Raw genomic sequence first — 127664 nt, forward strand, 5'->3', positions numbered from 1 at the left:
GGTATCACCGACGGGTGGATATGTGTGTAGCCTTTTGGTATGTGACTGTGGTGAACCCTATCTGTGGATACGACTTTAGCTAAACGTGATGAAGTGATAGGAACTGTGAACTTTATACTATGTATTGCAAACTGTGAACTGTGAACCGAATTGAGACGTATTCACATGGTAAAGAAGATCCTTACTAATCTCGTTGATGCTGACGGAAACGTCATCGCACAACAAAACTCTTAAAAGACGAAAAATAAAAATTATAAACTTTAATAAAAATGTAACTGGGAATGAAAGTATAACTGAAAAGAGATAAGTGAATAATGCAAAGTGAAAGCAATACTAACATATATAATGATATGCAATTATGTAACAAGTACAAGTGATTGTTAGAAAGTGGAAGTGCAAGTGCTACCAAACCAGTGAACAATATTATTTGTTTATGCATATGTGATAGTAAAGTATTTGTGATGTCTATAAAATCATATGTGAAAGAGTAAATTATTGAGATATATGAAATTATGGTTGTTGTATTGCTTGAAAATTGATTTTAAAGAAAATATGTATATGTTTTATAAATCTTGTGTGATTGAGTGTGTCTATTTTTGTTATGAGCATTTCTCATTATCCTTACTGAGCCCGTGAAGCTTACTCTAATTCACACATCTCCCAATGCAGATTAGTGCAGATTAAAAGCAAGTTCAAGGTCAAAAGAAAACTTTAAAGAAACTTCAGTGACAGTGAGACTTCGCCTTATAAAGTCAGTTTAATTGTAAGTAGCGATATAATATAAAGAATTTTGTAAGCCTCATGACTTGTAACTCTATACAGGAGATAATTAAATCTTAAGTTTTTCCTTTTTGTTGCATAAATTTTTTAAGTTATGTGTGTGAAATAGCGTTCCTTTCTCAACAGGGAAAGCAGGTTGTTACACCAGTATCAATTATTCAAAGAATTACTGCTCGATTTTTTGGTTGTATTGGATGCAGATAAAGGCAGAGAGACATACTAGAAAAATTTAGTGCATTCATGTCCTAAAAAGAAGTAGGATATTATTGCACTAAGTGAGTAGAGGGTTAATTCGATTGCAATAATGTCAAGAGTTGTGCATAATGCTTCTATGGAATCATTAGTTGTTTTTTAGTATTATTTGAAAAAAAATGAGGATACTCGATTGATTCTCAACATCTTGACTTTCACATGAAGTTTATGCCTCTTTAATATCCATGCACCTTATAACAAGTATCCGAACTGTATCCAGACATCACGCGGAATGCCTAAAATCTTACTAATACCATAAATGTAATTGGGCTTGTTTGAATTGGTTTTAAGACACCACTCAATTGAGTGACTTATCATTTTACAGAGTAAGCAATCATATTTTTCAAGACCTGCACAAGGTCCTCTAATACTTTTGTTGGGGTCTTTTATAGTAAAAGCTAATGATTTATTTGCTAAATTATCTATATCTATCTACGTCTTTCTTCCTGTTCGATGATGGAATACACCTTATTCATGTTTGAAAATTGTGTAATCAATAAAATATACGCGTTCATGCATTTGTATGATTCATTCAGTACTATCAAAAATTTCATAACCAAGTTTCTTTGTTAATATTCAACCACAATTTTCATCCCTCCACAGGTGCATTTTGGTATTAACTCATAATTAAATAACTAATCAAAGAGAGTTTTGAGTTTCGAGAAATATGTACTTACAGTATCATGATTTTTTATTACATTCGTTATTATTTGTTTGACCTCATAAATCCTAAGAGTATTAGCTTATGCATGTCTCTATGCTAGCTCGATCCAGAACTCGTCAGTTGTATCCCATTTCTTTTGTGTAATTGGGTTAAAGTTGGCTTGATATTGGATCAAAAAGCATTTTCTTTTAATGACGCAAGGAGTTCACCAAGGGAGAACGTGAAGAGACTAATGATGCTTTTTTTTTTTTTACTTTACTTTACTTTTAAATTTCTATGCCACGTTGTTGATATTGTAAGTAATGAATTTAATTATGAATATTATAAACATTCAAGCACCGTAATTAAGTTTTTAAGTCAAAATCATCAGGAATCTCAAAATTAAATTAATACGATATGATTTAAAACGTTCTAATTTCACTTCTAATAAAATTGGTACCTAAGCTGTAAATTATTTCAAAATTTAAAAATTATTTCTTCGTAGAGTCTTATATATATTTTTTAATTCTCATGACACTAACTTTGTGATAATAAACAATTAAGATTATCAAACTATCTCATTATATTTAATACTACTTAATTACCATAATCCTTTAACATTAACTTAATATCATAGTAGTTACTTAATATTACAGAAATACCCATATGTTATGTTTGGTTACCTAAACTAGTAGATCAAGTCAATGATTACCTACATCTAACAATAATTTTCAAAGGTATAAAGTAGGAATAAGGTCCTAAATTTGAAGAAATACACCATGTTAAAGTTTTATTACAACATGAAATAACTTGGGGTTAAGTTAATCTACAGCTTTCAAATAATTAATCTAACATAATTGCAGACCAATTATGTATAATACAATAATCTAGTTTCCATAAACTTTAATTTTTCAAAGTTATGAGATTTTCTTCGTTGCTACTCTTACACTAATTCATTGATCTGACAAGAAAATAAATAAATAAATAAAAATCATCAAAGCCTGGTCAAATGTCCTCTGACCCTAAATGTGAGAAGAAAATTTCGAGAGATTTGGAACTCATTTTCTTTGGTTAGGTTTCAAGAGTGATTGGATTGGAAGAGACTATGCGGGCAGAGTAATGTTTTCCACAAACAACTCGATATCTAAAAAATGTATAGCAAAATTTTAGATGGATTAATTGTAGATATATGTATGTATGTATGTATGTATGTATATCCAACTATCCTTTTGTAATCTTTTTTATTGTATTTGGTATTTGCATATGGAATACTATTTTTTTTTTAAATAAAAATTTATATATTAATAATAACACTAATTACCAAATTTAAATATACAATTCATGATTCAAACTCAAATTCTAATAGAAAATAATCCAACGACCCACTATTCAGCCAATAAAGGTGTGTTTGGGGCTATCATTGTAACTTATATCATAAGTTTAAAAATAGTACTGAAATAGTTTTTTAAGTTCAAATATTTTTAATTAGAAGCTGGATGATGATAACTGTAAAAAATGATACTAAAAAAAAATAATAATAATAAATATGTCCTTAGAGAACTCACTCTCACAGAAAATAATCAAAAGATCCATTATTCAGCCAATAATAAAAGTGCCTTTCCCAGCTACTATAGCTTATATTATTAGTTTAAAAAGTGTTGTTAAAATTGTTATTATGCAAAAACACTTTTAATAAAAAAAAAATATTTATAGAAGTGTTATTATTTTAAAAAATTGAAGTTACTTGTTCAGTTAAAATTACTCTTGACAATGAAATTAGTAAAATGATATAAGAAGAGAATAAGACAAAGTAAATTGTGTATACTTGGTAAAATAAATAAAATAATATAAAAAATAATAAAAGACATCAATTTACTTTAGTAATTATTTATATAAAGGCCCGGAACCTTAAAGAAAATAAATTTATATTTTTAAATGCGGAAGCGAACAATAAAATTAAGATTCAAATTTCTTATACAGTAAATTGGGATGTCCAATAGAATTAAAAGAATATCTATTCTATATTAGTTTATAAAAAGACAAACGATAATAATAATAATAAATAAATAAATATCCTAAGAGTTAACCTCCATTAGCACTTCAAAGGAGTCCGGGAGGTGAACTACTCACAACCCTCTTACTGATCGAGATCTGGATCTTGGTCATCTTAATCTAAAATAACTAACAAAAGGGTGAGGTACACTAATATAATAAGAATATCACACTAATCACTGATACAGAAAATTGAATGTTGGTAAAAATCAGAAAATAACTAATTAAGTCATTACTTTAAGTAAATATATTTAACTTTAACACTTTTTATTCGGTACTTACCGTTACAGTTTTTCTCAAAATTGACCTATGAAGACAGTTAACCAAATGACATTTCAATTTCAGGCATATGATCAACAATCTTTTATTTTTAACCTATTTACTGGAACCATTAGAGCTGCAAAGGAACATCCCTCTACTCGTGGACCCAGTATCAAGATTTGATAAATAACCTGACCGTTCTTATATCCAGTCCGGTAGTGGGTGGAAAAAACATCATCGTCTCGATACCCCGTCCAGAATGAGGATGAACTATATCTCGTAAAATTCATCTGGTATGGAACTTCTCAACCCCGTCCGACTGAGATAATGTCAACGGTAGGGCTCTACTCTCTATGTACTAGTTCAGTCCACCCTTTCCCAGAATGCCCAATAAGTTTTCATTTATTTATATTCTCATAATTCAGACAAACAACTAAAGCATTCCAACATCTCATTTCATATTCACTGATTAATTTAAACGAAATTTAAGACAATGATATAATTTATCATAACCAATAACCGATAATCGAAAAGACCATAGAAACTAGGAATTTAAACATGCACAATACAATAGTAACCAAGTTAGGCAGTACAGAAAAATAATCAGGGAATCAGAACAAATGTGAACTAACTAGTTTTGCCACCACTAATGACCTGTAATATTTTTAACGTTTTTCTAATTTTTTACAAAACACACAATTATCGATTATTAATCCTCAAATTATTGTAACTGAGAATAGGGTGAGAGATCCTTACTTAAATCGATTTTATAAAATATCGTGCTATCTATTACGCCTCTAACGGGTCCCGAATTTTCTAAATTTTTTCTATGAGAATCAAAAATACTCGTCACGTACCTAAAAATAATCGAAAAATTCAAAATCAGTGTTGAAAACCTTTCACGACAAATTTTAGGGTTCCGGCACGGCGGTGTCGTCGTGCTCCGCCGCTAACTTTGCCACCAACGGCGGCGTTTTGCCTTGGCCTAGTTTGTTTTAGCCCATTTTGGTCGATTTTAGCCTCTTTTTCATGTATCCATGTGAAAAAACAAGTTAGGGGGTCTCGGTTGGCCAAAAAATAAAAGAAATTGAACCTACAAGCAGGGGGGTCTTCAGGTGCGGCAGCTCTGCCGATTCTCTTTTGCGTTTGAGATTTCTCATTCGACTAACCTGCATAGAAAAGGACGATGAACACCATGATCAGAAAATTGTATGAAATAGGAAATGAAAAAAGGCTCATCGGAGAGGTTTTAACATTTCGGTTGCGGCAGCTTAGCAGGACTTTGCCCGTAGTTTCTGGCTCACCCACTGTCTCTTTTGCTCCGATACGGCCACACAGAGACACATAATTGAATTTCAAGCAAGAAGGGGAATATTTTACCTTTTTTGGCAGTCGGCTCTAGTGTGGCGGCGACCGGAGGTCAGTCTCCTTATCTGGTGGATGTTTTTTCTCCGGCAAGGGTAGATACGATTAGAATTAGGGTTTTCCTGCTATACAATGTTTAAATACCTATCCCGCATCAATCTGGGCTATTCGTTCAGGGCGACGTAGAGCGAGAAAAATTATCTTATTATTTCCTGTTTAGGCTGATTAAGTGGGCGAATCTAGGCCATTTATCGCGATTAATCTTATCTGTCCGATCGTGCCTAAAGAGTAAACGCATCTGAGTCGTTCACGCGTGCATGATGAAATCTGAACTATCAGATCGGTCGGCATGTGGATCGCCTGCGTGCCACTTACGTGGCACCGATGTCAGCATATTTTGCCATGCAGCGTGCTCTGGTTTGCCGTTGCTGGACTAGGCCATCCCACTTGATCAAATTTCTCATTTTTGTATTTCAACCCTCTGTTTCAAATTTTTCTTTTAAAAACACTCTATGAACTCAAAATTTCACATATTTTTTCTAAAATTGCTTTAAATTTCGTCCCTAATTTATTTTTCTCAAAAAATTCAATGAAATTTGAATTAGAATAATATTTTTAATTATTTATATTTATTTTATAAATAAGAAAATTTATTCCGAGCTAAATTCTTGGCATAGGTATTACAATTTATATTGTAATATGAATCATATATACATAATATTATCTATTGTGTATAATATATAAGATATGTGCACAAATTTGTGTATATATTATATATGTATAATATTATATATCTTGGAAAAATAAATTCCTAAATTCATACAAGCACAACAAAGTAGATTACAAATAAGAAAAGACACAATATTTAACACAGTTCGGTAACTATGACTACATCCATGAGTAAACTAAAAATAAAAAAAAATTCATTATAATAATTTGATAGTATATCATCAATAAGTTATAGACCCTTTATATAGAAAAATTATGAAAGCTTTCACTCCAAAAAATTCATCATGATATATATAAAATATCCACATAATAAATACAAAATATCTCTCAGGATAAACATAAAAATATCTCATAGGATAAAGACAAAATATCTCCCAAGATATAGATAAAATATTCTCATAATAAAGCTACATCTATAATAAAAAATTTTGGCTTAAATTCTCTTTATCAATAAAGAAAGCGATTGTCTTATCATATTGTCTTGCCAAACTGCCCTCACAGTGGCACTACTAAGTATTATATACTTCAACTAAGTTTAGGCTATGTCTAAACTTGTTAATCGAGATTGTATTAGTCATCATATATGTAGGCTTTTTATGTATAGATACCTTTTGGAGAACTTCAGTACCTTATTATACAATTTTCAGAAAAAAATTATATATTTTATCAAATTCTTCACACATAGCACCAACCCTCTTATATGCATCTAAACTACCTAAGATCATGCAAATCAATTGTCCTTACAACTGACAACACATATGCAACTAGATTTTCATATCTTTGTGATAGTCTAATCAATTTTTTATCTTTGATTGTTGTAATACTATATGGTTATTGTTGATCAAGTACATCATCACTTGTTTCACTAAAGACTTGCACTTCATTCCCTAGATTAGTTGTAATACCCGGACCCGAAAAGTGGTTTGGAATAATTTTTTTCTTATCAGATTATTTTATTAAAATAATTATTTTATTTTATTTATCTTTATTTAAAAAAAATTTTGAAAAAAAAAAGAATTAAGGATGAGAGTAAAAATAATTTTAGAAAAAATGAGTTAAAATTTGAGTTTGATGGGTGTTTTTGAAAGAAAAATTAGAAACAAGGGTTTAAAGTGCAAAAAGAAAAAATTTGGCCACATGGGATGGCCCAATCAGAAGCTCCGACGAACTGGAGCAGCCCGCGTGTCAAATCACGCTGACAACGGCATCACGCAGGAGGCAACGTAGGCGATTCGCGTGCCCAGTGATTCGACGATCCAACTTCGATCTCACGTGCGTGAACAGTTTAGATTCGTTCCCTCCTTAAGTGCAATCGGATGGACAAGACTAATCGTGATGAACAACCTAGATTTGTTTTCTCCTTAGGCGCGATAAGGCAGACAAGATCAATTACAATGTACGATCCAAATCGACGCGGGATGGGTATAAATATCGTGCGTCGTAAGGGAACCCAAACCCTAGGTGGCAGCCCCCGCCGAAAAAGAAGAACTAGGCACTGAAGAAGGATGCCAACCACCGACCACAAAAAAAGGTAAATTTCCCACTACCCGCTCGAAATTCGATTCTGATCATACCTGTGGCCAAATTAGAGTAAGAGGGATGGCGGGTGAGCCGAAAATCGTGGGCAAAGCCCAACAAAGAAGCCGCGGCCAACACCCAAAAATCTCTCTGATGAGCCCTTTTCTATTTTCCGTTTCATGTAATTTTTCGATCATTATGTTCATCGTCTTTTTTTGCGCAGCTTAGCCGAAGAAGGAACCTGTGTCATGAAGGAGGACCGGCGAAACAGCCTGTAATACCCAGAATTAATTTTAAATATTTAAAATTAATGTATAAAATTTAATTTTTTTAATTTATAAATTTTTATTTAATGTAAAAATTAGGAAAAAATTGGTAGAGAATGGAATTGAAAATAATTTTGAGAAAAATGGGTGAAAATTAGGGTTCTGAGGGTATTTTTGAAGAAAAGTCGGAAAGTATGGGTCAAAACGTAATTTAAAAAATGTGTCATGTAGGACTGCCCAGTCAGCAGCTCTGACAAACCAGTGCGCGCCACTTGGCAAGGCACGTTGACAAGGTGCCACGCGGGAGGCCACACTAGAGATCTGCATGTTCGCAATAAGACTATCCAGATTTGTTCACGCGTACGTGGACAGTTCAGATTCATTTCCTCAAGCGTGATCGCACGGTCACGATCAAATGCGATGAACGGTCCAGATTCATTTCCTCTTTAAACGCTATTGTATGGTCTAAATCAAATCGTGATGAACGATCCAGATTCACTTCCTATTTAAACGTGATCAGACGATCCAAATCAAACGTGATGGATGACTGAGATTAAAAGGACACGTATATAAATACCTCCTTTACACCAAACCCTAATCCTAGTCGCCAGCCCCCCCTCCCCCCTCTCGGCCGGAGAAGAAGAACCAGTCATAAACAAGGGAGCCACCCGTCGCCCGCTACTGCACCGAAGCCACCTACGAGCACTAAGAAAGGTAAAAATTCTCCCAATTACTTGAAATTTAATTTTAAACAACCATATGGCCAAATCAAAGCAAAAGGACCAGTGGATGAGCCGAAAAGTGCAAGTAAATCCCGGTGGCACTGCTGCAGAAAAAATCAAAAACTGCCTCAAATGAGGCCCTTTTCGATTCCCGTTTCGTTTAATTTTTTCGTCATTATATTCACCATTTTCTTTTTCACGGGTTGAACGAAAAAAAGGCCCAATCGCGAAGGTGAGTCTGCGGAGCCATCGCACTAGAAAACTCTGCTGCCAGTAAACTTTTGTTTTTTGACTTTTTTTCGGCCAACTGAGGCCCATTAACATATTTTGTTGCAAGGATGAGTTTAAAACCGGTTGAAATCGGCTGAAACTGGTAGAAAATGGCTAGGCCAAGGCAAACCATTGTCGTGTGCGGTGATGCAGCTGTTTCAGAATCTTAAAATTGGAGGAAAAGGGTTTATAACACCGATTTTTATTTTTTTGTGGTATTTTTAGGTACTTTGAGCGTGTTTTAATCTTCGAAAGAAAATTCAAAGAACCTAGAGATCGTCAGTAGGTGCAGCTGAAAGCTTAGCATTTCAGACGTCAATTTGAGTAAGAATCTCTCACCTTACTCCCTATTATAAAATTGAAGTTTAATTATCGATAATACGGTATTTTACATAATTTAAAAAATATCTATACTTAATTACATGTTACTAATGGAGGCAGAACTGGTTATTTATTACTACGTGTCATGTTTTAATTGATTGGTCGAATTTATAGTTTCGAATATATGATAATACACTAGAATTGATATGATGATTCGATTGTGTTTCCTTGATGCATGTATTACTTGTTTTGCGTGATTTACTGTTAAATCGTGAAACTAAAAATTAAATGTAAACGAAAAATTATTTGATTAAGTGAGTGAATGAATGGTAACTGTACTGGATATCCTGAGAGATGGTGGACAGAGCAGGTACATAGGGAGCCCTACCATAAACGTTGCCTCATACTGGATGGAGAATCGAGAATTGGTATTTATACGCTCATACTGGACGAGGTATGGGGACGGCCCGTTTCACCCTCATACCGGACGGGGTATAGGGACGGTGGTTAATTAACAATGTTGAATAAGGGTTCACGCGTAGTGGAGACATTCATATGGACCCCCATGGATACCAGTAGACTGGCTAAAACAAAAGATTATTTTTTTGATTAATTAAATATAAGATTATGATATTATTGTGTTTTTGCCTCCATATGTCAGTTTTAAAAATTTCGCTACGGTAAGTGTATAATAAATTATTTTAATTATGATAAATGAATTTGCTTAAATTAAGAGCTCCATTAGTTATTTTCATGATTTTTACCAACCTTCATTTCTGTATCGGTGAATAGTGTGAGATTCTTACTGGGTTAGTGTAGCTCATTCTTTCATTAACCATTTAAGATCAAGAGGACCAAGATCCAGATCCTGATTGACAAGAGAGTTGCGAATAGGATGTTTAATTGTTTATTTTTTCATTTATTTCTTTGATTTTTTGTTGTTCTTTTAGAATGGTCATTCTCATAACCCTATTGGATATCCTAAATTATTGTATAATGAATGTAAACCCTAACGCTATTATTTCACTTCCACATTAAAATTTATAATTTATTTTCTTTTAAGTTCCGGGGTGTTACACCGCCGCACCAAGTGTAATACTCGACCCAAAAAATTGACTAGGGATTAATTTTAAAATTAAAATATATGTAAATACAATTTTTAAAATTTATGAAATTTTATTCAATGTAAAATTAAGAAAAAATATGTGAAAGATAAAATTGAAAATAATTTTGAGAAAAAATGTAAAAATTTTGATACATAGGGTATTTTTGAAAGAAAAATCAGAAATTGGAGGTAAAAATACAATTAACGAAGATTGCACCACATAGACAGCAAACCCAACAAACTGGGGCATGCCACGTGGCAAGGTACGCTGACTAAGTGCCATTCGGGAGGCCACACTGGCAATTTGCATGCCCTCGATCGGACGACCCGGATGAGTTCCCGCGAGCATGGACGGTCTGAATCCATTTTCTCCTCAGGCACAATCGTACAATCGAGATCAAATCGCGATAAACGGTTCATTTTTATTGTCTCTTTAAACGCGATCAGATTTTCGAGATCAAACGTGATTAAATGCACAAATTTAAGGGAGACAAGTATAAAAATCTTGTACCACACCGAACCTAAACCACCCGCCAGCCTCCCACTGGAGAAGAGAACCGACTGCCGCCCGCCGCCGTGCCGGAGCTAGCTCCGACAGCCAAAAGAGGTAAAAATTCTCATATCTGCTTGAAATTTGATTTCGAACAACCACAAGGCCAAATTAGAGCAAAAAGGATGGAGAATGAGGCAGAAACTGCGGGTAAAGTCCGACGGCGCTGTCGCAGGCAAAACCTAAAACTGCCTCCGATGAACCCCTTCTTGTTTCTCTTTTCGTGCAATTTTTTTACCATTGTGTTCACTATTTTTTTTAACATATTGACCGAAGAAAAACATCCGGCCACGAATGTGAAATGGCAAAGTCACTGCACTAGAAAATTCTGCCAGCAGTAAGTTTTTATTTTTTGACTTTTTTCGACTAACCGAGGCCCGCTAACATATTTTTTAACAGGGATAGGTATAAAATCAGCCAAAATTAGCCGAAAACGGCAAGGTCAAGGCAAACTACCGCCGTGCTGAAATTCTGAAATTGGCTGAAAATGGTTTTTAACACTGATTTTAATTTTTTTTTTGTATTTTTAGGTATGTGAAGTGTGTTTTAATCTGTGCAGAAAAGTTTAAGAAACCTGGGGACCACCAGCAGGCGCAGTAAAAAGTTCAGTATTTCAGACACCGATTCGAGTAAGAATCTCTCACCTTATTTTTTGTTATGGAATTAAAGTTTAATTATCAATAATACGGTATTTTGCATGATTTAGAAAACTTCAAGAATTAATTACAGATTATTAATAGAGACAGAACCGGTCATTTATTATTGTTTGTCATGTTTAATCGATTGTTTGATTTTACAGCTTTAAATGCATAATAATGTACTGAAATTGGTAAAATAATTTAGTTATGTTTCCTTGATGCATATATTATTTTTCTTGTGATAATTTATAGTTAAATTGTTAAACTGAAAATTAAATGTAAACGAAAAATTGATTTGTTAAATGAATGAATGAATGGTAGCCTTACTGAATATCCAGGAAGATGGTGGATGGATCGGGTACATAGACAACCCTACTGTGAAAGTCGTCTCATACCGAATGGGGTATCGATAATTAGTATTTTTGGCGCTCATACCAGACATGGTATGGGGACAACCTGTTTCACCCTCATACTGGACAAGGTATTGAGAGATGGTATTCTTAACGCTCATACTGGATGGGGTATGGGGACGAGCAGTTAATTAACAATGTTGAATAATAGTTCATGTGTAGTGGGATATCCCTATGGGCTCCCAAGGATACCATCAGGCAAATAAAGGCAGAAAGTTATTGTTTCTTACTCACTTAAATATAAGATTGGAATGTTATATGGGTTAGTTAGAAATCTTGCAAACGGTAATTGTAGGCAATAAATAGTTTTCTTTATGATAAATGAATTTATTTAAATCAAGAGCTCCATTGGTTGTTTTTCTAATTTTTACCAACCTTCAGTTACTGTATTGGTGAGTACTGTGCTATTCTTACTGGTTTAGTGTAGTTCACCCTTTCATTAACTATTTAAGATAAAGAAGAACAAGACCCAGATCCCGATCAACAAGAGGATTATGAATAGTTCACCATCCGGACTCCCTTCAAAAGCTAGTGAATATCGTCCTAAAATGCTCAGTATATTGTCTTTTATTTATTTTCTTGATTTTGTTTATTCTTTCAGAATGGTCATTCCCGTAACCCTAACGGGAACTCTAAATTATTGTGAAAGGAATGTAACTTTAAACTCTATTGTTTCATTTTTACATTTAATACATGACTTTATTTCATTTTAAATTCTGAGTTGTTACACTTAGAGACCCCTCTGCCTGTAAGTTCGACTTTTCTATAATTTTTCAGCCAACCGAGTCTCCCTAATATATTTTTCTATATGGATATGTATACAACCAACTAAAACTAGCCAATTCGAGGTGAACTGCCACCATGGGCGGCGGAGCACGGCAACACCACTGTGCTAGAACCTCAAAATTGGTTGAAAATAGTTTTCGACACCGTTTTTGAATTTCTAGGTACATGACAAGTTTTTTGGATTCCGAAAAAAAAAATTCAAGAAGCCTAGTACTCGTTCAGAAGCGTGATAGACAGCACGATGTCTCCGAACACCGATCCGGGTGAGAATCCCTCCCCATATTTTCCATTACGATAAATTGAGGCTTAAACGATGTATAATTTTATGTTTTGTGAAAAATTTAAAAAGCCTAAAAATAATTACATACAACTAGTAGAGTCGGAACCGGTTAGTTCGTAATTCTCCTAATTTTCTATTTATTTTTTTGTACTATTCTACTTGCTTGTTATCGTATTGTGCATGTTCTTAATTTATAATTTTAATGGTCTTATCGGTTATCTGGTTTATTCGGTTATCTTGTTACTTGATCCCCTGTTATGATAAGTTACATCGTCTGGATAAATTTAGTCTAATTGATTTGTAAATATAATATAAGATATCGGTATACATTTGTTGGTTGTTTTGTTTGATAAGAATCTTTATGTGAAAGACTAACTGGGTACCCAAGAAAATGGCAGACGGGTCTGGTATATAGGGAACTTTACCGTGAACGTCACCTCAGTCGGACAGGACTTAAAAGTCTCATGCCAGAAAGGTTTGGGAGATATGGTTCACTATCATATCAAATAGAGTATCGAAGCAATAGAATGTTTGGCGTCCATTACCGGACGGGGTATGGAAACGGTCAGTTAATTGTTAAAATTGGATATTGTGTTCACAAGTAGAGGGACATCCATATAGACCCTCAGGAGTACCAGTAGGCAAGTAAACAAAAAAAATTATTATCTCTTGTTCTCTTATGCGTAAAAATGTTTAGTGGTATGGATATGGGTTTTCATAGGTTGTTTTTGAAAAATTCGTAACGTTATGCATTAAACAAACGTCTTTATGTTATATGTATTTAATTAAAGTAAAAAACTTAATTAGTTATTTTTCTGATTTTTATCAATATTTAGTTTTATATTTTCTGTTATTAGTGTGATATTCTTACTCAGTCAGTGTAACTCACATTTTTATTAACCATTTCAGATCAAGAAAACCAGTATTCAGATACCGATCATCAAGAGAATTGTGAGTAGTTACCATCCGAACTCCCTTCAAGTGCTAATGAATGTTGTTTTATGATGTTTATTTATTTTTTTTTTTAATTACCGTTTGACTTTTATAAGAGATGTTCTCGTATTTTTATTTGGCATTATAAATTATTGTGTAAGGAATATAAACTCTAATTCTATTATTCGATTTTATATTTAAACTATAAATTTATTTATTTTAAGATTCCGAACTTTTACAACATTATTGAGCTTGACTTTTGATTCTATTCATTCTCCAACAGCATCAGCATGTTAACTTGGTTGCTCCTTGTTTAGTAACATGTGCAATTACCATATGAATGAATTTGTATACATAGAAAAGCAACCTTCATGTTGTCCTGCATTACCTTGCCGCCTCATGCTAATGTTTTAGCCAGCAATATTTTTTAATAAATGTGATTTTTTTTTTTTAGGAAATAAATCTTGCAGCAAATATCCTGAAATTTTAAGGATTCTTTTATAATTGAAAAAAAAAAAATTACATGTCTAATGTTAATGGAGACCAAATATTGAAATATATATATATATAGGACCAATCATGAAAACGTGTTAATTTCTGATTATTTTAGCAAAATATTTAATATTTAATTTGATAATATATAACAATTATTTATCAAAATTTTTAAATATAAAAATAATTCTAAAAGAATGAATCAAAGTAATATTAATATGATAATATAGATAATAATTATTTATATATTTAATTTAATAACATATAATAATTACTTATTTAAATATTTTAGATATAAAAAATATTTAAATATTTTTTGCATTTTCATTTCAACATTTTTATTTTTTATATATAATTTTTGTTGATGTAAAATAATATAAAATTATTAAAATTATATTCTTTACATCCGACGAGATATAAATGTAGTGTATATGCGTATGTTTTTGTGTGGGTGTGTGTGTGTGTGTATATATATATATATATATACACGCGCGCGTCAAACTTTGACCATGTGCTTTCCATTTCATTGTTTTTAGTCTCAAGGTAAAACGGTCAGAAGCGGGAACGCCATCAGATTCCAGAAGTCTCTTTTTCCCATTTTTGTCTTCTTTGGAATAATAAAATTCAAAACAGAATATATATATGTGTGTATATATATATATATATATACACATTAGTAATAATAGCTCATTGCTTATATCAGCCACGTTATTTGTTTTGACTAATGACATCAGTAATTTTTTTTTTTTAAGATAACCCAACTTATCTCAAAATTTTAAGATATGTTATTTTTGTTAATTCTTTATATTAAAATCAATTAAATAATTTTCGTATTATTTTTCTTAAACTAAGTTACAATTCTTCATTTGATGAAATTTTTTTTCTGGTTAATTTCTACTAAATTTTTTTATCCTTATTTTTTATTAAATTATACTAGTTTTTCATGTAAATTTTCGTACTTATCATCAATACTCATGATTTACAGTAATTTTCTAAGTAAATTTAAGTTAAATCTTATTTTAAAATACCTAGATATACATTCTTCATATATAGTCACAATCTTTTTGATAACTTTGAGGTTCTCAATTTTATTTTATTTTATTTTATTTTTTAAAAAAAAAAGACAGCAACAAGTCTAATTTCAACCACAAAATAAAAAAAGAAAGTTTCTTCTTCCTTTTTCAAAATTTGAATAGGTTAGCTCAAGGAAAAAAAAAAATTGTATATAAACTAAAATATTTGAAATTAGATGAGGATCAAACTATTGTTCTCCAAACTTTGAAATCCTCCAAACATATAGCATGTGGTAAAACACTAAGGAGACTTTTAGGGTCAAAAAGAGGATATAGTGATTTTACGATTTAAATGCTAATTAATATTGATCACGGTTATTTATAAGAATTAGATAGTATACTCATCTTAGTAAGTGAATCATATAGAAATATAGGAAATGGGAAATGAATACTCAAAACAGTATAATTTGGCTCGGAATTAATTTTTTAAAAAAATAAAAAATATATATAAATATAATTTTTAAACATAAAATTTTTTATATAATGTAAAAATTAGGAAACAAATAGGTAAAATATGAAATTGAAAAGAATTTTTAAAAAAATGAGTTAAAATTTAGGTTTGGGGGATAATTTTAAAAGAAAAATCAGAAATTGGGGGTTAAAACGTAATTTAAAAAAATGTACCATGTAAGACTGCCCAATCAGCAGCCCCAACGAACCGGAGCGCACCGTGTGGTAAAGCACACTGATTTGGTGCCACGCGGGAGGCCACACTGGCAACACATGTGCCCACGATCGGACAGTCCCGATTTGTTCCCACGCGCGTGGACGGTCCAGATCCGTTCCCTCCTCAGGCGCGACTAGAAGGTCGTGATTAAACATGATGAACGGTCCAGATTCATTTCTTTTTTAAACACGATCGTACGGTCTAGATCAAATCGCGATAAATGGTCCAGATTCATTTTCTGTTTAAATGCAATTGAACGATCGAGATCAAACGCAATAAACAGTCCATATTAAAGGAACACGGGTATAAATATCTCACTTCACATCGAACCCTAACCCTAGCCACCAGCCCCCAGCCAGAGAAGAAGAACCAGTCGTCGGAGAAGGGAGCCGACCGCTGCCCGTTGCAGCGCCGAAGCCACCTTTGACCGCCAAAAAAGGTAAAAAAAAATTATTCATGTGAAATTTAATTTTGAACATCCCCATGATGAAATCAGAGCAAAAGGACAAATGGATTAGCCCAGCGGCGCTGTCGTGGAAAAAACAAAAAATCACCTCCGATAACCCCCTTTTCGATTCTCGTTTCGTACGATTTTTTCACTATTATATTCACCATTCTGTTTTCTACAAGTTAACCGAAGAAAAACGTTCAACCGCAAAGATGAGCCGGCGAAACCACCGCACTGGAAAATCTCGCCGCCGGTGAGTTTTTGTCTTTTGATTTTTTTCGTTCAACCGAGATCCCTTAACGTATTTTCTCGCATAGATGAGTATAAAATCGACTGAAATTAACTTAAAATGATCGAAAATGGCCAGTCCGAGACAAACCACCACTGTAGACGGCAGTGCCATAGTTGAAGCACGGCGGTGCCTTCGTGCCAGAATTTTAAAATTGGTCGAAAATATTTTTAACACTGATTTTGGATTTTTTAGGGTATTTTTATGTACTTAAAGCGTGTTTTAATCTTCGAATGAAAATTCAAAGAACTCGAGAACTGCCAGTAGACACAGCTGAAAATTTAGTGTTTCGAACACCGATTCGAGTAAGAATCTCTCACCTTCTTTCCTGTCATGGAATTGAATTTTCATTATAAATAATACAATATTTTACAAATTTTGAAATTTTTTTATAATTAATTACAAATTACTAATAAAACCGAAACCGATTATTTATTACTGTTTATCCTGTTTTAACTAATTGATTAATTTTACAGTTTTAAATGCATAATAATACACTGGAGTTGGTAAGATGATTCAGTTGTGTTTTATTGATGCATGTATTGCTTGTCTTGCATGATTTACAGTTAAATTGTAAAACTGAAAATTAAATATAAGCAAAAAATTACTTAATTAAGTAAATGAATAAATGATAACCTTATTGGATATCCTATAAGATGGTGGACGGACCGGGTACATAGGAAACTCTACCATGAATGTTGCCTCATACCAGACGGAGTATCGAGAATTGGTATTTTGGTGCTCATACCGGACGAGGCATGAGGAAAGCTCGTTTCATCCTCATACCAGACGGGTATTGAGGGATAGTATTTTTGGCACTCATACCGAACGGGGTATGGGAACAGTCAGTTAGTTGACAATGTTAAATAAGGGTTCACGCGTAGTGGAACATCCCTATGGACTCCCATGGATACCAGTAAGCAAATAGAAAGAGAAAGTTATTGTTTTGTCTAATTGAAAATGAGATTATGATGTTGTTTGTGTTATTATCTCTATAGATCGATTTAAAAAATCTTGCTACGGTAAACATATAATAAATGATTTTATTTATGATAAATAAATTTACTTAAATTAAGAGCTCCATTAGTTGTTTTTATAATTTTTACCAACCTTTATTTCTATATCGGAGGGTAGTGTGACATTTTTACTGGGTAGTGTAGCGTACTCCTTCATTAACCATTTCAGATGAATCGAATCAAAATCCAGATCCCGATCTATAAAATGGAGGTGAATAGGATGCCCAGTTGTTTTCTTTTCATTTATTTCTTTAATTTTTTGTTTATTCTTTTAGAATGATCATTCTCGTAGCTTTATTGGGTATTCTAAATTATTCTGTAAAGAATGTAAACTCTAACTTTATTATTTCACTTATACATTCAATTTATAATTTATTTCTTTTTAATATTCCGGGCCTTTACAGCATGTGGTACAACACTAAGTAGATTTTTAGGGTCAAAAAGAGGATATAGTGATTTTAAGTTTTAAATGCTAATTAATATTGATCACAGTTATTTATAAGAATTAGATAGTATACTCATCTTAGTAAGTGAATCATATAAGAATATGAATGATAAATATTGTATAAACATATTATAAACATTATTTTATTGATAATCAAAGTCAAAATAATTTATAAAAATTATGTAGTCGAATTATTCTCTAAACAAATCAATTATATGAGGTATGAATTAGAAACTATTATAATAGTTTAATCTTGGAGATATATGCTGTAATTATTATTTTAACAATCATGGTTAAATATTATTTTAACAATCATGGTTAAATATTATGCAAGTATTTTGATCAAATGAATCAAGAAAAACTTAGCTCTGATACCCAAAATGATAAGCAACGATTACCCGTTGATTAAGATAAAATGATAGCAACGGTTACCCGTTGATTAAGATCGTTCCTTGATGATCTAGTTCAGCCAATCTTCAATCTTGGATGAACTCAAAAACATTGAGCATATCAAACTTAACACATTTGAATTACACCAAAAGAAAGAATTATGAAAATCTTCTAAGCAACCCAACCCAACCTATTTGAACCCAACAACAGTAGGTATATTAAACCTACCACCTTTGAATCACAAAAAAAAGGTAGAAAAATTGAACTATTGTTACCTACCCCTAAATCTAATGAGCCCAACAATAATAGGTATATTAAACTTATCACCTTTGAATCACAGAAGAGAAAGAAGAAAGGCTAAGGTGCCACAACTAGGAGGAAGAATCCTAGTTGATAAACCTAATAAGTTTTGCAAGCAACTTAGAAGACCCAAACTAGCTCAAAGAGACTAGCAAATTAAGGAAAACCCTTAACAAGTACGTAATTTTCATCCTTTCTACAAGTAGAATGCACCCCTATTTATAGGTCATAGGAAGCACGAAATTCAAAAGTAAATTACTTAAAATTAACTTTGAAAATAGAAACTAATAAAAAAACAGAATTCAAGATTAATTAATGACTTTGGATTCTAGTCTTCTTTGAATGCATTGTACCCAGACTAACTTCTCTTTACTCCATGCTGATTTTTCATCATCCAATGAAGAGTTTTAATGCTTTTGAAGACTCCAATCTTGTTCATAAATGATCAGATTTATTGATGTCCTTCAACTTCAAAGTCAAACCATTATTGTTGACTAGAATTGATAAAAGAGTGTAGCCTTGAACCTGCCATACTTTTGCACGAATTTTAGGCTATATTATGGGCCAAAATGATTGTCTTGATCAGTCTAATATGATCCATTATCCCTTATTGGCCCATGATCTGAAATGTTCATGAAATTCATAATTCTGGACTTCGCATTGTGGGCTTTGGAGCATTCTAGTGAAAGACTTGTGCTAATCAAATTGTTCAAGGCTTCTTGCATTTTTTTTCTTCTTGAACGTGTCATTGGACTAGCAATGTTGATCAAATTATCATCTTCACAAACTTGAGTTTCCTTATTAGCAATATTTGAGCTTTTGTGCATTTGATCGCTATCAGTTCCCTCCCTCTTAAAAAGATTCGACCTCGAATCATGTCCTGCATTATTTTCAAATGGAGAGAGATTAGAAACATTGAAAGTATTACTAATTCCAAACTCACCGAGCAAGTCTAACTTGTAGGCATTATTGTTGATTCTTTGAAAGACTTGGAATGGACCATCTCCACTAGGGTGTAACTTTGTCTGTCTTTTGTTGGGAAATCTTTCCTTCCTTATATGAACCCAAACCCAATCTCCGGGTTCAAAGACAACTTCCTTTCATCCACGATTGATCCTTGTAGCAACTAGCTCACTTTTGTGCTTCAAACGTTCCTAAACTTTTTTATGCAAGCTCTTGACTATCTCAGCCTTCTTAACCCTATCTAGATTCAAATATTCCTTTATGGGCAGAGGAGAAAGATCTAAAGGAGTTAGTGGATTAAAACTATAAACAATTTCAAAAGGAGATAAACCTATGGATGAATGCAAAGTTTGGTTATATGCAAATTCAGCAATTGGTACACAATCCTCCCAACTCTTGAGATTCTTTTTGAGGATTGCCCTTAGGAGTGTACCAAGAGTTCGATTTGTCACCTCCGTTTGTCCATCTGTTTGAGGATGACTTGTGGTTGAAACCAACAATTTGGTTCCCAATTTTTCCCAAAGTGTCTTCCAAAAGTAACTCAAGAATTTGACATCTCTATCGTACACTATGCTTCTAGGAACCCCATGTAGTCGAACCATTTCTCTAAAGAACAAATTGGCATCATGCTTTGCATCATCCGATTTTCTACAAGGAATAAAATGAGCCATTTTAGAAAAATGATCAACCATAACAAAAATACTATCCATACCTCGTTATGATCTAGGCAGCCCTATAATGAAATACATGGATATGTAAATCCAAGGTGATTGAGGTATAGGCATTGGAGTGTAAAGTCCGTGAGGAAGGGACTTGGATTTTGCTCGTTTGCACTCAATACATCCTCCATAAAGTTTTTCAAGGTCTCTTTTCATGTGTGGCTAGTAGAAATGTTCATTCAAGACATCAAAAGTTTTACAAATTCCAAAATGTCCCATTAATCCACCATTATGTGCCTCTCGCACAAGTAACTCCCTTAAAGAAAAATGTGGGACACACAATCTATTTTCTCTAAATAAGAAACCATTATTTTTGTAGAACTTGTTAAAAGCTCAATTTTCACATGTTTCAAAAATTTGAGAAAAATCAGAATCATTAGCATACAATTCTTTAATGTACTCAAATCCCATGATTTTTGCATCTAAAGTAACAAAAAGTGTGTACCTTCGGGAGAGTGCATCAAAAACAATGTTTTCCTTACCCTTCTTGTACTTCACAACATAGGGAAAAGTCTCAATGAATGCTATCCACTTAGCATGCCTCTTATGCAAATTCTTTTGTCCCCTAAGATACTTGAGAGATTCATGGTCAGTATGGATCACAAACTCTTTTTGCATGAGGTAATGCTGCCATGTTTCCAATGCCCTCACAACGACATAAAGCTCCTTATCATAAGTTGGATAATTCAAATGAGCTCCTTTCAACTTTTTACTAAAGTAAGCAAGTGGTCGGCCTTCTTGAAGCAAAGCAGCACCTATTCCAATTCCTGAAGCGTCACATTCAACTTCAAAAGTTTCAAAAAAATTAGGCAAAGCTAGAATGGTTGCATTAGTCAAATCATGTTTCAATTGATCAAAAGCTTTTTGTTGTGAATTACCTCATTCAAACTTTATATTCTTTTTTACCAACTCATTAAGAGGGGCCGCTTTTGTTGAAAAATCTTTAACAAACCTTCGATAAAAACTAGTAAGCCCATGGAAAGATCTTACCTCAGTCACACTTGTTTGAATTAGCCAATCAAGAATAGCCTCAATCTTTACTTCATCAACTCTCAAACCATTAGCACTTACCACATAACCAAGGAAGATTACTTCTTCCACACAAAAAATACATTTCTTCAAATTAGCATACAACTTTTTTTCACGCAAGGTAGCAAGAATAAACTTAAGATGCTTAATATGATCACTCATATTCTTGCTATAAATAAGAATATCATTAAAATAAACAACCACAAATTTTCCAATGAAACGCCTCAAAACATGATTCATCAATCTCATGAAAGTGCTGGGGGCATTACTTAAACCAAAGGGCATAACAAGCCACTCATAAAGACCAAATTTTGTTTTGAAGGCCGTCTTCCATTCATCACCTTCTTTTAATCTAATTTGATGATATCCAGATTTCAAATCAATCTTTGTAAAAATGCATGCACCATGTAACTCATCAAGCATATCATCTAATCTAGGAATTGGATGACGATACTTAATGGTCATTTTATTAACAGCCCTATAGTCAATGCACATGCGCCATGTACCATCTTTTTTTTGGAACCAAAATCACAGGAATAGCACAAGGACTTAGAGACTCATGGATTTTTCCTTTAGATAACAATTCATCAACTTTCCTTTGGAGTTCTTTTATTTCCTCCAGATTTGCTCGATATGCTGAACAGTTTGGAATAGTTGCACCGGGCTAGAAATCAATTTAATATTCAATACCTCGAATTGGAGGTAATCCATCAGGCACTTCCTCGGGTAGCACATCTGCAAAATCATTCAAAACACCAACAATTTCTAAAGGCAAATCGTTAGGTAAATCATTAGTAACCAAACAAGTTTCATGGTACAAATGCATAATCACAGGTTTGTGAGAATTCATGGCCCTATCTACATCTCTCATGCTAGCAAAGAAAGAGCCTTTTTTCTCACTTGCTTTTAGCTTTTTCTCAACACACTCCATAGACTTTTTCAGCTCACTTTCATATTCTAGAATTTTTTTTCTCTTGTTTTTTGGCGTTTTCTTAACACACTCCGGAGGTTTTTTTAGCTCGCTTTCATATTCAAGCCTTTTTTTCTTCATTATCATGTGATCTTTATGTACTTGCTGGGGTGTCAAAGGTACAAGGGTATAAACCTTTTGTTTGTGAACAATTTGGTACTTGTTGGATCTGACTTCATGATTGGCTTCACGATCAAATTCCCATGGCCGTCCAAGTAGAATATGACCTGCACTCATTGGTACTACATCACAAAGAACTTCATCCTCATATTTACCAATGAAAAATTTTACCATAGCTTGCCGATTCACCCTTATTTCTCTACTATCATTGAGCCATTGCAAGTGGTATGGTGTAGAATGCTTGATCATTGGCAACTCCAGCTTGTCTACAAGATAAGTGTTTATACAATTAATACAACTTCCACCATCAACTATAAGCATGCATACCTTATCTTACACTTTGCATCTTGCATGGAATATGTTGTGCCTTTGGGCCTCTTCTTCTTAAACTTGCATATTCAAAGCCCTCATAGTAACAAGAACTTCATCACCACTGAATTCACATTGATCACCTTCATCTTCACATGAATTGGCTTTCTTTTCATCTTCCCCTTCACTTTGACTCACATAAGATCCATCATCAAACATAACCATAGTTCTGGAATTAGGACATTGAGAAGCAATATGCCCCTTTCCCAAACATTTAAAACATGTGAGTTTAAAAATAGAAGAGCTCTTACTTGAATCACCCTTTGAAAAACTCTTTGGCTCAAATTTCTTAGATTATGCCTTCTTCACATCATCCTTTTTATTCACATTATTTCCTTTTCAAGATGATTGAGTAGAAGAAAACTTACTTGAACCACTCTTCCTTTTTAATTGTTTTTCTACCTTCTCAACCATATGAAGCATTTCCTCCAAATCCATGTAGTGCTGCAATTCAACAACATCAGCAATCTCCCTTTTCAAACCACCTAAGAAACGTGCCATAGTAGCCTCAGGATCTTTTTCAATATTGGCTCTGGTCATAGCCATGTCTAACTCTTGATAGTACTCATCCACACTCCTTGATCCTTGAGTTATACCTTGTAACTTATTGAATAAGTCTCTATAGTAATGAGGGGGCACAAATCTCTTCTTCATTACTGCCTTCATGTCTTCCCCAGTTCCAATAGGTCATTCCCTATTTCTCCTTCTAGAGACATTCAACTTATCTCACCAAGTTAGTGCATAACCTTAAAATTTAAGAAATGCAAGTTTTACCTTTTTTTCTTCCGAGTAGTTGTGGATTGAAAAGACTTTTTCCACCTTTGCTTCCCACTCCAAGTATGATTCGGGATCATTTCTACCTTGAAATGTATGAATGGTCATTTTGATGCTTTTGATATTATCATCAACTCTACCTCTATTCCATCTCCTCCTTCTTTATGATTTTTCGGATTGAACCTCTTCATCAGATTCACGCCTACTTGCATTTCTTTGTAAATTTGCTTCGAGTTGATCCAAGCGCTCAATCACCATCTCTATTGTTTGATTGAATTGTCTCAACAATTGTTGTCTCCAAGCCTTTTGTTCAAAGCTTTCTTGTGGTGCCTCCGTTTCTGTTGTATCCATAGGAAATGAAAAGTTTAAATCCTCACACCCTTGTTTCCCTTTTTAAAATGTAACTCCCCAAATGTAACTCTCAGCTTAATATAGTGGGGGATAGATTCACTCGTTTCTTACCACTCTTTTCCTTGTTGTAAGCCTTTAAAAATTCGTTCAAGTCTTACAAATGCTAAAACAGCACTTATTAAGCAAAAACAACTATAAAAAAAAGGACAAAGTGAACAAGGAAAATCAAGAAGAATGAAAGAAAAAAAAAGAAAGAAACAAAGAAAGGAAGAATCGATTCAAAGGTGTTGAAAATTTTTATAACTCTTTATTTTTCCAATGATGAAACCTTCAAAACAAATGATGTTAGTACTGCCAAAGATCAAATGAATCATTATTTTTTTCATGGCTATTTTTGATCAAATGAATCAAGAAAAACTTAGCTCTGATACCAAAAATGATAAGCAACGATTACCCGTTGATTAAGATAAAATGATAGCAACGGTTATCCATTGACTAAGATCATTCCTTGATGATCTAGTTCAGCCAATCTTCAATCTTGGATGAACTCAAAAACATTGAGAATATCAAAGTCAACACCTTTGAATTACATCAAAAGAAAGAATTATGGAAATCTTCTAATCAACCCAACCCAACCTATTTGAACCCAACAACAGTAGGTATATTAAACCTACCACCTTTGAATCACAAAAAAAGGTAAAAAAATTGAACTACTGTTACCCACCCTAAATTTAATGAACCCAACAATAATAGGTATATTAAACCTATCACCCTTGAATCACATAAGAGAAAGAATCCTAGTTGATAAACCTAATAAGTTTTGCAAGCAACTTGCAAGACCCAAACTAGCTAGCAAATTAAGGAAAATCCTTAACAAGTACGTAATTTTCATCCTTTCTACAAGTAGAATGCACCCCTATTTATAGGTCATAGGAAGCGCGAAATTTAAAAGTAAATTACTTAAAATCAGCTTTGAAAATAGAAATTAATAAAAAAAAGAGAATTCAAGACTAATTAATGACTTGGGATTTTAGTCTTTTTTGAATTCATTTTTCCCAAGCTGACTTCTCTTTACTCCATGCTGATTTTTCATCATCCAATGAAGAGTTTTAATGCTTTTGAAGACTCCAATCTTGTTCATAAAGGATCAGATTTATTGATGTCCTTTAACTTCAAAGTCAAACCATTATTGTTGACTATAATTGATAAAAGAGTGTAGTCTTGAACCAGCCATGCTTTTGCACGAATTTTAGGCCATATTATGGGCCAAAATGATTGTCTTGATCAGTCTAATATGATCCATTATCCCTTATTGGCCCATGATCTGAAATAGTCATGAAATTCATAATTCTGGACTTCGCATTGTGGGCTTTAGAGCATTCTAGTGAAAGACTTGTGCTAATCAAATTCTTCAAGGCTTCTTGCATTTTCTTTCTTCTTGAACGTGCCATTGGACCAGCAATGTTGATTAAATTATCATCTTCACAAACTTGAGCTTCCTGATTAGTAATATTTGAGCTTTTGTGCATTTGATCGCTATCATTAAGTCTCTTATTCATACCTCAATTATATGAGGTATGAATAAGAAACTATTGTAATAGTTTAATCTTGGAGATATATGTTGTAATTATTATTTTAACAATCATGGTTAAATATTATGCAAGTATTTCTTCAATATATATCTTCCAAGGGCTTAAGTCTCTTCCACTCTACCCAAGTGATTGAGTCATTATAACTTAATTGAGATAGTAAATCTCAAGTCATTTAATTGTCCATTGAAGAAGAAAAGGTTGAGAAGGAAATTAATCTCATTTGGTTTGTCAAAAGTTTATAATGATAAATTATGTATTATGTATTTTTAGTCTTTTTTCATAAATAATATTCTTCTTATTTCATCTCTTAAAATATACTTTTGTTTTGAATGAAGAATCGTTTGATCTTGAATAATATTAAATTTATGGTAGATTTTTTAGGTGTAAGCATTTGGTAAAGAAACAATTAAAGCATTGTAATAACTTAATCAAGAATAATTTATGATAATTTTGATAGAAAAATTGATTCTGATTTATTGAGTGTATTAGAGATCTTAAAGGCTCTATGATAACTGTAGCGAGACTTAGCATATTTCTTTATTGCAAGTTGGATTTGATTGATTCGATGCTTGGGCGCAAAGAGGAGCTTGATCATTTGTTTGCTTAATAGTGCAAATGGCAATACATGAGGCTTGCTCTTACTTTGGTTTGGAAGGAAAATTTGTGAGGAATAGGGTATTCTTATTTTATTTTTACATAAAAATTATACATGTCGATAATTAAACCATATTTGTATAATAATAACAACATAACCAACAATATTACAACTTCCTAATATTGTAATACCCTGAATTAATTTTAAAAAATTTAAAATTAATGTATAAATTATAATTTTTTAATTTATGAATTTTTATTTAATGTAAAATTTACGTAAAAATAGGTGGATGATGAAATTAAAAATAATTTTGAAAAAAATGGGTGAAAAATTGTGTTCTGGTGGCATTTTTGAAAGAAAAAACAAAAACTGGAGGGTCAAAATATAATTTAAGAAAAATGTACCACGTAAGACCGCCCAGTCAACAGCCCCGACGAATCGGAGCACGCCGCGTGGCAAGGCATACTGACGTGGTGCCATGTGGGAGGCCACGCTGGAGATCCGTGTGCCTGCGATCGAACGATGCAGATTTGTTTCTACGCGTGTGGACGGTACAGATCCGTTCCCTCTTCAGACACGATTGGATGGTTGCAATAAACGTAATGAACGATTCAGATTCACTCCTTAAACGCGATCGTACCGTCCAGATCAAATCGCAATGAACGGTCCAGCATCATTTTCTCATTTAACGCAATTGGACGATTGAGATCAAACGCGAAGCACGGTCTAGATTAAAGAAATGCGGATATAAAGATCTCACTTCACACCAAATCCTAACCCTAACCGCCAGCCTTCCCCCCCGGCTGCCGGAGAAAAAAGATCAGTCGCCGGGAAGGGAGTCGACCGCCGACTGCTGCTGCCCTAGAGTTACCTCCGACAGCCAAAAAAGGTAAAAAATTATCTCAGTCGCTCGAAATTTTATTTTAAACACCCCTATGACCAAATCAGAGCCAAAGAATCGATAGAAACTAGGGGTAAAGTTCGACGGTACTGTCGCGAAAAAAATGAAAAATTGCGTACGATGAACCCTCTCCTGATTTCCATTTCGTACGATTTTTTTACCATTGTAATCACCATTCCTTTTTTTACAGGTTGACCGAAGAAAAATACTCAATCCCAAAGGTGAGTCGGTGAAGCCGCCGCACCGAAAAATTTCGCCGCCGGTGAATTTTGTTTTCGACTTGTTTCTGTCAACTGAGACCCCTTAACGTATTTTTTCGCTTGAATGAGTATAAAACCGATCAAAAATAGCCAATTCAATGCAAACTGCCACCACAGACGGCGATGCCGTCGCCGGAGCACGGCGGCAGCGCCGTGCTGGAATTCTGAAATTAGTTGGAAAAGGTTTTTAATATCAATTTTGGATATTTTTAGATACTTAAAGCGTGTTTTAATCTTCAAAAGAAAATTCAGAGAACTCGGGGACTGCCAGTAGGTGCAACTAAAAGTTTAACATTTTGGACACCAATTTGGATAAGAGTCCCTCACCTTATTCTCTGTTATGGAATTGAAGTTTAACTATAAATAATACAGTATTTTACATAATTTAAAAAATATTTATAATTAATTATAAGTTACTAATGGAGCCGAAATCAGTTATTTATTACTGTTTGTCATATTTAAACTGAATGTTTGATTCTATAGTTTTGAATGCATGATAATACATTAAAATTGGTAAGATGATTCGGTTGTATTTTCTTAATGTATGTATTGCTTGTTTTGCATGATTTATAGTTAAATTATGAATCTAAAAATTAAATATAAATGAAAAATTTCTTGATTAAGTAAATGGATGAATGGAGCTTTACTTGATATCTTGAGAGATAGAGGATGGACGGGGCACATAGGGAACCCTACCCCGAACATTGCCTCATACCGGACGGAGTATCGAGGATTGGTCTTTTGATGCTCATACCAGACGGGATATGGAGACGGCATGTTTCACCCTCATAACGTACGGGGTATTGAAGGATTATATTTTTTTATACTCATACCGAACAGAGTATAGAGACGGTCCGTTAGTTGAAAATGTTGAATAAAAGTTCACGCATAGTGGGGATATCTCTATAGACCCCCATTGATACTAGTAGGCAGATAAAAGAAAAAGTTGTTGTTTCGACTGATTGAATATGAGATTATGATATGGGTTATGTTATTGTCTTTATATGCCGGTTTTGAAAATCTCATTACGGTAAGTATGTGGTAAATGATTTTATTTATAATAAATGAATTTACTTAAATTAAGAGTTTCATTAATTATTTTTATAATTTTTACTAACCTTTATTTCTGTATCGGTGAGTAATGTGACATTTTTACTGGGTTAGTATAACTCACTCTTTCATTAACCATTTCATATTAAAACGACCAAGATACAAATCCCTATTCACAAGAGGGTTGCGAATAGGATGTCTAGTTTTTTACTTTCTATTTATTTCTTTGATTTTTCGTTAATTCTTTTAGAATAGTCATTCTCGTAGTTCTATTAGATATTTTAAATTATTGTGTAAATAATGTGAACTCTAACTTTATTATTTCACTTCTGTATTCAATTTATAATTTATCTCATTTTAAATTCTGTATCGTTACAAATATGGTATCGACAAAATACGAAAATTGACTTAAATCTATAGCATCATAAAAATATATAAATGTACCAAATATTTAATTAATAAATGACCATTTTATATATAAGTGGCTAGATATCTATGGTTAAATGTGATGTAACGAAAGAAAAACTGAAGTTGAATTTGACGGAGACATGCTCCCTTAAATAAAACCATTCTTTTATAATTGGATTAAATGGTTAATTTTAATTTAATTAAGAAAATTAGATATAATGATTTTATTCAATCTAAGTACACTTATCACAGATTAATTAATAAATTTATCTTATCATTAATTTCATATTAATTATTCAATAAAATAGTAATTTTAAGTAAAATAATGAATTCCCATTTCTACAATTACATTAACCTATCATCAATTTAATAATTCTACTCGTAAATAGTTTAACAATTTATCAATTAATTTTTTACTTTCTTTATGTGTGTGTATATATATATTTGTTTCTTTTAATGAAAGAATAGATGTTGTTGTCCTTTAGATGAACCAAACGACCAACGTGGTTCCTATGTCCGTACGAATTAATTTACCATGAAGAAAAAAGGATGATGAATGTTGACCCCAATGGTGGAAGACTCATAAATTAACAAACAAATACATATATGTGTATATATATATATATATATGTATGTATATATAATTTAAAATTCAAAAAAAAAAATAAAAACCCAAAAAAAAAAAAAAAAAAAAAAAAAAAAAGAGGCTAATAAATTAATTACAATAAAAAATTAAAAACCAGAAACGACAAAACAAAGCAAAAGTAAATGTTGGGTATGTCATGCCATTTCTTTTGTTGGATTTGGTGACGACTATGTACATGCTAATAATTTAATTGGCTAATTCACCAATTTATTCAACCATAAATCACTAACCACCAAATATTATTATTATTAATTGTCATTAAAAATTAAAATTAATTAAATATTATTGCTGACGGCATATACAATCAATTCAAATAATTCCCATTTATAAATCCCTTAAAAGATTTATAAAATAGGATTAGTATTTAATTAATTATGAAATTGATTCTGCGATCCAAATAATAATAAATAGTACTCAGAAGTTAGTGTCAGTAAGATTTTGTGGTGATCGCAGACGTAGATCCTGCCTGCAGCATGACATGAACAAAATATATTTGATGATATGTACTGACACTGACCTGCTGCAAAATTAAAAGCTCTAATTAACTTAATTAATCAACATTACTTTTCACGGAGGAGGGAGGGTATTTAGTGCTTCTTTTATTTAATATAATATAATATAATATAAATGATATGTGTTGATGGAGGGAATAAATTTTATTGGAAGGTACCATGATTTAGAGTGGGTGACTTGTTGGTCAAGCAAAAAAATTTATGTTGGGTATCTATTAATGTACCCACTAAAAAAGTGATTAGTGTTTAAATTACATGCTTAATTATGTACGTGCGTGTGTGTGTGTGTGTATGTATATACATATATAGATACATTGTTTTGATATTAAGCAATTAGGAGAAGGATTCGATAAGATTGAGTTGCTTGTCTACTTTTTTCAAAAAAAAAAATTGTCGACTAATACTTTTGTTTGTGTGCCATCGAATAATGCCAAATTATGTTGAATAACCACTAAATTTGTTCATACACTTTGGTATAATTATTTAACTTTTTAAATTTTAAAATTAATTTTTACCCAAGTTTTATAGTGATGTGGTAAGATAGCTTATCCTTTAATTTTATCATATTCAAAAAGTGATTTAATTTAATAAATATTATTTCAATAATCACCCGAGATTAAATTTTAAGTCAACCACATAACAAATTAAGATTTTATAATATAAGTATAAATAATTTACTTTCATTGGGTCTACTATGTCTTTCGATATTATTTTAATTAATTATTTTTTTTTATAAATATATATGTAGTTGTGATCACATGTATAATAAAAATATATTACAAATGTTTCTTTAAAAAAATAATGAAAGATATATTACCCTCTCTCTCTCTCTCTCTCTATATATATGTATATGTGTATATATATCAAAACATAAATATAAATAAAAAAAAGAAATTAAAATTATGATTTGATTTTGTGAAGAATTAATCTATAATGAGACAAGATTTAATTGAGTAGTGTTTGGTTTGAAATGCACGTGTAATACGAATAAATTAAAAAGCAAAATGTAGACCTAAATTATGAAATGAAGTGAAGAGGGAACAAGTAGGAACGTCTTTAATCATTTTGATCATGATTTATTTTATATTTACATATATATATATATATGTTTGGAGGTTGCAAATGCCATCATGACTTTGACTTTTGGGCTTTGTGGACTCTCTTCTACACATCCCCTTTTAGATTTCTCACTCTCATTTTCTTTACCTTGTTTAAGCAAAGAATATCCCCATCTCTTTTTCTTTTTTCCTTCTAATTTTATTTTAATCAATTTTCATTTTGTACTTAATAAACACTAAAACTTTTCACCACTTAAAAATGTACAAATTACAAATTTTTTAAAGTCACAAATATTAATTCAATTATATATTAATTGTTTGTTTGATTAAATAATAATTCAGATGAAACTTGCTCCTAGTTACTCAGTAATAAAAAAAATTAGTTCATGCTGCTGGTTTATGTCAAACATGAGAAGGAAAATTGGTCTTTGGATGTTTCCAATAAAAGGTAAGGAGGGGTAACTAAAAAGAATATATAATTAAGTACAGGAGAAGTAATATACAAAAACTTCTTATCACGAAGAATATTTGGATTTATGACGTTTATTTAATGCAATCCTAAGCTAACGAGATAAAAAGATTGTTGTTAAGAAAATTAAAGCTTTGAAAATGGTGAAATGACATGTAATAAAATAGTAATATACCAGATACTATTCTAAATATTTATAATTAATATTAAAATTACACTCATGCATGCAGGAAGGTGTTGATTAGAAAGACAATTGTTAGTCAAAGTCAAAAGTCAAACAATCTTTACCTAAAATTGAAGAAAATGATAAAATTTTCTTCTTAAAAGAGTAATTTCCTTAAAATTATTAGACTTTAATTTAATCATTATTTTTTATTTTTATGTAAAATAGATTTCTTAAAAACAAAAAAAAAAAAACAAAACAAAACAAATAAAAGAAAGGCAAAAAGGACACATGAGGAAGGAATAGTGAATAGTATGTAGAAAAGAAAGACACTCAGGGCCCGCCCGATAGGAGAAACCACAATGCATGATTCGGCCGTTAAGCATGGCCAACAACCAAATCATAAGCTTCTGTCTCTGGACCTCTACATCACATCTTACCCAATTTCCACATCGAAATTATTTCCTACATTTCTTTCTTTATTCACACACACATATATATATATATATATCTGACTTATATATTTCATGTGTTACCAGGTAAATATAAAAATTAAAAACTAAAATATTATTTTCACATGCTAAACCAAATTATCCTTTGAAATTTTGCTGAGCCCATTATGAGGCTTAGAAGCCATACACATCCCGAGAGTGGTCTGCCAATTGATAACCTAACATGCAGCTAACTGTCTTTGACCACTTTTTTGAAGAAGAAAAACAAACACCTGATTTGTTCTCTTCTTTTTTTTTTCTTTCTTTCTAATAAAAGGTTTGGTGGGTCCATCAGATTATACAATAATTTATAAATTGAACAAAATTTAGTTTTCAGTTTTTTTATTTATATTGTTATGAAATATTCTCTATGCTATCTTGTGTTTATTTACATTGTAAATTTTACAACATGAGATAATTGACTTATTGGGTTCTTTTTTTTTTTTTTTTTTTTTTTAAATCAAGGAAAAATTTAGTATAAACCTTGAAGTATGTGTATGGGAGATATTCATGGCCGTGTGATAATGATCGCCTCAACTAATTTCGATTTTAAAAAAATTTTATTTAAAAAATCGACTTATTAAAAATAATTAAACAAAACCGGACAATTTTGGATGATAATTGAAACCGAATGATCGAAATACTTTAGTTTGTTCAGTTATTGACCAAAATAATTGAGTATGCATGTTGACATTGGTGACCTACCATTAGCATTCCTATTGATATTGTAACGAGTCAAAATTTAAACGAATAATAATATTAAAATCTATATGATATTAGCGAAAGCAATTAAGAATTTATTTATATTCCTTACACAGTTTAATTAAAATATCTAATAAGATTACAGAAATATCTTTCGAAAAAATTAAAAACGTAAAAGAAAGAAGAATGCAAAATGAAGACCTGACCTAATGGGTTGACCTCCACTACACAATTGGTAGAAAACAGGAAAAAATCTCTAATTGTTAACTTTCTTACTGTTTAAGATCCAGATGTTGGTTGCTTTGATATGAAATGATTAATGAATGGGGATGAGCTACACGAGCCCAATAAGAACATCAATATTTTACTATCGATACGAAAAACTAAATGTTGATAAAAATCGCAAAATAACTAATAAAACTATTTTTCTTTTTAAGTAAATTTATTTAACTTGAAAACATTAATTTTGTACTCACCTTTTAAGTTTTCAAATACTCCTTATGAAGGAAATAATCAATATAACAATACATTATATACTTTAAAAGAATAACAATAATCAAACTTATCTTTTTACTTATTTACCGATGCCGCTGGGAGTCTGTAGGGGTTCTTGCTACACGTGAATCCAATAGTCATTCTATTAATCAACCGGTCGTTCTCATATCCCGTCCAGTAATGGGCGCCAAATTTACCACCATCTCAATATCTCGTCTAGTATGAACGTGAACAAACACTTCCCAACCTCTTTCTGGTATGGGACTTCTCAACCTCATTCGATTGAGGATAACATTCACGGTAGAGTTTGCCCTATATGTCGAGTCCATACATCTTTTTTTATGACACCCAGTAAGCCTTTTAGTTTAATAATATTAACTAAACACATACATGTCCACATCATCATTTAGCCACCAATTATGTATAACAATTTTATTTCATAATTATAAGATAATAGGACGATAATTAAATAGTCAATATAATTTAATACTCGGTAATTAAAGAAGACACAATCAAGACATTCATTCAACTTGTTGACTAATAGGATAAAATGAATCAAAGTGCATGTAGTAGCGGTAGGCAAACAAAACAGTATAAAAAGTAGTACAGATAAACTAGTACAATCATACACTGACCACTTACCGGCTCTACAATAACCTATATTAATTAATCAGGGATTGCTAGTATTTTAAAATTTTTACTGTTTATTATTTATTGGATTTTAATTAACCGTAATGAGAAAAAGGATGAGAGATTCTTATCCCGAGTCAGTGTTCAAAATACTGTTTTTTTTACTGCACTTCATGACAGTTTTCGGTTCCTGAATTTCTTAAATTTTTTTACAAAAACTAAAAACACGCGTCAAATATCCTAAAATACTCGAAAAACAGCCAAAATGATTTTAAATTTTCCCAAGGCCGGTTTAAGATTTCGACTCGGCGGCTCCGCCGCCTACGGCGGTACCTCTTCTCAATCTAGCCGGTTTCGGCCAGTCCTGTGCGAAAACTTGTAAAATTTGAGGTTATGTAGCATCTATTGGCAGAAAAAGGGAAAACAAGTCGAGACTTACTAGCGGGTAGGGCTTTCGATGTGGCGACTCATGTCGTTCCTCTCTAGAGGTCGGAATTTTTCTTCGATTGTACTACACTAGAAATAAGTGAGGAATTCAATGGTCGGAAAATAGAAGGGAACGAAAAGGGGATTCGAGCTCATCAGAAGGATTTTGGGTTGTGGATACGACGGCTCGACCGAGCTCTGCCATCTGTCTCTGGCTTCTTCTTTGGTTTTTCGGTGCCGATAAGGGTTTAAGGTGGCTTAGAATTGAAATACGAATCAAAAGAGAATATAAAAAACTCACCTTTTGGCGTCAACGAGGGTTCCGATGCGGCAGTGATGATGGTCGGCTTCTCTTCTAGCCGCTCTTTTTCTTCTTCTTCAGCGAGATGGTTGCAGCTAAGGTTAGGGCTTCGGTGGAAGATGAGTTTAAATGTTCCTCATTCCTTCAATCCGGGCCATCCGTTCGAGGATGCGTGACCTAATCTCCACCGTTAGATCCATCTTATTTGGAAAATAAATTAGGACTGCATGATCAAATGCATCAGGACCGTTCAATCGCACGTAAAAGGGAAACGAATCTGGGTCGTTCATGTACGCAGGAGTAAATTTGGATTTTTGGATCAATTGGCACGTGGATAGCCCGGGTGGTTTCCTGCGTGGAAGCATATTCGCGTACCTGCCATGCAGCGCACGAAACTGGCCGCGCTGCTGACGTGGCAGTCCTATGTGGCTACTTTTATACTTTTTTTATTTTTGTCCTAATTTTTTAATTTTTTTTTAATATAAACCATTTTTTATTTTAAATTTAGGCATGATTTTTAAAAATTATTTTCAAATATACAAAAAAATATATATTTTTTAAAACTTTTAGAAAAAAATTAAAAATTAAAAATTTTAAATTTATTATTAATATAATTTTAATTATCCCAAACCTAAATCGCAAGTTTGGGTGCTATATATACATTATAATTAAATATGTATGTTGACATTCGTGATCTATCATTAGAGTTCCTATATGACTACATGAACTATAACAGCGACCCAAAACAAATGTTAATCTTTAGATAATATTGTTGTATATGGAAAGAGTTATAAACCAGATTATAACATTCACAAAAAGGAATGTCAAACAAAGAGTAAAGTTGATAGGAACATTAATATTAATATTCACAAACAAAAAAACACTCTCAATCAATGACCAGATCATATCATTTACGAAACATAGTGTCAAGCCAAGAGCAAAATTGATACAAAAATTAATGTTCGTATTCACAAACCAAACAACATTCTCAGTTAATATTGAATTTAATCGGGTGGGTCACCTATAATGGTTTGGACGTGAAACCCTTTATCGATAGGTGGCGCGCCACTTGAAGCTAAAAAGTGTGTCGTGACGGGTAAACCTGTCCGGAAGAGAAGAGGAGTTAGCCATTGAATCCAAAAATCGGAACCAGCTAAAGGCATCCAGCTTAAAGATGAAATCCAGCCAAGGGCGAGGCAGGAAAGCAACAAAGCCATTTCCTGGGCGTAGCTACTGGGAGAAATGGAAACTGACTGAGGCAGTTGATCCAAAGTTGAAAGGGACGTTTAATGCAGTGGAGATGCAGAGGATGCTTGTGGTGGGACTTTCTTGCTAGCACCCAAATCATGAGAAGAGGCCAACTGTTACAGAGGCTGAAAGGATTAAAAGAGGGAAACTTCTTCTTAGGCTTGCTCCCATAGAGATTTTACCACTTAAAGTTCAAAATCAAAAGATTGTAATTAGTTACCACATTTTTATAAAAAAAAAAAAAGGGAAGAAAATAAGAAGTTACCCACTTAGTGTTCGGTAAAAAAAAAAATACAGAAAAACAAAAAAAAAAGACACAACAGACACAAAAAAGACTCTCTTTCTCTCTCTTTCAAAACTTCTGCTTCTGTGAAAAAGAAGAAGAAGAAGAGATTTTTTGTTAATTTTTCTTCAAAAATTTAGATTTTTACAAGAGGTATTTACGCCGTATAAATTTTCATACAATGTTAACGTGATTGTATGTGTTACTATGCGTATTGATCTTGAAAACTTAGTTAATTAATGTTTATATGTAGATTATATGTTAACCTATGAATTTCTAACAGTTAATAACCTGATCGTAAGAGAAAATATTAAGAATGCGAAAAAAAAAAATATTCACGGACCTTCCATTTCCACGCCGATGAAAATGTTTGAGATCTAAAGCTGTGAGACGAGAGGTTCTGGTTCAAATGGTAGAGAGAGATCCAAAGAGAGCTTTTGGATTTTGGTTCGATTAAGAGGTAAGAGTCTCAGAGCCAAAAGGAAGTGAGACTGTGAAGGTGCCTCGTGTAGTTATGCGTCCATGTTGGTGAGGAGTGTGGAGATTGAAAGAGCCGAGAGGGAGAAGACACGAGAGTTTTTGCATTGTCGACTAAGATGCGATGACCAAGAGGGTGGGTGTTCCGTACTGATGAGGACTGAAGGAGGAAAATGTGTGTTGAGAAAAAAGAGGGTGACCGGACTGAAATTAAGAATTAGAGATTTAGCTTTTAGGTATTATATTAATGTATACATTATATATAACTATAATCTAAATTGAAACCGAACTAGTTTTCGTCCTCATTGAACCGAATTCATTTTCTCTAATTGGTTTGGTTTTGAATCATTTTTTCGATTGGATTCAATTCTGTACACTCCAAATTATGATTATACATGACTGACAATTAATTTTAAATAATAATAATAAAATACTTTAAAAATTAACATTACATAAATTTCACATGAAATTAAAGTAATACATTCTAAATTTAAAATATAATTTTCAACTTTTATATAAAGAATTTTTTATTTTGAGAATAATTTTTATTTCTTCTCCTTTTTTTTTTAAAAAAAAAAAAGCATAATTTCTTTAGTTTTCTTACAGAAAATGGGATTAAAATATTATTTAATTTTAGATTTTGATATAATGATAAGTCTTAACTCTTTCGGCCACTTCCTTCCTTTTATATTAGAGTTGTGAATTCATTGGCATGACATGTTTCAGGCCTCATCTCATTCACACTGCAATTGGGTTTCTTCCAATGAGTTGGATATTCTCGACTACATTCTTGAGAAATTGATGCCAATGAATCTCTCTACCCACTAAAATTCAATCCAAAGGCATATCACATGCACATTTCATTTTCTACATCAACATGGTCTAAATATCACCTAAGATCACAACAACGAATCATATGTTTATTTTAAGCATACTTGACATTTTTATACATATCAATATGATCAACAAGATTTCCATCAATCAAGGCTTGAAAAGTCATTGTATCCGACCTTTCACGACGAATGCACGGATTGCGTCGCTCATTGGGCCTAGGATGGCCCAAGAGGCAGCATTTTGTTGGGCTATGGTCCATAAGATTTCAAACCTTTTTATAAAATAAAAAGTAATGAGTTTTTCATTAACATCACTTTTAGTGGCTTAATTTAAAAATGACGAAATACTTTTTCTTACAATTCTGTTTGTGTTGCCCGCTACAAATCGTAGCATCAGCACCAAAATTACTGAATTAAAACTTAGAATCATAATAATAATTGTTAGATTGGATTCTATTAGTTTAGAACAGAAAAATTATTTAATTAAATCCAATTTCTTTTTCTCTTGTGAAAATTTTCCACTACACTTTCGTTAAGCTCTCCGTCGCTTAATCCAACATCAACTCGTTCTTCTGTATCTATACCATGATGCTATTTTAAAGGGTTTATTTAATATAAATGTTGGTTTTTTGCTTTAGAAGTTTTAACTCATAATTATTTCTAAAAAATCAGACATAAAACAGTTATTCTTTTCAACTTATCTTAATTAAATTAGTGTCTGAAACAAAATATACACTTTTACATATTTAACATACAACAAATCCCCCTCTTCAACTACTTCCATCTCTTCTCGCTTCTTCCTCACCCAAATCCTTCCTTCCACTGCAAAACCAAAATTATTCTCCACAAATTAATCAACCCAAATTATACCAACACTAAGTGTTCATGTTGAATTGGAGTTTTTTTGAAATAGATTCATAATAGGGTCAAAATTTTCTAGTTGGATCTGCAATTTGCAAAGGATTTTTACTAAAATTTGACAACAAAAAACTACATCATTTCTTTTTTTTTTTTCTCTCTCTCTCTCTCTCTCTCTCTCTTTCTATTTAAAAACTATATTCTAGATGAATTTGACTATTTATTTTCTTCAAGTAGAAAACTGTTGACTAATGAATCAAAATTCAAAATCAATTATTGGATATTCAAGAGAAAAACAGATACGGAAATTGAAAAGAGATTCCAGAGAAAAACAGAACAAACCCCATTTTTCAGAGTTTAAACATCCTTGACAACAAGATCGCCATTGACGAACTCTCTGTATGCCGCAACAGGCCAGCTAAATCCCCTGAAGAGCAACCTCGAAGCCAAAGGCACATCAATGATGATCTCCTTCATCGCTGGCTTCTTGTCATCGCTAATCGCAATCAGGTAGCTCCGACCCACCCACCCGATCCAACCCGCAATGTACAGGAACAAAATACCAGGAGTTATGAACTCGCCCCAGTGTCTCTGGTCTCCGTTCACAATCAGGTGCGGTAATCCATCAGATCCGCACAGCAAACCTTGCTTTCCATAATTATCGAACCTCCTCTTCGTCTTCTCGATCGTCGCGTTAATTGCCAAAGCCGGAGCACTGTCGGGTGCGTATAGCTTTAGCGACGACTCGAGTTTCTTGAGCTGCTGCTTCTCGCGCTTGGCGAACTGTTTTGACTCCTTGCATGGGGTGAGTCCGGAGATGTCGGCGACGGCGGGAAGAGGAGCGGAGAGGAGGATGGAGGAGAGTGCGAGAGCAGCTGAGAAAGCCTGAAGCGGCGATGTAGAGGATGTTTTCTCTTGGGTTGTTCCAGAGGAGGAGCAAACAATGGAGGGTCTAAGTTGTTTGGTTGGGGAGTTTAACCTGGGTTTCAAAATGGGTTTAGAGAGATTTGAAGGAATTGTGAGAGACATTGTTGATTTCTGATGAATTGTTTCAGAAGGATTTGGGGAGAGGAAGGAAGAGAGGAGGGAGGGGTTTTAGATTCTGAGAAGAAGAGATTGGTGGTGGGGAAGGAGGATAAGGGCGAAGGAGTAAGAGTGATGACGTGGACGAATTTAATTGGTTTAAAGGTCTGTTTGGCTGGGGAGACAGATTTTCTCTTGTTATCTCTCTTACAGCGGATAAGAGATTTCGTGTGCTCTCCATGAACTCCACTTTTCATTTTTACGCGTGGCTTCGTTGAAAGCTATAACCTACTGAAAATAGAAAGCCAGCCATTTTGTGCCTTTTAAATTAAATTTCGTTTATTAAAATGGGGTTGTATTTCTATAATTTAGATTATGTTATAATAATTGATGTGTATAAATTATTTAAAAAAGTAAATTACAATATTATATTAGAGTCTCATATAATTATTTGTAAATAATGGCTAAAAATGTAAACACCGCATTATACTCACTTTTAACTTTTCGAACACCTTTTTTTTTCCTTTCACCGACTTCACATAATCTTTATAATTTTATACAAGATTTTTATTAAATATTTCAGATTTATTAAAAAATCTGATATGATATAAGAGCATTTGTGATTTCTTTGATCAATCGGTGATGGTGAATGTACGACGAAACTATAAATTATGTGTTATGTACCATTGTTCATTGGATTTTATTGGACAAACAATCATATATACATTTATGAGTTTAGATTTGTCGAAGTTTGAAGAAGTTATTTCCAATCTTTTTAATTTACATTCGAGTGAGAATCTTTCAGTCCAGCATATTTCAATTGTATTCTCAGGTAATAACTTTCATTTTTAGTTTTGTTTGATGCAACTAGCTTTAATTTCTATTAGTAAGTTGAAGTTCGTCGATGGATCTCTTCTTGTTCTAAGTAGAGATAATCCTTTTTATAGTGCATGTGAACGATATAATATTTTAGTCGTTTTTTTAGATAATAAATTATTATCGTCTTTCATAGCATAGAGCGTAATCTGTATAGATTACGCAAAGAATTTATAGAAAGATCTGGATTATCAATTCGCACAAAGTGATATAGTACATGTTTCTGACCTTTAATATGAAATTTGTTTTCTAAATAAGTATATTTTGTTACTGAATATTTCACTCAGACGAAGATTTCATAAGACAAATTCTCAAATTTGAGACATGTTCCTATATATAATTGTGAATCGAGTTGTACATATAATATAGCTAATACAAATAAAAAATATCAGAAAATAAATAAAATAATCTAATTTATTACAGACTGAATAAGTCATTTAGCATATTGAAGTATTAAATTATGTTTATTAAGCCTCTGCCTTCTTTGAATAAGGTCTTTGCATTAGTCTTACAACATGAGCAGAATCTTAATGCATGAATCTCTATTTAATATGAGTGGAATATACTATATTCAAATAAGATTTTTGTTCAACAACAGAGTGACCTGTATTATGATTTTGGAGTTAATATATAAGAATAATGCATAAGCTAATAATAAAAGGTCGACTTTTACACATTTGGATTTGTTGGTCAAACAGTGGATAAATGTTATAAGAAACATGGTTATCCGCCAGATATAAATCAAAGTCAAGGAATATGTCTAGTATCAAGCAAACAAATACTCATTCAACGGAGAATAATTTTACATGAGTTGAATCTTATATGCAATTCAACTCTTAGTGTAATATTTCATATTACCTATCTTTTTCTTTCATCAAAGAACAATATCAGAAGCTCATTGCTATAATTCAACTTTCCACAGCTACAACAAACATATCACAAGTTAATACTCTTACAGCAAGCTTTCAACCTTCTTCATAACCAAGTAATAATTTTTCTTTATTTTTTAGTACCAAAATAAATAATTAGATAATTGATTCTGGGGCTATTTGATCATATAGTTAGTTCCATTAAGATACTTGATTTCTACAGGTAAATAGATAATATTTTTATCAGATTATCTAATTATCAATAGTACTTGTTACACATGTATCATATTTATAAATTTTGATACATTTTATTTTATTTTTATAATTTTGTTAGAAGTTTTATTTTTTTTTTATCACTTGGTAATATACATTTTTTTAAATATATAAAAATATTAAATGACGAATTCCCTAATTTCTTGTAAGTGTGAAAACAAATTGCTTTTAATAAAAAATTATAATGTCTAAGAAAAATCTTTAACTATGTTAAATGCCCTTAAAAGTTCTTTTGTATGATCAAATAACATACAAGAAAATTGTATAAATTTTTATAATAATATTGATCTTTATGGATGTCTCTCCAAATTCATATTTGCTCTTTTACCAAACTAGTAAAAACCTATTTTATCCTAAAAATTCATAAGCTATTGATAAATATCAACAAAAAAGAGATCACAAGAGAAAAGTAATTGTCACACATTGTAACTCTTTTGCATACATAAAATGTATTTAATAAACTACAATATGGATGAGTCGGTCTGAGAACTTAGTTCGAAATGAAAAATTTTAGTAAAGTTTTATTATAGTGCGATAAAAACCAAAAGAGTTAATAAAAATTTCGTGGAATTTACTTTCGAATATCAATGCAACATCTAAATTGGCATAAGGTACTTGATTTCTGCCTCCACTCAATCTTCTCTATCAAAATCAAGTTTACCACCTGAATATAAATGTTAGCTCTGTTGTTTTCATCTTCCAATGATAGTATGATATTCCTTCCTAATCAGCCAAGTGTTTCCCAAGAATATAATCCCTCCTTAATGAATTCAGCCTAAATTCAACTTTGCTCCATTTCCTTTATCTTTTGCTTTTACATGACCTCTTACTTTGTAACTAGCATGACCTTCGACAACAGCCTCATCCCACTATGCCTTAGACTTTTATCTCAGAAATCCCACATATTTAAGTACATGTTTCCAAATCTAAAAGAACATGTTTTAGTTGAATCTAAAAGTAGTATGTTCTAATAGCTTTTGTGGCATACTCAAGATGTGTGCATAAAAATAGGTTAATGCTATAAAACAACCAATCCTAAAGGAGCTTGGATTGTTCCTAGAATCTGACCACATTCATGTAACATATATTCAATTAAAATGTTTATAATAATTATTTTTATTTTATTTTTACAAGATTACAAGTAAATTGTCAAATTAAATAATAATTTTATAGACATTAAGATTACATTAACAGACCCAACTAAAATATTTTATTTTTTATTAGTTACAAGTAAGTTTTCCTATTAAATAATAATTATTTATGCGCAATAAAAATATTTACTATAGACCCAACAAAATGTCTACTAATAATTATTTTTATTTTTATTTTTCAAGAATTACAAGTGAATTTCTATTTAAATGATAGGATCGTTTCTATTTTACAAATTGCAAACATTAGTTTAAAAATACTATTATTTTTTTATTACTGATTATTTCCTATATTATCTGAATTGGCTCTTGTTTTCTTCATTGCTGACACAGTCGTGTGTGTGTGTATAAATATTTTTGACTATACATAATTATATTTGTCTGATTTGCCAAGCAACAGCTCAGTGGTCACACCCTGAAGAGAATGAGGGCTTGACCCTAGATTGGGGAAACCACATTTGCTCCTAGCAGAAAATATATTATGAGTTGGCTGAAATGTAGGTAGCAGAACAAAATACATATACATATATATATATGAGTCAGCTGAAATGCTGATGCTGGTTGGCACTGAACTTTTTCAGCATATAAAAGCTTCCTTTCATCTTTTGTATTTGAAAATCCAGAACTGTGATTATGCAAAAACTGCGTTTATTTGTTAAACATATTTAAACATATGTAAACTTATTCTAAACATAAGATAATAAAGATCCTTTTAAAATAATTAAAATTGACATAAAATATTTGTAATACAACTAAAGCTATACATTTCAAATATTATTAATTTCATTTACTCTATACCCATCCTCTATGTAATGTACTAGAAGAAGTAAATAAAAAGAAAAAAGAAAACAAAATCTAATATAAATAGGTAGAAATCAATTTCAAAATGAACTCCTAGCAGAACTGAAATGGGTACTAAAAAGAATACCCCTTGTTTATATACGGTTCCAAATATAATATAGAGTGAGCACATAGAAAACAAGGAGTCCAGGCCAGGCGCAGGGCAAAAAGATTGATGCAAAAGATAATAATTAGTTGGACTTTAAACAGCACAGCCCTCACCTTGCTGAAACACGACTATCCTCATATCTTACTATTCTTTTATGGTGAAAGACAACTCCATAATATAACTGATTTACTTACACTTTAGCATGTTTGTCCAACTCCAGAGATCATACTGACTATATGTAAAGCCAAGCCCCTCAGTCCAGTAAAATCATACGCCATTTGCCAGTTATCACCATCCAAAAAACTTCAGACTGACAAATTAGAAAATACAATACAGTGCTATCTCGCTAATGATTCTCTTGTGCATGCCTTCTGTGCTCTCTATCACTGTAACTACTCCGAGCCATCTTGTGTCCATCTTCGACTGCATCATGATTGTAATTTGAACCATAATCATGTCGTTTTCTTCCCTCTGATTGCCTATCCAGAGGACTAGCTTTCCTCTTTCGACTGTTTAACCTTGGAGAAGAATCATCTAGCATTTCCCCTTCCTCAGCATTTTCAACTTCATGTCCCCTTGATGGATGCCCCTTCATGCCCACATGGTTTCCATCAATGATTTCTCCATGTTCCTTACCATGGTCTGGGTTGTAACTCTTTGACCAGCTCTGCCTCCTTTCTCGCTTGATTTTCTCATCCTCGACAGCCAATTCAACTCCATCTTCCAACTCTCTTTCAATAAGATCATCTTCATCCATCAAATCTTTCTTCCTGGTCATTTCCCCGCGAGACTTCCTCCTTTTCTCAAGTGCAGCCTTTACCTTATCTTTGTCAATCATTTTTATCGCTTCCTTCGGGGACTGACCAACTGGGCCATCCCGAATATCCACATTTCGACCAACAATGCTGCTGCTAGATTTACGAGGTGCACCATCATCCCTCCACTCTATTGCTTCTGTAGTTTCATTTCTTCCTACAGTCCCTTCTTGGTCTTCTCCCCCAGTTCGCTCCAATCCATGCTTAGATTTATTGTAACCTTCTCTAATATTCTCCTTATGGGCCACCTGTTCAGGATGCTGATTATCTTTAGTGTCTATCTCCATTTTGTGGTCAGTAACCACACTACCTGTCTCCCCACTCCCATTATCGTTGTTTTGAATTTGGATGGCTCCTGATGAACCCACATGATTGTCAACACATGAATGTTCAGGTGCAGCGCGTGAAGATATTTGCCTTGAAGCCTGTTCTTCACTTGCAGCAGTACTTCTCATAGTGGCACGATGAGCTCCATCACTAGCAGCTCCTTCCACTTCACTTCCCTGAGATTGGGGCTGTCGGTTTTGCTCATATAGTTCCAGCATTTGATTGCTAACCTCTGTAGGATATAGCCACAATGATTAAAACCAATGTCCAAAAACATGTAGTGAGTAAAGAAGAAAAGGACAGTCAAGCAAATAATAGAAGCACCAGGGTACATTACTTACCATTCCCTGCCAAGACTTCAGGGAATTTCTAGCCTAACTACACAAATGTAAAATTTCACAGGCTTCACCAGCTTTTCCCAAAGTGACATCAATGACTTTTTACAGATAATACCAATAAGCATCATGGTACACTAGAATTCAGATTATTTAGCTACCATGCAAAAGAGTTAAGGAAATTCCCAAGCCTAATTGGATGGATGTAATACCCTAACAGTCTTCACAGGTTACCCACCATCTTTTCCCAAAGTGACATCATTAATTTTCAAAAAGAATAGCAACAAGCATCTGGTTGGACAGAACTGTGAGATAGACCTGCTAAAAACCAAAAATCTCACTGCAATCAAGAAAGCAGCACTAACCCTCCAACTGGCGAGGAGTAACATCAAATTCTTGCCACCACACCTTCTCACCATCTGATGGAAGCTTCACTTTGAGAAATTTGGCTGCCAGGAAAATTGCACCTGCGGCAATGTGATGGGGCTTAAATTGCAGGCAGAGCGACGTCCTCAGCCTGCAACCCACTCTCCAGCTGTGAAGAAGGCGACGAAAGGAAGAGAGAACTATAAAAGATTGAAGAAAACAGCATCTACACATACCCATCATTAACAAAATTCCAGGCAACTTGAGCAAGAGCATTCTTTGCAACATTGAACTTCTTTATTGCTTCAACAAGGGGTTTATACGGATGATGAACATTGAGATCAAAACCCAAAGTGGCCAGTACAACCCTCTCCCCAAGTAAGATAAGCTCTTTCTGTTGCTCATATACTTCCTGCAGAATACATGAGATCAATTAACAACACGAGACATTAGCAAAGACCAACTGTCTTCACCTTGTGGTCACCTTCAGGCCTCCCCACAAGGGAGACTCGGGTTCAACTCCTCTGTGTGACACCCTGCTCTGCTACAAACTAAAGAATTTATAAAAGCAATAGTTCAAAACATAAAGGAGTCAAGGAAGGTAATGGTATAACTTACCAACAATAAAGTTCTTGGTTAGAGAAAATCAAGAAAAAGCATAACTTAATCAATTTCAAGGGACACAAAGAAAAAAAAGGTCTTGCAGTAATAACCAACAGATACAAATAAATTGCTGCAGTCTTAACTACTTTAGCATCATCATCCAACAGGTATCAAGACCAACAAACTGGAAAGGCTTTTGATATGTGGCTAGCCTCTCACTCTCGAGGTATTAGTAATAATAGTATTCATGCATCAATCCTCACTTAAGAGCCTAACAGGGATTAAAGCCATGTGAGAGTTTTTATGCTCATAGGAATAACAGAGATATGTCTAGATAGAGAGAGAGAAAGATACACAGAAACTTGCCATGAACTTTGATAATATACCCAAAAAAAACACTGGTAAATGACCGTTATATAAAGAATACCTTCTGTTTGATCCTTTGAGCTGCAACAGGATCTTTCTTATGTACTATCTCGTAAGATACGATAATTACATCCTTCAGTGGCCGAGGAGTCTCTTCAACCTTCCCAGCAAGGAACATACAAACAGTTGCAATTGTCTGGAAATTGGAAGAAAAAAATTAGGAAAAAGTACAGATCAACAGTCACCATAATTCAGCACTATTATTTTCTTCTTTGTGCACTCCTCTTTCTAGTTACGTAAGAATCATGAAAACCATCATATCTAAGCCAGTGATTCAAAATTTACGCTCACAGTTTCTATGACTTACACCTACAGCACTTAAGTCATCATTTTCAGGGGTTCCAAGGGCCCTCACTACAACAGGGAGCATGACCAAAACTCTTGTCAATACAGAATAAAATGCAATCATAGAAAGAACATTTTACTTAAATAAAGCATATCAATTTTCATTAGGAATTACATTCAAAAAGAAAAACAATCAACTAAGCAAACTCAAGTTTTAGGAACTCTAATTAAACAGTACTGATACTATATGTAAGGACACAAAACCAACACAGAAAAATGTTGTCTAATGAAGACAACCATTTCTCTTATCAAAGAAAATTGGGACACCCATTTCTAAAATTAAGTCATATAACACAATTGTTCACATCTTGAAAACTTCATTCTCAACCTGCATAACAAGAATAAAAGATTGGAGGAAAAGAAGCGTCAAGTAACTCAAGCTCGATAGCCTAAAGGTATCAAAGAAGATAAGACGACTAAGAGGAAGAAGACAAATAGCTCATTTCATGTCATGCAGTCAATTTCTTGAATTTACAAACAATGAGGATGAATAGTTGCAATATCCTAGTCAAGGAAAAATGGTTAAAAACCTCAAGTTATTCACTCTATCGACTTGCTCGACCTACTGGGTTTTAAGCTATTTAGTCAAGCATACATCTAGCCATGCTTTTTCTTCTCTATCCATGTTATTAAATTAAGAGTGCTTGATCGCGCCTGACAAAAGTTCCAGAATATTGATACACCTCATGGTCAAGTTTTCTCCAAGAAAGAATAACGAGACATGAAATTGAATAAAGTTCATTATTTCTGGCATTGACATACAATAATTTATTTCTAGATTATCATAGATTACGCTGTAATTTTCATATCAGAACAATCAGATATATCTACATTTTTTGGAAATTTTAGTTTTAGGTTTTAATTTCCTTTCACATTTTGTTTTATTGCTCAATGAATAGTTCCATCTCTTAAGGTATGTTACAAATTGACTTGAAGTAGAGAGTCTTCATTCTCTTTGACCACTTGTGCCCTGTGTTCTTCTATTTTTTTCCCCCATTGCCTCTATTCTATTCTTGTTCCCTTCCTTTATTATTGCCCTTTCTCTTATTTCATCCTTATATAAATTTTATAGGAATTATTTATTATTGTAGTGGTACCCAAAATATGTAAATGGTCCCTTGTAAAAAGAAATGAGATGTTAAGCAGCACTATTTGAAGGAAAAGGTCTATGGTTGACCTTTTTTCCTTACAAAAAAAGGATGAGTTTCTTTATTGATTGAATTCATTTAAAGAAGTACCATTTCATGGTTATATTACCTTATAAACAACCACAAAAACATTATCTACAAATTGCAAAATCACAAATAGAACCTACAAGAGAGTTGATCGAAAAATTAAAGAGAAAAGTATCACAATTATATCCCACTTGGTTCAATTCTATTTAATCATTACCTTGATTATTTACTTAATAACTTAATTGATCTTTCTATCTAGAATCTTAACAGCATTTTCACGGTTTAACCACTCCTACTCCCACCTTGAATTCTCTAAAACTTCATCTCAAAGAACATCAAGATGGGAGTAGAGGTAGTTCAAACATAAAAGTTATATTGCAATTGTAGGCTTCTTCCTCATTCCCCATGTCATTCACTTGTAAGAAGAGGAACAATAAAGCTTACGAAATTCTTCTTCCCCTTTTAATTCAATCTAGAATCATTGGCTTAGAATCATTCATATTTTGTTTAAGCACCACACTATGTATAATGAGGTTTTTATTGTTGATCCACTGATATTTCCTCCTTGAGAGGGAGGTAAATATTTAGTACATGGATGGACCCCCTTGGTGAGTTTTAATTTCATTCTCTTTTTTCCTCAACTCCAGCCACATTCTCACACTAAAGACTATAAAGAAGATTATATCATTCTAAGATATGCTATCAAAGAACTCTTCATAGAATTCGATAGCATCTAAACACTCATAACATACTTTACACATGCATTCCTCCCAATAAGCAAGATAAACTCATGAACAATAAATCAAAGATCGAGTTTCAGTAAAACAAAAGTAACATTCACTTCAACTGAGAGTATTAACTCACCCTTCTATCATTCCTGGCATGTGATTGCCGAATGAAAAACCGGTGACAAAATATTATCGCCGAGGCTATTGTTAACTGGGGTCTGCATTGGAAATTATTTCAGTCAATCGTTTTAAGACTAAAATGAAGCTTCTAATATAGTGCGCAAATAGTGTAGATGTGTATATATATTCATATAAAACTGCTTGAAATGAAAAAACTCCTACAAGTTTATCTGCACCTCTCTTGGTGCTATTCTACCACTTATTTCTAAAGAAACTGGATTATAACTCAGTTTATAAAAGCATTTCAAGATTGACCACAAAATATTCTACTAGCACCTCTGGCTCCAGCTTGAGATCATACCATTCCTTCAGTCAAGGTTCCCTCAATGTAATTACTATATGTGTGTCAGCACATAAACTCCTTTTTAGAGTAGTGAACAGTTTTCTTTTAATGGAGTCCGTATATTCTTTTTTCCTATCATCTGGGGGGCATGGAAAGAAGCCATATGCACCATTACGTTCTAGAAGCTTTACAAATCAAGAGACAACCTATATTCCCGGTGGCAGCAATTATAACGTCTATAATAGGTCAAAACTATCTGTCTCACTTTCAAATCAAACAAAGAGACAATGGATGCAACAGAGAACGTAAAGTAAAATTAAGTTTTTAGTCTACCAAGATGGATACTGCATTAAGCGACAAGGTCCTACTAAGAAATTGTAAGCAGAGCAAACTTTAGAAAAAACAACAGGAATAGCTTAGCCAAATTTTGCATATAGCCAAGAAGTAAAATTGGAGTTGATTTGTTGGATTGCTATAAACTTACACTTTGAGCCTCATGCCTAAGTCCTGCAAAAAGGTGCAGTATGACTTGCGAAAATATGTTTCCTTCTTCAAGTCAATGCCGTCCCTCCTGGAAGGCGAACTTTCTTCTATTTCTCTCCTTGTAAAATACCAGCGCGCAACCTCCTCTGGCTTCTCTAGAGAATTTCTAGAAAGGCCACTATCTGACCCCACGTGATGTGAGGATTCTCCGGGCAACAATCCAGCCATTTATCTTGTAAAACAAAACACTAAGATATGGCAAACCCAGATTCAACGCCTATACAAGGAACACGCCTTATTTACTTCATTACTGGGTTATATTATTACCCTGATCAAAATTCACAGTCGCAAAAGATCAAAAACAAGTAAAATAAAACAAACAACTTGACGAATTTTGATATGGCTTACAAATATGTAGTTGCACTAATTTTTCAAGGTCGAAACGACGGAAAATCTAGCTATCTATAATCATTCTTCAAATTTTATCCACAAAACAGCAAGTAAATACTAAAATTTTCATAAGAAAACCTAGGGAGCGCAAGAAAACAACTTTTTAAGACGAACCAAGCAGTCGAAGATTAAAAATACCAAAATCCTTGAATTTAGGCAATAAAATTCATTCTCCATGCGGAAAATCACTGCCTTTTCAAAGCAGCAAACTCTGGTTGCATTCAAAATCGAGCAAAACCAAGATCTGAAACCTAACGTCTTGTAACATTCTAGGGCTTTATTTGATAGAAAGAGAAACGTTAAAGAAAGCGAGCAATGGCTCTTGGAAAAATTAAAGATAAGCGGAGATGTTAAAGAGAGCAAACCTAGCGATGGAAGCAGACCTTCGTTGCTAATGCTCGCCTCTTCTCCTCCTCAGTAGCGCTGTTTCCTTTCTCTATGTGTGGGCTTTTCTTTTTTGTTAATACAGGAAAAAAAAACAATAAGACACGAGTGCTATGAACCCTCAAGAAAAAGAACTCAGCTTCGGATATTTCTTTTTCTGGTTTTTATATATTTCCCTAACATTTCTTTTTTTTTTTTTTAACAATTATCAACCCTATTTTTTTACTCTATTTTTTTATGTAAACCAATTGCAAAACTTAACAATTAATTAATTCATGATAATAATAGATTAAAAATTTTAAACTACTCTTTAGTACTTTGTTACAAAACTACTTTTTTATTATTTAGTACTCCGTAAATAAACAATTGTTAGGCTTTTTTCTAATAAATATATGTAATATATTTGAATTTAAAAATAAAAAAATAGTTATTTTATAAAATGAGCATAAAATTTGGTAACATCTCAATTTATTCTGTTAAGATTAAATGTAAATATAACATATATGTCATGCATTAAACACTTGATGATGTAGCATCTCAATTTAGGAAAAAATAAATTATGTATTTATATGTGGTGTATATTATTGAATAATTTGTTACTAAATACACTTATAGCAACCTCAATTTATTAATTAAATTTTCAAATACATACATATGGTATTTACATTATAAATCATTCAGTTTAAAATTATAAATAAGATTTTTAAAAATTTTTTTTTTCTATAAGTCGAGTTGAATTATTTTTTAATAACATTAATTAGATATGTTATCTATGTTGTATTGTGCGTAAATTTTGCAGTTAATTATTATGCAATACCCACTCCTAAAATTTAGTCCGGAATTAATTTTAAAATTAAAAATATATATATATAAATATAATTTTAAAATTTGTGAAGTTTTATTTAATGTAAAATTAGGAAAAAAAAAAGGTGTAAAATGAAATTGAAAATAATTTTGAGAATAAATGGTAAAAATTTAGGTTCGGAGAGTATTTTTAAAAGAAAAATTAAAAATTAGGGGTCAAAACGTAATTAAAGAAAAATTTGTCATGTAAAACCGCCCAATCAGCAACCGCGACAAACCAAAATGCGCAAGGTGGTAAGGCACGCTAACTCGGTGCAACGCGGGAGGCCATACTGGCAATCTGTGTGCCCGCGATCGGATGACCCAGATGCGTTCCCACACGCATGAATTGTCTAGATTCATTTCATCTTTAAACACGATCGGACGGTTGAGATCAAAAGCGATGAACGGTCCAGATTTATGGGAGACGGGTATAAATATCTTACATCACACAAAATCTAAACCCTAACCGCCAGCCTCCCTCTGGAGAAAGGAGCCGACCGCTACTGCGTCGAAGCCACCTCCGACCGCCAAAAATGTGAAAAAATTTCTATCTGCTCGAAATTTAATTTCGAACACCCCCATGGCCAAATTGGAGCAAAAGAAACGGTAATAAGCCAGAAACCGCAGGTAAAGTCTAGCGGCGGCGCCACGGGAAAAACTAAAAATCAATTCGATGAGCTCATTCCCGATTCTCGTTTTGTGTTATTTTTCTACCACTATATTCACCATTATGTTATCTAACAAGTTGACCAAAGAAAAACACTCAGCTACAAATGTGAGTCGGGGGAGCCACCACACCGAAAAATTTTACCGTCAGTAAGTTTTTATTTTTTTTAACTTTTTTCGGCCAACTGATACCCTATAAGGTATTTTTTTACAGGGATGGATATAAAACTGGCCGAAACTAGCGAAAACTGACCGAAAATAGTCAGCCTGAGGCAAACCACTGCTGTGGGCAGAAAGCACGGCAGTGCTGCCACCCACCGGAGCACGACAGTGTGCTCCGACGGTGCCACCGTCGGAGCATTGCGGTGTCGCTATGCCGAATTTTTGAAATTGACCGAAAAAAATTTTTAACACTGATTTTTGAATTTTTTGGATATTTTTATGTACGTAAAACGTGTTTTAACCTCCGCAAGAAAATTTAAAAAACCCATAGATACCAATAGACGCAGCTAAAAGGTTAGTATTTCAAACACTAATTCGGATAAGAATCTCTCATCTTATTATCTGTTATGGAATTAAACTTTAATTATTAATAATACGATATTTTACGTAATTTAAAAAATTTCGAGAATTAATTACAGGTTATTAATGAAGGCAGAACCGGTTATTTATTATTGTTTGTCCTGTTTAACCGATTGTTTGATTTTACAGCTTTAAATGCATGATAACATATCGAAATTGGTAAAATATTTTAGTTATTTTTTCTTTGATATATGTATTATTTGTCTTGCGTTGATTTACGGTTAAATTGTGAAACTGAAAATTAAATGTATCAAAATTGGTAAAATAATTTAGTTGTTTTTTTCCTTGATGCATGTATTATTTGTCTTGCGTTGATTTACAGTTAAATTGTGAAATTAAAAATTAAACGTAAACAGAAAATCGATGGATTTTATTGGATATCCCAATGTATGAGGACGACTCGTTTCACTCTTATACCGGACAAGATATTGATGGATAATATTTTTGGCATTCATATCGGGCGGAGTATGGGACGACCAGTTAGTCGACAATGTTGAATAATAGTTTACGCGTAGTGGGACATCCCAATGGACCTCCATGGATACCAGTAGACAAATAAAAAAAATAGTTATTATTGCTTACTTGAATATGATATTATGATATTGTTGAGCTATTATCTCTATAGGTCAGTTTTGAAAATATTGTAACGGTAAGTATGTAATAAATGATTTTACTTATGATAAATGAATTTACTTAAATTAAGGGTTCAATTTGTTGTTTTTATGATTTTTACCAATCTTCAGTTTTTGTATCAGTGAGTAGTATAATATTCTTACTGAGTTAGTGTAGCTCACTCATTCATTAACTATTTCAAATCATGATGACCAAAATTCAGATCCCGATCAACAAGGGGGTTGTAAATAGTTCACCACATGAATTCCTTTAAAAGCTAATGAAGGTCATCTTATGATGCTCAGTTGTTTATTTTTCGTTTATTTATTTTATTTTTGTTTGTTATTTTATAATAGACATTCTCGTAATTTTATTGGGTATTTTAAATTATTGTGTAATGAATGTAAATTTTAACTATATTATTCTGCTTTCACATTCAATTCATGTCTTTATTTCATTTTAAGTTTCAGACCGTTACATATTTTACTTAATTATTTTTTAAAATGAATTTTTTAATTAGATTATTAATATAATTTTTATTTAAAAGTATTTTAATTGCACCATTAATAAAAATATAATACGTTTATATTTGAACAAATCATATCATGAGTCTAAAAATACAAACAAATAATGTAAAATCATCAAAAATTATATTATACATTAATATATTATCATTCAAACAATGTCTTATATTTTTTTATTCAGTTAATAAAATTTTAATTTTAATTTTGTATGTTAAACAATTAGTATAATTTATCCTAGATACTTTTAATTTTTATAAAATTTTTAATTAATTAAATTGTAATGATAATATCATTTTAATTATGATAACATTTGCAGTTGCACAATTATAATTAATATGACATAAACATACTTTTTAAATTATGAGTATATTTTTTAATTGAGTTATTTTTGTTTCTATGTAATTTTCAATAGTATTGTGAGATCTAAGTATATATTTTAATTTTAATTAGATAATCAGCATAATTAGTACCTACAGAGTTTTAATTTCAGAAAAAAAAAATAGTTTATCTTCAAATAAATTTTTAATTAATACAATTGCAGAATATGTTATTTCAAGTTATACAATTTTAGTTGTATTAACTTTTTAATTAGACAATTAATTTTGATATGGGGAGCTGTAACAATCTTTACAAGATAACTTTAATTTAACGAGACATGTTTTTAATTAGACAACTATATTTTTAATATGAAAATATAATATAATTTAAATTTGTATTTATTAGCTTCGTTAAAAAGTTAATATTTAATATTATGGTAATCTATGTAATAATGAAATGGTAATATCAATTGTCAACTTCTAGTTTGACTATGGAATATTGACATAGTGGATAATATAACATGACTTACGATTGATTTACTCTTCCAGTGTGTTGGAGAAAATATAGTAAGATACATTATATAAGTTTTTTAAAGAAAATTAGATATTTTTGTAATAAAAGTTTAAAAAGTAATTTTAAAGTGTATTATATTATATTATTAAGATGTTTTAGAAATGTATAAAAAAAATATTATATTTTTATCTATTAAATAGTTAATTAATAATTAAATAGTACATTTAATAGTTAATTGAAGCTTATGAGGAAGGAAGAAGATTTCTTTCTTTATTTTTAAATTTAATTTTAAAAAATTATCTAAAATCTATTAAATAAAAATATTTGTATGTAAAAAAGTCGAGATGAGTCATTTAAAACTTTTTGAAACTATATTTGATATTTTGAAATGTTGTAGATACTTGCTTAAAAATGCATGACTTTTTGTGTGACTTAATTTTATAGATCACAAGCTTTGACACGTTTATCTTAAAAAATAGTTTTTATTTTTTTATTTTTATAAGTATAATATTTAACTTAATTTAGTGAAATTATTTTATTTCACATTTTTTAATATTAATAAATATAGTTTTATTTTAAAACTATATGATATTAAAAACATATATATTTAGTCATACTTAAATTTCAATTGTCATCTTTATGTGCCTAAAAAAATATTATATTCAATGAATTATTATGACACACTTGTTGATTAAAACAATTTTCTATATGTTTAAAAAAATGATTCTTAATAAGAAATGGTGATACATAAATAAATATTTTGTTAAATAAATTTACACTTTAAAAATTCACTGCACATATAAATTTTGGTTTAAAAACAATTTTTGTTAAAAAATAGCAAAGTTACTTATTTTAAGGAAAATAACAATTAAATTTATTTTCAGTTCACCGCACATATAAATTTTGGTTTAAAAATAATTTTTGTTAAAAAATAACAAAGTTACTTATTTTAAGGAAAATAACAATTAAAATTATTTTCAAAAATAATAAATCTTTTAATAAAAAGATACTAAATCTTTAAGTTATATAATTTATATATAAGATAAATAAATTTAAAAATAAGTTTACATTTAGTATTTATTTTGTTAATATTCTTGTTGATACTCATACTATCTTTTATAATTTGTTTTTTACTTTATTCAATTACGATTTATTTGCTATCTCAAAAATATAACTAAATTGATATTGTCAATATCAAAATAAATTTATATCATCGATTAAAATTAACTAATTTCATATAATAATTAGATTCTGTAAAAATTTATTATAATTTTGGTTAGATCATATAACATATTTTGCTGATCACAATTTTTCTACCACCCACATTTATTAATTAACTTTTGCAAGAAAAATTTGAGATTATAAGTAAAATCTCAAGTGGGATTGAGTAAATGACATACGCATAAAATTGATGTTTGAAACTATATAAATAAAGTTTACAGCTTTTCTTATATATTAAATTTATAGATTACATTTAAGGTATACATTGTAATATATTTTATTTATTTATTTGTTTAATTTATTATATAGTGTTTATTATTTTGTTTAAAATTTGGAAGACTAAATCCACATTTCTTTTAAATTGACATGGATACTGAAAATAACTATTTTAATTCTCATAATGGATATGCATGTGTTCATATCTTATAATTTTACTTATAATGTGAATTTGATATAATATATATTTTATATTTTTTTAATTATTAAATGCTAAAAATTTTATGTTGTATTTAATATATTAATGGTAGTAAGTTATACCATATTAGTAAATTTTTGATGCCATATATTGTAACTCTATAATGATTTAATTGTTGTAATTGCGAGCAAAGATCCATCATAGAAAATAATATTTGAAAACAAATAATATTTTGACAGAAATTGGTAGAAGTTTTTGAATTTTTAACAAAATATTAGTTGCATATTGTCATTTATATGAGTAACTTTTTTTTTGGTTATATATCATATTTATATAACTTTAATGTGATAAAATCACAAAAAATTTGTTGCAAGTATTTTTTTAATGAAAATTGACATACTCAATGACTAGTTTATTTATCACAAAATAATATTTGTACTGTAATATTCAATATTACAGTTATTTTTTATTTATATAATTTAAACATTAAATGAAAGAGAGAAATAAGTAAAAAATTGAAACAAATTTGGGTGCAAAATTATTAAATAATGGCAAAATATAATTTTTTTTAAACATCAAATAATTTTTTGTGTTTTATTATTATTAATAAAAATTAAATTAAAAGAGTGTACTATTTTTAACTTACTAAAATTATGAAAAGATATATTTTATTGTAATTGACAATATATGACCTATGTGCTTCAAAGAAAATAGTCAATTAGTAATTTTTTAAAAGTATAATTTTATTTTTATCATGCATAATTTATTTTTTGAAATAATTTTTTATTAAAAAATTTTATACATATAAGTTTTGTTATCACAATTATTTTATATTTAAATAATAATCACACAATCATCAGGGTACATCTAGCAATAATAATATTTTTACACGCTATATAATAAATTTAAAATTTTTGGCTCTAATGTTCTAATGATTTTATCTCTTAATCCGAATTTGAAAAACCCCTCAGCTACTCGCACAGCTCTCGTTTGCGGGACCCGCTTGAGCCCGTAGGATTACACAGCTCAACCACAACGGCGGAGACAAACATCTTCATTCAAACACGCGCCACCTGTAGCAAGTTGATACCCACTTTCACGTGGGCAATTAATTTTGAAATCGCCACATCTCGTCGTCTCATTGGACCGTGACTTCACGTCCCGTTGAGGAAGCGTGGGATTTATACGCTATTGAAACGTACAACTCAAAATACCCCTTCCCCCTCTCTTTCTTGCTTTAATGATGTCGTAAGCAGCGCTCTAGACCCTCGTTTTGTCATTTTGGCTTCTCTCTCTTGCCGGCACTCGGCAGGAAAAAGAAAACAAAGAAAATTTGAAAGGGAAGAGACGCTCTCTCTCTCTATAACTCTGCGTGAAGGTGGAAGAGATCGGTAGATTGTAGTTACCAGGTGAGTCTATAGATTGTAGGTGAGAAATGTCTGAAGAAGAGAAATTGTTGAAGGAGGCTAAGAAACTGCCATGGGAAGATCGGCTATTGCACAAGAACTGGAAGGTGAGGAACGAGGCAAATATCGACTTAGCCGCGGTTTGCGACTCCATTACGGATCCCAAGGACCATCGTCTTCGCGAATTCGGTGAGTGTTCGTTTGAAGTCTTCATTCTTAGGGTTTCTGCATTTGACATTTCCTCGGTTCAGATCTGATTCCCGTTTTTTTCCTTCATCGATCTGATTGCATTTCTTCGTGCATGTAAAATGTGTTGTCGTGCAATGGTTTTCGGTTGATTTGCTTTTCTAGTTTTCGATTTTTCCTCTTCTTTTGATGGCTGTTATGGGGCTAGGTCCGCTGTTCAAGAAGGCGGTGGCGGATTCGAATGCTCCGGTGCAAGAGAAGGCGCTTGATGCATTAATTGCATACTTACGAGCTGCCGATGCTGATGCGGGCAGGTAAAGCTGCTTCTAATTTTGCTTTTCAATCTGCATTTGCTTATTTTTCTTGAATTGTTTTTTTCTTTGCTTATGATTTTGGAATTGATGCGCAGATATGCTAAGGAAGTATGTGATGCCATCGTCGCGAAATGCCTCACTGGCAGGCCAAAGACGGTGGAGAAGGCTCAGGCAGCATTCATGCTATGGGTAGAACTGGAAGCCGTGGACGTTTTCCTGGTATGTTTTCTACTTCCTATGCTTCCTATAATGGTTCGCTTGCTATGGAAAGTTATTTTCCTTCCAGTTGTGTTACATGTTTTACCACTTTCAAGTGGACTTTTCTCGGCAGTCTTTCTAAAGGTGATTCAACATTTGGTTAAACAACGGTAGTACAAAAGGTCGATAAATACTAGAAAACAGTGAAAAGAAATGGAACTCAGTACTACTGATATAAATTGGTGGTTGATGTTGCTAATTGTGGAAGAAATAACTGCCTCACACCTGTTGATTGCATGATCATTAACCGAGATTTGCTAGTTTGAAATTGAATAATCAAGTTTCTTATTGGTTTGCCATTTTCGAATGAACATTTTTCAGGATGCTGTTTAAAGTGATGTAACAGTTTATTAAATCCTGACTCTACAAAAAATGATGAATAATAGAGAAAGAGAAAAGGGAACTTGGAGTGACAGTAATTGATTGGTGGTTAATGTTACTAATTTTGGAAGAAATAGGGAGTAAGATGTGGATGTGATAAGAAATCTAAATGATTGAGAGATTGATGAATATGAGGCATTGCTACATTTACTTTCACTTGTCAATCTTAACGGTAATCATGACCAACCAATATGGAAACTCAAGAAGAAAGGAGAGTTCACAGTCAAGTCCTACTGCAGTTACTTGGTAAGAAATGTAGCTACAGGTGAAACCAGGTATCCGTTTAAGTAGCTGTGGAAGGTGAATGCTCTTCCAAGAATTGTTTTTTTTATATATATGGGAAGAGGGAAGGGAGTATATTTTGACTATTGACAAACTGATGGGAAAGGGAAAATTATGGTGAATAGATATATGCTCTCTATGTAAGAGAGAAGTAGAACCTTGCAATCATATTCTATTGTGGTGCCCTACTGTGTATAAGTTATGGACTATGGTTTATGGGTTACTGGTGATTAGTTTGATTATTGTTGGTTCGGTTAGAGATGAGATTTGGGCATGGGATAGAACTAGTAAGGGGAGAAAAATTGTAGATCTCATTCTGCTTACTATGTTTTGGGTGGTTGGGAAAGAGAGAAATAATAGAGTTTTTGAGGGGGTGGAAGAAAAATTTATTGAAATCAGGGACAAATGGCTGCAATATTTGGGAGCATCGGTTATAGGGTATCCTATTCATGCAATGGAGGATCTTGGGAATTTTATAAGCATACTCAATGATTTGTAAATAATTTTGTATGTGCCTTCCCCTCAGTGCTTGTGAATTAATGATTATATCAAAAGAAAGATGTTACTAATTCTGGAAGGAATGGCCCACTTACAATACAATCTTTAACCAAGATCCTTTGTGCCTAAATAATTAATCACTAATAAGTAAGACTACAGTGTAGCTTGTTGGGTATAAATATGAGAACATTTACAAGAGTTTTTTTTTGAAATAAAAAGTCTAACATATCACTAAATCATAACACCAAAGGGGTGTCATCCATGTTCAAAATTATTTACAAATCAGTTAGTAAGTTAATAAAATCCCAAACTCATCAAAATAAAGAATTGGTTACCCCAACACCAAAGAACCCAACACTTCGAGCCATCTATCTCTAATTCTACCTAGATCCTCTTCTTTTCCTTCAAAAGCTCCCTTATTTCTCTCATTCCACACAATCCAGAATATTGTAAGAGAGATGAGCTCTACATGCTTCATTCTTTTGCTAATTTCTTTCCAAGCCCATAACTCATCCTTGACTGATCCCACCATTGCCAAACAATAGGCACTAGAATTTACAATTTATGTAAAATTAAGTCTAGCTAAAATTCTTAAGGCATGGGACCTTCCTTGGAGTTTCATGAGTTGTATAAAAGGTTTTCACGAAAATCAGTAAAGGAAGGAAAAGCTGAAAATCCAATAATTTAAATATCAGTCTATAGTCTGGTTACACTACAAACATGTATTGAAATATAGACATCTGACTTGCTTTCTTGGCTGGACATGCTACCTTTAAAATGCTCTCAAATATAAGTCAAGGATCCGAATAGAGGGAACTGAAATAAAACATCGTAGCAAATGAATATGGATTCTTTACATTTACCAAGCACGTGCCATAACTCAGTCATGAATTCATCATTTATAATAGTGATTCTTTCCTTGTCCTATATGTTTGTGACGTTCCTAGAGTTATTGGCTGATCAATTGCCTTATTTGGTGTTCTTATTATTTCTTTTTAGACATTTCGGGGTTAATATGTTCAATAACTCAAAAAATATGCCAAGTGTTGTGCATGAGAACTTAGAGAGAGATAGAGAGTTTGTGACATTCTTGATGTTTTGAGATTAATTAAAGGACAAATTGTGTATCATTGAATTTGACAAACACAACTGTTAGAGATGTGAAATCCGTTTTGGATGGATATGGCGCTAAACACAATAAGTAATGTTTTGTGACATTCAGAGTTGGAACAAACAAAAGGAAGCTTATGAGCTTTCCATAGGTGAAGAAAATTTATTAATTTTGATGTTTATTGAGTGCGTGAAATTTCAAGATGAAATATAAAAAATGGTAATTGAGCTTAGTGTGGAAAATATCTTATTGGCTCTTGGTAATGGCTCTTTTGAGCCATATTTGAGTTGAGGTTATCATCAGTTTTGTTTGCTTGTATTGAAAACACTAGTTTTTGGTGTAGGCCCACTTTATTTTTTGGTCCAAATTTGCTATTGTTAATTTTGTTTTAGCCTTTTAGTTTGAAATTCTTTCATCTTAGGATTAATTAGCCATGTATTCGATTCTTATGGTCCATGTGGTTTATTCCAATTCCATTTCTAGTTAAATCACGATGTTTAATTTTCAAGGTACCTTAATATATAGAATTCTGGGTTGTTACACCCCTCAAACAAAGCCCTAGGCACACCCATCTAGACATGAAAAGCTAAGCTCTAGGGTTTGAGTGGCATTTTGTCCCTAACCACAGCTCATCCTCTTATTCTTTCAACTTCTGTTGGTTCGAACCTCCACTTAGATTCACCCAAACTTCATACTGTTCATGGATAGATCACCTAGGTTTGGGTCCATAAGTAGTGACAATTGCGCTATGAAGACTCACTTTCGCTACAACTATGGTGGGTTCCCTTAACCAAGCCACGACCTATGAGTCACCGGTTCATTCTTCAACAAGCACGCGGTCAGAGCCTTGGGCTCCTCCAATTGCTTGGAAGGTTATGGTTTCATGTTCTACTTCACTTCCTGATGGAGGTTTTTTTCACCCTTTCCTCACGGTACTTCTTCGCTATCGGTCACCCATGAGTATTTCCCCTTACAAGGTGGTTCTTGCTGATTCACACGGGATTCCCCATGTTACTTGGGTCAGAGCATAACTCTTCGAGCCTTAATATATAGAATTCTGGGTTGTTACACCCCTCAAACAAAGCACTAGGCACACCCATCTAGACATGAAAAGCTAAGCTCTAGGGTTTGAGTGGCATTTTGTCCCTAATCACAGCTCATCCTTTTATTCTTTCAACTTCTGTTGGTTCGAACATCCACTTAGATTCACCCAAACTTCATACTGTTCACGGATAGATCACCTAGGTTTGGGTCCATAAGTAGTGACAATTGCGCTATGAAGACTTGCTTTCGCTACAACTATGGTGGGTTCCCTTAACCAAGCCACGACCTATGAGTCACCGGTTCATTCTTCAACAGGCACGCGGTCAGAGCCTTGGGCTCCTCCAACTGCTTGGAAGGTTATGGTTTCATGTTCTACTTCACTTCCTGATTGAGGTTCTTTTCATCCTTTCCTCACGGCACTTCTTCGCTATCGGTCACCCATGAGTATTTTCCCTTACAAGGTGGTTCTTGCTGATTCACATGGGATTCCCCATGCTACTCGGGTCAGAGCATAAACTCTCCGAGCTTAGTCTTATGCCCGTTACAGGAAGGAGCTAATGATAGAGTTACTACACCTAGCTCCTAAGAGGACGCCATGTGTCAAAACATAGGTATATCCCTCAAGAATCATGTGCCCATGGGCACCAAATGCTTTAACTCAGTAGTTATTGGCTCAATACTCCTCGGGAAAAAGCATATATTGATATATCATCTCCCTAGTCAAGTCGAAGAGTCATCTTCCCAACTAACATGGGCCCTATCAAAGATATTAAATTTTGACACTTTATGATTCATACCATTGCCAAGCCAGAGCAAATTAGTACGCTAATCAAATAGCCTTGAATTGACTTCTTGCTAAATCCCATGATCTAGTGATGTGAACAGACCATGCCCAGATTTGTTAAGCTATTAGTTGCCATGCCCTTGGACTTCTTGTGGTCTTGCCATGTGTACCTGTGGTCAATTCTTAAAAAAGAAACTTCAAAAAAAGGCATGGTACCTTAAACATTACAAAATCATGTTGTACTGGCATATATTAGAACTATTATGGAAAATAAAATATATGAATTAGCTGGGAATGAAATGAAAATGAACTATATATGACCATAGATTTTTTTTTTTTAAATTTTAAAAATGAGTATGTTCAAGAGCACCAAGCAGATGCAACCATGTATGAAATCAAGATATCAATATGTTCCCAAGATTCTCGCTAGAATGGAAGCTTAGGGTTTTAGAATTGGTTGAACCTGAACTGTAAATGTTCATGGTCTTGGAACTTGAATTAAGCTCAAATTCGTAGTGGCCATGCACATGACTGTTATTGATATGCAGTATGGGAAATTTAATTGAAGATTATTCTTTGTGTACTTTGCATAGAGATTGGCTGGCTATTCTTTACTGAGTTTCACTGGCCTTTCTCCTTTATTTTTCTGTTTATTTATTTAATTTTTTTGGGGAGGACATCCTGTTCTCTGCATGATCATACTTGGTTAGAGATGCTTTCTCATTTAATTTTGTTTTGGTATGCTGTTTTCCCTTGTATTAGTAAAGAACTGTTTTACTGGAATCTTTTTAGCTGGTTTATGCCTTGTGGTAGGAATTTTAAAATTCTCATTTACTTTATTTATTATGGCTTTTTAGCAGAGAAAGCTTTCTTCAAGGATCTGTCATAAAAAGTTTTTTTTTCAAAATCCAGAGAACTGTTGTAAATATGAGAAAGTGAATGATTTAATTGAATTGGCTAGTTACATATGTTTCCTAATTCATGTTAAACGGGGCTAAGGACCTTTTAGAGCGATTCCTGAAAACTACTATGAAGGGCAAAATTATAGTTGGTTAAAGGGATCCTTCTATATATATATATATATATATATATTTTCTGTATGTTGTTTTCCCTTTGTCTTATTGTTAAAAACTTATTTGAATTTTAAGTTGGTTTTTGTTTGTGGTAGGAAATTTAAATTAATATTCACATTATTTATGGATATAGCAGTGAAAGTTTTGTTTAAGGATCTATTTATAAGAATTTCCATTTCCCCTAAAACCAGACAACTTCTCTTGTCAGATTCCATGTGTGATGCCTACAAAAAAATTGAATATTGATTTGATGGTAGGAGAGATTCCAGTTTGTAAATGTAGATTTTCTTTTGAAATAAAAGTATAAGATGTATATTGATGTGTCGGCGCCAAGTGGGGGCTACCTTTTAAAAAATTTACAAGTCAATAAGCATATCTACAATGTAATTAAAATCTTCCAAGTTATCAAGGTTATGTCCCAATACAACGGAACACTTGTTCTTCTTACACAATCCCTCCCAAGCCATTAACTCACTCTTAACAGATCCGGCCATAGACCAGCAGATACCCAAAAGTCCATAGACCAGTGTCCAAAGATTGTAAGTCACAGGACACCACACCAAAATGTGATTGCAGGAATCTGCGTTACTTTTGCAAAGGAAACATTTGTTAGTCATAATTTTACCTCTCTTCATGAGATTGTCGATAGTCAGTATACGTTCTTTTACAGCTTCCCAAGCAAATTCTAGGAGAAGTGCTAGCCTTCAAAATTATTTTTGTAGGAAAATCCGTCCTCTACTATCTTCTATGACCATCTAAGTAACTGTAGGAAGATTTAGCAGAGAAGGTGCCATTTTTTTCAATGACCAAAGTAATTTATCATCCTTATTGCTGAGACGTATGGTGGCCAAAGGCTGCAACAGGTTCTCATATTCTTCCACCTCCCAGTCTTGCAAATTCCTGCTAACTACAATATTCCAATCGCTGCCATTTTCATCACCAAAAGCCTTCTCAATGAGCATGTTCTTGTTCCGGGTGATACCACAAATCAGAGGGGAATCGCGTCTATAAGTCATCTGTCCTGCACCAGAACCAGAAGCGCTCCGTATAAATTTATTGTTCCAGTTTTCCTTGCTTCATTCTCTAGTTATATAGGATGATTTTTGATCTGTGTGTGATTGGCATGCTTGATCTTTATTTATGTAAATATCTCAAGTAAGAAATTTCTTGAATGAGAAAAAGATTTATGGTAATTGCAGGATGCAATGGAGAAAGCTATAAAAAACAAAGTTGCCAAAGCTGTAGTTCCAGCAATTGATGTCATGTTTCAAGCATTAAGGTTTGCATATGATAACTCTTCAATGAATCTATGCTTTAGTTTTGTCTTTTTTTTTTCATGTAATTGATCATGTTCTTTTTCTCTTTGTACCTAGTGAATTTGGAGCAAAAATTGTTCCTCCAAAACGGATTTTGAAGATGCTTCCTGAACTATTTGACCATCAAGATCAAAATGTTCGTGCATCATCTAAAGGGTTGACTATAGAGCTTTGCCGTTGGATTGGGAAGGATCCTGTAAAATCAATATTATTTGAGAAAATGCGGGATACAATGGTAAGATAGTTATTGACATGCATATGCCTTTATCTGGTCATTTGGTGGCAATTATATGATTGTTTCTTCTGCTGCATGAAGAAAAAAGAGTTGGAGGCTGAGTTGGTCAATGTTACGGGTACGGCTAAGCCTTCTAGGAAGATAAGGTGAGATTCACATTCTTAAGAAGAATTCTTTTATGGCATGGAAAAAGATGAAACACTTTTTCGAAAAATTATGGGGCTGAGAGGACCTTTCCTGGTTGTGGATGTAACAAGTGATCTCTTTTTGAACCCCATCATCTTTTGATATCGTAGTGATTTTCCTTTTAGTTAGTTTGTTGAGATGGTGCAAAACCATGTATAAGAAGGTTTCTCTTGATGGGATATCTGTCTTCTACCTTTCTGATGTTCACTCAGCTTTTAGTTGAAAGTTTACACCATCACAAGGGTGAACAGTGATTTCTTGCTTGATATCTGGTTTTGATGTTCATATATCCTTGTCTTGTCACCTTTTTTCTTTTTTATTTGTGTAAGATCTTTGTTAGTTTATTTTACTGCATAGGTTTTTTTGGTCTGGCCTATTGATTAGCTTGTTGAATTGATCTTGAATTGGTGAATTGGACTCCATGTGGTGGTGTTATTTTTGCTGCCTGCAAATTTGTATGAAATACATTTTCCAGATAATGGTAATGTTCATCCTGTCCCCTGGGGTTGCCATCTCTCAGTCTGTATTCTCTAGTACATATGTTTCAGAGTGTCCACAATGTTATTCATGAAAAAATAAAGTGAAACGATCTTCTGTGAGAAACAACGGATGCATTCGTGTTGGTATCACTTTGCTTTTTCCTGATAAACAACTTGGTACTTTGGGATTTTAGAATTAGATTGATAACATTAAACCACTCTGTTTGGATATTGGATTGATTGATTTACATGTGTTTAGATCTGAGCAAGACAAGGAGCCAGAACTGGAAGCTACATCTGAAGTTGCTGGTCCTGGCCCTTCTGAAGAATCTGCAGCTGATGGTATGTTGTTGACTGGTCTTGATTGGAAGATATTTATTATTACAGAGAAAAATTCTGTATGGAAACCATCTCTTGCGATGTATGCTAACATGTCTTGATTATCAGCTCCCGTGGAAATAGATGAATATGAGCTTGTTGATCCAGTTGATATATTGACTCCTCTAGAGAAGTCTGGATTTTGGGATGGAGTCGTAAGTTCTGTGTCCTGGTATTATGATATAAAGTTATTCAATATTTAGACAGATCTATTGATTGTATTTGTAATAAAACTTTCTTTTAGAAAGCTGCCAAGTGGTTGGAACGAAAGGAGGCTGTTGCAGAGCTAACCAAGCTTGCTTCAACAAAGAAGATAGCGCCTGGTGATTTTACCGAAGTTTGCCGGACTTTGAAGAAGGTGTATACCAATTGGAAATTAGAGGGCTGTTATTTCATGATTGTTTTTACAGTCCTCTTTTTGCAGATTAGATCTTTTACTCTCATCAAGATCATAAATGCATGCTGAGATGTTGAATGAATAAAGTCTTCTTTTTGCTTGAAATTGTTATTTTCATTGTGTTTGACACAAATGGAATTAATTATTCTCGTGGTGCATGATTTTGGTAAAAGAATGAGTTTTCATTTTTCCTGCTTTGATAGTTGTGCATAAGAAGTTGAATATAGATGCATGATGTGTTTGTTTGAATAGTGATGGTATAATCACAGGAATGACGAGAACTTTAGTTGAAGGAGGTTAAAGGTCATTTTCAAGAGGTTTTCAGCTCTTTTGTTTTCTTAATTTGGCTTAGTAGTGTACACAATTTCGAAAGCTATGTGCAACTAATGTCTTGATGATAAGTATATAAAATGTTTACCCTAGATACAAATATATTAAGAGATTAGGTTTTTGACATCTACTGAAATTTGAAATTTGTAATGGTGTGGTATGGGTTGGTCAATATATGTTCTATGTTGATAGAAAAATTTTCCCTGTTTGGTATGGAATTGAATGTTCTGCTGAAACACTGGTTCTTTTGAGACTTTGACTAGAATATGGCGTGTTTTTAAAGTTTTGGGCGCTTCGATTTTTGATTCATTTCATTGATGGCCAAACATGTGGTGCATTAAATTAATGCCATTACAGGAGGAGGTGCTGGTGTGATATGAATCTGCAAGTGTTATTGCTTAGAAATCTTAAAACAAGCAGTGTTTTCTTTGAATCAAGACTTCAGTGTATTTATGTGAAGTTGGCTGATAAAAAAATAATCATTCTTTCAGGACTGTTAAATAAGATTCAAAGTTTTTTTCCTGGCATGTGTGTCAATGTGTTTCTAATTAAACAGTTAGAGTTTTGCATGCCATGTGAAATGTATTGTCTGTTGATGCAATAATTTTTTATTTGACAAAGAAGATCTTTCAAACAATTATTTTTTTGCAGCTAATTACAGATGTAAACATAGCTGTCGCTGTTGAAGCTATTCAAGCCATTGGTAATCTTGCCCGTGGTCTACGAACTCATTTCTCCGGGAGTTCACGCTTTTTGTTACCTGTTTTGCTCGTGAGTATAATATCTACTTCTTTATTCGCGCATTTTGATGGCACAATGTGCTCTCTTGTTATCTTCTTGATGCAATGCAGGTTTTCTCATATGTCATGTTCTATTTATTAACCTATGCCTACTTTTATTCCTAGTGGAGCTTTTGGTGGTGATTGGTGATGTAATTCCAAGCAATGTGTTCTTTGAAACTTAAAACAAGATGATTAATGAACAAATTATGAAAAGAAAGAAAATGCTTTAACTTCTACAGAAAGTGATATGAAATATAAAAGTTTGATGTAATCTTTTAATGAAAGCTTGTTTTATAGAGTTAAGGCAATGGTTATTATAATAATTGAGCTAAAATCTGGTTTAGAATTAAGGTTAGGAGTATGTTAATAGTTATAAAAGCTTAATTGTTTTATGTTTGTACATATGAAATCGTACGTATCTTTTTTTTTTTTTGAAAGTAAATGAAATCATATTTATCTTGCTTGTCATTTGGATGCTTACTTTCTGGTAAGATTGGACTTGTGCTGAGAGGAGTGATGACCAAGAGAAGTGACAACCGGACGAGAGGGAGGTTTGACCATATGTTTTGATCGGCTAAGAGAAGATAACAGGATGTAGGCCGAGCATGCTTCGACATCCAATGTTGACGCACTGGGGGGTGGTCAGAATGGTTATTCAAGAAAGAAGATTTTTGACCATCGAAAGCAAGACCTTTGATGTCGTTTGTAAGGGAAAAAATAAGAAGGAATAAGGGTGAGTGAGAATGGGTGGGACTTTAGGGGAGATGAAGTGGACTACTTGTTGGGAGCTTTATGAATTATTGAACTAAAGGCAGAAAGGTATGAGGTCAGAACAAGACAAGAAGGAGCCACAACTTGTGGGTGGCCATGAGCATGAACATGAGGGGAAAGTTTGTGGTCTTCATAGAGGAGAAAGGGGAGGCATTGAGGTGAATTTTTATTCTAAAAGGGCCATAGGCTGGCAGATGGTGGAGAATGACGATGAAGCTATTTGAAATGGTGGGGAGAGAATTTGAGACATTGGAGAAGCCCAAGGAGGCCAAAATAGATGTTCAAAAGTAAGTGCATAGTCTGGAAGGAGGTCAAGGAATTCGTTTGTCATCCTATGCTGTTCAAACTATAGAACGAAGCTCTGGGTGAGATTAGAGGCGAGGAGAGGGAAAAGCTTTGTTGAATTTGTGGAGGCAAATTTAGGACAAGGGAGTTGGGTAGGAGAGAGAAGACCCGTTTCCAATACGGGTCGGGTCTGGTCAATTTTATTTTTCAAGATTCTAATTACCAAAATGCAGGGGAGGTGTATCGTTTTTGTGTAGCCCAAAAGTAGGAGGCAAACATCGTTTTGGGGATAATTAGAATCGGAATGGGTATTAGAGGAGTGAGCCTTGCAAAAGGAATGATGGGCTATATAAACGTCAGACACGAGCCAAGAAAAGGAAATGGGTTGAGCAGGCTGAGTCTGGGAGACGGGTTCGAAGATCAGGTCTTGGTTAAAATGGATTTAGAGACCCATGACCCAAAAAACAACCCACGAAGTGTATCGAGATTGAGCAGGAACTCTCCTGATCGGCAGTGAAGGTGGATGCTCGCATTGATTTCAGTGGTGGAGAGGATAGCAGTGGAGTGGGGAGATGAGTGGTGATCATAAGGAGGAAGAATCTAGTGGGAAGAAGGGGAGAGAAACTGAAGCTTCTATGGCTCACTGTAACCTGGCTGAGACTGGAGAGGAGGGTTCCTCCTGAATTGTGGCAGTGGTGTTGGTGGAGAGTGAGGTGTTGATAATCACACTGAGGCGAGACGAAGTGGTGGAGGTGGAAATTCTGGTTGGGGGGGGGGAGGGGAGGGAAGGAAATTCAAGATAGGTCCTTTAGAATGTTTAATGGATTAGTAGCATACTTGGGGTCTTTTTTGACGGATGAAACTTTTAAGGAGATAAAAAAAAGAAGGTAGATGGTGAGAGAGGGATTAAAAAAAGCAAATGCAAAAAATAAATAGGGGGTGGAGGGTTTCAGAGAATTGAGAAGGCTATTGTCTACCATTAATTATGAGAATTTGAGAAAGGGGAAAAAAAAGAGAGCAAGGGTGTTTGAAGATGTTTGATTCATGTTTCGTCGCATCATTTCTTGTAATGTTAGAGTATAAATCACCATAAGAAGATACAAGTTATTGGAGGTTGTATGAATATATAGAAAGAAGTGAGTCGACCACTAAAACTACTGGTCCATGATGTGGTTTGCCGGCAGAAATCTAAAATATAGGGGCTTGAAAGACTACGGTGAGAGGTTAGAAAGATCTACTTGTTATGGGAGCATCTAGAGGGATTTTAATTATGTGGAAATAGGTTTTTAAATGTGAGGAGGTGATGTTGGGAGAACGCTTTATTTCATGCATGTTTTAAAATCATAGAAATGGTGAAAATGATTGTTTACTGGTGTTTATAGCAGAGGAAAAGGAGAGAGAGAGGTTCGCTGTGGAAGGACTTGGAGGACTCCAAGCAAAAATAGGACTTCCCGTGGGTTATGTGCCATGGTTTCAATATATTATTGAACAGACATGAAAGGTTTGGAGAGCACTTCTCGAGTGTTTGTACTGAAAAATTTAAAGAGAATCTTGACATATTTGAATTACTGGATTTATCTCTAATGGGAGGTAATGTGGTCTTGGTTCAATATGAGACTCAATCTGGCTTCAAAAATTAACATGTTTTTGGTGTCGGTTTCTTACCAATTGCAAATAATGGGTCTATGCGAAAAACTTTGTAATGGACTATCTTTAATTATTTGCCTATTTGCCGTATCTCAGATGGGATTAAGTGGGGTCATTCCCCATTCAAGTTTGAAGATAAGTGGTTGAAAGTTAATGGTCTTTGCAGTGTGGAGAGGAGCAATCGTTAATGGTAAGTTTAGCTTTAGAGTGGCTCAAAAGATGAAGGTAGTGAAGATTGAAATTAAAAAGTGGAGCAAGGAGGAGGGGAGGAGTGAAGGAATATGCGCCCAATCTTTATTGCAAGATATTGAGGTTATTGAAAGGATGGAGGGGAATCCATAAACCTTGAATTGGTATACCGATTACAAATGAATAACATATCATGGAGATAAAAATCGAGAGCCAGGTGGATAAAAGAGGGAGAAAAAAGCACAAAATTCTTCCATACCATGGCAAATCATCATAAGAGGATTTACTCTACAGAGGAGATGGAAGTACTATGTAGATTATATTGTAAGGAGTTTAGTTTGAGGCGCAAGTTGGATGGTCTCACCTTTATGTTTTTGGATGAGTTGAACTGAGAATCGCTTGTAAAAGAGTTCACTACGGAGATCCTTGAGGGATTCATGCAATGCAAAAGTGAGAAAGCTCCTGGATCTGATGGTTTCAACATGGGTTTTCTGCAAAAATTTTTGGTACGTTATAAAGGAGGAGATTCTTGAGCATTTTAAAAAATTGCATAAATTTGGATACTTTATTAAATTGTTTAATTTTTCTTTCTTGGTTCTCATTTGTAAGGTAAAAGGACAACAAATATTAAGAGCTTCAGACTTATCAACTTAGTTGGTGGAGTCTTTAAGCTCATTGTGAAATTAATGGCTAGAAGGATAGCCAATGTGATGGATAAAGTGGTTGGCGAGTGTCAACATGTTTTTGTGAAAGAAAGACAAATTCAGGATGCGACTCTTGTGGCTGATGAAGTTGTGGATGAGCTGTTATTGATGAATAAAAAGGGTGTCCTATGTAAGTTCGATATGGAAAAACCTACAATCATGTAAATTGAGGCTTTCTTGATTATATGTTAAGGAATTTGTGCTTCGTGGACAAAAGGTGTAGGTGGATTAACTCTTGTGTCACTACAACCTCTTTTGCGGTTATGGTGAATAAGGATCCATATTCTTTTTTAAAGGCATCCAGAGGTCTTAGACAAGATGATCCATTATATTCCATATTTTTTATTGTTTTCATGAAAGTCTTAAACAAAATATTGTTAAGAGTCAGAGAGTAGGAGTTTAAAAATTTAAAGGTGGGTGAGGGTGAGCATATAAAGGAGGTAACTCACTTATTTTTTACTGATGACACTTTAGTATTTTGTGAACTAGACAAAAGGGCAAATATTAACTTTAGATGCAATTTATTGAGTTTCAAGTAGTTTCTAGTCTCAATATCAACTTAACCAAGTCTGAAATGATGAGATGGGTGATGAGAGGGATGCTCCAAAGTTGGCGAGAGTCATGGGGTGTAAAAGTTTAGAGTTGCCGATTAAGTCCTTGGGATTATCTCTGGAGGTCAAATATGAAGATGTGAGGATGTAGGATCCTATAGTGGCGAGGTTTGAGAGGAGGTTGGTGGGATGGAAGAGAGACCTTTTGTCTAATGAGAGGAGGCTCTTTAAAATATAAAGTATATCATGTATTAATATAGGCATCAAGGAGGTGGCGCCTATTTACAATATTTACAATTCTATTAGTATATTAACAAGTTCTGCAAAATTCTCTATAGTAACCAGAGGATGACTTTTTAACAAAAAACCATGAGTTTGAAACCATCTATTCTTTAAAATATCAAAACCATCAACATTATCAACCTCTTCACACTCATTAAAAGTACGTTGGCCAACCTAATTTATTATATATCCCTTTTGACTATCCTGGTGAGTGCTGCCAAGAGGCTGGATTCAATTCAATATATATTCCTTTGGGGCGACTATGAGGATAGAAATATGTATCATTTGGTGGCATGGAATGAGATCAAAATGCTAATGTCTTAGGGTGATTTGGGGTTGAGATCTTTAGTAGAGATGAATATGACTTTACTGAATAAATGGCTATGAAGATTCACAAAAGAAGACGACATCCTATGTTGGAGGGTAATAGTGGCGAAGTTCGGTATCATGGATAGAGGATGATACTCCAGAGCATTGATTGCACCGCATTGAACATGGATGTGGAGATTTACGGATTATAACAGGTGGATGGTTGACATTAGGGTCAAAATCAACTTTTGGCAGGACTACTGGCTTGGAAAGTGATCGCAAAGATCAATTTCCCCATATCTATACAATTGCATGATATAAGGGCTCACGGTTCTTGAGTTTTTCAAGGATAATAGGGGGAAAGGGAATGACATGTGGAAGTTATGAGAAATCTTAATGATTGAGAAATTAATGATTATGAAACTCTCCTTAGTGTACTCGCTCCTCCACATCAATTAATGGGAGTAATGACCAAAAAATATGGAGTCCTAATGCTAGAGGGTCTTTCTCACTGAGTTCTTTTTATAGATATTTGACCAAGAATGACACCACAAAAACCAATGTTCTTTTTCAACAAATGTAGAAGGTTAATGCTTCACGAGGTATTGCATTCTTTGAATAGGAACTAGGTTATGGGTGTATACTTACTATCAACAAGCTGATGAGGAGGGGAGAGATTTTGGTGAACAGTTGTTTTTTATGCAAGAGGGAGACATAATCTTGTAATCACATCTTGCTTTGGTGTGTCTTGCATATAAGTTATGAACTATGGCTTACAGAGTACTGGGGATTAGTTGGGCAATATCTGCTTCGGTAAGAGAAGAGATTCAGGCCTAGAGGGGTATTAGTGGAGGGAATAAAAGTGTGAATCTCATTCCCATTGCTATCTTTGGGTGGTGTAGAACGAGACGAATAAGAGAGCTTTTAAGGGGGTTAGAAGATGAATTTGATAGGTTTAGAGATAGATGATTTCAAACCTTGAGTTTTTTGGTAATCGGTCATTCTCTTTATATAATGGAGGATTTTGGAGACCTCATTGATATTCTAATTAACATGTAAATACTTTTTTGTACACGGGTTGACACTCTCTTGGTGCTTGTGAAATATTTAGTCATACTATATTTTTTATTTTTAAAAAAGATTGGACTTGTGCTATTTGAAGAGCTTACTTTGTTCAATTGTTTTAATCATTTTTCATTGTTATTTTTGGAATAAAAATAAATAGCAACTCCTATTTGTTCACTTTGTATTTGAAATTATGGTAATATTGTTTTGTGATTTGGACTCCACTTCTGCTTTGCACAAGTGTTATTAGAAGGGGTTACTCTTGATTAATTTTGGAGAAGAATGCCATTTTTGATTAATTGCTTCAATTAACTCGTGATCATTGCTTTTATGATAACAAATAATGGCTTCTGGGGATGACAATAGATTTATTTTTCTGGTAGTGCTTACTTTCATGTCTTAGTTTCTCATCTTGTTAGTCATTATGGTGTTTTATGTTTATGAAAAAATGTAATGTAAAACAGTGAGAAGATTTGCTTTTGCTGCTGTTAAGAGTTAATTGTGTCCTCAAAATTCTGAATGATCTGTTTATTCTGATTGTGTATGTTTAATTTCTGAATTCATCTCATCAAGCTATTGCTTGTCTAACACGTTTCTTTTTTCATAGGAAAAATTGAAAGAGAAAAAACCTACATTGACAGAATCACTTACACAAACTCTTCAAGCAATGCATAAATCTGGGTGCTTAAATCTTGCTGACATTGTTGAAGGCAAGTTTCTTGCCAGCCATTTAATATCCCTTTTGCATGTGGAATATTTTTCTTTGAGGTGTTTTTTTTCACACGGTTTTGCTATAACCTGAACAACCTGCCTGATGAATTATAAGGTTCAGGTAGTTCATCAACGATATTTTTCATTTTATATACTAGAATGTATTCTCCTTTTTTCTTAAGCCTCAATCAATGAAATGACATATAGGATCTTGTATGTTCATGCTCTATAAGCAAAGTGGTTGCTCAAGCTACTTCCACTCATTAAATTTGTGATCATTTTCCATTTGGCACTAGATGGATATTTGTTGTGGATGTTATATTCACAAAGATTATTCTATAAATAAAACTATGATAATTGCCGCTTACTGCAGATATTAAGACGGCAGTGAAAAATAAAGTTCCTCTTGTGCGCTCATTAACTTTGAACTGGGTTACGTATTGCATTGAAACAAGTCAAAAAGCTGTTATTCTGAAGGTGCATAAGGATTATGTCTCTATCATGATGGAGGTTAGTACATCCATGCCTTAAGGTCTTGTGTATCATTCTGGAACTTTAGCCTTTTAACTCTGAAAATTTATTCCGTCTTCCTAGCTTCATAGTAAACTTTTTATACCATCAGAAACCTTTGTGCTTTTTTTTTGACAAGGTAATGATTTAGTCAGTGGATTGTTCACCTGCTACAGTGGTCAGCTTTCTATTTGAATGCCCTTTTTCTTTGAGATGGTAAAAGAAAAAAAAATGTCTTTGATCACTTTGTTATGTAACATGTTTTTAGGCCTAAACCTTTGAGGGTGTTCGGGAGAAGGCTTGGGGAAGCATCCACAGTGCTATGCAGATTATAGTTCTTCTGACTTAGTTTTTTTTTCTCAAATTCTAGTTTATATGTCATTTTAGTTGTATTCCAGTTTACAGTTAACACAATCCACTATTGATTTGTTCTTACAGTTAATATGTCATTTCATTTAACTACTCTGTCAGAAACCTACAGGGCTCTGCTTTATTAAAATGTTGTGCTGGTATTAGAGAAAAAGACTCGAGGTTGTTTAGGTTAAATGGCAAATATACTATGGTTTGATCTTTTTAGACTGGTAAACTAATTAGGATATTCAGAAACAACAGATTACTGATAAAATGTTATTGAGGGATCAGGGAAACTTTCACTTTTATTTTTATTTAGTTCCCTAAAACAATTTAAATATTGCAGTGCCTCAATGATGGTACACCAGAAGTGCGGGATGCAGCCTTTTCAGCTTTGGCAGCGATAGCAAAGGTAATATTTGAGGGCATAGAAAGTGTGTGTGTATTGCTAAGTGGTCCAAATTTAGTTTCGTGATTCAACTTCATTTTTTGTATGGTTATTTTAATAGTCTGTTGGTATGAGACCTTTGGAGAGATTATTAGAGAAACTTGATGATGTAAGAAGAAAGAAACTTTCAGAAATGATTGGAGGTTCTGGAGGTGGCACATCTACTAGCACAAGCTCAGGTCTGTGGAAGTTTCATTTTACATCTGTAAAATATTTTATTTACTTACTGTCAGAAATTATTTGATTTGTATATATGTGTGTATAATATTTTACCAAGTTTTTCGCTAATGTCCTATCATGGTATGTCAGTGCCAGTTCAATCATTAGGTGGGAGCGTGCCTTCTACTGAGGTAGGTTTGTTTCGACTTCTCTCTCCAGGATGTTCTTAATATATTTTGCTTCTAGGCTTATTTTCTATAATTTGGATCTGAGTTAATGTCTTGGAATGTCTAGGGAGGATTTTAAAATGTTAATTAAATGGATAGGTACGCTCAACTTGGTGTTTCTCAGGCGATGCTTTTTATCTTGGTTGGCATCTCTCTTGCACACATCTGCCACAAGTCCTGTTTTTAGTGCATTCTTAAGTTCATTAGCTAGCTTGTGACTTGTTTGCGATTATTTTCCCAAGTTATTTCAGTAATTTTCTTTTGATGTTTTACTTATTTGTTTGTTTAAGTTTCTGTTGTAGAAAATTAGAAAGCTGATGTTTTTTCTCAAGTCACCAAAAAATGTTAGGTAATGAATGACTTTTTGTGGAAAATTTTCACTTATTTTTCTATACGTTGCGTAATAAATTACAAGGTCGCCGATGTTTTTGTGACAATAATTTATTTCTCCAAAAATGTTAAAGAACTACCTAGTTCATGTGCTGGTTTATATTTAAGTTGAATATAGAAGGAAACAGTTTATGAAGTTCGATCAATGCATTTCTTATCCATTGGCACTGATGTTTAGGTAACTTATAATTTTTGTTGCACATCAGTCATGCTTGAATTTTACACTGTTTTCTTCCTTGTGGGTTATTTGTTAGTGTGCCCCCAAGGTTTTTCTGGATGCATGTAGATCAAGTGCTTATGCCTCAATATTTTGTTAAATTTGTGCAGACTTCAGAAGCCTCCTTTGTTAGAAGGTCAGCAGCAAGCATGTTAAGTGGGAAAAGACCTGCTTCTGCTCTTGTGAGTTATTCATTTATTTTCCTATATTTTGAGGGTTGGGACACAATTGGGCCGTGGGGGACAAGGTTTCTGAATTATAATTATTAACATTTTGTTATTCTCGATGAGGTGGCAGGTGACTTTTGTTTATCAAAAGACAATCTTGGTTGTGCAGGCATTGGAAATTTCTGTTATATCATTAATTTATTATTTTCTTTTCTTTTGTGCGGGTGGGGGAGGTGGGGCATGTTGAGCGAGGAGGCCATAGGACAGAAATGTTACCATATCGTCTTTTGACATTTGCTCACCAAATTTTTGTTTCGTGTAGCCTGCAAACAAAAAGGGTGGCTCAGTAAAATTGGCTGGTAATAAAAAAGGGGATGGTTCTGGACGGTTAGAGACTTCAAAATCAGCTGAACCACCTGAAGACATTGAGGTGAAGCTATGACATTGGCTGAAGTCGAAAGATTAATGCTGTTAGTCAACAATTTTTTCTACCCAGGTGGCATCTGTTGGTGCCTTTGGGCAATGCATTACTAGTTTGGGTCCTGATACTTCCCTATCGGTTTATTTTGTATTTGCAGCCTGTGGACATGAGTCTTGAAGAGATTGAAAGTAGACTAGGTTCTCTTATTCAGACAGATACTATCTCTCAGTTGAAGAGCTCTGTATGGAAAGAACGGCTTGAAGGTTGGTGGTTATTGTCGTTATTGCTATTTTTTGCTGCTATCTTTCCCCACAGTCATAATGCTGTTGCTTGGGATCTCCTTGTCAGTGCCTTCTTCAAAGTTTCGAAGCCTTTTGGTTAAAATCATTATTTAATTTTGCAACTAGAATTTACCCATGGATGGTTGTCTTGGACCACATACTGCACCTGCAACTATAGTTAAATATGTAATAGGCTTGATCTATATGTTGTATCTTGATTTTTGTTACACTTCTTGGCTGCTTTTTGTTGTTTTATCTAATCTAACTTGTATTTTACAGATGGAGTTCATTGAGAGGATGACCATGAATTTTCTTTTCTTTTTTGTGAATAAAATGTTTTTCAATAAATAAATCACCAATTCCATAAAATCTCTAATGGGTCCTTTAGTTCTTAATTGCAGAAATGGAATGGAAGTTACGTGCAGATTGCTCACATTAGATCATTGGTCCCAAACTCTGTGTGTGTTGTTCAGTAGCTATTCTCTCATTGATGGGAAGGATATTGGGGATCCCGTAGATATTTTGGCTAATAGTCTTGTGCATATGCCTTTTATACAAGGGGCATTCCTTTGGAACCTTGTGAATAATACTCATGTTATTTACTCAAAAAGAAAAGTAGAAATAGTAATTCTCCAAAACAATCAATATTTAATCCTCATTAAAAATCAGAAACAAAAATAGTCATTTTATCCTTGATGGAGAAGTCTTTAAGGAGCTCACTTATTTCTTGGCTGATGCTTAACTAACTCCTTGCTTCTTTGTCTTGTATAGCTTTTGCAGATGTGTTGTACCCCCTTGGTGCATTTCAGTGTTATCCTCATTTTCAGAAAAAGAAAATAAGATTTTATGTGAAGACATGAATTATGACGTTAACAAAATCGCTAGACTTGGACTACAATTAACTCGTCTCAATTATTGTGAACCCAAAAGTGAATGTGTTACTATGCAACAAAAATGATTCAATCCACCCTTTTCTCATGTACCAAAGGTGCATAGTAGGAAACTGAGCAAAAGAAGTTTCATTTATGTCATTGGGTGCCAAAATATTCAGCATTCCGATAAAGAGATCTGGGTGAAAAGAGTAAACCTTCTAACAAGTTTAGATTGTAGAAAAGAGAAAAACTGTAATAGAAAGTTATAAATAGTTTTATTCAAAGAATTGACAGATCTGAATCGCAGAGGTTTTTCTATATCATGATCTTTTTTTGTCTGTTGCAGCAATGATGTCATTAAAACAAAAGGTTGAAGGTATACAGGACCTCGATCAGTCCGTTGAGATTTTGATTCGTCTACTTTGTGCTATTCCTGGTTGGAATGAGAAAAATGTTCAGGTATGCAATATTCTTTCTTTATTTATTTTTTCTTATTAAATCATCAGATTATCTTCTTTCTTTATTTTCAAACATTTCCCCCTTCTGGAGTACATCCACAGAATTTACTAACTTGCTGGTTAAGCATTGTTATTTGATTATCATCAGATTGTCTTATGGTTTCTTACTTTTCCTAGTTTGGAATAAAGAAGAGTATCAACCAAAGAATTTAATAAATGCAGGTTCAGCAGCAGGTTATTGAAGTTATCGCTCACATAGCTTCTGTTGCGACAAAGTTTCCGAAGAAATGCATTGTACTTTGCCTTTTGGGTGGGTGTTAAGTCACATGGAGTTTTGCTTTTGAATTAATCAGTGAATTGTTTCTAGGTTAATTCGTTTGGCTTTCTAATAAAATGGATGTTTTTAGTGGTGCTTATTTTACTTAATAGATTTCAATCCAGGCCCTAATCTGTCCTATTTGCATAATTGACAGGCATAAGTGAACGAGTGGCTGATATCAAGACTCGTGCCCATGCTATGAAATGTCTTACTACTTTTTCTGAAGCAGTTGGTCCAGGATTTATTTTCGAAAGAGTAATTGTGGCAGAAACTTATTTGCTTTTTTTTGTTTTAATTGGAACATGTCTCAATAATGTCTTCGAATTTTTTGTTTTATAGCTCTACAAAATAATGAAAGAGCACAAGAATCCAAAGGTTCTTAGTGAAGGGTTATTGTGGATGGTTTCTGCAGTCGAAGACTTTGGTGTGGCACATCTGAAGCTTAAGGTCTTCATGATTTTTCCATCACAATATTTTAGCTTCTTGAAAATTTACAGTTTATTTTCATCTGTCATTTATTTATTGTTGATGTTAAAGAGAGATACATATGTTGTTATTTTACAGGAATTAATTGATTTCTGTAAGGATGTTGGACTGCAATCCAGTGCAGCTGCCACCAGAAATGCTACAATTAAGCTTTTGGGTTCTTTACATAAATTTGTTGGTCCAGGTGAGACATTTGTTTTTTCGAAAAAGTAGTATGTCTTCATTGAGTTTATTAGTTGTATGTGTGTGTTTTTCCTATGCAGATATCAAAGGATTTCTTGTAGATGTCAAACCAGCATTGCTTACTGCACTTGATGCTGAGTATGAGAAAAATCCATATGAGGTATATATGATAGCTGCTGCCCATTTTAGTGATGCTTTTCAGTGGATTCCTGCTGTCCTCACTTGTCATGCTTCAGGGTGCTTCTGCAGTTACAAAGAAGACTGTTAAGTCATCAGTATCCACAATGGCAACGTCTGCAGGTGGGCTGGATGGCCTGCCACGTGAAGATATTAGCGGAAAGATTACTCCCACTCTGCTAAAGAGCTTGGAAAGTCCTGATTGGAAGGTATGATATTATCAATGCTTTCTTTTTTGTCATATTTCTGTTTTCCTAGGGATATTTCCTCTGAATAGTGGAATGACCTTCATTATTATTGTTTTGGCAATTTTTCATCTCAGATCCGTTTGGAGTCAATTGAAGCTGTAAATAAAATTCTGGAGGATGCTAACAAGCGTATTCAGCCAACTGGAACTGGTATGAACTTTCCTTGCATTTTTTTCGTTTGTACAAGGGTTGTCTAAATTCTAGATATCTGAAATTTTCCTAGATACTTTATATGTCTTTCCTGTATTACTATTATTTTTTTCTTCACTGCTAGGAGAGTTATTTGGTGCTCTTAGAGGTCGTCTTTATGATAGCAACAAAAATATAGTTATGGCAACTCTGACAACTATTGGTGGTGTTTCATCTGCAATGGGACTTCCTGTTGAGAAGTCAAGCAAGGTTTTGGTCCTTTACAACTTCATTAACTTCCATATATGTTTATATTTGACAAATATGAACTTCAGAGTTGTTTCTTTCAGGGTATTCTATCTGATGTTTTGAAGTGTCTTGGTGACAACAAGAAGCATATGAGAGAATGCACTTTGAATGCACTTGATTCCTGGCTTGCTGCTGTTCATCTTGATAAAATGGTAACTTATTGGGGCTTACTTTGAGAAATTTTCATGTTTCCATTCAATATAGGTCTACTTTAAATTAATACTATTTTATTCTTGTAGATTCCTTACGTTACGACAGCTTTGATGGATACCAAACTCGGTGCAGAAGGGCGTAAGGATCTTTTTGATTGGTTGTCAAAGCAACTTGCTGGATTAAGTGATTTTCCTGATGCTGTGCATCTGCTGAAACCAGCCAGCTCTGCTATGACGGTAGATTTATTTAACTTGATGATTTTAAATTTTTTTCACTATCCTTTTTTGGATCATGGTATAGGCATGTAATGTTAATATTTTTACTATTTTGCTGAATGCTTGAATGTTTTTTAGGACAAATTATCAGATGTACGAAAAGCAGCAGAAGCTTGCGTCTCTGAAATTCTCAGAGTTAGCGGACAAGAAACAGTATGTGCACTAGAACTCTGGTGCTTTTCTTCCCTATTTGAGGTTAGATTCATATATAAACATTTTTCTTCATGCACATGTATCGTTTCAGGTTGAGAAAAATCTTAAAGATATCCATGGACCAGCTTTAGCACTTATTCTTGAACGACTGAAACCCTATGGCATCATTCAAGGTAATTTTGATCTTTTCATTTTGTTCTGTTATTTTCTCTGCTCGGTCTTTAATGATAGCTAAGTTGCATTATTTATCCTAGAATCTTTTGAATCTACAAAAGCAAATTCGACGGGAGTGACTTCTAGAGGAAGCTCCAAAGTTGTAAAAGCTGCTTCCAATGGTGTCTCAAAGCATGCTAATAGAGCTATATCTTCAGTAAGTTTAGCAGTCATTTGAATTACATCAGTTTTAAAACTTAATTGGCTAATTGATTGTTATTCTTGTGTCTTTGAAAGAGAATCATTCCAATGAAGGGCTCAAGACCAGAGTCAATTGCTTCTGTTAATGATATAGCTGTTCACTCTCAGGTTTTGCTGAGTATCAAGGATTCAAATAAGGTACTTTAATGTACAGAAGACTGACATTTCTACTGATTTTCTATCATATTAATAGAACAGATGTAATTCAGACTTTCTCATGTACAGGAAGATAGAGAGAGGATGGTGGTTCGTAAGGTTAAGTTTGAAGAGCTACGGTTAGAACAGATACAAGATCTTGAGGTCTCTTTTCACAAAATCATTTTAAAATTATTTGTTTCTTCAGTTGCTTCGTTGTGCTAAATATGATATTTGGCTTCATTGCAGAATGATATGGTGAAATATTTTAGGGAGGATTTGAGCAGGCGGTTGTTAAGCACAGATTTCAAAAAGCAAGTTGATGGGCTTGAGATGCTGCAGAAGGTATTTTACTGTCACATTTGTGCATCTGTTTCTGAGTTGTTTGGGTAGCTGTGTTATTCAAAAGGTTGTTTGAATGCAGGCGCTTGCATCTGTTCGAAAAGAGATAGTTGAAGTTTTGGATATACTTTTGAGGTGGTTTGTTTTGCAGTTCTGTAAATCTAACACAACATGCCTGTTGAAGGTGTGGTTGTTTTTCTTATCTGATTGCTTTTCGTTGTATTGAAAATCTGCTCTCTTGTGAATCTAACACAAGAACCTTGGCTTATGATTATTGATTTTCCATGATTCTTCGGACTGAATCAGGTACTTGAAGTTCTTCCTGAACTTTTTGATATATTGAAGGATGAGGCATACTCTATGACCGAATCGGAAGCTGCCATATTTCTTCCTTGCTTGATTGAGAAGGTTAGTCCTCGTCAACAACATCATTTTTGTCCATTCATAGCCGAAAATGAACTCCTCCCTTTTTCTTACTTGTTTCTTCTATGGTTGTGTTGATAGTTTCTCTTTGATGAATATCTCATCACTGTTTGCTTTGTTCTTTTTATGGGTTTAGTATTTGACAATTGAGTAATTTTCAGATCCAGATTTGCTGAAATTTATGTTTTCTATACTGCAGTTGGGGCATAACATTGAGAAAGTTAGAGAAAAGATGCGTGAACTGACAAAGCAGATAGTCCACTATTATTCGGCAATAAAAACTTATCCTTATATTTTGGAGGGTTTGCGTTCTAAAAACAACCGCACTCGGATAGAATGTGTTGATCTTGTTGGGTTTTTGATTGAGAATCGTGGAGCTGAGGTACGAGAAGAAGCTTATATATATTGTCCTTTTGGATATTCATGGAGCTTTTTGGGTGCCTTTATTTACTACTTTTTTGAAGCAGGTCAATGGATTGTTTAAATCCTTGCAAATGGTTGCAAGCTTGACTGCAGAAAGAGATGGTGAAATCAGGAAAGCTGCTCTAAACACACTTGCTACTGGTTATAAGATTCTCGGTATGTGAAATTGTTTCATGGCCATTTCGAAGTCATAATTTATAATTATGGGGATTCTGAACGGAAGAATATGAGACCTATTTTTGGTGTTTGAGTTAATATGTAAACAACTTCCTGTACCTCATCTTACTTTCTCATTTAGGCAAGTGATGTGGTCATTTAGCATCCTGTTTTCTATAATCGAAACATCAGTTCTTTTGAATTTTTCTTTAATGCAGTTGTTTTGATGTTGTTGAGTGGTTTATAATTTTCAATAGGTGATGATATATGGAGATATGTTGGGAAGCTAACGGATGCTCAAAGAAGCATGCTAGATGACAGATTTAAGTGGAAAGTCAGTACATGGAGAGACCTATGTGCATATATACTTATATATACACAAACATAACAAGTCAACTGTCTAATTCTCAACTTGTTTTTATCACTTTTAATGATCTACTGCTTTAGGTCCGAGAGATGGAGAAAAGGAAGGAAGGAAAACCTGGTGAAGCACGAGCTACTTTAAGGCGTTCTGTCAGAGAAAATGGGTGTGTATCTATTTGGGGAAATATGGTTGTTTTGTATTGAAAGAGATTTGCCTCTTATTTCCTTATCCTTCGCGAGTATCTCCTCTCTCCTACTTCTATTCTCAACCATGATATGTCTGGATGAGGTAAAGCTTGAGAGGATTGAGAGTTGTGGGTCAATTCTTGCATAATTATTTCTGTTTTTTTGCTTTTTGAACCTTGGAGTTTAGATAGTTTAAGCCCTAATAAAATGGCATTGATACTTCTAAAAATAAAATGGCACCTGTCATTTGTTTTGATCATATTTTTTCAGAGAGGATATGACTTATTTTGTGGCAATTTATACTTGTAGCATTTACAAGTGCAAAAAGATTCAGCTTTTTCCCGAGCCTCCGGTCTGCTAATTTTCTGTTGTTGGTGCCTTTCTGTAAAGGCTTTATTGCCCTCTTGGTTTTTCCAATAGTTTTGACCTTTTAATCATCTATTGTACTTGACACAGGGAAGGACATTAGGTAGTGTATGAATTAATATATAGAGCATTTTGTAGTGTGTGATTCAATATGCATTATCATCTTTCTGACTCTCATTCACTTTTTATTTTTCTTTCCTAACATCAATATTTTTGCCTCCCCACATGGTGTTGGATAGAGGTATCTTTTTCCTGCTTATATCACGTACTCATGCGTTTGGCAGTTATGTTTATCAGGCCAATTTGTTAAAAGTTCTTTTCATCTTCGCATTTTCCTAACTACAATAGAAATAGATATTGGTTGTATTATAAAATCCCTTTATTCTTTATTTAGTTTCTCAGCAGCTTATATGTTTTTGATTATCAGGTCTGACGTAGCAGAACAAAGTGGGGAGGTTTCACAATCTCTTTCTGGCCCATCATTTGCAAGGTGTTACAGTTTTTGTTGTTACCATTAGAATGTATATAATGTCCTCTTCCCACTACTAACTTCTTCTATATAATGTAACTAACTCGTTCTGTCAGGAGAAACTATGGACATTCCGAACTCAACATGGAGAGAAATTTAATGACACGAGCGTTTGCTGGTGCTGCTGGCCCTACAGACTGGAATGAAGCTTTGGACATCATTTCATTTGGGTCTCCGGAGCAGGTTCTTATCAACCTTGTTTTTTTTTTTTCTGAAAAAAAAAATCTTTTACCAGGAAGTCCTGTTTGTCCACTTGATTTCATAAGCAAGTGTCAGAAACTTGTGTACTTTCTATTTAATTACTTATATGCTGTTCTAGATGGATGTTACATTTAGTCATCGGGCACATTGCATAATATTTGGTTACCATGCAAAGGACCTGAGTGGAAGACTTTTTTAACTTGGACCACTTGTTACGAAGTAATTTCCAGTTATTCCATGGCTTAGAATCATTGATTGCTACAATTCTTTCTACATCTTTGTGATTTTTGTGCTTTTTGATTCGTAAATATAATGGAATGGAGTATGAAATGCGAAAGAGCTAAGAAAAACTCTCAGCTCAGAAATAAGATATATATATGTATCTATTGATATGGATATAGATGTGTGTGTGTGTATGTGTCATTAGAACTACAAAATTATAGTCTTACTAGAAGTAAGAGTTTCAGGAGAGTAACACAAACTTGCTTTCAGAAATAGCTAAGAAGGGTATGAATTCTGTCCTTGGTTGGATAAGCAAGATGTGTTTGGTTCAAAATGCCGGTTGGAATATTGAGAAGATTACATATATATATATATATCAATAGAATAGGATGGGTGAAGTATTTTTTAGTTGAGTTGTTTTTCTAAGGATGTTCAAGTCATAGAAGCGAGAATAATGAGCATTTGAAGGGTATTGCTATCTACCCTATTCGGTTTGAAGATTAATTTTCATGTAACATTACTTTCAGGTCACTGCATGAAAATGTAAAATAGTCTACTTACCCCCTAGATTTTGCTTATAATTGTCTTAATTTGTAATGGGTGTCAGACTCTAATTGTCAGAGTAATTGGATTATGAACTTCCAGTTTTTTTAGGGTTGAAGGACTGAAGTAGAGAATATCAATAAATTTTGTTCATAAAGCAGCCTTTAAAATAATGATCAATTGCCCATGTTTCGTAGGGTATCCACATAACCTAGTATGAATCTTTAAACAGGAAAACAATAACAAAATAAGACGTCTGAGTGATAAGTAAATTGTATACTAGGACTATTGTTAATACATTGTAAATAAGTTGGTACCTCTTTAATAATATGCTAATATTATAACTACATAAATTTGTTATTTATTGAAATATGTTCATCCTGAAATATTCTTGATTTGCATCAGGGAGAGCTTGTCGGACATTTTTAGTTGTCTTTTCTGGTAAAAATATATGCTTATTTGTCTTTTGATTGTAACTCATAGTTTTATTGATATGAGTGTGAAAAAGAATAGTATAACGTATGTTAAAGAAATGGTAAATTAGGTTAAAGAGTATAAAGGTAAACTACATCCTATGACATCCTATGTAATTAATTGTCTATTTTCTTTTTCATCTTATAAAACTTTTTATATACAACTGTAATATTTAATATAATACACATCAAACCATTCTTAACATGGTATCTGGGCATTAGGTTACATAAATCCTAAATTTTTTTACAAATCCTATTCGACTTTCATTATCGAAATAGAAAAGAAAAGAAAAGAAAACCTTAAAGGGATTAGGCCAACTTTAATAGTCGACCACTGTAGACCAGCCGCCAGCCACCAGTAGCAGCCAAACAGGCCTTCATAGTTGGCACCAATCCTTTAGTCGTGCACCTAACTGGGTGCATTCCTGTCCGGTAGTGTTTTCTTTCCACTTGTCTAGGTACGCACCTTCCCTCTGCCACAATTGCTACACCTGTTGCCCCTGCTGACCTTCATCTCCGGATGTGTAGTTCTTTGCAGCCGCACATTATCCAAATGTGGTCACAACCCCGACGCAATCTTCTTGTTCTGTCTTGCTGCTCAGATGCGGCCGCTGCGCTGACATGACCACACCAGCTGATGCGCGGCATGGTGTCAAACGAGCATTCACTCCTCTGCACCACTCTGTGCTCCAGCAACTGGATCTATCAAAGCCTGCATCATTTTCCAAGTGAGCACTTGTATTTCTAACCTGTCAAAGCGTCAGTGTCAAAGCATCAGCTTAGGTTTGTCTGAGCCTGCATCAATCCTAGCGGCCTCCCAGTCCGTCACTTTTATCAGTGGGACCTTCTTCCTCTAGAATCTTCCTTGTGCAGCTGCGTGGACCACACCACCATCCTCACACTGCCCAACGAAACCTTTGTTCCAGTTGCTAGGATTAACCGCCTAACTTAATTTCCAAACATCTATTTTATAAATGTCAGAGGTTACATCTTAATCCATAGGTCTAACACGTACATATGGAGAATACAACCAATGAATTTTAACACATATAGTCTACCTACCGCTTAACAAGAAAAGACTATTTGAGTTGGTCCCAATTAATTCAGATCAACCTCAAGGGAAAGACAAACTCAATCGTCTTTTGGATATCGAATCAAAGCCAGAGACCGCACATTTGATGACTGAGATCAAAAGGGTTCCATGATCAATGTATGCTTCTGGAAATCCATGACTCTAGAAATTAGCAAGACCATAATGTTCCTACCCATAACAAAAACAGTGTAGGATGCAATGGGCGAAACCTACACTAAGATCAATGATGCTGCATATAGTTATGACCTAACTGTCAAGATATGGTTCGCAAACAAAGGAAATAAGTTAGTCAGTGAATATTCTAACACGTTAAAAACCTGATGGCAGGAACTTGACCAAGACCATAGTCTGGCCATGGATTTGCTCAAGGGATATAGTTTCTCTCAAAAAGTTTGTAGAAAGAGATAGTACATATCAATTTCTGGCTGGATTAAATTCTGAATATGATCAAGTACAAGTAGATATTAGAAAAAGAGAAAATGTCATCATTTGATGAGGTAATTTTCATTGTAACAATGGAAGAAGGCATAGAGCCGATCATATTAGAATATTCTTCCACCTATAGGTCAATCCTGATCTTATGAGGTTAAACCTTGCTAGCGAATAGAAGAAGTTAGTCACTCTAAGAACTCAATTGTGAAAGCAGATAACATGAATAATCTTTGGTGTATTTTTGGCAAAAAATCTAGAAACACCAAAGAAAAATATTTGACATTTCACTACAAGTCCAATACCTTCAGCAAATAGTGAGGATACAGAACTCTCTCACAGAAGATTCTCAAAGAGGTTCATATAGCTCATTAATGGGAAGATGAAACACCTGCCAATTTCATTGCTTTCAAACCTGAGGTTGAACAACTGTGAAATTGATTAGTGGTCCTTGAGAAGCCAACTGGTACAAGTGTAATAAAACATTTAGGTGTGGTTTAATTTTCACACAGTTTAATTACCTCTAATAAACTCTTTGAAAATTCTTGTATTGTAGACTTTGGAGTAATAGATCATGCGACTAATAAGATTGTCATTGTATATGGTTCTGTAAAAACAATATTAATATTCTGTATCACTAATCTTGTGTTAGTCCATAATATATTATAAGACTTGAACTATAAAGTAATATTTCAGGATTCCCACCGTAGTTTATAAGATCAGAATTTGGGGAAGATAATTGGATGTGCTGAAGTTAGAAATGTACTCTACTACTTGTATGCACTTGGGGGATTTTTCTTTGATGTTACTACCGAACTTGCAGAATAAAATATGGTTCCATCATAAAAGACTTGGGCAATAATCCGTTTTCACTTTGAAGATTATGTTTTCTTTATTTTTTAAGAATTTAGGAAATAGAGATTTATATTAAGATGTTGTGAGTTCCTAAAACATAAACGTATAATATCTTCCATTAGAAAGAAGTTTAGTTCCCTTTTCATTAATTCATAATCATATTTGGGGTTCAAGTTACACCTGATATTTCTGAGACTTGATAGTTTGTGTCATTTATTGATGACTGTACTATAGTCACCTGACTGTTTTTGCTCAAAGTCAAATATGATATTAGTCATATAATACCGTAGTTTTACAACATGATAAAAACCCAATTTGGAGCTAGTATAAAAAGATTTGGTACCAAAAATGCTAAAGATTTTTTTGATCACACACTTTTATCGTTCTTCAATTAGGTAGGAATTTTTCATGAATTATCTTGCGTCTATACTTCACAAATCAAACGGAGTAAAGGAACGCCAAAATAATTGTCTTCTAGCCACCACTATAGCTTTCCTATTCCAAGACAACATTGCATAATAATATTGGACGAAGCCGTCCTTACCGTTACCTACATTATTAACCATTTGCACTAGTGTTTTTGACTTCAATTTGATAGATATTTGTACTGGAATTGACGAACAACCAATAACAACATTAGTATTTGTGGGGTACTCTTCCTCTCAAAAATGGTACAAATGGTACTGTCCTATAAATTTTATGTTTGTGAATATCACATTTGTTGAATAAGAATCCGACTTCACTCAACCTTATCTTTAAGGGCAGTTTATATTGGAAAGATAAGGATAATGAATTCTTAACGAACTTTACTGTACCACCTCTTCCACACATCGCTTTACTACACATCCCAACATCGTCACTAGAAGAAAATCTTTAGAATCCACTAGGGAACTCATCCACTCAATAGATTATATCAGATTCTAGGCTTTCCCAAGTGTGTACAAAGAGGAAGATATCAAATATTGAGCCCAAGTTGATCCAAGAATTCGACCTTGATCTCGGAACTGGCGTAAGTCCCAGAAACCCTGTACGGTCTGATTAATATATCTTTTGCATTTCATAAAAATACAAGAGGATGCACTAAACATTTTTTTTATCCTATCTTGCAGTTTGTATCATTTGATAAGTACTTATCATCTCATAAAATTTTATCACAAGTTTGAATATTGAATCTATTCATAACACAACTGCTGATGTATTTTCTTGTGAAAAATGAGAAAATGTTATGATAAATAGAATGCAGATATTTGAAAAGAACTGGACATAGGAATAGTGAATATACCCAAAAGCAAGAAACCAATGACATGCAAGTGAGTCTTTACAATCAAATACAACGCGTGAGATAATTGAGATTTAAAAACAAGACTGGTAGCAGAAGGCTATATACATGCATATGAGATTGACTAATAGGAGACATTCATACCAGTAGCGAAGATGAACACTAAGTGAATTTTGTTGTTATTAGCTGCTTACTTTGATGAGCAACTATAACAATTTGATGTAAACATTGCCTTCTTGCATGGAGATTTAGAAGAAAAAACTAAGGAAGATACCGTATGGATTCAAGCAACCGCCAAGAGCATGGTTTTGCAAGTATGCAAGAGTGATGATAAACTTGAGATGTAAGCAAACTCAAAGAAATCACATTCTATTCATTAAGCATTCAAAGACAGGGGGAGTTATTGCTCGTCTAATATGCGTTAATGACGCAATGACATTATCGTAGCAGTGGATGATGAGAGAGAAAAATTGATATTAAAACAATTCCTGGCAAAAGGATTTGAAATGAAGGAATTAAGTTAGGTTGAAGTATTTCCTCATAATTGAAGTCGTTCACTCAAAATTCGGTATCTTTATTTTTCAATAGAAATACATTCATGACTTGTTGAAAGATTGAAAAATTAGCATGTAAACTAAGTAGTACTTCTATTAGTTCTAATCACAAATTAGGAATAGTAGAAGAAGATATACTAGTAAATAATTGATATACCTATCCCATACGAGATGAAACATCATCGTTGCAATGAGTATTATAAGTCAATTCGTGTGCAGTCCGAAAGAAGTGCACTTGCAAGTAACCTATAAAATACTGCATAGTCATACTGAAAAATGAAATATATTCAGGAAGAATAATCGGCTACTCCTAGGAGATGGATGCAGATTATGCATGATCAGTTATAGACAAAAAACTTACTGCAAGATACTATATCTTCCTTGGGGGTAACATAGTCACTTGGAGGAGTAAGAAGTAAAATATAGTTCTTATATTAAGTGCAAAATCCGAATTTCGATCAATGAGACATGAGGTTTATGAACTATTATAGATAAGAATTATTTTTAGAATATCTTAGAATCAAGTAGGAACATTCCATGTGCCTATGCTGTGGCAGTAAGTGAATCATAAGCATTACGCACAATTCGATGCAACATGACCTGATCAAATATATCGAGGTTAATAGACATTTTATCAAAAAAAAAAAAACATAATAATGGTCCGATATGTACTCTATACATGTTTACCAATTCTCAACTAACAGATTTGTCATCTAAAGGTTTAAGCAATCCAGTATTTCAAATTCTTATTGCAAGTTTGAGATGAACAATAGCTACTCTTCAGCTTGATGAAGAGTGTTAAAGAAAGAGTAAATTAAGTTAAAGAGTATAAAAGTAATTACACCTTATGTAATTAATTGTGTGTTTCCTTTTTCATTTTACAAAAAGCTACATGTATAGGGTTATAATATTTAGTAGAATACTCATCAAACTATTCTTAACAACATAGTTTCTATATATGTGCATATGTATGTCTGAATGTTTGCTATTAAGGACTTTGCAAGTGGTAATAAACGCCTTTTGCTAAGGTGTATCATAGAGGAAAAAAAATTCTGAACTTAATAATTAGTTTGTATATGGATTGAAGTGTTGTTATGTGTTGGAATATTTGGCAGTTTTATGTATTGGGTGTGGGTAGTTGCTAAATCTAAGAGTAAGACATGGAGGTAGATCTTCGATTCAGAGTAATAAAACCTATTGCTGTATTCTGGACAGACTTTATTGATGAAAAATATTTATAAGGTTTAGATTGTTTGGTTCTCTCTTAACAAGTCCATAAAATTTATTGAAGGTAGGTAAGGAAAGAAGAATTCATGAACAGTCACAAATAGTATTGAATTGTCAACCGTCCCATAAATAGGGACCCTAAGAGTTTTTTCTGTTTTGCGTTTCTTTAATTAGTCAATATTCAGTTATACTTTTATTGTTTGATAGAGATTTTTTCGAAATATTGTTTGATAGAGATTTTCTATCAATTTCTTTGATATGGAAAGAACTCATGAACAGTCACAAATAGTATTGAATTATCAACTGTCCCATAAATAGGTCCATTAATAGGGACCCTAAAAGTTTTTTCTGTTTTGCGTTTCTTTAATTAGTCTATATTCAGTTATACTTTTATTGTTTGATAGAGATTTTTTCGCAATATTGTTTGATAAAGATTTTCTATTAATTTCTTTGACATGGAAAATACTGGAAAGAGGAAACGAGGAAACAATTAAAGAGAAGGTAGTTAGCAGAAGTATAAACTAGGTGTCTGCTTTATTTTTGTGTTGATTATACTCAAGCTGCAGCCATTCAGTGTTTTTTTCTCCCTGCACCCCATATTGTTAAGGCTTTAAATTTGTAGTGAAAACTGACTATCTAAAGTTATTACATATCTATCTTGCAGTCTGTTGAAGGAATGAAAGTTGTTTGCCATGAGTTAGCGCAGGCCAGTACTGATCCAGAAGGCAGTGCAATGGATGAGCTTGTGAAAGATGCAGATAGACTTGTTTCATGTTTAGCGAATAAGGCATTTATTATAATAGATTTTTTGTTCTCTCCATTTTTATTCACAGATACAAATGATAAAGTTTTTAATTAGGTGTATATAACCTTCAAGACTTCTGATTTTTTTGTTATTGATATTTTGCTTCTTTTCTTTGTATAGGTTGCCAAGACTTTTGATTTCAGTTTGACTGGAGCTTCATCAAGGTCTTGCAAATATGTACTTAACACACTTATGCAGGTAAGGATATGGTAAAAGTTGTCTATAATTTCAAATATAATCTTGCTTTTCATATTTTATCCATTGCTATTTTGTGGGAAGAAGGTAACAGGGAGAAAAAAAGAGAGAACTGTAAGTTGCAGATGCTCTGATTTAAATGGTTACTGGATGTATATCTTCTTCCATATTCTCCAATACAGCAAGCTCTGCATTTATAATCTTACTCCTACAGAAGAATAACTAAATGAACTTTTCTGCAGACTTTTCAAAATAAAAAGCTTGCGTATGCTGTCAAGGAGGGTACTCTTGACAGTCTTATTACTGAGCTTCTGCTTTGGCTTTTGGATGAAAGAGTTCCTCGCATGGATGATGGCAGTCAACTTCTGAAAGCTTTGAATGTTTTGATGCTTAAAATTCTGGTATGAATATAATTCCTAAGGCACCTCTTTTCTGTAATTTTTCTGAGTTCTTTCCCTGGCTTTAAACTGGTGTGTATGTACAGGATAATGCAGACCGAACATCTTCTTTTGTTGTCCTTATTAATTTGTTGCGGCCATTGGATCCGTCGCGATGGCCTTCTCCTACGTCAAATGAAGCTTTTGCTACCCGAAATCAGAAGTTCTCTGATCTGGTTGTAAAATGCCTGATCAAACTCACAAAGGTAAGATATTTTTGTTGTGCTTATTAATCACCTATATTTAAAGAATACATTTTCCTCCTGGTTTCTTTATGCGTAAACTAATCACCTATATTTAAGCGTTTACTACTGTCGTTCTTAGAGCTAGTTGGTCTTTACTTCTACTTATGCTGTCAAAAAGCAGAGACTTACCAAACACTAAAGAAATTGCTTTTAGGTAAACGCAATAGTTGTTCTTGGCTTTTAACGAACATGAAATCAAAAGTTGGAAATAGATACTTTTCAGAAATGATTTATGCTTTAGGAGGTATTTTTAAATAAAATATTTTTATTAATAAAAATATAGTATTAATTCATTATCAATAATTTTATAATTATTATAATTTATTAAAATAATATTTATTTCAAAATTAAATAATAATCTAAAATTAATTATATGTTGATTAAAATAATAAATAAATAAATAAATAACATTACTTTTAAAATTAAATAATAATTATAAAATTATTGATAATGAATAAAAATAATAAATATATTGAAATATTTTGAGATAATTTAGAGTATTAGGATAATTTTTAGAAAAGAAAACATTATTTAAATAATTAGAGTGGAAACTAATTATATATATAATTCTATGTATACATGTATGTATGCTTATTCCAGAAAGTGTAGTGGTTTGCTTGTGTTGGACATGCCATGAACTGCTCTCCATGTGATACAGGTTCTTCAAAGCACAATATATGACGTCGATCTTGATCGTATCCTCCAAAGCATCCATCTGTACTTGCAAGAGTTAGGAATGGAAGAAATTAGGAGAAGGTATGTGTAATAATTCTATGACCCCCTCAAAAACTATTCTATTCCCTCTCTCTTAATTTTTTATAATTTTATATTTCATGTTTTGTTTCTCTGTAGGATCAGCTATTTGTTATCTCAGTCTACTAAATAGTATAATATAATATGATTTTGTTTTCCTTTTCCTACTTTGTTCATCTGAGAAGAGCTGGAGCAGATGACAAACCATTACGAATGGTGAAAACCGTTCTGCATGAACTTGTTAAGCTTCGTGGAGCAGCAATTAAAGGGCATCTGTCTATGGTTCCCATAGACATGAAACCTCAGCCTATTATTCTTGCCTATATTGATCTAAATCTTGAGGTAAAACTGAGGATGCAAATGCATTTTGTTTCTCGTTTCATTGGACTTTTTGAATTCTTTGCAGATCTTATAGTTGTTATACATGGGTGGCATCCCTATATTGCCATGAACTCTCCTATTTATTATTTTTGAGGCTCAATGTTCTTTCTTTTTTCGTTTTTCTCTATGTTTAATAGCTATTGAATACCATGTACAAATTTTCAACAAATCGGATTTGCAGTACGATGTGCTTTCCAAGTTAACATATCTGAACCAGAATGTTTTGAAATTTTTTTACCACAAATAACTGAAAAGTGAAATCTATAATTTTATGCATGTTAAACTATTAAACAAAGTTACATTAAAAAAAAGAAAAATATTGAACAAATTAATTCCTAAGTTGTCCAAATCTTCATACGCAGTTCCAGAGGGTCTTAAAGGTTGTAGATTATTCAATGCTGTGGATTCTGGGAAACCGAGAATTATTTCATTGGTTGCAAGCCATGAACTTAAGAGGTTGTGGAGTTTTTATTGAAATGAGCTAATTGGACTTGATAGAATTTGGGGTGTTATGGCACTAGTACAGGAGGCTTATTTTTCTTACTTCATAAAGGAGGTTTGGTGAGCCTTGGCTAGAATGAACTAAATACAGACACGAGCTTCATATATGGCTATTCCTTTTGCTAATGCTCGGTCAATAGTCTTGGATTGGTAACTTCAGAATTTGGAGCATGGAAGGGAGGCTCTCCTCATAGGAAGTGACTAACTTGATTTCTTCACTTTGGTCATTATTTTGGTAGTGTGGATCAAAGGAAAACAAGACCTTTTGGAGAGATATAAAGTTCTTTCTCCATCATGGATCATTCCATGTGTACTCTTGAACTATTTTTATTTACTTTCATGTGTACTCTCGTACTCTTTTATTTAATAAACATGCTTATACCGATGAAAAGAATTTTAGAGGCCCAACTGAATTTCTGTTGACCTTAAGAATTTTTGGCCTGGTGGTTTTTCAATAAATTCTTTTCTAATAATGAAAGAATTAACAAATGATAAGCCTACAGAAACAAGCAATTACTGTTATCAATGTTTATCTAAGGTCAGAGAATTCAGAGAGTTGGACATATTATGTGTTTACACTATCTTTGTTAATGTATCACTTTATTATGTCTAATAATTTTGGAATTTACAGACTTTAGCTGCAGCGAGAATGCTGACATCAACTGGGCCTGCGGGTCAAACTCATTGGGGTGACTCAGCAGCAAACAATCCATCACCTGCCACAAATTCTGCGGATGCCCAGTTGAAGGTGTTGTGTTGCAAGAGTTTTTCTCGTGTCCCATATTGTTGAACAATGTCCAATGTCCTTTTGTTCATATATTGAATCTTTCCTTTTCATCACTTAACTTAATTTATTGGATTCAGCAAGAACTTGCTGCAATATTTAAGAAAATTGGTGACAAGCAAACATGCAGTATTGGCCTTTATGAGCTTTACCGAATTACGCAACTATACCCAAAGGTACTTTGATGGGTGTGCAATGTTGACTTGGAAATTTTTGGCTTACTATTCTTTACCACTCTAGCTCCTATACTTACATTAAAAATTCTAATATCATTGTAGGTTGATATATTTTCTCAGCTCCAGAATGCTAGTGAGGCATTTCGTACTTACATTAGAGATGGGTTAGCCCAGGTTTGTGCTTTTATTTCCGGTAAAGGTGCTGGATATTCTGTTGGAGTGTGTCTCGTGACTGCTTTTACTTTTACTGCAGATGGAGAAGAATGCAGCAGCTGGCAGGACTCCTTCAAGTTTACCATTGTCAACCCCTCCTCCAGCTTCCTTAACTGTTTCCTCCCCTGAATTTGCCCCTCTATCCCCAGTACATGCAAATTCTTTGAATGATGCAAAGTTGCTAAATGTAAAACCTGAACCAACAAATTTTAATCTACCACCATCATATATTGATGACAGCAGGACCAACACTGCAATTACTTCAAGAGGCCTCATCTCTGAAAACACACTGGGTGACCAAAGGAACGAAAGATTTATTAGTGGAGGTATTTTGCCAAAGCTTCTAAATTTTTTCTTGCTTATTGTTATTTGCATGTGTTAGATTATAAGATCTTAATTTATTGATTTTTTTGCTTGACATATAAATATTGTTGTACATGAGTTTGTAGCCCCTTGGTGCTTGTGATGGATATTCTTTTTATTTCAAAGAAAAAGATCATAAGTTCTTAATTGAGAAGCGTCCTAAGATCAAGAATCTTAGGATATGATTTTTTTTTTTTCACAAGCAAAACAGTGTGGCTTGTATAGGTGAATTGGACTATATCGAGAAATGGAGAAGGAACATTTGAATTGGTTGTGAATCGTATAAATCGAATTGAGTTGTATAATTCAGCCAATTCTGATACTATTTGGTCTAGGCTAGGTCAGATTTATCATACTTAAAAGTCCATTCAGTATTTCTTTCTCATGTAAGAAGTTGAAAAAATGGAATTGACACTTAATTCTAGGTGAAAGAGGGCAAGTATGATGATGTAGCACGAGACGGAGAAGTGGATTATGAATATAAATTTGATGATGCTATATAATTGGATAACACGAATTTGATGGCTTCCTCTTTCAAAAAGAATGATAGTCTCCTTTGATTTACTTCAGATTTCGGCCTTTGGAGAAAAAACATTGGTCATTCAAGGTTTTCTCCATATATATAGTTTGTTCCGAAGATACCTGTTCTTTTATTTGGCTGCATCATCATACCATAAATAAATTTTTACAAAATATTTTTAATATCTTCTTTCGAAGCATTTTCTTTTTTGCTTCTTCAAAAAATGTAAAAACTACCAAACTTTGATTCCTAAAATAGGTTGTGAATATTATGGTTCGATCCTCGGCTTTAAAAAAATATCGATTTACGGCTAGGATGTAGATTTTCAATGACTATGATTTGTATGCATCAACAGGGTGTTGACATTGCTTATTTAGTGCTTATAATTTTCATGTTTAGTTACTTGTGTTATTTATCAAATCTTTTGCAAAACAGGATAATAAATATTTAATTTTAAAATGCTTATTTTTTGCAAAAGCGTAAATGCTTAAAGTGCAGTTCTCCAAGCAAACTCAATCACTCTTTTATGAGTCTTAGAGAGGGAGAGGCTTAGCTTTCGGTTTTCATTAGCCTAGATTCTCCAGTTGCTAGCCTTAGCAATCCTGGCTTTTCTTGCAAGAACGCCATAGTTGTGCCAGGATTTCAAACTGACCAGTCTTGGAGGTAGCATCTTTGAAGTGATTGCCAAGGTTCTGACTTGTAGGATGAGTGAGGATGTGGTCTTGTGGTAGTGAAGGAGCATAAGGCTTTTGTCCCACAGGCTTCCTTTGTTTTTTTAAATTTTATGCTGTAAACTGGATATTAAAAAGGCTAAAGATTATGCATCTTGTTTCCTTTCCTTGCTTAATTTTATGGGTTTTGGGCATAGATAGTGTGGTCGGATAAAATGGTGCACCTTGCTGAGATCTATGGACACTTGGCCCTTCCAACTTTTTTAAGCTCTGTGGGGGCCTGAGACTAAGGTGATCACCTCCTCCCTTTCTATTTATGTATGCCATGGCAGCCTTCAGCTGCATGGTGCTCAAGGCTGAGGAACTATATGTACAATGTGTATATGCTGATATGGTATGGCCTTTCATTTTTATTGGGAGATTCATAAAGGACACCATGAATTTTGCTGGTTACTCCAGGTTTTTTTTGTTTTCTCTGATAAGAACGAAAAGGGATAAATAACACCAATGTATATTTGCTAAAATAATTTCTCAGTAAGTTCCAGGAAGCAGAAACCAGTATGAAAGCACCAGATAAATATGCTTTTTTAGAAGCCTGAGAACTGTGAAATTTTTGCATTTGCTGCCGTTATGGCGGTTGTTGAGATTGCTAAGATCTTAGGTTGCAAGTTGGTATTTTTTTCCTGCAAATTTCTTGGTTTGTCTTCGGGAGCTAAAATTTAACATGGGATCCCATTGTGATAAGATGGAAAAAACACTGGGTAAGTTAGAGGAGATGGTTTCTTTTTAAGGCTGGCAGCTGACCTAACTGAAATCTTACTATTTAGATCCTTGCTGGGAGAGATGAAAGGTTGGAATCTGCCCAGCAGGCGGGGAGATGCTCTTTTAAGGTAATAGAAAAGATGACGTATCATTTGGTGGGCCGGAAATTATCAGGAACCTTTTTTTGGGTTGGGGTGTTGGGGGGGGGTTGTGTGAAGTTGCAGGCTTATGGATTGGATTTATATGGGGCTTCGGCAAATGCTTAGCTGAAATGGAAATAGGGATTTGTGATATGTAGCGATAGCTTGTAGTAGAGAATTAAGCATAGCAAAGTTTGGAATTGCTGAGGGGTAGGATATTTGGCTTGGATCAAAGTACATTTATGACTCCTGCCCTTTGAAATGTACTGGTGGAAATTGGACCTACAGAGTTGAGCTAAACTTGATGCATTGTGGGTAATCATAGCCTTAGATCCTAGGAAGATTGCTTGTGTGGAGATGAATGCCAACAAAATTCAGGTTCATTTCCACATTCAGCGTTGTAACATTAAAGGGACCAGGACTGACGACTATTACAGTGGTGGAATTCAGTAGAATGTTCCTTTTCTAGAATCTCAACTATTAGGAGGTGAATCAAATGGTTTATTTGATGGCACACTTAGGAAACTAGCAGCACATCTTGCTTGGACTGATCTTTCTGCATGGAAACTTGCTGGTATGCTTTCCAATGAAATACGACTACCTCACCTTCAAGCACCTGACAATTTTCTGGATTATTTTCTCTAAAAGAATCTAGAGATCTGTAAACATTTTGGATCATTTTGCCTGGATGGTGGCTTGGGCCAGAAATCCTTGATTATTTAATTAGTTATAGAGCCATGGTTAAAAGATTCTTTTGTTGTGTCAGAATGAGAATTAATCCCTAGCCATTTTGCTTCATGTCCCAAAACTGGAATGCTATGGGATTTTCCCCTAAATTTCATTATTAGCTGGGTGGTTTGTGGTTCAGCCAGAGATTAGCTGTGCGGGGGTTTTATCTGCATGACGGAATCCTAGAAGCTCATGTCCCCTTTTGTGCTGGCAGTTTTTTCGTTTTCTGAAAGGAAATGAATAGAAGAGCCTTAGTTCTCCCCTTTGCTTGTTTTGGATTCCTGGTTTGAAACCCTGTGTGCTCATTTTCCAGGGTCATCCTGCGTGTGAGTCTCATAGGCCTCATTAATATAGTCTTATGCATCATGGTCATTTTTTTTGTATATGCATTATTTTCCTTTTCTTATATGTACATTTGCTGCAGTTTGCTATACAATATATCCTTTTCCTCAAAAAAGATCTGTATGCATTGAAAGACCAAACTGCTGATATAACTTTCGGATTGTAGTTACTAGTGGCACACTAGATGCAATTAGAGAAAGAATGAAAAGCATGCAACTAGCAGCAGCTGGTGGAAACCTTGATTCTGGAAGCAGGCCATTGATGTCAATGAATGATAACTCTATGCATGGGCTCTCGAGTCAATCCTGGACTTCAGACCGCGCTGGTGTAGAGAATTCACAGAGTGCAGTCCTTCCTATGGATGAGAAGGCTTTGTCTGGCCTTCAGGCCAGGATGGAGAGACTTAAAAGCGGGACACTTGAACCATTGTAGAAACTGAGCATACAGACAAGGGATATAAGTTCTTGCTGTTAAGATGCTGTTCTTGTATATGGAAGAGCGAAGGTGCATCTCTTGGCGTTTTTAGACAGTGTACAAAGTGGTAGAGGGAACAGTTCTTAAGATGTGGAGGCAGCTTTGACAATGTCTTATCCTTTGTGTTCTTTAATCAATTTTGCATTTGTATAGTGTAGTTAGGATCTGGGGTCTTTTTGGTTGATGTTAGTAATTTCTTTAATTTAATAGAGTTGTATAAATCTCTAGACCTGCCCTTTATTTCTGGAGGTTTATCATTCTCACATTGTACTGGCAATGCCGGCTTGTTTTGAGCATTTTCTTGTGTAAGATTATTGCTCTTGTGGCTTTTAGGCTACTCCTTATGAGTTGAATATCAGGTGTTATTGGATCTATATAATGTTTTTTTTTTTTTCTTATAAAAAATTATAATTACGAATTCAAATTTTTTGGGTAGGGGGTCTTGAAAAGATTAAGCAATCTTATGATTTATCTCTAATTTTTTAAATATCTTTTTAAGAGGTTGAACGACACAACATTTATCTGTAATTCTTTTCCAACATTTTTTTTAAAAGGGTGATGAAAGACACTCTAAAAGTCAAGTGTTATCTTTACCCATTATTTTAAGGGGAATCGGTTATCTTTGTTTTTGTTTTTTGTTTTTTCTTTCTAAAAAATATAAAATTTCTGGTGAAATCAATCAATTCTTACTATTATTCACATCGGTTTTCTATAAAATGTCTACCTTGTACAAAACTCTGTATATCCCAATATTACGTAGGTGTACTATACAACCACTAACTAAACACTACACTTTAACTGAAAAAAAAAAAAAAAATTGAACAGGAAACTGAACACCAAATAAGCATTTAAAAAAGAGACACAAGATTTAGACCATTGCGGTCTACCACAACAGAGACGGACAGAGAAAATAGCAAATTTTGATGAAGCATCATCAACAATAATTGAGAAACCTCCATCTCTGGCAACTTTCAATTTCACTCTCTAGCTGGTTTTGCGAACATAAAATTCAATGGAACAGCAGTACTTTTAATCAAGTGATCTCTTCTTTGTGTCAAACTCTGCAGTTTAGAATCCAACTGAACCATTAAATCCACCAAATCAAAATTCCCCAATCCATCAAGCCTCTTGTCCGAAGTAGGCCACCTGTCTCCGGCAATTCTGCCATTGTCTTGTCCAAGAGTTCTCTTCTTCGTCTTCAAGAAAGATTCAAGATCATACTCATTGCGTTTCTCACTATTGCTAGTACTCTTCTTATATTTAGGTACCAACTCTTTCACTTCCGGTCTGTTTTCCGGCCATGTAATCAGCTCGCCGTCCGGACCATAACCGATTAAACAAACAGGTACATCACACAATGTACCACGTTGTTCAGCTTTAACCTTGATGGTTCGTTTCCTATTGACTTTCTTGCATTGTTGCTGTTGATGGAGTGGACTGATCGTTTCCTGTTCTTCACAGGTTTTAGGGTCAACAGATACATGGAAAACGTTAACTTTACAGACAAGTAATTAGTGAGAAAGAGAGAGAGATAATTAAGTTTATACATACAGGCGAGAGGGTGGAGAGCCTTGCAGCATTAGGAATTTTGTTAATTTGGAAATTTAAAAATATTTTTAAATTTCCAAATTAATTCTTTCATAACAAATTTTGTTGGGGGTTTTTATTTCTCGAAATTATTTAGCAGATCATTTTAATATTCATATGATCTGCGATTTAAGTATTAAATTATTTTCATTTTCATTTAATTATCACTTTTCTTGCAATTATATGGAGTTTACTCAGTTAATAAAATCTTGACATGTATGTTTTTTTAACTATACCATCTTAATTACTTTGGAATTTTTTATTAGAAAAATTTAGCTTGAATAGAATGGACACAATGAGTTTTATTTTAAATAAAATTTTAACTAAACAGTTATAGTTAGTACAATTTTTAATTAAATAATTTTAATTTTTGTGGAACTTTTACTTACTGTAATCATCAAACATGAATGAATTTTCACTTAAATTGTTACTAATATAATTTTCAATTTGAAAATATTAATTTTAATAGAATTTTTAATTAAATAAATATTAAAATTTAATTGGAAAATTTCAATTTCAGTAAATTTTCAGTTAATAGTATTGCGAGTACCACGCATTTCTCTTTTAACTCTGTAGTTTTAATTACAGTTCATAACACAGACAAATTTTTAATATAATAATTAGTAGAATATTTAATTAATTTTAATTTTATTTTATTAAAAACTTTATTAATTATTTAATTAAAATTACACTGAAACAAAAAATATAATTAAAATACTAAAATTAGAACTATCAAACTATTTGGATGAAATATTTGTTAACGTCATGATTAAAATTTTCTAAGGCATTAGGCCCAATGAAGAAGCCCACATAACCCATATTTTAATGAAGGAAACCCGACCCGCTCAGCCCATGGGAATTAAGGCTATAACCCGGCCCACCTAGCAGCGAACAGCGTTGGGGAGTGCTGGTTTCTTCAGCTCTTTAGTTGCCAGGGAAAATAAGTGCAGGTTTTTAGGGTTGAATCCGGTGAGACAGTCGGCTGAGGCTATCGGCGCGGTTAGAAAAAGTGTGAAGTAGGGTTCAGAGAGAAGGTGTAGAGAGAGAGAGAGAGAGAGAGAGAGAGAGAGGAACAAGAGAAAAGGAAAAGCAAGAAAGAAAAACGAAGGGAGCAGGACTACCGAGCGAACACAACTAGGCAGGCGCGTATGGCGACGAAAATGCATACGAGCGAATAGGCCAGCGTGGTAGGACCTGTTCCTAGGGCAGGAGTCATTGCAAGAAAGGGAAAGTCCGAACAAAAGTCGATTACAGAAAGAAGGTTGAGAAGCCTTGAAGGAAGGGGAGGAGATGTCAGGGAAGCTTTTGGTAGATGCAGGAAGGAAATTGTGAGAGAAGAAAGAACCGATAAGGTGACAGAGCCAACTTACTCGGGAACTCCAATCTGGGCCACTCGGTAAAACTCCGAACACTAAAACTGCTATTGATCGTTTCTGTTTTGTTGATCAATGTAAGCATGATCCGGTGAAGGCTGTCTATATTGTTTTGGTTTTTCGATGGCGTGAATGTTTGCATCTGGATGGTTTATGATCAATCTATACGTGGTCATAATACATATCTGTTGGATGTTACAGTGGACCAACTTCTGAAGTTTTGGGTGCCCGAAAAATGCATTTGTAATGAGTGGAACATTCGTTTGCCTAGACAATGTCCGTTAATATGGTTTTCTTCTAATTTCTGGACTTCTTTTGTATGCATGCTCTATGTCGATAAAGTAACCAATGAATGTTCAAATTTACTTGGTTATTTAGGTCATGTTTAGGTTCCTATTCTGATTTCATGTTACTCGGGTATCTTTGGTTTTAAAAGTTTGTAAACCAAGTCTGGAATACCCATAGCGATACACCCTTTCTTTCCTCGTTTGAAGCTCGTGTTACATGGTTTAAAAAATCATGAGTTGGCTATTTGCCTGTGGTTTTAGAATGACCAGTGAAGGTGTTCCTTATGTTGACATGCAATAGGTCTAAGGGTTATCAAGATTCGGAGACAACAGTGTAATAGACGGTTCTCTTTTAAACATAGAGAGCAATTAGTTTAAATGCATCATGAACAGTAAGAAACCAACCTATCCATTAATGCACAAGTAGACATACTGGGGATATAATCTTGCTTTATTGTTTTCTTTGACGGTCTTCCTGGTGAGTGTTTTTTATCAATCTGAATCCTCTCAAAACCATCAGCATATTCTGTTTTGTTTTCTCTATAGTGTTTGGTTGTGGATTGAATTTTGAAATTTTTCTAAGGTTTGTGTGGAGTGCAGTTTGGTCAGGTGTTTGACATTCTCGACTGCCTTGCTTCTTCCCTCTACCCAACTGCATCTTGATCTGTTAGTATAGAAATACTTGGTTAATTTTCTTCTTACAAAAGTATTTCAAGCCTTGCATCACCACTTTGTTTCTACTTCATTGAGCATGCCTGTCAGAGTTTTGGTAAAATGGGGGTAAGTTATTTTAAGTTGACTGCGAGATTTGACACCACAACTGAGCTGTGTATGCATACCACTCGTGATAGCTTTACATTTTTTATTAAATCTGTCATCCTAAATCATTTTGTTACTGTCAAAAGTTCGCTTTCACGCTTAACAGCCATTGTCATCCCACACTTATCCCCTGATTTGCATCAGTTATGCTTAAAGGAATGGTCATCTCTTGCATAGTTGAATCCTCTGCTCTAGACTAGCATTAGGTTACGTCCGCAACCATTTCTTGAAATTTCTAGCTATGATTGCTCAATCTCGGTTCTATTTTCTTTCTCTTTCCGACTTAAATAGTTGTTATTTTAAACCGTAGCTAAAGGTGTTATTTTTAATCAAAACAGCGCACTCTCTTTAACATTATTGGCACTTCCCTTAATGTCATGTTTGAATGAAATAAATGTTTAAATTCAGATCCTTGTCATGAAATTAGAAGTTCGTCTGTTCTGTTAGGGCATTTACTATGGCTGCTGTGTTTGAGAATGGAAATCATGTACCTTTGAACAATTTGTTTTCTATGTATGCGTGGCTGCTGTTTAGGCTTTCACTATCGCTTGTGATCCATTCATTGTCATTTTATGGTCTCAAAGTAAAAGAGTGGACTGTTTTGGGAAGTAGTTTGGTGGTCATGAAATCAGTCCTGAAGTTTTGGAAGAGGACTTATCTAGTTGAGGGGATTAGGTTTTCGGTTAGCAAAAAATCAATGGGCTATTGCTTTTGGGGGATGTCTGAATGGTTCTTTGCATGTTTATTTTCTCTGTCTTGGCTGCTGTCCAGTGTTTCAAAAGAAAGAGGTCGTTGCATGATTAGCAAATGAGAAAAATCATTTATATGTGTTCAAAATAAAGTTATTTTTTGGGTTTAAAAAATGGAGATAAAGGTGCTACATTTTTGAAAAAATGGATGCTACTTGTAGGTTTAGAACAGTGAACAATGGGCCTGTGTTTTTGTTTTTTTTTTTGTAAAAAAAGTTGGTCCTATTTTATCTTAGTTTGCGTTGAGTCAATATACTTTTATATTTTGTCATGGTTTCTAAGGTGTTAAAAAATGATGATTAATTGTTGTTTGGAGACTTATTATAGGGTTGTCCTAAGTGCGTTTGGAAACATTTTTCTTGGGCACTCTGCATGAATAAATTTCATTCTAATTTACTTAATTTTTCTTTGCCCTTTGGGTCTTTAGGTCACTTTACATATCTTTTTAACCCTTATCTTAAGTTTTCGTTATTGTTTGATAAACTAAAATTAATGATCCTATGCTTTTAGATGGGTGCATCACCTCTTACTATCTAGTACCATTTTCTGGAACTAGTTTATTTTATTTAGACCAGTGCATGATTTGGTGCATAATCCCATTTTAAATGGATTAGTAGCATACTTTTTCAAGTTCTTGAACAATTTATATTTCTATGAAGTTTTATCCTGCGTCTCTAAGACAGTTCTAACCCTCTTTTCTGTTTGTTTCTTGCAACTCTATTTTTTGCCATCTTATCATTGTTTATCCCACTTTGGAACAGATTCTTCAGCATTGAATCAATGGAGAATGAGAAGTCCCGTATTATCAGCTTCTTGAAGAGAAGGCCCACCCTGAAGAAGAAGGCTGAGGAGTTGGCCAAACTCTGTGATGTATCTGTATGTTTACTCTGTTATGCACCTGATGGGAAGCTGGATATATGGCCAGAAAATCAGGAAGAGGTAAAAGGAATCATATCTCGGTATGAGGGTTTGGGTGACAAAGAAAAACATAGACGACAACTTGATCTCACCAGCTTTGTAGATAGCAAGAGGAAGAAGCTTGAAACAAAAAAGATGAAGAAAGTAAAGAAGAGGTGGTCTATTAATTGGGATGAGAGGCTGGATGCACTTTCAAGGGAGAAATTGACATGTTTGGAAGGATATTTGGATTCCACATTACAGATTTTAAAGGAGAAAGAGGCAAGAGCAACTACTGGGTGGTAATGATTACACGATTACTAGAAAAAAGTGTAAGCATACAAAGGCACAGGAGATTCTTTCTTTTTTTGGAACTTTGTATATGTAGTTTTTCAGTATAGGCCATGGTTTCTTTCTAGGAAGTTCGTAGTTTCTCAATTTCAGAAACGGCCTTGGTTTTGATCCATGGTCAAGGTGTATAGGATAACGGGGGAAGATGATTTACTGAAGTCGTATCATTTTTTAGCCCAATGTGGGACAATTCTTGTTGAAACGAAGGGAAAAAATAACTTCAGAGTGTGGTAGCAGTAACGCATTGTACCGCTTCTTTCATTGTTTTGCAAATTTTGTGTTCTTATTTCAAAAAATGTCTTCAAATCTTGATGCTGTTTTAAAATTATTTTTTAGATTTTTAACATATAAATCTCAAATTATATTTTTTGAAAAAAAATTGTGAAAAAAAAGTTGGTATTGCACTACACCATATCTTTGGGATATATGCTTTTGAAATTTTAAAACGTCAGAGAAATTTTAAGCTAAATTTAAAGTTTACATAACAAAGAATGAAAAAAACAAACAATTTGTAATATCCAATAGCTCAAATGTTTCATTCTTATTCTCTTTATCTTCCACACTTGATTTTGCTATAACTTTCCTTTCAAATCTTATTTAAAGATAATTATTTTAATATTAATTAATTTTAATATATATTAAAATTAATTTAAATAAGTCAATAAATGTCATTAACCTATCCATAAGTTCTTCAATCATAATATAATAAAACACCGTTATGAAATAGGTGTAAGGAACTGTAAAACTTAGCAATGGAGAGTCTTTTATCATTAACAATTGAAAATTTTCTCTTTATCATGCTTCCGATGCACACTTCTCGTTCAATATATATATATTTACATGTATGTATGTGAATAACTAACTTTAATTAGTGTTATTAAAGTAATAATGTTGTAGTAACTTTGGATAGAATAAGAGATTTTCGTCTCTATGAGCTAATGGATCTTAAAAACCATCAGTAATCTTAATTTTATATCTCTTTTTTAATAAGTTATAAAGAGAGATATTTTATTCAATAAAGATAATTAAGATTGATTGATTGAATAAAAAATAAAAAACATGTTTACCTTAATAACAGAAGTGAATACACTAAAATAGGAAGTCAATTTTTTTTGGAGCTCATTGATAACATATTTTATATGAACTTTTCTCATAGAAAAAGGAGAGAAAATAATTTACAAAAGTGAAAAAAAAAACAATAAAAAAATATGATAAATATTTTAAAAAAATTAGGTACTAAAGTTTAAAATAACAACACAAAAGGGAATATAGCATAAGAAGAAGGGTGACTTGTCATCCCTAAGACACAAGGCCTAGGTTGATTTAAGAGGTCCAACATAAACGGAAGCTAATAAGTAAGCATAAATGGCTTCCTCCACCCTTTTAACACGTGGCTTTCTTGAGATTTGATTATTTTTTGTGAGTCATACAAATACACATTTCTCTAACTTCTTCTATTTCCTTAAAAGAGATGAAACTATATGGTAGAACTAGATAATCGTATGTTTTTTTTCCTATTTAAGACCCAAATAATCTTAGTTAATCTTTTATGAAACCAAGTGGTCCAAAACTTCATTAAGTAACAAGAGATTTTGACTTCAATTTCACAATCATTCTTATCTTATACATCATGTCAAACGATCTCATTAACTAAAGTTTTCTCTACTTGCCAAATTTGATGAAATTATTTTGACTATTTGGGAAGAACTTTTTTTTATAAATATACCGTACCATTATATTGTTTCTATAAAACAACTTGAGCATTAGATTTATTGCAACAATTACAACTTTAACTTATACTTCTCCTATATTTTTTTTTATGAGTTTTAGAGAAGATCCCTGTTTTAAAAATTATTTTTAATAAATATAATATATAATATATAATAATGTATTTCATGATATTTTCCTTGTGGCATAAACATGCATATAAGATAAGGGATAATTTCAACATAAATTATCGTCTAAACTCAACTAACAAAAGAAGAAAATATGATTCTTAACCATACATTACCCCAAAAAGAAAAATTAGGAAAAGGTGCTGGAATTTTAGTCCCAATTTGTTTGCAAAAATAGATGAACCATTTGTCTTGGGTCATATAAACCAACATTTTCCCAATAGCAAATAAGATATATTTGGAAAGATGTGTATGCATATTTGAGAAAACTGAAAGACCATATGATGCAAATTTTAAAATGAAAAAGAAGCTTAAAAAAGTAGGTTGACAAAGTAAAGAGAAATACGGCGTGAATGAAGCAGATAGTCAGATGGGTGGTCCTCGCCAAGATTTTTTCTGTCTCCGAAGTCCAAATCCAGACGTCTTAAAAGGCCCCAGTTAAAATTCATCAAAAGAAAAAAGACACCAAGTGAAAATGTTGAAATGTTATGTGAGTCTTTGAATTAAATTAAGTATGGTAAAGTTAAATCTTTTATGAGAAATCTACTCGTCATATAGAATCAATGGTAACTAGTAATCTAATTAATTTCAATTTTCTTCTACTTTAATCAAGAAATTTTTTCATTAAAAAAAGTTAATCTCTGCATTATTATATTATTAGCAAACCCTACATCTCTTCATCCATGAAAGTGTCCTAAGTATGTTTAGCTTGATAGTACCATGAGAATACATTATCTTCGTGCATCTTATTTGTCGCTAGATTTTTTTTTTTTTGCAAGACTACTGTGGAAATGAAATTTCATACCGGAAGAAATTATATTTGATTTTATCTTTTTATCTTATTGATGTAAAATTTAATTTTTATATTTTAAAATAATAAAAATAAGAGTCCGACGGTAAAATAATATTCTCTTTCAACGTTAACCTCAAAATCTTAACGTATATGACTACGGAGATTTCATTCTTACTTTTCATCATCAATGCTTTTTTCTTTATCTATAAACGCTATGGAGACGTTAAGCATTTAATAACAACAATAATAAGAGAAAATAGAAGTTATAAAATATTACTAACGCGAGCTTTCAATTTATCAATAAGTCAAATATTGTTAGTTATATTATTTTTTATTTATGCTTTTGTAGTATGTACGTGAATCTTTTATTAAAAAAATAAATGTGAAACTAATTCTATTGAAAGAATAATTTAAATGTATTTAAATTATTAAAACACATATGTTTTGATATTTTAGTGAGTAAATATAACATATTTCTCAATAAATATCCATGATATGTTGCTTAATACCTAATATCTCCCTATGTAAAAAAAATTTACTCTTCTTCCAAGAGTTCTAGAAATAAGACCTCACTGTACTGGAAGTAGTGGATTAATTGCCAATAACTTGGAAGTTAAACAAATTCTTACTGTTGGCCATTGGTAACAACATTCATGCTCTGTACTCTTAGAAAATAAAAAGAAAAATGGAATTATGAGGACAAGACTAAATAATTATCATCATTGCATGTTATTTTGACCACCAGAATACATTATTTGTATGGAATTTTGGCAAAGTGTTCAGGGGGCCCTAACCATAGATATTATAAATTTTGGAAAATAAATATTAAAGTAGAGGGGGACCCTATTTCTTTTTTCATGTTTGAGCCGTGGGTGACTATCTTTCTTTCTTATTTATTTATTTTTCTTTATAAAAAATATATTTTTACTAAATTTATTATTTAATATCAATAATTTATAATAATTATTATATATGTTTCTTAAAAAAAAACAAGATTATATTCAAGTCAACTTTTGTATGCTATGGTTAAATCTTCTTCAAATAATTTTAAAACTACATTCCCTTACATTTATTTAAATTTTTAGAATTTATTTCTTTTTAAAACAATTTTAGAGGTTACAATTTTAATAATGTAATTAAAATTTTATCTTTTGAAATTTTTATTATATACTTGTTAACTATATATGTAAATATGATAATGTTATTCTATATTTACATTAATAATTAAGTCTCTCTGTGTGTGTGATATCTAGTAGTGAATGCTTTTAGGTATAAATGAAAGTATAGTAGATTGAGTTTTGTGTCAAAGCATGCAAAAAAGAAAGTGATGGGAGAGTGTAAAAAGAAAAGTTTGAATTGTGGTTGGTGTGGCGGTGCTGCCTGCCTTTTGGATTCTTTTTATCAGATTCTTTCTTTATATACACAAATATATAATTATACATATATATATATATATATATAGACATACATACACATTATAATCTTAAAAATTATGTTCTTTAAGGAAAGTGCTTTATGGGGTCTTCTTCCTTTTTATTTTTAATGATATTTTTCCTTTAAAAACTAAACATATTTACAGTAACAAAATCCTTTTCATTTTATTTTTTTCCATATTATTATTGATTAAAGTCCTATAAAGAGGAGATATATGCCTTGTATTCTCACCTCCTCCTCCTCCTCTCTTCTTCCTCTCTCTTCCTGTATGTACGTTTTCTTGATGATTCAAGCAGATATACAGAGATACAGAAGAAGGGTTTTACATGAGAAATATAAAGGTGACAGACTTTACATAGTTATGCCTGGCTCCCTGTATGCCACAAGCACAACCCGATCTTTCCGATGATTGGCCGGTGCCGGTGGCGTGCGAGGAGCCAAGCATGTCTGTTTATTCTCTCTCTCTCTCTCTATATATATATATACATGCATGTATTTCTATTCTCATATCGTCAATACTTTTGTTTGTTTATGAAACAATACATTCAAGTTATAGGAACATGATTTATATTGTTATATACATTAAAATTAAATTATTAATACGTTTTTAGTACAGGTGAGGTTTGAATTTAGTTATTAAAAAATATTTTTGAGGTTATTTATTAAATATTCTTTAGTGGAATAGTCAGTATATTATGTATGATAGGTTATTTATAGTATAAAATTTTAAAAGGAAATTCCTGTATTTTTATGAGTGTAGTAGTACATACAATTCAATGGCGATATTCTTTGTTATCTTATTTCATTTTCCTGTTCATATTATAATTATATATATATATATATATATATTGGCATTTCTGAAACATAAAAGTGAAGTTTTGTATTCCCACGCGGTAATAATTATGTCAACGGTTTCAATTGAACCCTAAAATCACGGTGCAAAATTAAGGATGTCATGCCCGAGAATATCGCTGAACTTCAGTTCCTTTTTGCCGCCCAATTTTCTGCGGAAAATGCTACGTCGTTTTGTATCAAAGCGCGCCAGTGTAACTTAAAACTGTATAAAATTATTAGTAACATTATTTATAATCAACATAGTAATTTATTATGAAATTCAAACATAGTGCCTCGTGGTATTGTAGCTTGTTTTCTCTATCAAGTAAATTTTTATTATTATTTTTTTTAATACAAACTATATATATTAAAGTAATTGCCACGTATGTTAGCTTTTTAACTATACAAAAATAGAAGTTTTAATATACATTAATTTTCAAAATCAAAGAAAATTCAGAAATAAATAGTTTAGAATTTAATATGTAGATCCCAAAATAAATAGAAAAATGTGCAAAAACGTAATTTCCAACATAGATAGGAAAAGACGAAATTAAACTCTGATATTTAGTTTTTAAAGTAACTAAAAATATACTCCTATGATCTAAGATAAACAAAAATATTGTAATTTTGTTAATAATTTAACTAATAATATTAATTATCTAATTTAAAATTTTAGGTGTAGCAATTCTACTAATTGTCTAATTAACTATTAAAATAACCGCCAATAGAGACAGGTGTTATAACTTCGTATTTTTCTTAAATAAAATTTTAAATGTATAAATTGAGTATTAATTTCAACCATTTAGGTTGGACTTTTTTCGTATAAATAAATTTTTAAACACTTTTCCAACGGGCCGAGGCATAAACCGCATATGGGTTATTGTGACCCCCCCAGAAACAATAACAAGAATTTCAACAGACTAAATATAGGTTATTGGGCTACATGTAATAAATATACTTTTTTAAATAAAAAAAAAATTAAGAGGCTAAATTTTATTTGAAATTTACATGAATATATATATATTTTTATTTTTTGTTGCATAATAGTGAATGTTACAATTGAAAGATATGCCGAGACAATTGATTATAACACCAACAAAATAACGTTAATATTGTCACGTTTATTCTTTCACTTAAAAAAATTAAATTACTTTAACATCTAATTACGTGTTGGCAAAGAAAAATTATGGCTTAAGATCAAAATTTGTGGGTGAAAAAATTTCAATTTGAAAGCAATCCTCAAAACATAACTCAATCTTTAATTTTTTTTTTCTTTTCAGGGTTAGAAACATTATTTAATAAATTTATAATTAAAAAAAATATATATATCAAGCTAATGTTCGAATACCAGATATTACAACGTTGAAATAATTCATACTTTATTTTTAGAAAAAATTCGAATGACCTTCAATAAAAAAGTATTTATATCCAAAACTAACATTGGTGGATAGATAAAGAATAGTTAGGGACGTAAGACAATTTTTTCTAAAAATTTCGTCAAAATAGCCTTGTAATTTCGAGAGAATTGGTGACTCACTAATGGTATGAAATATAATAATTGAAAAAAATTTATCCTCAATCAATAATTTATTTTTTTTTAAAAAAAATTACTTTCGCACGTCTTTGTTTGATTTTTCCTAAAGAAAATAAAAAAAAAAGTGGCAATTAATTTTGATGTATTGTGTGGTTAGCATCTACTACATGCATATCAAATGGTATCCACTTGGTTTTCTCAAGTTTTGGATACTTACTCTCTACTATACCTTAAACTATAAACAAACATTTTTGATAGTTTGAATGAATTGTTGTAACACCAAAAAAAAAAAAATATATATATATTTTATTATTATTATTATTATTTTATTGTATTATTTTTAATTAATTCTAAATAAATATAATTAAGTATTGATAGAATTTAATTTATTTTAAATTATTTTAATTTATATTAAACAGAAATAATAGTAATAAATATAATAAAAATGGTAATTTTATTTTAAGGATTTAATTGAAAGCAATTTTGAGAAAAATGGGTGAAATTTTGGGTTATGAGAATATTTTTGAAAGAAAAATTAAAAATAAAGGGTTAAAACACAATTTAGAAGAATTGCGCTACGTCAGCTGCCCGGTTAGCAGTCCCGATCAACCAGAACGCGCCGCGTGGCAAAGACACTGACGCGGGAGGCCACGCGGAAGGGAGCCACGTGGGCGATCCACGTGCACGCGATCGAACGGCTGAGATCCGTTTCCGTGCGCACGGATGGCCCAGATAAAAAACGCGTACGGACAGCCCATATTTCATTGCAATGAACGGTACAAATTCATTTCTTATTTAATCGCGATCGGACGGCCTAGATTAAATCGCGATGGATGGCTCAGATTAAAAGCGGAAGGTTATAAATAAAATCATCCACACCCAAACCCTAACCCTAGCCGCTAGAGCTCTCGCTGGAGAAGACAGCCAAGCCGCGGGTTTTTTCAATTTTTGCCTTCGATGAGGCCCTTCCCGATTCCCATTCGATGTAATTTTTACACCATTGTGACCACCGTTCCTTCCTCTACATGTTGACAAGAGCAAAACACCAAATCGCGACTCGAGCCGGAGGAGCCGCCACACCAGAGAGCCCCACCGCCGGTAAGTTTCAGTTTTTGGTATTTTTTCGGCCCACCGAGGGCCCTAGGGGTGTTTTCTTACAGGAACCAATGCAAGTTTGGCCGAATTCGGCCGAAAACGGCCAAAAAGGGCCAACCCGAGGCAGATCGCCGCCGTAAGCTGCGGCACCGTCGCCAGAGCACGGCGGAGCCGCTGTGCCGGAGTTCTAAAATTGGCCGAATAGGCCTTGGGTCTGATTTTGAGTTATTTGGGACATGTGTAGGTACCATAAGCGCGTTTCAGTTTCCGGAGAAAAATTAAGGGAACCCAGGGACTGCCCGTAGGCGCAGTGAAAAATCCGATTTTCGACTTCGAATCAGGTAAAGACCCCTCACCCTATTTTCTATCACGGAATTAAAGTCTAATAAGTGATAAAACTGTATTTTATGAATTATATAGATATACGTAGTTTATTACGGTTGCTAATGGAGCCCGAACCGGACGTATTTCTCTGTCAGTTCCTGTTTTGTTTATTTTACAGTTTTAAATGCAGTATGATATCTGTTTTATTTATTCTATAGTTTTGAATGCATGAATCACTGCTTACTTTATTTCGGTCTGATTTCGTGAATCTAATAATATGCTTGCCTTGTTGGGTGCTCGTTAATTGTTTAAGTATTCATGTTTATGTGGGAAACGGAAAACTAAGAAAAAAAAAATAGAAAAGGTATGTGAATTGATAAATGGATAAGTTGACAGTCTCACTAGATATGCTGGGAGATGTGGAAAGACCGGGTCCATAGAGAACCCTACCGGGAACGTTGTCTCATACCGGATGGGGTATGGAGACTTTAAATGTCTTAGCACTCATATCGGACGGGGTATGGGGTCGGCCCGCTTCACCCTCATACCGGACGGGGTATTGAGGTTTATTGTTTGGCGCCCATACCAGACGGGGTATGGGGACGACCCTGAAAATTAAGTTTGTTAAGGGAATGGTTCACTGGTAGCGGGGACCCATATAGATCCCCACGGATACTAGTAGGCTGATAAAAGTATGACATGTACTATGTTACATATTATGTATGAACTTATGATATCTATGATGTTATTATTTCCATATGTCGTTTTTATAAATCCCACTGAGGTAAGTGGACGGTAAATGGTTTGATTATTGATAAATAAATTTACTTAAAACTTGTGCTCCATTGGTTTTTTTTATTTTCTACCAACCTTTATTTCTGTGATAGTGATATAGTATGATATCTTTACTGGGCTAGTGTAGTCACTCCTTACTTAACCATTTCAGATTAGGAGACTTGGTTCCTGAGCCCGATCTACAAGAAGACGGCGAGTAGTTACATAGATGTTTATTAGTTTCTCTTATATTCTTTCATTTCCAGTATTTTTCTTTAGAGGACTTATTTTCGGTATTGTTAGTACGTTTAAGTTATTGTGTAAGGGATATTAACCAGAACCTTTTATTTCGCTTCCACACTTATATTCTTTATATACATTTTTCTTTTAAATTTCTGGGGTCGTTACAATTGTACTTCAACTAGATTATGGCCAAATACTTAAAATTAATAACACTGAAATTAGATGTTATTGGGTGTTTAACACATAAAATATTACTAACACTTTATATAAAGGTCTAAAATTTAAATAGAAATAAAGTCATAAATTAAATGCGGAAGTGAAATAATAGAGTTAACGTTTACATTTCTTACACAATAATTTAGAATATCCAATAGGGATACGAGAATGTTCATTCTAAAAGAATAAAGGAAAATAAAGAAATAAATGAAAAATAAATCACTAAGTATCGTAGGACGACCTTCACTAGCTTTTCAAGAGAGTCCAGTTGGTGAACTATTCACAATCCCTTTGTTGATTGAGATTTGGTTATTAGTCCTTTTGATATGAAATAATTAATAAAATGGTGAGCTACACTAATTCAGTAAGAATATCACACTAATCACAAATACAGAAAACTAAATATTGGTAAAAATAAGAAAAATAACCAATAGAGCCCTTAATTTAATGTAAATTCATTTACTATAAATAAAACTATTTATTCCATGTTTGTGTAACAAGTGTAATACCAGGGTCTAGAATTTGGTTAGAGATTAATTTTAAATTTTAAAAAATATATAAAAACATAATTTTAAAATTAATAAATTTTTATTTAATGTGAAATTAGGAAAAAAATAGGTTGATGATGAAATTGAAAATAATTTTGAGAAAAATAGATGAAAATTTAGGTTCGGATGGTATTTTTGAAAGAAAAATCAGAAACTGGATGTCAAAACGCAATTAAAAAAAATTATGCCCCGTAGGACTGTCTAGTCAGCAGCCCGACGAACCGGAACGCATTACGTGGCAAGGCACGCTGACTCGGTGCTATGCGGGAGGTCACGCTGGCAATCCACGTGCCCGCAATCGGACGGTCTGGATGCGTTCCGGTACGCGTGGATTGTTCGGATCCATTCCCTCCTCAGAGGCAATCGTATGGTCACGATTAAACGCGATGAACAGCTCAGATTCGTTCCCTCTTTAAACGAGATCGCACGATTGAGATCAAATCACGATGAACAGTCTAAATTTATTTTCTCTTTAAAATTGATTGTATGGTTGAGATCAAACGCGATGAACAGTTCAGATTTAAGGAAGACATGTATAAATAGCTTGCATCACACTAAACCCAAACCCTAACCGCCAGCCTCCTGCCGGAGAAGAAGAATCAATCGTCGGAGAAGGGAGCCGACCGTCGCCCACTACTGCCTCCGATCGCTAAAAAAAGTAAAAATTCTCCTATCTACTCGGAATTTGATTTCAAACACCCCCATGGCCAAATTGGAGCAAAAGGAATGACTGATGAGGCAGAAATCGCAGGTAAAGCCCGGCGGCACCACCGTGGGCAAAATTAGAAATCGCCTCTGATGAGCTCTTTTTCGTTTTCCATTTCGTACGATTCTTTCACAATTGTATTCACCATTCTTTTTTCTACAGGTTGACTGAAGAAAAATGCTCGTAGCAAAGGTGAGCCGGCAAAGCTGCCGCACTGGAAAATTCCACCACCGGTAAGTTTTTATTTTTTTGACTTTTTGATCAACTGAGGCCCCCTAACGTGTTTTCTCGTAGTGATGGGTATGAAACCAGCCGAAATCGGCCAAAACTAACTAAAAACGGCTGGGTCGAGGCAAATTGCCGTCGCGGGCAGTAGTGCCGTAACCAGAGCACAACAGTGCCGCCATGCCAAAATTTTGAAATTGGCTGAAAAATATTTTTAGCTGAAATTTTGGATTTTTAGGGTATTTTTATGTACATGAAACGTGTTTTAATCTTCGTAGAAAAATTCAGAAAACTCGGAGACTGCTAGCAGGCACAGTAGAAGTTTGGTGTTTCGGACACCGATTCGGGTAAAAATCTTTCACCTTATTCCCTATTATGGAAAATACGGTATTATGCGTAATTTAAAAAACTTCGACAATTAATTACAGGTTACTAATGGAAGCAGAACCAGTTATTTATTATTGTTTGTCCTGTTTAATCAATTATTTGATTTTACAGCTTTAAATACATGATAATATACTAAAATTAGTAAAATAATTTAGTTGTATTTCTTTGATGCATGTATTATTTGTCTTGCGTTGATTTATGGTTAAATTATGAAATTAAAAAATTAAATATAAACAAAAAATTGATTAGTTAAGTGAATGAAAAAAATGGTAGCCTTATTGGATATCTTGGGAGATGATGGATAGATTGGGTACATAGGGAACCCTATCGCGAACATTGCCTTATACTAGACGAAGTATCGATGAATGGTAATTTTGGCGCTCATACCGAATGGGGTATGAGGACGGCCTGATTCACCATCAAACCGGATGGAGTATTGAGGAATGATATTTTTGATGCTCATATCAGACGGGGTATAGGGACATCCTGATTCATCCTCATACCATGAGGGATGGTATTTTTGGTGCTCATACCGGACGGGGTATGGGAACGGTCAGTTTGGTGACAATGTTGGATATGGGTTCATGCGTAGTGGGACATCCCTATGGGCCTCCCAAGGATATCAGTAGGCAAATAAATAGGAAAAGTTATTGTTTTTGCTCACTTGAATATAAGATTGGAATGTCATTTGGGTTATTGTCTCTATAAGCCAATTTTGAAAATCTCGCAAACAATAAATATATGCAATAAATAGTTTTTTTTTATGATAAATGATTTACTTAAATTAATAACTCCATTGGTTGTTTTTATGATTTTTATCAACTTTAAGTTTCTGTATTGGTGAACAGTGTGATATTCTTACTGCACTAGTGTAGTTCACCATTTAATTAACTATTTCAAATCAAGAGAACTAAGACCCAGATCCCCATCAACAAGAGCGTTGTGAATAGTTTACCACTTGGACTCCATTCTAAAGTTAGCGAAGGTCGTCCTAGAATGCTCAGTTATTAACTTTTTGTTTATTTCCTTAATTTTTGTAATTCCTTTTAGAATGGACATTCTAGTAGCCCTATTGGGTATTCTAAACTATTATGTAATGAATGTAAACCCTAACTCTCTTATTCCGCTTTCGCATTCAATTCATGTCTTTATTTCTTTTTAAGTTCCAAGTCTCTACAACAAGTCTTTCCCAACAATAACTTATGAAAACTCATATTCATGCATTATTATTTATCACATATAAGATAACAAGAAACGATCATTTTATATTTTTACCCACTTACCGGTACCCCTGAGGTTCCATAGGGATGTTCTCCTACTCGTGAACCCATTATCCAATTAAATAATTAACCGGTCATTCCCATACCCTATCCTGTAATGGACACAAAATATTCCACCACCTCGATAGCCCGTCCGGTATGAAGCTGAACCATATCTCTCAAAACTTACTGGTAAGGGACTTCACAGCCCCGTCCGATTGAGGTAACGTTCACTATCGGGTTCCTTATGTATTGGGCCCGTCCACCCTTTTCCGGGTATCCAATAAGTCTTTCTCATACAGATTTCCATCAGTATAACAATCAACCATGCAATAACCATGTCTCATTTTATACTAATAGTTCACTTAGACAATAATGTAGTTTAACACAACTAAATAATCAATGACCGAAATACCGACATACAATGTAAGGGAAACAAATAACCAAATAACCAAAAAGACCCTAAAAATTATCAATTGAATTACGCATAGTATAATAGTAACCAAATATAGGCAATACAAAAAAATAAATAGGAAATCAAAATGACCATGAACTAACCGGTTCCGGCTTTACTAGTGACCTATAATTATTTTTAAGGTTCTCTAATTTTCATAAAAATATAAAATTATTAATTATTAATTATTAAACCTTAATTTGCTGTAATGGAGAAAAGAGTGAGGGATCCTTACCGGAATCGGTGTTTCAGGACGCCACGGTAACTACTACGCTTTCTGATGGGTACCAAGTTTCTTGAATTATCCATGTGGAATCCAAAATACTTGTCACGTACTTAAAAATACCATAGAAATCTAAAATCAGCTTAAAAAATCTTTTCCGACCAATTTTAGAGTTCCAGCATGGTGGTACCATTGTGCTTCAGCGACGGTACCACCACCTGCGTCGGTGGTTTGCCTCGTCCTGGCCGTTTTCGACCAGTTTTGGCCAATTTCAGCTGGATTTATACATATCCCTGCGAAAAAAATATGTTAGTGAGGCTCGGTTGGCCAAAAAAATAAAAAAATAAAAACCTACTGGTGGTAGAATTTTTCGAGTGCGACAGCTTCGTCGGCTCACCTTCGCGGCTGAGAGTTTTTCTTTGGTAAACCTGTAGAAAACAGAAAGGTGAACACAGTGATAAAAAAATCGCATCAAACAGGAAATGGGAAGGGGCTCATCAGAAAAGGTTGTGGATTTTGTCCATGGCGGTGGCGCCGGCTTTGCCCGCAATTTCCAGCTCACATGCCGTTCATTTTGCTCCGATATGATTACAGGGGTGCTCGGAATCAAATTTCGAGTGGCTATGAGAATATTTACCTTATTTGGCGGTCGAAGGCAGCTCTTGCCAAATCTACTGATTCTCTTGAATGGGGTGACCCTGAGGAACACTCGATCACCTTTCTCAAATTCCAAATCCCTCCCCCGAGTATCCGCATAACTCTTCTGTCTGCTCTTAGATGTCTGGATGTTCTTCTTGATCTTAACTATTTTGACTGTAATCTCCTCCATAAGATTTAGGCTAAACAATTTTTTACCACCCACCTCTTCCCAACAGATCAATGATCTGCATGAGCAGCCATATAACACCTCGTATGGAGCCATGCCGATACTTACTTGCTAGTAGTTATTGTAGGCAAACTCTATTAACGGTAAATGATCATCCTAATGGCCCATGAAGTCAAGAACAAAAGCTCGGAGCATGTCCTCCAGTATGTAGATCGTTATTTCTAATTGTCCATAGTTATAAGGATGGAATGTGATACTAAGAGATAGTTTCATTCCCATGACTTGCTGAAAACTAGACCAGAACCGAGAAGTGAACCTGGGCTCCCTTTCGGATACTACTGTCACTGGTACTGCATGTAACCTGACTATCTTCCCATATATATATTTTTTATAGCTTATTCAAGGGATCGATCATCTTGATGGCCAAAAAGTAAGAAGACTTGGTGAGTCGGTCAACAATTATCCAAATTGTATCATGTTCCGAGAGTGCCCTAAGTAATCATGTCATGAAATCTATTGTGATGTGTTCTCATTTCCACTTCGGAATTGATAATGGCTTAAGTAGTCCGCCTAAGCGTTGATGTTCTACTTTGACCTGCTGACACACTAGACACTTAGAAACAAAGTTGGCCACCTCTCTTTTTATCCCGTTCCACCAAAACTGGAGTTAGATACCTTGATATATTTTAGTGCTTCCGGAATGCATGATAAATTTTGAGCTATGAGCCTCTGTCATGATGTCCATTTTTAATTTACTATCATTGGAACACACACCCTATCTTAAAATCTGAGTAGCCCATTGGCAGAGACTCAAAATTCTGAATTTACTCTCTGTTCTGCATCTTTTCTGAGAGTTGCTAGGGTGGAATCGACGGATTTAGCTTCCTTTAGTCAGGTGGGCCAAACATGTAACTCTCTTTAGGTCCTGAAGTTGTATCTATTGTGCGCCCCCTATTACCATGCATTCTGAAGCCATTAGGTGAGCTAACATACATGCACTTATTTTGTTAAGTGTGTCGGCTACCACATTACCCTTGTCCGGGTGATACAAAATGTTACAATCCTAGTCCTTAAGAAGTTTTATCCATTGTCTCTGACGTATGTTGAGATCATTTTGAGTGAATATGTGTTTCAAGCTCTTATGGTCGGTATAGATATAAAAAGTCTACTCATGCAAGTAATGGTGCCAAGTCTTCAAGGTGTGGATAATCGCGACAAGTTCTAAGTCGTGGCTGGGGTAGTTTTTCTCATGATTCTTCAACTGTCTAGATTTATAGGCTATGACTTTTCCATACTGCATCAAAACACAACCCAACCTTAGGTAGGAGGCATCACTATAAACTGTATATACACCTATCTAACTTGGCAAGACCAACACAGGTGCAGTAATCAACCGCTTCTTTAGTTCTAAAAAACTCATTTCACGGTTCTTATTCTACTTAAATTTGGCATTCTTCTTTGTGAGCCAAGTCAAATGAGCAGTTAGGGTAGAAAATCCTTCTACAAACCTGCGGTAATAATATGCTATTCTCAGAAAACTACGAATCTCCTTGATCGAGGTCCATTTCTCCCAACTAAGCACTGACTCAATTTTTTCAAGGTTCACTTGTAACGCTCGGAAATTTGAAAAAAATTTATTATTTTATTATTAATTATTTTAATTAGGTTTAAAAAAAAAGCCACGTCAGCAGACCCAGTCAGCAGTCCCGGCCAACCAGGACCTGCCACGTGGCAAAACCACGTCGACCGGGGATGGGCCACGTTGGCGATCCGCGTACGTGCGATCGGACGGCCCAAATCAAGCGTGCGTACGGACGGGCCAGATGCAATCGCACGGACGGCCCAGATTGAATTAAAAACGGACGGCCCAGATTAAATCAAAATGGACGGCTGAGATCAAAAGGCAAAAGGGTATAAATAGAATCCCCACACCTGATCACAAAAACCCTAGCCGCCTGCCCTCGTCGGAGAAGACGAACCAGACGCCGGCCGCCGCCACCCGCCGCCGCATCGGGGAGATTTCTGACCGCCGATCGAGGTAAATTTCATACTCCCGACTCGTTTTTTCACGCTGATTTCCCCTGTGGCCAAATCGGAGCCAAAACCCCGGCCAAACGGCCGAAAAACACGGCCGAAACCCAGTGGTGCCGCCGCGCCCCTCCTCGGTTTTTGCCTCCGATGAGGCCCTTCCCAGCCTCCGTTTGATGCAATTTTTATATCACCGTGATCACCATTCTTTTCTCTACAGGTTGATCAGAGCCGAATCACCAAAATACGAACCTCACCGGAGAGCCGCCGCACCCGAGAGCACCGCCGCCGGTAAGCTTCGGTTTTCCGTAATTTTTTGGCCCCCCGAGGGCCCTAGGGTTGTTTTATCGCAAGGACCGATGCAAGTGTGGCCAAATTCGGCCAGAAACGGCCGAAAACGGCCAAACCGAGGCGAATCGCCGTCGCCGGAGCACGTCGGAGCTGCCGTGCCGGAATTGCGATATTGGCCAAAAAGGGGCCCTGGGCCTAATTTGGGATTTTTTGGAACATGTGCAGGTACCAGTAGTGCGTTTCAGTTTCCCGGGAAAAATTCAGAGAAAATTAGGGATAGTCTGTAGGCGCACTGTGAAGCCGTGTTCGGACCCCGAAACGAGTAAGGACCCCTCACCCTATTTCCTATCACGGTATTAAAGTTCAATAAATGATAAAACGGTATTTCATGAATCAACGAATGTGTGAAATTACTTAAGGTCACTAATGGAGCCCGAGTCTAGTGTGTTTGTCGGTTAACTGTTATTTGGCATGTTTTACAGTTTTAAATGCAGTATGAGGTTTGATGTTTTTATTTTATAGTTTCGTGTGCATATTTTACTATTTTATTGATTATGGATTTAATGACTGGGATATTGATGCTGTATGTTGTCTGTTTGGCATAAATTATCGTTTTGCTTGTTTGTATGTGGATTGATGATGTTGACTGAGGAAAAAGAGAATGAAAGATTATGTAAATGGGTAATTGTATAATGTGGTCAGCCTGACTAGATATCCTGGGAGATGGTGGACGGACCGGGTCCGTAGGAAACCCTACCGGGATTGTGGTCTCCCATACCGGACGGGGTATGGGGACGGTCCGTTTCACCCTCATACCGGACGGGGTAATGAGGTTTATAGTTTTGGCGCCCATACCGGACGGGGTATGGGGACGGCCCTGGAATCTGATTTCAAGTGTTAAGGGTTAACGGGTAGCGGGACCCCTATGGATCCCCATGGATACTAGTGGGCTGGTAAAAGAGGAAAATATGTTGTGTAATGATTGAATTACAAAAGGCGTGATAAGTATTATGTTATACAGTTTATATATGATTTCACGATGATGATAATGTTATTGCTTTCGTATACTGTTTTATGAATTTCACCGAGGTAAGTGGATGGTAAAGGATTTATTATTGACAAAAGAATTTATTGTAAATTATGTTCCATTGGTCTTTTTGTGTTTTCTACCCACCTTTACCTCCGTGACGGTGAGATATCGTGATATCCTTACTGGGCTAGTGTAGCTCATTCCTTATTTAATCATTTCAGATCAGGAAGACATTGTTCCCGAGCCCGTTCCGCAGGAGGACGACGAAGGGGATGCCTAAAGACTCCGTAGTCATATTTGTAGCTTTTACTTTCAAGTTTCTCCTTTAAGTAGTTTGATCTTTTATATTTTGTGAGCACATTTTTAGTTTTAGTGTAAGGGATGTTAATCGAATTTTTGACTTCGCTTCCGCATTTGATATTTTTAATACACATTTCATTTTAAATTTTCCGGGGCCGTTACATCACTGACACTCCATCCCTTGATATGATATGCCCTAGGAAGGTAGTTTGCTCGGGACAAAATCTATACTTACTCAACTTTACATATAACTTCTTTTCTCTGAGAACCTATAAAACCTGAGTTAGATAGTGAGCGTGTTCCTCTATCTTTTTTTAAACAAACTAGGATATCATCAATAAATATAATGACAGACTGATCGAGAAATTATCTGAAAACCCTGTTCATCAAATCCACAAAGATGGTTGGTGCATTGGTTAGTCCAAATGGCATGACCAGGTACTCATAGTGTCCGTATATGGTTCGAAAAGTTATTTTGAGAATGTTTTTTGCCTTAATTTTTACTTGATGGTAACCTGAATATAAATCTATTTTGGAGAAGACCTGGACACCCTGCAACTGATCAAAAAGGTCATTGATCTTAGGGAATGGGTACTTGTTCTTGATCGTGACCTTGTTCAGTCCTATGTAGTCAATATATAACCTTAATATCTTATTCTCATTCCTTACAAATGTGATTCCAATACTCTAAAAGGACACACTATGTCGGATGAACCCACTATCCTGTAATTCATTGATCTGTTTTCTCAACTCTTCGATCTCAACACGACTTAGCTGAAGATCTATGGTGAATTCAACTTCTTTATCCACTGACAGTCTGGGTAGTTCATCAGAAAACATATCCGGGAAGTCTTGAATTACCGAAATCTCTCGAATACAAATTTTTTTCTTAGGTTTGCATTGTTAGAGAAAATAGTCGAGTTAAACCATTTTGTAATAGAAAAATTTTCATGAGGGAATAATGTTTAAAATTTTTATTAATTTATAAATGACTCTTCATTAGGAGGGTTGAATACAAATTTTTTGTGAAAAAAATCTGTGGTGGCGTGATATGTCGTTAGGCAGTTTATTCTTAGGATTACATCAAAATTCTTCATGTCAATCTCTATTAGGTCCACACTTAATTTTTTATTTGTTATATCTATGATATAAGCTCTGTATATAACATTCCCTAATAGTGTCATACTCCCAAAAGTAGATACAAACAACACAGAATCAAGTCTTTTAGGTAATACATTCAAGTTTGATGTAAAAGCATGTGAGACAAATGAATGTGAGACACCAGTATCAATCAAAATATGTACAAAATAATTACAGATAGTGTAAGTACTCTGTATCACGTCTGGGTTGGCTTCTGCATCTTGCTGAGTGAGGTTGTAAGCTTTGCCCTGGATAAGAGATTTGGCTTGGTTCTGATTCCTCAGGCACTCTCTCGTATAGTGCTGGGTACTCCCACATATACGACAAGTATTGTTGAGGTGATTGCAGAGTTGGTCCCCATGATCCTTATCACAGTGCTGGCAAGTCCTACCGCGTCCTGTTAACGGAATATAAGGAGGAGCTTGAGTCACTGGACTAGGTCTTTTGTTCTGTTAAACAGGTGCAGTGGGTGCTAGTATGCGGTGGTGAAACCAGGGACTTGAGGTTCCCCACTGCTAGAGGAAAGATGCAAAGGTTCATCTTTACTAGTTGTGCCTTGGCCAGAACGGCTGAGTAAGTACTGAGCTCGAACACATATAACTATTGTCTAATCTCAGGATGGAGGCCCCACTCGAACTTTCTTGCCTTTCTGCCTTCATCCATCATGCTCTTAGGGGAATACCGGTCCAACTTTATGAACTTTCAGGCATGCTCTGACACAGCCATATCACCCTGAACTAGGTGTGCAACTCCATTTCCTTCAACTTTCAGAGATGCTCTGGGAGATATTCTATATTGAAGGTCATCAAGAACTATTCCCAAATGACTGGAACAGGTAGGGTGACCTACTTGAGCTGCCACTAGCGACCTGTCTCTCCCACTAGCATGTAGGTGATAAGTATAACTCTCTGTTCGGAAACTACCCTAAGAGTCGTGAAAGCTTTCTCTATCTCAACTAACCAGTACTCATTTTCTTCAAAGGAAGATGCCCAAACAAAAGTAGATAAGTTTTGTCTTTTGTACCTTTTAATGTAGATTGAGTCCATCATGGGTGGAATTGGATTCCGTGGAAGAGGGAATGGATTGTATTGGGAAGGGACCGAATGACCTGTGGTGGTATTGGATGATACGGTGGAGGCACCGGATTGCACTGTGGTGGTGCCAGGTGATGTGATCGGGATACTAGATTATACTGTGGTGGTGTTGGATGGTACTGTGGAGGAGCAAGATTATACCGGGGTGACTCAAGATCCTCCCACTGTAGGGCTGGCTCAAATTGTGGGAGTAGGGGAGGGTCAGGTAACTCCCTCCTTTCCTCCCGGGCCTGCTGGGCAGCGATGAGTCTCTCCAATATTTCAAATAATCGGTCAACATCATTTTGAAGCGAATCCTCTCGGGCTGCTCGGTTTAGTGGGGGTCTTCCTCTCCTCATATATCTGTACCTGCATTTCACAAGGAATGGTTGAGCGATAATTCATTTTTTTGGTGTTTCCTTGGGTCTTTGTGTAACGAATAATTTCGAGGAATGCAACTCTAATACCAATTGTAAAGACCCAAAACTTAAATGAAAATAAAGTCATAAATTAAATGCGAAAGTAAAATAATAGAGTTAGAGTTTACATTTCTTACACAATAATTTAGAATACCCAGTAAAGATACGAAAATATTCATTCTAAAAGAACAAACGAAAATCAATGAAATAACTGAAAAACAAATCACTAAGCATCATAAGACGACCTTCACTAGCTTTTGAAGGGAGTCCAGATGGTGAACTATTCACAACTCTCTTGTTGATTGTGATCTGGATCTTAGTTCTCTTGATCTGAAATAGTTAATGAAATAATGAGTTACACTAGCCCAGTAAGAATATCGCAATAATCACAAATACGAAAAACTGAAAATTTTTAAAATAAGAAAAATAACCAATGAAACTCTTAATTTAATATAAATTCATTTACTATAAAGAAAACCATTTATTCCATATTTGTGTAACAAGTTTTTTTCAACAATAACTTATGAAAACTCATATTCATGCACTATTATTTATCACATATAAGATAATAAAAAATGATCATTTTATATTTTTACCCACTTACTAGTACCCCTTAGGGTCTATAGGGATGTCCTTCTACTCGTGAACCCAATATCCAATTAAACAATTAACCAGTCGTTTCCATACCATGTCCGGTATGAGCGCTAAAAGTATCATCCCTCAATACCCCATCGATATGAGGGTGAATCGAGCCGTTCTTATACTCCGTCCACTATGAGCACCAAAAATACCATTCATTGACACCCTATATGATATGAGGCAACGTTCACGGTAGGATTCTCTATGTACCCGGTCCGTCCACTATTTCTCAAGATATCGAGTAAGACTGTCATTTATTAATTCATATGACCAAACGATTTGATCTCAACCGTCTGATCGCGTTTAAAGGGGGAACAAATCCGGGCCGTCCACGCGTGTGGATCGATCCTGGGCCATTCGATTGCGGGGCACACGGATCACCTACGTGGCACTAATGTCAGCATGCCTTACCACGCAATGTACTTCAGTTCGTCGAGGTTGCTGACTGAGTGGTTCTGCGTGGCAAACTTTTTCTTATTTACATTTTGACCTCTAGTTTCTAATTTTTCTTTCAAAAATACTCCCCGAACCCTAATTTTTACCCATTTTTCTTAATTTTTTTTTCAATTTCATCTATAATCTATTTTTTTTTTCCATAAATTCAACAAAAATTAAGATAAATTAATTTAAAAATAATTTTTTTTATATATTTAAAATGTTAAAATTAATTTCGGATAAAATTCTGGGATCGAGTATTACACTTTAATATCTTATTTAAAAATAATCATAATTTGATTCAAATTAAAAATTTAAAATGGATTGGATCAAATAGATTGGATTAGAAGATTCAATCGCCTAAGTTTGATTAAATTATATTTCATTTGATTTTTAGTTTAATAATGAATAAATTAGAATTTTAGATCTAATATAGTATTTGGTTTAGATTGAAAA

At 33.8% G+C, this 127664-nt stretch overlaps 6 protein-coding genes across 12 annotated transcripts; 2 read left to right on the forward strand and 4 right to left on the reverse strand.

The window, feature by feature from the left end:
• Positions 1-19588: 19588 nt before the first annotated feature.
• On the reverse strand, positions 19589-23825 carry LOC110825523 (uncharacterized). The gene is made up of 7 exons (XM_088212263.1): positions 23574-23825; positions 23255-23372; positions 22403-23068; positions 21685-22221; positions 21129-21450; positions 20296-20612; positions 19589-19881 (listed from the first exon to the last, which is right to left on the reverse strand). Exons 1-7 carry the CDS (start codon positions 23823-23825, stop codon positions 19589-19591), a joined length of 2505 nt encoding a protein of 834 aa, XP_088068389.1.
• A 14694-nt stretch (positions 23826-38519) lies between these two features.
• Positions 38520-39809, reverse strand: PSAF (photosystem I subunit F). Its single transcript, XM_022043710.2, has 2 exons — positions 39037-39809; positions 38520-38658 (listed from the first exon to the last, which is right to left on the reverse strand). Exon 1 carries the CDS (start codon positions 39721-39723, stop codon positions 39052-39054), a length of 672 nt encoding a protein of 223 aa, XP_021899402.1. The 5' UTR covers positions 39724-39809; the 3' UTR covers positions 38520-38658; positions 39037-39051.
• Positions 39810-43783: 3974 nt separating this feature from the next.
• Positions 43784-50870, reverse strand: LOC110815762 (Cyclin family protein). 5 transcript variants are annotated; one of them, XM_088213790.1, is made up of 7 exons: positions 50714-50870; positions 49900-50226; positions 49089-49170; positions 46706-46840; positions 45912-46087; positions 45675-45826; positions 43784-45206 (listed from the first exon to the last, which is right to left on the reverse strand). In XM_088213790.1, the coding sequence occupies exons 2-7, from the start codon at positions 50124-50126 to the stop codon at positions 44179-44181; spliced, it is 1800 nt and encodes a 599-aa protein (XP_088069916.1). In that variant the 5' UTR covers positions 50127-50226; positions 50714-50870; the 3' UTR covers positions 43784-44178. The 5 variants fall into 5 exon arrangements, with proteins under 5 accessions (XP_088069916.1, XP_088069917.1, XP_088069920.1 ...); XM_088213791.1 differs by having other exon boundaries at positions 50732-50867; XM_088213794.1 differs by having other exon boundaries at positions 49900-50130; positions 50714-50862.
• A 6811-nt stretch (positions 50871-57681) lies between these two features.
• MOR1 (ARM repeat superfamily protein) lies at positions 57682-100373 on the forward strand. 3 transcript variants are annotated; one of them, XM_088213796.1, is made up of 54 exons: positions 57684-58024; positions 58230-58335; positions 58431-58554; positions 64966-65045; positions 65140-65317; positions 65399-65463; positions 66242-66324; positions 66430-66515; positions 66605-66718; positions 67739-67858; positions 74280-74382; positions 74757-74893; positions 75591-75656; positions 75754-75871; positions 76002-76042; positions 76796-76867; positions 77175-77282; positions 77431-77536; positions 78773-78885; positions 79107-79194; positions 79358-79458; positions 79543-79650; positions 79768-79873; positions 79953-80032; positions 80109-80258; positions 80372-80447; positions 80572-80696; positions 80777-80887; positions 80975-81124; positions 81242-81316; positions 81408-81489; positions 81592-81686; positions 81767-81868; positions 81956-82030; positions 82115-82210; positions 82290-82391; positions 82514-82615; positions 82830-83012; positions 83098-83209; positions 83467-83543; positions 83657-83736; positions 84552-84614; positions 84710-84836; positions 92194-92316; positions 92455-92532; positions 92772-92930; positions 93014-93172; positions 93870-93967; positions 94150-94306; positions 95478-95594; positions 95711-95806; positions 95909-95980; positions 96060-96345; positions 99713-100373. In XM_088213796.1, the coding sequence occupies exons 1-54, from the start codon at positions 57865-57867 to the stop codon at positions 99976-99978; spliced, it is 6057 nt and encodes a 2018-aa protein (XP_088069922.1). In that variant the 5' UTR covers positions 57684-57864; the 3' UTR covers positions 99979-100373. The 3 variants fall into 3 exon arrangements, with proteins under 3 accessions (XP_088069923.1, XP_088069922.1, XP_088069921.1); XM_088213795.1 differs by having other exon boundaries at positions 57685-58024; positions 81571-81686; XM_088213797.1 differs by lacking the exons at positions 94150-94306; positions 95478-95594; positions 95711-95806; ... (1 more) ...; positions 96060-96345; positions 99713-100373 and adding an exon at positions 94064-94112 and having other exon boundaries at positions 57682-58024; positions 81571-81686.
• Positions 100374-100997: 624 nt separating this feature from the next.
• On the reverse strand, positions 100998-104196 carry LOC110806904 (agamous-like MADS-box protein AGL103). Its single transcript, XM_088212264.1, has 2 exons — positions 104164-104196; positions 100998-101468 (listed from the first exon to the last, which is right to left on the reverse strand). The coding sequence occupies exons 1-2, from the start codon at positions 104194-104196 to the stop codon at positions 100998-101000; spliced, it is 504 nt and encodes a 167-aa protein (XP_088068390.1).
• Positions 102786-106241, forward strand: LOC148268929 (agamous-like MADS-box protein AGL103). The gene is made up of 2 exons (XM_088213798.1): positions 102786-103003; positions 105597-106241. The coding sequence occupies exon 2, from the start codon at positions 105616-105618 to the stop codon at positions 106036-106038; it is 423 nt and encodes a 140-aa protein (XP_088069924.1). The 5' UTR covers positions 102786-103003; positions 105597-105615; the 3' UTR covers positions 106039-106241.
• The last annotated feature ends 21423 nt before the right edge of the window (positions 106242-127664 follow it).

The sequence above is a fragment of the Carica papaya genome, chromosome 2 (genome assembly GCF_054855325.1).
Source record: "Carica papaya isolate Zhongbai chromosome 2, ASM5485532v1, whole genome shotgun sequence".
Lineage (NCBI taxonomy): Eukaryota > Viridiplantae > Streptophyta > Magnoliopsida > Brassicales > Caricaceae > Carica > Carica papaya.

Excerpts from the sequence above, each read along its gene's own strand:
- LOC110825523 (XM_088212263.1), bottom strand. The coding sequence starts at position 23,825 with ATGAAGAAGAGATTTGTGCCCCCTCATTACTATAGAGACTTATTCAAT. Across the intron at positions 21,451-21,684 it reads TGATTGGCTAATTCAAACAA|GAATTGGAATAGGTGCTGCT; the intron begins GTGTGACTGAGG and ends GTGACGCTTCAG. Across the intron at positions 19,882-20,295 it reads AACTTTGCATTCATCCATAG|GACATGATTCGAGGTCGAAT; the intron begins GTTTATCTCCTT and ends AAAATAATGCAG.
- PSAF (XM_022043710.2), bottom strand. The coding sequence starts at position 39,723 with ATGTCTCTCACAATTCCTTCAAATCTCTCTAAACCCATTTTGAAACCC.
- LOC110815762 (XM_088213790.1), bottom strand. The coding sequence starts at position 50,126 with ATGGCTGGATTGTTGCCCGGAGAATCCTCACATCACGTGGGGTCAGAT. Across the intron at positions 49,171-49,899 it reads TTAGGCATGAGGCTCAAAGT|ACCCCAGTTAACAATAGCCT; the intron begins GTAAGTTTATAG and ends TTTCCAATGCAG. Across the intron at positions 45,207-45,674 it reads TACTCCTCGCCAGTTGGAGG|AGGTTAGCAATCAAATGCTG; the intron begins GTTAGTGCTGCT and ends TATATCCTACAG.
- MOR1 (XM_088213795.1), top strand. The coding sequence starts at position 57,865 with ATGTCTGAAGAAGAGAAATTGTTGAAGGAGGCTAAGAAACTGCCATGG. Across the intron at positions 65,464-66,241 it reads AAGCCTTCTAGGAAGATAAG|ATCTGAGCAAGACAAGGAGC; the intron begins GTGAGATTCACA and ends ACATGTGTTTAG. Across the intron at positions 95,981-96,059 it reads TTAGAGATGGGTTAGCCCAG|ATGGAGAAGAATGCAGCAGC; the intron begins GTTTGTGCTTTT and ends CTTTTACTGCAG.
- LOC110806904 (XM_088212264.1), bottom strand. The coding sequence starts at position 104,196 with ATGGCTGTTAAGCGTGAAAGCGAACTTTTGACA. Across the intron at positions 101,469-104,163 it reads GTGAAAGCGAACTTTTGACA|GAAACGATCAGTCCACTCCA; the intron begins GTAACAAAATGA and ends TGTGAAGAACAG.
- LOC148268929 (XM_088213798.1), top strand. The coding sequence starts at position 105,616 with ATGGAGAATGAGAAGTCCCGTATTATCAGCTTCTTGAAGAGAAGGCCC.